The 144,179-nt window shown below is 43.7% G+C and overlaps 2 protein-coding genes across 6 annotated transcripts; one reads left to right on the top strand and one right to left on the bottom strand.

The window, feature by feature from the left end:
• The first annotated feature begins 16,944 nt into the window (after positions 1-16,944).
• Positions 16,945-23,362, top strand: CALML4 (calmodulin like 4). Of its 2 annotated transcripts, XM_073568943.1 has the most exons (6): positions 16,964-17,034; positions 17,202-17,232; positions 18,956-19,096; positions 21,262-21,450; positions 22,953-23,060; positions 23,168-23,362. In XM_073568943.1, exons 1-5 carry the CDS (start codon positions 17,032-17,034, stop codon positions 23,048-23,050), a joined length of 462 nt encoding a protein of 153 aa, XP_073425044.1. In that variant the 5' UTR covers positions 16,964-17,031; the 3' UTR covers positions 23,051-23,060; positions 23,168-23,362. The 2 variants fall into 2 exon arrangements, with proteins under 2 accessions (XP_073425045.1, XP_073425044.1); XM_073568944.1 differs by lacking the exon at positions 18,956-19,096 and having other exon boundaries at positions 16,945-17,034.
• Positions 23,363-44,195: 20,833 nt separating this feature from the next.
• PIAS1 (protein inhibitor of activated STAT 1) lies at positions 44,196-136,560 on the bottom strand. Of its 4 annotated transcripts, none has more exons than XM_073568939.1 (15): positions 136,444-136,560; positions 112,099-112,235; positions 107,585-108,029; positions 73,585-73,669; positions 67,386-67,433; positions 67,220-67,310; positions 66,987-67,121; positions 64,434-64,539; positions 64,184-64,257; positions 63,602-63,762; positions 52,467-52,597; positions 46,917-47,097; positions 46,652-46,794; positions 46,434-46,471; positions 44,196-46,275 (listed from the first exon to the last, which is right to left on the bottom strand). In XM_073568939.1, the coding sequence occupies exons 2-15, from the start codon at positions 112,171-112,173 to the stop codon at positions 45,988-45,990; spliced, it is 2,001 nt and encodes a 666-aa protein (XP_073425040.1). In that variant the 5' UTR covers positions 112,174-112,235; positions 136,444-136,560; the 3' UTR covers positions 44,196-45,987. The 4 variants fall into 4 exon arrangements, with proteins under 4 accessions (XP_073425040.1, XP_073425041.1, XP_073425042.1 ...); XM_073568940.1 differs by lacking the exon at positions 136,444-136,560 and adding an exon at positions 136,296-136,432; XM_073568941.1 differs by lacking the exon at positions 112,099-112,235 and having other exon boundaries at positions 136,444-136,559.
• Positions 136,561-144,179: the final 7,619 nt, after the last annotated feature.

The raw sequence follows: 144,179 nt of genomic DNA, 5'->3' as shown, positions 1-144,179 counted from the left end.
GGAAATCAAATCTACTGATTGTTTGACCAATAGGGGCAGTGTACAAGGAGAAGAGGAGGGGACCTAGAACCGATCCTTGGGGGACCCCAACAGTAAGGGGAAGATGAGAGGAGGAGGAACTGGCAAATGATACAGTAAAGGAGCGGTCGGAGAGATAGGAGAACCAGGAGAGAACGGTATCCTTGAGGCCAATGGAACGGAGCATAGTGAGGAGGAGCTGATGATCCACAGTGTCGAATGCTGCAGAGAGATCCAAGAGAATTAGCATGGAGTAGTGACCATTTGATTTAGCTGTTAGCAGATCATTAGAGACTTTAGTGAGGGCAGTTTCAGTGGAGTGTAAAGAGCGGAAACCGGATTGGAGAGGGTCGAGAAGAGAGTTTTCTGAGAGATAGCGGATAAGACGGGAGTGGACCAGGCGTTCCAGGAGTTTAGAGATGAAGGGAAGATTAGAGACAGGTCTATAGTTAGCGGCACAGTTTTGGTCGAGGGATGGTTTTTTAAGTAGTGGATGTATGATGGCATGCTTAAATGAGAAGGGAAAAATACCAGAAGAGAGAGAGAGGTTAAATATTTTAGTTAGGTGAGGGGTGACAGCAGGGGAAAGGGACTGAAGGAGCTGTGACGGAAATGGGTCACTGGTGCAAGTAGTTGGGCGAGAAGATGCAAGGAGCCTGCTTCTTCTTCTGTGACTGGTTCAAAATCAGAGAGTGAGTTCGATGCAGTGGAGGAAGGGGGGACAGTACATGGTATGAGGTGATTGGGAGATAATTTCCTGTCGGATCTGGTCAATTTTTTCTTTGAAGTAATTGGCCAGATCGTCAGCTCGGAGCTCCGTGGTTGGGGCCTGTACTCTTGGATTGAGTAGAGAATGAAAAGTGTCAAAGAGACGTTTCGGGTTATTGGACAGTGAGGTGATGAGGGTGTTGAAATAGGTTTGTTTGGAGAGGTGAAGGGCAGTGTTGTATGTTCTAAGCATAAACTTAAAATGGATGAAATCTTCGGGTAGATTGGATTTTCTCCACAGACGTTCGGCGCACCTGGAGCACCGCTGCAGGAAACGTGTTTGCACCGTGTGCCAGGGTTGTCGCCGTCTGCGTTGTGGTGTTCTATTTATAGGGGGTGCAAATTCATCCAGGGCACTTTGAAGTGTTTCATTGTAATGCTTCAATGCAGAATCAGGACAGGAGAGGGAGGAGATAGGGGCCAATGAAGACTGCAAGTTCTTCATAAGTTTCTGGGTGTTAATGGCCTGTATGTTTCTATAAGTATGGACAGTGGGGGTGACCTGAGCAGCCTGGCAGTTCTTGATAGAGAATGAAAGAAGATTGTGGTCAGAGAGCGGGAGAGGGGAGTTTGCAAAATCATCCACTGCACAAAGCCGAGAGAAGACCAAGTCGAGGGAGTTTCCGTCTTCATGCGTTGGAGAATTAGTAAGCTGTGAAAGGCCAAATGAGGAGGTTAGAGATAAAAGGTGAGTAGCAGATGGTGAGAGGGGAAGAGCAATGGGGATGTTGAAATCACCCATGATGAGGGTAGGGATGTCACAGGAGAGAAAATGTGGAAGCCAAGTGGCAAAATGATCCAGGAACTGATGGGAGGGGCCGGGAGGACGATACACCACCGCCACTCGCATGGAGAAGGGGGTGTAGAGTCTGACGGCATGGACCTCAAAAGAAGGGAAGACAAGTGAGGGTACTTGAGGGATAACCTGAAAGGTACATTTTGGTGATAGGAGCAGACCAACGCCTCCACCAGCTCTATTGTCTGATCTTGGGGTATGAGAGAAGTGAAGCCCCCCGTATGAAAGAGCAGCAGCAGCGGTAGTGTCTGACTGCTGGATCCAGGTTTCAGTAAGAGCCAGGAGGTTAAGAGAATTAGAAAGGAAAAAGTCATGAATGAAGGAGAGTTTGTTACACACTGAGCGAGAATTCCAAAGTGCACAATTAAGAGAGACAGATGGCATGCAGGGAATATTAATAAGATTAGAGGGGTTTCTGAGTGTAGCAGTCGGGAGGTTTGACTTTCTATAACATGGGGGACCAGGGTTGGGAGCAATGTCTCCTGCGACTAGGAGAAGGAGGATAGAAAGAGTGAGCAGATAGTTAAGTGATTTGTGAGAGCGTCTCTGATGTTGAATGGTGGGACTGACTGGGTCTGTGCAGTTTAACAACGTGAAAAGAGCATGAGTGCTATACATAGGAGAGGAAAGAAGCGAGGGGCCAATGTGGATGGAGTGTAGAGAGTTAATGCCAGGGCGGTGGATGTGTGTGAATGCAGCGGCCAGGATTAAAATTACACAAATGCATATGGTATATATTTGTTGTACTCCAAATGTACAGGGAGTAGATGTATATAAATGTCTTACCTGTCTCCTGCCCTGTCTAACTGCCATGTTATAACTGCCAGTACTTTGATAAACTGTACTTGGATAAAGTGTGCATAAATGCCCCCTGCATAAATGCTATCCCCAAGCTATGTCTGAATATATAGGAGGATAAGACTTAGAACTTTTTTTTTTTTTTTTTTTTTTGGGCTCTCTCTCTTCTCGTTAATCAATCACACTAAATTGAGACACCAGGACCCAATAAAATGTTGTGGTCAAATAAACACATGTCCAGCACTACATGGATCATAAAGCACTTTGAAAAGTTTCTTGACCTCACAACATAAGGGGACAAGCAGAGTAAGTTGAAAAAAACTATATACCATATAGAAGCTTGCAGAGTTGAAAACACAGAGATAGCATTCAGGATTAACTGCTTGCTGACATTGAATGGAGACACAGGAGTGGATTCAGAGCAGAGATTGGAAAAGCTGGTTACCATATAGAAGCTTGCAGAGTTGCAAGATAATAGCGCATTTACATGAATGATCGTGACCTCAAGTATGGAAGAAAATATAGAAGTACAACTAATGCCATTTTTCATGTCCATGTGTTTTGTGCTCTCTGTATTTTTCAGCATATTTCGGCTATGTTGTCTGTCACCACCGAGCCTCTAATGGATCAAATATGGCAGGAAATACTGATCTAAATAAGATGCAGTGTGGTTGCAGGCACCGTTCACTTCTAGGGAAAGTGTAGATGAAGTATGGCACCAATATATACAGTGGAATGTAATACATTCAGGGAATGGACATAAGATGGTACTGCTGGTCTGACCTTGCTTTCACAAGTGAGCATTAACATTGGCTTCCGCTAATATTTATAATGGAGAATGAAAGTGGCCTGTGGACGGCTCTGACTACCAAGGGACCTACATCCCTTGGGAAGCCCTAAAAGAGTCATTAGCTGCAGGCATAAAACACTTTGGTCCCGCTCATCATTGCTGTTTCATCACTTTTCTTGAGTAATTTGCTCTTTCTGTAAGTGACTTTAGTCCTTTTTGATGTTTCCTCAACCACATTAATATCCACATGTTTTAGAATCTTCAAATGGGACTTTCACCAAAAGACACTTTTTTTGGCGCATGTCGGTCCAGTCCCCCCCTCCGCCTCCACACCCTCTCCTGGAGTAAAATTTTTGGGGGAGTTTTCAGTTTGGCGCATTTTTGCAACTTTTCAAAGAATTTGCAACTTTGGATGTTGAAAAGTCGCAAAAAAAAACCTATGAAAGCCAAAAATAAGAGCATTTTTATTTTGTTTTGAAGAATTTGGAACAAATATTGTCCGCGAATATTACAAGACAAAAAAAAGGGAAAGTGACATCAATAAAACAAATGATGATTTGTGCCCAAGGTTCTTACACCAGTCCAGCAGAGGTAATATGAGGATATGGCGTGTTAGGGCTCACACTCATCAGCTTAAATAAAATCCGTCCAGTGTTGTTCCTGAAAAGTCGGACGAGGGTCATGCGAGTGGAATGCAATTTTTCTCAAGTAGCATGCATATACAGTCCATATGCTATGCGTTTTTCACATCCTTTTGCAATTTCAAATTAGCATGTTATATATAGGGCATTTTAGATTCCTGGGCCTATATAAAGCCCTTTAAAAAATGTCTTTTTCTGGCAAAACCAACCTGCAGCTATGGTCACTCTAAACCTAATGAATACTACTGAACAGCTCCTGTTTAACTGGGTGTTATCCCAGGAATTTGGGACTGGTTATCCGCCCATTGATGCTCCAAGAAAGCGTCGCAGATACTGGGTGCATCCACTCTTCTGCAAATGGCCTACAAGAGGGCATTTTGGCCATCTACGTACGCACCCAGACAAGTTTTATGCTTACTGTACAATGTTGCTGACCACCTTTGACCGGCTACTGGAGGAACTTTGCCCAGGCCTTACTAATTAACAACACACGCTTTCTCAGATGTATTTCTGCAGAAGAACGACTGCTGCTTACCCTGAGGTAAGATGAGATTTTTCTCATTTTTATGTGAAATATTTCCCCTTTGTCTAAATGTTGTCCTAAAACCATTTTGTGGTATGGATGATTGTATGCGTAGACATCCTGCTTTGTTGTGTTTGACCAAACTTGTGTCTCATGGTTGGCTTGGCTATTCGAACATGACTCTGGACCCGACCACCATATAGAAGTCACAGGGGACTCCATTTTTTAAATTAAAACATATGCATAGGAAAAGGATAAGACAAAATGTTAATTTTGAAAGAAACATAAATAATAAAGACAGGAGGTGGTGGTTAAAGTGGAGTACTGAAGCAGAGGCTTGCAATGGCCTGTAACTGTACTTAAATGTATTTTCTACTTAAAATGCCTTGGTTTCTCCCGTTTTAATGAACCAGCAAAGGGTAAGCAGACAGCTGCTGGCTGATATTAGTGTTAGGAAGGCCCATGGATATAGTCCCCTTCCCAGATTAAAAGTCATCAGCCTCCTTCTATCTCCTTTCTGTTGTCTGTTTACATAAAATATTGTGTCCCCCATGACGTTTTTGGTTTTATTTTTAGGTTAATGTAGGAAATTAGAGCTGTATGATACTTTGACAGATTTCCTAAGAAGTAGTTCTCCAAATTTTGTAATATTATCACAAATATTTGGTTATGTATATTTGTTTTACATTTTTAACATTTTCTTTTGTATTTTAGTTTTTTTTTTGGCACTGGAGTCTCCTATGCTGCACTACACTTAGTGAGACCATCTTCAGAACAAAATCGTGCCGGAGCCATGACTGGGAGCGCATTTCAAGGTGTCAGTTTTGTAATTGTATATATTGGGGCCTACGTAAGAACTAGAGATTCTAGAATCTTCAATTCTTCCTTAATGGGTCGTCCAGCTTATGAACAATGAAATGGGTGTGCCACCCTCAAGGATCCTCCCTGGCTCAAGTGGCGAACCGGTAGTATATGTTCTTGTGGCTGATGAGGCCTTTCAGCTCACACGCTATTTGATGAGGCCTTTCCTCGGCATGGTCTTGACTGACAATTTTCAATTACAGGCTTGCTTGGGCACGGTGTCTGGTTGAATGCGCCTTTGGCATTTTGATGCCCTCTAATTAAGCAAACAAAATATCAATGGTGTCATTAAGGCCTGTGTAATACTACACAATTTTACCCATATACACAATTTGCCTGTGTCTGTGGATACTGAGGGAGGATTGGCTAACAATTCTGGCCCAGTTCCACAGGTTTTTTCCAGATGAAGGGATCCTTAAAGGCATCAGAGTCCGTGAAGTTCTTGCAGACTACTTTCTGATGTCTGAGAGGTCCAAACCATGGTAACATAATTTAGTGGTATGACGTTTGCACTATTATGTTTTTTGGTTACAGTGGAGAAAAAAGTATTTAGTCAGCCACCAATTGTGCAAGTTCTCCCACTTAAAAAGATGAGAGAGGCCTGTAATTGACATCATAGGTAAACAACAACTATAAGAGTCAAAATGAGAAAACAAATCCAGAAAATCACCTTGTCTGATTTGGCAAGATTTATTTTGCAAATTATGGTGGAAAATAAGTATTTGGTCATTAACAAACATTCATCTCAATATTTTGTTATATATCCTTTGTTGGCAATGACAGAGGTCAAATATTTTTTTGTAAGTCTTCACAAGGTTGGCACACACTGTTGGTGGTATGTTGGCCCATTCCTCCATGCAGATCTCCTCTAGAGCAGTGATGTTTTGGGTCTGTCACTGGGCAACCCTGACTTTCAAATCCCTCCAAAGGTTTTCTATGGGGTTGAGATCTGGAGACTGGCTAGGCCACTCCAGGACTTTCATATGCTTCTTACGAAGCCACTCCTTTGTTGCCCTGGCGGTGGTGCTTGTAATCATTATCATGCGGAAAGACCCATCCATGTTTCATCTTTAATGCCTTTGCTGATGGAAGGACGTTTGCACTCAAAATCTCACGATACATGGCCCCATTCATTCTTTTATGTACACGGATCAGTCGTCCTGGTCCCTTTGCAGAGAAACAGCCCCAAAGGATGATGTTGCTACCCCTATGCTTCACAGTAGGTATGGTGTTCTTTGGATGCAACTCAGCATTCTGTCTCCTCCAAACACGACGAGTTCTGTTTCTACCGAACAGTTCTACTTTGGTTGCATCAGACCACATGACATTCTCTCAATACCCTTCTGAATAATCCAAATGCTCTCTAGCAAACTTCAGACATGCCTGGACATGTACTGGCTTAAACAAGGGGACATTTCTGGCACTACAGGATCTGAGTCCCTGGCGGCATAGTGTGTTACTGATGGTAGCCTTTGTTACAGCGGTCCCAGCTCTATGCAGGTCGTTCACTAGGTCCCCCCGTGTGGTTCTGGGATTTTTGCTCACCGTTATTGTGATCATTTTGGCCACATGGGGTGAAAACTTGCATGGAGCCCCAGATCGAGGGAGATTATCAGTGGTCTTGTATTTTTTTTCCATTTTATTATTGCTCCCACAGTTGATTTCATCACACCAAGCTGCTTGCCTATTGCAGATTCAGTCTTCAGAGCCTGGTGCAGGGCTACAATTTTGTTTCTGGTGTGCTTTGACAGCTCTTTGGTCTTCACCATAGTGGAGTTTGGAGTGTGAAATACTTTTTTCCCCACTGTATGTGTGTTAAAATGCCCAAAATGAAAGTCAAAACAAGCGTGTATCTTTTCGTTTGTAAACATATATGCAAAATTAAAAAGCGAACTCCTTTCTCATCATTAATGACAATTCCTTTATGCTTTACAACATAAAAAATGAAAAAAAGGCTTAAGTCAGCCAAAATGTTATGTAAAAAAAGCAAAAACCTCTAAAAAATGTAACATACAATACAGTTACAAATTAGAGAATGAGGGAGGTGATGGGAGAAGGGTGGACTGGAAGCTGGGTTAGGTTGGGTAGAACGATGAGGGGTGACTACCTTTGACAAAAAAGGTGGCGATGGGTTATTAGGGGGTGGTATAGGTATGGTGTGGAGCCATAGGTATCAGGTCTAGTAGGTTCAAAGCTAGGATCCTAGCGCGAAGGCCATGAGTGTTGGTGCCTGCAATGGGCAACATTGTTGGAATGGCTGGGAAGAACATGATGTCATACTTCTACTTGGTGCGAAAAGTCGTAGTTACTCACCGGTTAACGGTATTTTTCGGAGTCCATGACAGCACCACCTGAGAGAGGGGATCCGTCCTTCGGGAACAGGAAATCCTACATATACATAAGGGCGGCACCTCTCCCACGCATCAGTTGGTTTGCAGAGCACAAGAGGACCACAATGGTTAATAGCATAATTTATATACAATACTCTACACGACTATCAATTACCCGTGTACATATAAGAGGAAGAAGTGCACACCCAATTAAACTAAAGGGAGGGAATGTACGGGTGCTGTCATGGACTCCGAAAAATACCGTTAACCGGTGAGTAACTACGACTTTATTTGGTCGTCCATGACAGCACCACCTGAGCGAATTACAGAGAGTAATAATTACTTTAGGGAGGGACTACAGCCTGCAGAACCCTGACACCAAAGGAGAGGTCTGAGGAAGCACCCAGGTCTAGTCTATAATGGTTATAAAAGGTGCCTTACATATTTGGTCGATTGATACCTCCGATCTCTCTGCCCATGAAGTTGCCATGGCCCTGGTGAAATGCGCCCTCAGCTTGCCAGGGGCCGGTTTGCCTTTGGAGGTGTATGCTAAAGAAATGGCCTCCCTAATCCATCTCGCTAGCGAACTTTTTGAAGCCCTAAGGCCCTTTCTAGTGCCCTGATAGGAAATAAATAAGGCATTATCTTTTTTCCAGGGGTCGGTGACTGCCAGGTACTCTAGGAGACATCTCCTAACATCTAGCGTGTGTAACTTCCTTTCCTTATCGTTTGTGGGATTAGGGAGGAAGGATGGAAGAACTATCTCCTGAGTTCTATGGAAACTGGAGGCTACTTTAGGCAGGTATGCCGGATCGGGTGTAAGAATTACCCTATCATCCTTGAATTGTATGTAAGGACGAAGTCTAGATAGTGCCTGGATGTCACTCACTCTTCGGGCAGATGTCAACGCCACCAGGAGAGCTACTTTAAGGGACAGGTTTTTCGTGGAAGCTGATGATATAGGTTCAAACGGGTCCTCTGTCATGGCCGTAAGAACTAGGTTTAGATCCCATGGCATGAATTTATTCTTCACTATCGGTCTGGACCTGCCTGTTGCTTTAATGAACCTATTGATCCAATGGTTATTGGCGATGTTGCAGTTGAACAGTGCCCCTAGAGCTGACACCTGTACCTTAAGGGTGCTGGTGGAGAGTCCCATATCCAGACCTTTTTGCAAGAACTCTAAGATCTGTGCTATGGGAGTGGACTGTCCAGCTACTACGCCTGAACTCTGAAGGAATTTCTTCCAGATCCTGACATAGATTTTTGTTGTAACCGTCTTTCTGCTTTTAAGAAGGGTGTTAATTAGGGCCGGGGAAAACCCTTTCTCTCTTAGTAGTGCCCGTTCAAAATCCACGCCGTCAGATGTAGGCCAGCTACCTGAGGATGGTAAACTGGGCCCTGGGACAGGAGGTCTGGGATGTCTGGTAGGACCCAAGGGTCGGATACCGACATGGTCCTTAGGCATGAGAACCATGCCCTCCTGGGCCAAAACGGGGCGATCACTATGACCCTCGCTTTGTCCTTCCTGACTTTCCTCATCACCAGGGGTAGTAGAGTCAGGGGAGGAAAGGCGTATGCTAGCCTGAAGTCCCATTTGATTAACAGAGAATCTACTGCCAGAGGGTTCTCCCTGGGATTCAGGGAGCAGAACTGATGCACCTTCCTGTTTTCTCTGGTGGCGAAGAGGTCAAATTCTGGCTGTCCCCATTTTTGTACTATCTGGTTGAAGATGGACGCTTTTAAGGACCATTCTCCCTGCTTTAGGAGGTTGTGGCTGAGGAAGTCTGCCGTGGTGTTTTCTTTTCCTTTTATGTGCAGGGCTGTTAAAGACAGGAGATGTTGCTCTGCCCACTGGAACAGCCGTTCTGCTACCTCCATCAGGGACTTGGACCGAGTGCCGCCTTGGTGGTTGATGTAAGCCACGGTGACCTGATTGTCGGAGAATATACGAACATGGTGCCCCTGTAGATACACAAGAAGGTTTTTAACTGCCTGCTCTACGGCTGTTAGTTCTTTCAGGTTGGAGGACATTTCCAACTGATGACTATCCCACAGGTCTTGAATCAAGGTGTCCCCCCATGTGGGCCCCCCAACCCGTAGGGCTTGCGTCCGTGGTGACTACCCGGGTTATGTTATATTCCCAGGGTACCCCTCTGGCTAGATTGTTCTCGTCTAGCCACCATTCAAGCGACCTCAAAGTGTGTTGGGATAGAGTCAACTGGCCTTCTAGATACCCGCCCAGGATTATTTTGGTGGCGTTAAACCTCACCCTGTAGCACCCTTGTGTGGAACTGGGCCCATCGCAATGCGGGGATGCAGGATGAGAGAGAACCCAGGAGGGACATTGCTTTCCTGAGAGACATGGAAGGGCTATTAGAGGCGTTCAAGACCTGCTGGCGTAGGCGGACCAATTTATTGGGGGAAGACAACATTCCTGATTTTGTGAATCAAGGGTTAAGCCCAAAAACTGCTGGACCTTCCTGGGCTGTAGATGGGATTTTTTGATATTTAATAGCCACCCTAATTTTTCTAAAGCCAATTTTGCTTTCTGCAAATGATCCAGACAGTGGGCTGCTGTTTTTCCTACGATTAGGAAGTCATCCAGGTAGGGGATTACTAGGATGTCTGCCTCCCGTAGATGGGCCATAACTTCCGATATAACTTTAGTGAACACCCGGGGGGCAACTGCTATACCAAAGGGAAGGGCGACATACTGGAAATGCTGTAACAACCCCTCCAAATGAACTGCCACTCTAAGGAAACGCCGATGAGACGCATAGATGGGTATATGGTAATAAGCGTCCTTTAAATCCAACACCACCATAAAACAATTTTCAAATAGCAACTTTATTGTGGAGCTGATCGTTTCCATTTTGAAAGGTTGAATGACTAGGTATCTGTTAAGCGCCCTCAGATTAATTATGGTCCTGTAGGAATTATCCGGTTTACGGACCAAAAATAGGGGGGAGTAGAAGCCTTCGCCCTTCTCTGCCTCTGGTACTTTTATCAGTACCCCCCCTTCTGGCATAGATCAATAACCTCAGATTCTAGGGCAGTTTGTTCTGCCAAGGAAGATCTAAGCAGAGTGGCTCTAAAGCTGTTCTGGGGGACACAGGCAAATTCGAGCTTTAGGCCTGTGGCCACCAACCCCAGGATCCAGTTACTGTTCGAGATCTGCGACCAGGCTGGGCAGAAGGCCGATAGTCTACCTCCCACCGGGGCCTCTAGTTATTGGGGAGGTTTCTTGGACTCACGGGATGCTTCTTGGCGTCCCCCTCCAAACATAAACCCGGTACCTTTTCTTCTCTTATCTTCCCATCTGCCCCGGTCCCTGGATGACCTCCTCCGAAAAAATCTCTTCCTAGCAAAGGGACGCCTATAGGAAGTGGTGGGTAGGGAAGGAAATTTCTTTTTATCATCGCCCGCTTTCTCTAGGAGTTCATCTAGGACGGGCCCAAATAAATATTCTGCCTCACATGGGATGGAGCAAAGCCGGGATCTGGCCTGGATATCCCCGGGCCAGCATTTCAGCCATATAGCCCGTTGGGCTGCATTTGAAAGTCTTGCGGCGGTGGCCGCCATTCTCGCAGAGTCTGCTGAAGAATTGGCTAAGAAGGCTGCCGCATCCTGGATGGTAGGTAGGGTTTTTAAGATAGACTCCCTCGAGGCTTTTTTTCACTAGCTGTGTCTCTAATTGGTCCAACCACACCATCATAAATCTGGCCGTGCAGGTAGCTGCGACTGCCGGTCTCAGGGCGCCAGCTTACATTTCCCATGTGCCTTTCATGTAGGAGTCAGCATTTTTATCCAGCGGATCCTTCAAAGAGACCATGTCCTCAAAGGGAATAGTGGATTTTTTGGACGCTTTAGCCACTGCTGCATCCAGTTTCGGGGCTTTGTCCCATTTATTCACCATAGGGTCCTCAAAGGGATATCGCCGTTTAAAGGCTGGTGGTAGGGAGCCTTTCCTTTCCTGTTTCCTCCATTCTCTATTAATCAAACTTTGGACCTTGTCGTTCAACGGGAACGACTTTCGTTTCTTGGGGTCTAACCCCCCAAACATTAGGTCCTGTGCTGACCGTTCAGGTCTGGCATCTGTTACTCCCATGGTAGTCCTGACTGCCTTGACTAGTTTGTCCACTTGGTCAAGACCTAGACAGAAACGGCTGGCGTGTTCCTCTGAAGAGGACGCGGATGTGGAGGGTTCTGAGGAGTCTTCGTTCCCTCCAGGGTCTGCTGAAGAGCCTGACTCTGAGAAGCTTGCCCTCTTTCTCTTCCTAGATGACTCCCCCTGGGGTACAGTTTTAAGGGCTTTAACCTCCGCTCTGATAATTTCCCTTAGACTTGTAGCGAAGTCAGGGGTCTCTTCTGCCACCATCTGCCGTATGCATGACTGGCACAGCCTTTTAGGGCAGGCATCCGGCAAGGGGCATTTACACAGGGCGCATTCCCTGTTTTTTGCCTTGTCAGTACATTTCTTCCCCTATAGGAGGAAAAACATAAGGGGGACACTGCATCAGGGCACATTCACGAAGATCTCTTACCCTGAGCAGAAGGCGTAGGTACCGGATCACGGAGGGGGGCGAGCTGGATCCTTTGGCCTGGAGGAACTTCTATGGCCGGTTCGTTTCTTCTTTTGCTGGGAGCTGGTTTGGGACCTCTCTGAGGTACGTTCCTGCTCTTTGTCCAGCTGGCACGAGAGCTTCCTGCTCGTCCATCCTGCATCCGAGCTGAAGCCGCTCGTTAGTGCCTCCGTGCCCTTTTTGTCCCCCCCGGTCATCCGGGTTCGCAGGTGATGTGGCCAGGGGCTGATTTTTGCCTCCTCCCCCGATATCACTCCCATGCGTGCCGCCCCCCCCCGCCCCCACCGCTCTGTCGGCGTCCGCGCCGACGCGCCCGGCGACACAGGGGGAGAAAGGAAAAACACCGGCACCCGACTTCCGGCCTGGCGCCGCTGGCCCTGCCCCCCACCACGCCACATCCGGTCCGGGCGCAGGAGAGGAAGCGCAGGCCCCCAGCCCCGCCCCCGCAGCGTCACCTCCGATCGCGAGGGGACCGCACCACGAATCCGGACCGGGATCAGGGGAGGTAAAGGCCATACTTACCTGCCGGCGCTGGCCCAGGAGACGGGCATCCTCCGGACCCCGCTCCCACCTGCTCCGCACATTGACATGGAACCCTGCGCGGACCACCGTGGCGCTTCCAGGGGACTCCGCACTGCCCGAGGTAGGAGACCACCCCGCTACCTGAGTCGGACAGTCGGCCTGGGGATTCCTTTGTCCATGCTGGCATAATCTGTAGGGAATCCTGTCCTCCAGGAACAGGAAACCAACTGATGCGTGGGAGAGGTGCCGCCCTTATGTATCTGTAGGATTTCCTGTTCCCGGAGGGCGGATCCCCTCTCAGGTGGTGCTGTCATGGACGACCGAATAAACTATGTCTATGGTGACCCTGATGCTGCAGGTGGCCCTTTAGCTTGAGGATGTCCTGAGGCTGATGGTGATAGGGCCTGTGCAGACACATGGCTGGCTGGTGGCTGTGTGCCCATCTCTGGTTGCTGCTTTCTATGTAGTGATATAAATCTAAGGCTACTTTCACACTAGCGTCGTGTGACGTACGTCGCAATGCGCCGTTTTGGAGAAAAAACGCATCCTGCAAAGTTGCCCGCAGGAAGCGTTTTTTCTCCAAAGACTTGCATTAGCGATGCATTGTGACGGGCCCGTACCGACGCACGTTGTGAAAGATTTGCACAACGGGGCCACGCATGCGTGGTCGAAAATGGCAGACACGACACCCAAAAAAAGTTACATGTAACTTTTTTTTGTGCGTCGCGGCCGCCAAAACACGACGCATCCGTCGCACGATGGATGCGACGTGTGGCCATGCGTCGCTAATGCAAGTCTATGGAGAAAAAACGCATCCTGCGGGCAACTTTGCAGGATGCGTTTTTTCTCCAAAACAGCGCATTGCGACGTACGTCACACGACGCTAGTGTGAAAGTAGCCTTAGGGGTCTCTGGGTGGAATAGCAGCATCAATGAGGAGAAATGCTGCTTTGGTTTGGATTCGTATTTCCAAGGTGAATTGGCGCAGATGTTGAGCCAGACTTCTACAAGTGGCCTCCTCACCGTTATCACTTACGGTGCGAGATATATAGTCGATCATTCAGCTATCTCGCACCGTGTGGGGTTCTCTCCTTCTTCTGAGTCTGTGGGGTTGGGGCGCTGCTTGTGGGGATGTGTAAAGGCGGCAAGGTGAGGCTACAACTCCGGCCCTGCTCCTCTTGTTCACCTTCCATGAGCACCGACACCACCATTTCACCTACAAGGAGCACCGCCAGCACCACTACCGAGCACCCTAGGGGAGACCCTCATTTTGTTTTTTATTCACATTGTCCACGGACCAGCAGCTCTAGGCGGTCAAGCCATGGAAGGCGGTCACACGGTGGTAGTCGGTCCAGGCAGGTGACTCCTGCCCCAAGGAAGAAAAAACAAAAGACTTTGTTACTCAATCCCCCCCTCTCCTTCCAATGTTTCACAACCTTCCTCCTTTATCATGCCTGACCTCCCTTCCCCCAGTAATTTAGTAGCATCTTCACTTAGAACCCCTTCCTCAGTTTCCAGCCGTTCATCCTCTCTCCACATCCCCAAAGTATCCAACACTTCTCCCAAACGTCCTTCAAAGTGATAATAATTTTATTAAAAAAAATAAATGTTGAATATTTTGTGTTCAAATAATGTTTGGTTAATGTGTCTTTTGCCGCCTACACACACTATGCTGTACACTGTTCTTTTTTGTGTACACATAGCTCCAGAAATCACACGTTTCGAGTGTCAATTTTGGAGATATGTATTTGCAAATAAGAAAAATCTATATGACTTGCATTTTTTACATGGCCTCAGTGTCTTTGCTCAGTTAGACGTAATAGATGATGGTGTTGATTGCAAGGCCTATCTATTGTTACCTTGATGAGTATTCTTATCAGTTAATCTACTATGGTGTTTTGTAACATCATTTTACTGTTTAGAATACAATCCAAGGTTATTATAAATAGACCTTGTAAACCAGGGTTCCCCAACTCCAGTGCTCAAGGCCCACCAACAGATCATGTTTTCAGGATTTCCTTAGTATTGCTCACGTGATAATTGTGATAACCTGTGCAATACAAAGGGAATCCTGAAAACATGATCTGTTGGTGTACCTTGAGGACTGGAGTTGGTGAGTCAAGTTCTAAACAACGTCATACTCTATATGTGTGTTTACAAAGTGAGGAGATGATGTTGAAAATACACGTCATATGGTCATGAACCTGGCGTTGTATCATACTTTGAAGAAAAACCATACAGGTATAAACACAGGCGTTTTATTAACATACACAACACATAAAAATTAGGTTACACCATTTGCTCTTGCTAGGCCACCCGTCCAACATCAGAGGTGAAATAGGCCGCAAATTGGTCCCTCATTTGCCCTACTACAGATGACAGATGACTGTAGAGGGTGCTGATTAAATTCAGGCAAGGGGTTAGGAGAGGAATCATCTAGTTCAAAACTAGGGTGCTCTCTATCCATCACAAAATTGTGTAGAACCACACAGGCCTTCACCACCTCATCCACAGTTTCTAGTTTAAGATTAATGGCTGTGGAGAGAATTCGCCATCTGGATACTAGTATACCAAAGGCACACTCTACAGTTCTTCTGGCCCTGGTCAACCTGTAATTAAAAATTATTTTAGTGTGGTCCAAGTCCCGACTGGAGTATGGTTTGAGCAGGTGTTGGCACATCTGGAATGCCTCATCCCCAACCATTACAAAGGGCTGTGGCAGACCTTCGTGTTGGGAAGAGGCCGTGGCATGGGGAAATTGAACTGGTTGCCATACAACCTCCGTCCCATGTCTGAATTCTTAAAAGCCTGGGAGTCATTCCCACGCCTAAATGCCCCAATTTCCACTGCAACAAACTTAGTCTGCATCAGAAATGGCCATCAGTACTGTAGAAAAGTACTTTTTATAGTTGTAGTACTCTGATCCAGTTCTCTTGGGTTTTATAATCCTGACGTGCTTCTCATCCACCGCACCCAAACAATTAGAGAAATTGCAGACTGTCCAGAATCTTTCTGCATTTTCAAGCCACTTTTCCACGGTGGGCAGGGGCATAAATTCTGGACAGAGAACGTCCCACAAAGCCCGACAGGTGTCCGCAACTATTCCAGACAAGGTGTATATTCCAAGACTGAACTGGAAGTGCAGAGTAGAGAGGGTCTATCCATTAGCCAGGAATCTGGGACACAAAGAAACAACAAGAATTTATATTTGTGTATAGGGATTTTTAACACATTAAAAAAAAGGGGCACACCAATAAATAAAAATGCATCCTTTTCTTTAAAAAAAGGCCTCAAACCAATGCAGCATACTTTTGTTAAGTACATGGCAGATCAAGAATTCTGCCATAATATACTACTACATCAAAGAACCAATACTATCATGCAGTCAGTGGTTACCTACCGTAATGTGACCAGGAGCCGTTCCTCGGGAGGAATCGCACGACGGAGCTGTGTGTCCTGTCTACGGTTGACATCTTGTACATGACCTGGTAAATACATGAAGCTTTGTTGGGACATCCGTGTGTAATCCGTAAATTTATCCGGGTTTGCCTGTAGCTCGCCGTAGAGGGTGTGGTACGTTCCACGGCTCTCCCGGAGTTCAATAATTGGATGTATCCACAAACGCCGCCGCTGCCGTCTTCACTGTATCTCTCTCTTTCTTTGTTCATGGCAAGCAACTGCATAAGCTTGAGCCATCATAATGTCCAGATCCAAGTTGAAGTGAAAGCTCTTCCAGCGCAGATCCATGTCTTCATCAAAAACTGCTAGCAACTGGGAATAGCTGTAAACTGGGTCTAGATAAGGAATTCCAATAACACACGCCCACTTCTGTCCAATTGGTGGAGTATATTGGTCAATGATTTTGTGACATTATGCGCAATAATCACGCAAATGCATGCAAAACGCTTACAAACGCATATAATCGCTGCTTTTTTCGGCTTTCAGCGCATGATTATGTTCCAAAAAAACGCTGCGTTTACAAGCGTTTGATGTGCGCTCCAAACGAGCGCGCAAAAAAAACGCTAGTGTGAATCTAGCCTAATTTGGATTTTTTTTTTTTATCGTATTGCACTAGTCCGTTATATATGCAGATAAGTATGAGCCCTCAAGTTAATGTATCACATACCGAAAATGAAGGGTTAATACAGTACTCTTTTTTCTAGTCCGTAAGTATGGGAATCATCCAAGAGGTTGTGTTCTGTGTACACCTCATAAATACTTCATTGTAACAGGAGTCCTGTGTGACAGCTGCTTTATGAGGGTAATAGGACCGGTTACCTGGTGGATAATGGTGGAATCTGACCCCGTGTCTCCATGATAGAAGTGGCTGGATGTTCTTCCTGTGTGGACTTTAACATCTCATACAGAGCAGGAAGAAGGAACAGCACAGAGACGAGAGATGGTAGGTTATGATCATACAGAAATATACCTGCGCCCGTAGATCAGTACGAGCCCTGCTGTATGGCCGATACCTTTTCTTTGCTGTACTCCTCCATCATTTGCAGATTCTACTTGTCCTTATATGTTGGCCATACGATGCTTAGGTAACTGATTTTGTGTTTTCTGCAGACCAAGTTCCTGTCTCAGGATGAAATTCAGAGTAAGTTTTGGGGAGTCGGGAAGGACAATTCTGGTGATAGTATGTGATGCCTTGTCCATTTTGGTAGAAGATTTGGCAGCGATTGTCGTAGTTTGCTTTGTTTGACGTTGCCATCATGTCTATCAGGTCTGCTTTTCTGTTTCTCCTATTCGGTGCGGTTTATTCTACTATAAGATTGGGCAATGATTGACACAGAAATGACGGCAAATTAACGCAAAGCAAACTATTAAGCCCACCTATGACTTGTATCTGGTGCAACTCATCGATACATCTGTATTGAGAAATTCAAGAAGTAAAATAAACCTCAATGTTTTTACCTTAATATCAATTTTATCTTATATTTAGCTTAGCTAATTGTCAGTGATGGCTATCAAAGGAGTCTTTTTTTTTTTTTTACTTTTTTAATTGGATGAATATTCTTGGGCTAGGGCATCAATCTTTAATCAGCAAGCTGTCAAAAACACTACGCTAAAGGCGCCTCTTCCCTCCTTATGTAGAAGCGGGACAATGTCTTTAACTCACCTGTTAGATCTGTTGCTACATCAGCACCAGTGCTCCGATGGTCCCCAACACCCTTTAAAATCGGACATATGCACAAACCCATAGAACAGCATATATACGAGCGTTTTCCATGTACACACAGCTCTGGTCTGAGAAAATCTCCCCTCAAGCCCCCGTTACACATAGGGATATCGCTAGCAATATCGCTGTAACGTCACTGATTTTGTGACGTTATAGCGATATCGCTATGTCTGATACTTACCTCCGACCGCTCCCCCGCTGCCGATTGCGCTAGAACGTCCTGGACCATTTCTCGTCGGGCGCTCCCTGTGGCACCGACGAGCGACGCGTGGACGTCAGGATCGCCGCGTCTGACAGGTAAGTAGCGACCCCCGACCGCTGCTATGTCGCTGGTGAGATCTGCCTGTGTGGCAGCTCACTAGCGACCACTTAGCGATGCACCAGCGATCCATATCGTTGTCGGGATCGCTGGTGCATCGCTAAGTGTAACAGTACCCTCACAGTAAGCACTCGTTCACACGTCAGTTTTTCGGTATGTATGGATGTTATTTTTGCAGATAGATCACAGACCTTTAACAATGAATACGTCTTCTCACTTGTCTTTGTTTTGCAGACCAGTTGTAAAAATGGAGACCTGTCCTACTTTTTTGCATGTTGTGGATCAAACTCACCAATGAGTCAATGGCCCCACGATAAAACAAAAACAAATAGCACACGGATGTCATCCATGCGCTCTCTGTATTTGATTGTATGAGTAGGCGAAGCGAAACATTTTTTTTCTTCATATTAGAAAAAAAGTTTTCAGTCTTTGTACTATTCTGACACTAGGACCAAAACTGGATTCTGCACACTAAAAAAAAAAACAAAAAAAAAAAAACGCAAAAAACACAGACCGTTTTTCACATATGAGAAAATAAAGACTAATATGAGAAACTGACCTGAGGTCTCACTGATACGTCAGTTTTTCATGCACTTAATTCCATGGATAGAAAACTCCAGTATAGTCTATGGTGCTGTTCACATGCACAAGGTTAGGTGGAAACAAATACCCTAATATCAACAGATTGGGGCAAAAAAAAAAAACAGGCACTGCGCAGTCTTATGGCCCCCTCTCTATGTATGACCTTGCTGGATAAAATGTGCTGTGCGTGTAACACTTTGTTCCCATGATGTATTGTACCGTCATGTCACTGTCTCACAGAGTTCAAAGAATGCTTTAACCTGTATGATAAAAAGGGAAAAGGCAAGATTCCCTCTGAAGACCTCCTGACTGTAATGCGTTGCTTGGGGACTTGTCCTACTCCTGTCGAAGTAAACCGTCACCTGCAGGTGCAGAAAATCGGTAGGAATTAGTGAGAAACAGATTATTATCGGACTCATGGATGAGGTTTTTCTGTGGCGCCGGGGCGAGTTTTGATGCAATGCATGAAATATCGTTAAAGGAACACACTACACAAAACCAGTACAGAGACATGCCTACAGTACACGAGCCAAGGACTCCCAGACCGTGACGTAGAGACGCAGGCACCGCCGCCCCGAGCCATGCACTAGATATCACATAGTGTGTCATTTCACTTGTGTTTATAATGGTCTCTTTAAAATGGAGTTGTACTGAATTAAAAAATAAACATGGCTGCTTTCAGCTAAAATCAGCGTAAGGCTCTGTTCACATGTCCAATAATCATCCATTGAGAAAAAAAGTTATGCAGACAACTTTTTTTGTCTGCCTGAAACTTATTTCAACTGGATCCATATATTTAACCCCTTAGAGACCCTGCCGCCCTTTTTCATTCTTGTGTTTCTGTTTTTCGCTCCCCTTCTTCCCAGAGCCATAACTTTATTTTTCTGTCAATACGGCCATGTTAGGGCTTGTTTTTTGCGGGACAAGTTGTACTTTTGAACGACACCATTGGTTTTACCATATTGAGTACTTGAAAATGGGGGGAAAAAAAAAAAATCCAAGTGCGGTGAAATTGCAAAAAAAAAAAAAAAAAAAAAGTGCAATACCACAAGGGTTTTTTCCACATGTGCCCAGAACAGCCACGGGTGGAAACGTAATCCACCCGCAGCTGTTAACCCATTAAATAACAGTGTGAAACTGACAGCGGTATTTAACGCACGCTTACAGCAATCGCACCGGAAATCCCGCCCATTGGTGACCCTGTCACTGATGGGTCGGCATGACAACCAGAAGTCTCCTGCAGACCTCTATGGTTGTCACTGCCGGATTGCTGTAAGCGCCGCCCAATCAATATAAAAAAGGAATTAACCCGATCGTTAAACGTCAAAACGCCAGAATTACATTTTTTGGGTCGCCACAACATTTTATTAAAATGCAATAACAGGGGATCAAAAAATCGTATCTGCAGCAAAAAGGTATAATTAAAAACGTCAGCTTGGCACGCAAAAAAATAAGCCCTCACTTAAAAACTAAAAAGGGCTCCGTCATGAAGGAGTTAAAGGATTATTTTCAAAAAAGTTATCCTTATCCATTGAATATGGGTTAACATGCTGATCACAGGGGGGTCTGACTACTGGGACCCAAAGAGAGGCCCGTTCTGAATGGCGTGGAGTTGCGCATGCTCAACCTCTGCTCTATTGTCTATGGGACTGCAGAGTGCAGCGCTCGGCTAATCCCATAAACAATCGAGTGGAGTATACGCACCTTCGCTCCATTTAGGTTGGAACTGCCAGGCTCCGTTTTTAGGATCAGACCTAAGTGATCAGCAAGATTTTCCCACAGATAAAGAATAACTTGGTTATTGGGGGATTAACTCTTTAAGTGAATAAGCTTAGCTTCCACATACCAAACACAAACTGGAGACTTACGGTATTGTTTCACCAATGTTTTTCTCATCCTTTAAAGTCATTTAAATCAAGTCTACGTATGCAACACATTGTTTACCATATTGTATGGTTTATAATAGAAGAGCAATGTTGCAAAACAGCAATTAAGCCAAACCACCAAGAGCCCCCAAAAATGTGTTCCTGCCATACTGATTGGAAAAAATAAAGGTGCATTTAGGTGGGCCGAGAATCAGTGAACGAGAGTCCGTAAAGTCTCTTGTTCTCAATTGCTGACCCATGTGCAAAAAAGTCCGGCATTCTCCCAATGAATGAACAAAACACCCTATTGTTGGGAGACTGAATTTTTTTAGCCGGAATAAATTATTGTTATCGGCAGCACATCGCCCCGTGTTAACAGTGAACGTGCTGCCGATAACGTGATTCTGTAAGGGGGCAGAACAATCATTAACAGTTACTGATGAGCGAACGTGCTCGGGTGTTACCCAAGTATCTTGGGTGTGCTCGAATAATATGTTTGAGTCCGCACGGCTGCATGATTCATGGCTGTTGAACAGTCACAACAGATGCAGGGTTTGGCCAACAGCTGCAAAACATGCAGCCGCAGGGACTCGAACATATTAATCGAGCACGTCCAAGATACTCGGATAACACGTTACATGTACATAACCACTATTAATAACATTTGTCTCTACTCTTCAGGGAAAGATGGAGAAGTTGATTTCTCAACTTTCTTGACCATTATGTATCGTCAGCAGAAGCAGGAAGACCCTGAGAATGAGATCCTTGTAGCCATGCTGATGACAGACAGACAAAAGAATGGAATGATTCCCCTGGAGGAGCTCAAGGCGAAACTAACCAGAATGGGAGAAAAGTTAACACCTGAGGAAGGTACGAGTAAAGGCGGCTGCAGACGAGCATATGACACACCATCTGAGTCTCATCCAGTAAACTTGGACCTTTTTTTTTTTCTACTTTTCAATCATGTGACATCAGCATGTCCGTTTTCCTATGTCCATGTGATATTTGTATGCCTTCCTTTTATGCATCTGCACTAAAAAAAAGTACATGAACACAGTTTCCTAGGTTTAGAATGGAAATTGACTTGATTTTTTTTTATCCACCCATAGACTTGAATGTGTGAGTCTCATCCGAGACTCTGAAAAAAGTACTTCACTTACTTCACACAGGCAGCCATTGTTCTTAGAAGTCTAAGCCATGTTTACACAGGACGATGCAATGCTGAGAACAAGAATCTTTTGTGCTGCAGAAATGATCATTTCACCTGATGAACGAGCTTTTTGCTCATTCTCCAGGTGATCAGCTGCCAGTTTACACAGTAAGACTCATGAAACGAACGTTAGCAAGAACAATCATTCACAATTACCTTTCAGTGTAAATGCCGCTCACGGCCGGGGCACACTTGCGAGTGTGATGCGAGTCTCTCACATCGATACCCGGCACTCAGACAGGAGTGTGCGGCTGCATGTATTTCTATGCAGCCGCACACTGCGGTCCCGAGTTCCGGCAGCAGTGCCGGGTATTCGTGCGCCAGTTTCTCGCATTGTACTCGCAAGTGTGACCCCGGCCTAATACAGAAAATAGAAACAAATGTATATTGTGTTAAATTCGTTTGTTCACTGGGATTTTCAAAGTCCATATTCACAGGCCTGAAAAGACTAAGACCATGTTCATACGTAGCACAAAGCCTGCAGTTTTTAATTCGAAAATCCACTGCACTAAAAGGACCTTTCACCAAATTTTTCAATGTTGAATTTGATACATGATGTAATAGTGACTGCAGAGCAAATGTAACGTTTTATCTAATGTCATTTTTTATTTGGGATCACCATTGCCAAGATATTTTGCCATCAGTCAGTTTTCTCCCTGTATGACATAGACCAATCATAAGCAGGCCGCAACAGTCAAGGGAAAGAAGTACACGCCCCCAGTTAAAAATTCCCTGCTCATGGCCATTTGGGCTCAACAAAAATTAACTCATTAGCTTCCATATACTTGAATTGAACAGAAAAGCAAAAAAAAAAAAAAAGTTTTATTCTGTTCTTCAGTCATCCACTATTACATCTCATGTCCGGTAAAATTTGGAGAAAGGTCTTTAACAGATGAAGGAAAGTGGATGTGATTTAATGTAAACTCATGCTCACTGTGCAGTTTTGTATTTTTTGCTGACTTCTATGGGGAGCTTGAAAAGAAAAATGTAAAAATTTCACAGCATTTCTGCAATACAAAACCATGGTCAAATCCTCAGAATATTTTCCAGTGTCAGGTCAGGGCCTAAACGTTGTCAGTGCAGTAGATTTTTGTTTAGTTGTACATTTTCCACCTGATTGGAGCTCATGAATTAGCAGTTTTTATTTTTAATCCATTTCCAGTGGATGACCTCTTTCAAGAGGCTCATGTTGGGCCTGACGGAATGTTGAAGTATGAAGACTTTGTAAGGAAAATCACACTACCACCAGCCGATTACTGAAACACAACAGGTGACGACCTCTTTGATGCTACATGATATCCACACCACCAGGAATGAAGAAAAAAAAAAAAAAAAAAAAACACTGACAACTTTTTTTTCTTTCTTTCTTGGGGAAAGGGTGGAAGTGTGGGAAGGAATAAGATGGTCAAGTCGGGATGTTTACTTACCACGTAGACAGAGAGAAAAAAGGTCCATAACTACGCAACTGGTCTACAGTACAGTGGTGGCCTTGGATCCTCTTCCTTCTCCTCACCCCAGACTATAAAGGCTATAATGTTGTACAACAAACTGATTAAACATGTTCATAATTTCTGACTATTGTCGAATATTTTCCATTAGATACAGACTGTAAACTGTAAAATGCAAGGTTGTAGTAGAAAACTTTACTATGGTTGGAGCTCCAACTCTTGTATGTAAAGTACAAATAAAAAAAAAATAAAAATAAATGACATTAGCACATAACATTGGGTCTAAACATTAGCATCAGTAATATGTCTGCCTGATTCAGAATCAGATCCAACTAACAGCATCATGGAAGGATCCTACTCTACAGTTCGCTCCGGTCATAAAGATGCTAAAATACGAATAACAGACTTGCTCAGTGAATTTATCCCTCGTTGAGGCTGTGTGCACACGCTGCGGATTAGGTGCGGATTCATCTGCGTGGATTTTGTAAAATCCGCAGGTGAAACCGCAGGTCAAAATACCTGCGGTTTTACCTGCGGATTGCTCTGCGGTTTTGCCCTGCGGTTTTTCATCTCCTCAATGGAGGAGATGGCAAACCGCAGGGGAATCCGCAGAAAGAATTGACATGTCAATTTTTTCTGCGGATTGAAAACCGCGGAAAATTCCGCACCGTCTGCACTGCGGTTTTTGATTCCCATAGGGAATCATGGTACTGTACACCGCAGCAAAAACTGCTGCGGGTCCGCAGCGGCCAAAACCGCTGCGGAACCGCAGCAAAATCCGCAGCGTGTGCACACAGCCTGAGAGACTGTGCAATGTAGGGATATCATGTTCGCATGTGATATATTTGTAACCTATCTAGGACAGGGTTCCCCAACTCCAGTCCTCAAGGCCCACCAACAGGTCATGTTTTCAGGATTTCCTTAGTATTACCAAGGTGATAATTGCATCACCTGTGCAATACAAGGGAAAACCTGAAAACATGACCTGTTGGTGGGCCTTGAGGACTGGCATTGGGGAACCCTGATCTAGAATGTCCCGTCATGGCGGAAACATTTTAATTTGATTGAAATTAGAGATGAGAGCTTCAAGAGTCTGTCTGTTTGGATTTTCCAAGGAAATACAAATTGCTGAGAATAACTTTATTTTCCTAGTAAAATCCAAAATCAACAGACTATTTTGAATTCAATGTCCTTTATTTGCTTTGGGGGTCTATATGATGCATAGAAGGAAAAATAACTACTTCTCCCCTTGTTACCCACCTCTCTGGCGCCTCCACTCCTCACAGTCACTTATCTGGTCCTTTCCACATCTTCAGATCGCTGCCTCTTCCGCTGATATTTTCAAAGCTAGAAGTCCCAGCCCAGTGTGAGCAGCCCCATGATTTCAGCATGAGCAGCGATCTGAAGATGCAGTGAAGACCAAATGGGTGATGCAGAAGGGTCGAAGTATATATTTTTAGTTTTTCACTTTGCCATCATGGGTTACGAAAAAACACATTACCGGTAAGTAATATACGTGTTTTTTAGTCACCCATGATGGCACCACAAGAGAAATACTCATAACTTTGGGAGGGACCACAGCCTGTAGAACCCTTCTCCCAAAAGTGAGGTCAAAGGAGGCAGACAGATCCAGTCTATAGTGCTCATAGAAGGTGGATGGAGAGGACCATGTGGCCGCCTTACAAATCTGTTCGATGGAGACATCCGCCTTCTCTGCCCAGGATGCTGCCACAGCTCCTGCGGAATGGGCCTTCAGACCTTCTGGGATGACCTATTATTAACCTATACAGTAAAGAAACACCAAGAAAATACTGAAATAGTTATCTCAAAAGATTGAACATCTAATTTAAACCATATATCCCTTACAAAAAACATTCACAAAAAATCATGATAAAAATATAAAATTTATTGTATCACAAAAAAGGACATAAATGACAACAAAAAATATAATAATGATGAGACAAATATTTTACAAAGAATTTAATAATAAATTACATATATATTAAAATATTTTTTAAAAACAGCGATGTGCAGAGGATAAGAGGCAAAATCACAATGGCTAATAAAGTGAAATATATGCACTAATGAAAGGGTGAGGGCTATATATATAAAAAAAAAAAAATGCTGAAAAGGGAAAATAATATTCTGTGAATAAGTTACACAATTTCATAAAAAAATGCACAATTATATACAAAAAAAAAATTGGTGTTTAAAACACATATATATATATATATATATACACACACACACATATATATATATATATATATATATATATATATATATAATTTATTAAATTCCTTGTAAAATATTTGTCTCATTATTATATTTTTTGTTGGCATTTATGTCCTTTTTTGTGATATAATAAATTTGATATTTTTATCATGATTTTTTGTGACTGTCTTCTGGGATGACCTACCTGCACTGACATAAACTAACTTAAAAGCCTTTCTGACCCATCTCGCTAAGGTTTTCTTGGACACTTTAAGACCTTTTCTAGACCCTGGAATGATACAAAAAAGGGCCATTTGTTTCCTTGATGGTTCTGTGACTGCTAAATATTGAAGTAAACATCTCCTAGCGTCTAAGGTAATTTTTCTTCCTTATGGTTCCTAGGTTTAGAATGGAATGATGGTAAAATAATCTCCTGTGACCTATGGAATTTTGTAACTTCTTTAGGGAGCTATCCGGGTCTAACCTCAAAACCACCTCATCCTCCAGAACCTGAGTGTACAGTGGATCTGCTGACAAAGTCTAGATGTTGCTTATTCTGCGGGCCGTTGTTAGGGGGATGTTTTTAGCGAGACTATCCTGTCTGAGGTGGAATGTAAAGGCTCACATTCTGTCAATGTCGTTAAGACTAAATTCAAGTCCCAGGGAGGGTCTCTACAGGAAAGGATTGATCTAGCTCCACTACAGGCTTTCATAAACCTAGCGATTCACTTATTACCTGCTAGGTTAAAATTGTAAAGTGCCCCTAGGGTTGAAATCTGAACTTTAAGGGTGCTGACTGAAAGACAGGGTTCTAGTCCCTTCTGAAGGAACTCCAGGATAGATGTTATAGGGATCTCTCCCTCCGGATCTGCCCCCGAGGATAAGAATTTCCTCCAGGTCCTGCCATAGATTTTTGTGTTCACCGGCTTTCTACTACTAAGTAGGGTAGAAACTAACCTAGTCGCAAACCTCTTTTTCTCTAAAATTGACCTCAAGTTCCAGACTGTTAAATGCAGCCTTGACACCGGAGGATGAAGAAAAGGCCCCTGGGAAAGAAGGTTCTGGTCCTCTGGGGGAACCCACGGATCTGAGACTGACATTGCTCTTAGCCAAAAGAATCATGGACCGTTTGGCCAAAAGGGAACCCCCTTAAGGATGACTCATCTCATCTTCCCTGATTTTTATTTTTTAAGAACTGACGGGATGAGACACACCAGTGGAAACGCATAGAGTAGCCCGAAGGTCCATTTCATCCTGAAGGCATCCACCATGTGAGGGGGCGCTCTCCTGGGTCTTCAATCTTTCAATCTCTGCTCTGAATCAACTTCTGTGTTTCTCCACTCCATTCAATGTCAGCAAGCAGTTAATCCTGAATGCTACATATGTGTTTTCAACTATGCAAGCTTATATCTGGTATATAGTTATTTCAACTTACTCTACTTGTCCCCTTATGTTGTGAGGTCAAGAAACTTTTCAAAGTGCTTTATGATCCATGCAGCGCTGGACATCTGTTTATCTGACCACAACATTTATTGGGCCCTGCTGTCTCAATTTTGTTTAATTGATTAACGAGAAGAGAGAGAGCAAAAAAAAAAAAAAAAAAGATCTAAGCCTTAGCCTCATATATTCAGACATAGCTTGGGGGGGGGAGCATTTATGCAGGGGACATTTATGCACATGTAATCGAAGTACATGTATCAAAGTACGAGGCAGTTATAACATGGCAGTTACACAGGGCAGGAGACAGGTAAGACATTTATATACATCTACTCCCTGTACATTTGGATTACAACAAATAAGCCGGATTACTTACCGGTAATGCTCTTTTAATGAGTCCACGACAGCACCCACCGGAGAGAGGGATCCGCCCATAGGAACAGGAAACCTACAGAGATAAAAGAGGGCGGTCCGCCTCTCCTCCTCAGTTGGATTTCAGAGTACCCGGAGGACCGCCAATTATTAGGCCATTATATTATTCCATATGATCATTCTATCTTTACAAGTAAGAAGGTGTATATACATTATGTTAACTTCTAGGGAGGGTTAGTGAACGGGTGCTGTTGTGGACTCATTAAAAGAGCATTACCAGTAAGCAATCCGGCTTTTTACCCTTCGCCACGACAGCACCCACCGGAGACTTTCAGAGACCTTCACCTGGGAGGGACCACCGTGCCGAGGACCGCTCTACCAAAGGCTAGGTCGGATGAGCATGATAAATCAAGCCTATAGTGGTTATAAAAGGTAGAGGGTGTAGACCAAGTAGCAGCCTTACATATAGACTTGATTGCGACGTCTCCCCTTTCTGCCCAAGAGGAAGCCATAGCTCTGGCGGAATGCGCTCTGATACCCTCCGGAGGATCTTCATTGCTCTCAGAGTATGCCAGACTGATCGCGTCTCTGATCCACCGAGACAAGGTACCCCTTGTGACCTCATATCCCTTCTTTTGGCCCTGGAAGGAAATAAATAGAGCCCTACTCTTCCTCCAGCTGCTAGACCTTTCAATGTATTGTAATACTGCTCTTCAAACGTCTAGTGTATGGAACTTTTCTTCCTCTGGAGTAGAAAGGTTACTAAAAAATGAAGGGAGGTGGATCTCTTGTGACCTATGAAACTTCCCTGCTACTTTTGGTAAGTATTAGGGGTCCGGTTTTAATATTAGCTGATCCTGGAATGTCAACAGAAAAGGGGGTTCTATTGAAAGTGCTTGTATGTCGCTAATTCTGGCTGAGGTTAGTGCAACTAGTAGTACTGTTTTGAGAGATAGGTGTTTTAGGGATATTGAATCTAATGGTTCAAAAGGAGGACGTGTTAGGGCCTCCAGTACAAGATTCAAGTCCCAAGGAGGAACTCTGGGTATGTGTACCGGTTCGCTTCGCTCAAAGGCCGAGATGAATCTGGCTATCCATCTATTGCCTGCCACGTTATAACTATAGAGGGCCCATAGAGCCGACACGTGGACCTTTAGTGTGTTAACCGATAGTCCTAAATCTTTCCCTTTCTGTAGAAATTCTAGGATTGGTGTTATCGGAATTTCTCTAGAATCGGGGGCTGTGTGAAACTCTAGGAATTTGCTCCATACCCTGGTGTAAATTTTTGTCGTAGCCAATTTTCGACTCTGCAGAAGAGTATTGACTAATCCTTCCGAAAAACCCCTTGCTCTCAACATTTCCCTTTCAAGTTCCAGGCTGTCAAGTGGAGATTGTCCACTTGAGGATGGAAAAATGGCCCCTGCGAGAGGAGCTTCGGGGTTGAAGGAAGCACCCAAGGGTCTGTCACTGACATTGCTTGCAGGCATGAAAACCATGGCCTCCTGGGCCAGAATGGCGCTATTAAAATTGTTCGCACTTTCTCTGCCCTGATCTTCCTGATCACCTGCGGTAGTGGTATGATTGGGGGAAATGCATATGCCAGTTTGAACTGCCATGGGGCTTGAAGGGCATCCAGAATTTCCGGATTGTCTACCACGTTTAAAGAGGCGAACCTTCGCACCTGCCTGTTTACCCTGGTGGCGAAGAGATCTATTTGGGGAAGACCCCATAGTGACACGATGCGTGAGAATATCTGCTGGTTCAGGCACCACTCTCCTTGTCGTAGTGTATGGCGACTGAGATTATCTGCTTCCAAATTGTCTCTTCCCCTTATATGGAGGGCTGAGAGAGACAAAAAATGTTTTTTGGCTAAGGACAAGATCTTTCTTGCGGAAGACATTAAGGCAACTGATCGAGTCCCGCCTTGTCTGCTCAGATATGCGACCACCGTAGAGTTGTCTGACAGGATCCTCACGTTTTCCCCTTGTAACTGCGGAAAGAAATAATATAATGCATGACTAACCGCCTTTAGCTCTTTCAAGTTTGAGGAATCCTGATGCTCACTTATATCCCACAAGCCTTGGCCGAAGTTGTCTCCCATATGGGCTCCCCATCCTGTGGGGCTGGCGTCGGTAGTAATTATACGGGAAGGTGTTATCACCCATGGTACGCCTCCCGACAGATTATCTTCCTCTAGCCACCATGTAAGGGAGATTAGGACCGTTTGGGATAAAGTAATTTTGTTTGTCAAATTCCCTCGGTCATGGTTTCCCTCTACGAGAATTTGATGTTGTAGTTCCCTCGTGTGGAACTGGGCCCACTGAACTGCCGGGATGCAGGAAGTGAGGGACCCCAGGAGAGACATTGCATCTCTTAAAGATATATACGGCCTGTCTATTGCTAATTTGACCTTACTTTTAATTGTCTCAATTTTTACCTGTGGCAATAGGCATTTTTGTTTTATGGAGTCTAGCTGAAGACCCAGGAAGGCCTGGACGGATTGTGGCTCGATTCTGGACTTCTTGAAATTTATTATCCAACCTAGAGCCTGCAGAGATAAGATTGCGTTAGCAACTCGTCCATTACATTGTTGAGTTGAGTTTCCTATTATTAAAAAGTCATCCAGATAGGGTATTATCAATGTGTCCTTCTGGCGTAAGAAGGCCATCACTTCCAGCATCACCTTTGTGAAAACTCGTGGTGCGATGGAAAGACCGAATGGCATGGCTGTCAACTGGAGATGCTGTATGGTGCCATCGAGGGAGACCGCCACTCTGAGGTATTTCTGAAATCTGCAATGGATTGGGAGATGATAATAAGCATCTTTCAGATCCAAGCCTGCCATCATACAATTGGGGTAGAGGAGCTTAATCGTAGATCTGATGGATTCCATTTTAAATTTGTGATTTATTATATATGAGTTTAGTTTTTTCAGGTTGATTATAGTCCTGAATGAGCCATCTGGCTTAGGTACCAAAAAGAGAGGGGAGTAAAACCCCCTTCCTTCCTGTCCCTCAGGCACATGGATCAATACTTTTTTATTCAGAAGACTCAGAATCTCAGTCTCTAGGGACCGCTGTTGGATTGGCGAGCTGAGAGATGTTATGATAACTGAGCTATGGGGTACGTGGTGGAACTCTATTTTTAACCCCTCCCTAAAAATGCCCAGAACCCAGGGACTGGCCGTGATTTTCTCCCATTCTTGCAGAAAAAATTTTAATCTTCCCCCTACTGGAGGAATTGGCTCCTTAGTTTTTGTCTCTGCGGAAGGAGGATCCTCTAAACATGGCACCTTTGCCCCTTTCCTCCTTTGTGGCCCAGCGATTTTGATTTTCCGCTGGTCTTCCTCTGCCAAATGGTCGTCTCCTGAACACCCTCCTATAAAACAGGAGAGAGGGGTTAGGGAATCCTTTTTTCCTTTCCTTTGCCTTGGTAAGGATTTCATCTAAAGTTTTCCCAAACAAGAACTCACCCTCACAAGGTATGGCACAAAGCTTTGCCTTGGATTGGGTGTCACCTCTCCAGCTTTTAAGCAATAGGCTACGCCTGGCGTTATTAAGCAGGCCTGCTGTTCTGGCTGCCATACGTAAAGAATCCGCAGAAGCATCTGCTATGTACGCAGCCGCACCACGGATCAGTGGTATAGCGGCTCGTAGCTTGTCTCTGGAGATCTTTTGCTCTATTTGTTGGTCTAGCTGATCAATCCAGACCATCATAAAACGAGCTGAGCAAGTACTAAGCTATTGTCGGTTTAAACGTGCCCGTAGCTGCCTCCCATGCCCTTTTAAGCGAGGCATCAGCTTTTCGGTTGAGTGGATCTTTTAGAACCCCTGCGTCCTCCACTGGCAAGGCCGTTTGTTTTGAGGCGGAAGCGACCGCTGCGTCCACTTTCGGCACTTTAGACCATGTTGCTAACTCCTAGTCGCTGAAGGGGTACCTTCTTTTTGAGGCGGAGGGGAGATATCCTCTCTGGTCCTGCTTCTCCCATTCTTTCTTAACCAGAGCTTTTTTAGCTGGTATAACAGGAAAAACTCTCCTTTTTCTATCTGTTAGCCCTGCAAACATAATTTCCTGTGTTGTTTGCGGCTCCTTTGTTTCTGTGCAGCCCATGGTATTCCTCACGGATTTAACCAAATTGTCCATGTTTTCTAAAGGAAAACACGAAGGCCCCTCCATATCAGAGGAAGATGATATAGATGCATCAGAACTATCGGAGGCTATTGCTTCTTCCTCAGAGTCTACGCTGACCGTAGTTGGTTTGCTAATCTCCGTACTTACAGGTGTACTACTAACCTTGGTTAGGGCCTATAATTCTTCCCTTATTATGGCCCTTATGTCCACTGCTGATGCTTGTTTTGCTGTTTCATTAATACATTTTTTGCACAGCCTTTTCGTGTAAGAGTCCGGTAGGGGACGTGTACAGAGGGCACATTCTTTATTTTTTTTTTCCCCTTCTCTTAGCCTAAGGCAGAGATGTAGCATAGGAGACAGAGAGAGAAAGAAAGAGAGACATTTATCAGCTTTGTAGGCAGAGAGTCGTCCACTCACCCAGAGAAGCTGTAGGTACCGGCTCAGGAGGCTGAGGAGGCTTGTTAGCGTGGCTTCTATCCGAGGAACCTCGGTGAGAGCGATCCTTGGCTGCCGCTGTATCATCTGCCTGGGGATGCGTGTCCTGTCTTGGTGAAGACATGTTTGCACGCAGTAATCATATCCCCAAAGCCTTATATATGCTCCTTCCATATGCAGGTAACCTCCGGTAACCCGAAAGTTCCTCCTTACCATTTCCTGCCTGCGCTGCATGTGCGTCTCTTCCTGGACGCTGAAGCTCTCCTGAACGCTGGAGGATACCGCTCCCCCTCCAGTTCGCGCTCCCATACAGACCGGGATGGATCATCCCCGAATCCCGGTGGTGTGTAAATCTGCAGGGGAACCCCAGTCGGCCTCACCCGATACCAGCGTTTTCTGCCCGCGCTGCTGCGGTCCCAGGCGAGGGAGCCGATTCACAGCACTCCCCCGTCGCTGCTTCCGGACCGGAACCCCTGCCGTTCCCGCAGAGACTGCATAGGCGGTTCCTTGGCCCAGGTAAGAGTCTGTAGGAGAATCCTGCGGTTCCGATAGGAACAGGAAACCAACTGAGGAGAGGTGGACCGCCCACTTTTATCTCTGTAGGTTTCCTGTTCCTATGGGCGGATCCCTCTCTCCGGTGGGTGCTGTCATGGCGAAGGGTAAAATATACCATATGCATTTGTATAATTTATATCCTGGCCGCTGCATTCACACACATCCACTGCCCTGGCATTAACGCTCTACACTCCATCCATATCGGCCCCTCTCTCCTTTCCTATGTATAGCACTCACGCTCTTTTCACATTGTTAAATTGCACAGATCCAGTCAGTCCCACCATTCAACATGAGACGCTCTCACAAATCACTCTTGTTATCCTCCTCCTAGTCTCAGGAGACATTGCTCCCAACCTTGGTCCCCCATGTTACAGAAAGTCAACCCCCCCCCCCCAACTGCTACACCCAGAAACCCCTCTAATCTTATTAATATTCCCTGCATGCCATCTGTCTCTCTTAATTGTACACTTTGGAATTCTCGCTCAGTGTGTAACAAACTCTCCTTCATTCATGACTTTTTCCTAATTCTCTTAAACTTCTGGCTCTTACTGAAACCTGGATCCAGCAGTCAGACACTACCGCTGCTGCTGCTCTTTCATACGGGGGACTACACTTCTCTCATACCCCAAGATCAGACAATAGAGCAGGTGGAGTCTGCTCCTATCACCAAAATGTACCTTTCAGGTTATCCCTCAACTACCCTCACTAGTCTTCCCTTCTTTTGAGGTCCATGCCGTCAGACTCTACACCCCCTTCTCCATGCAAGTGGCAGTGGTGTATCGTCCTCCCGGCCCTTGTTCCTGGATCATTTTGCCACTTGGCTTCCACGTTTTCTCTCCTGTGACATCCCTACCCTCATCATGGGAGATTTCATCATCCCCATTGCTCTTCCCCTCTCCCCATCTGCTACTTGCATTTCATCTCTAACCTCCTCGTTTGGCCTTTCGCAGCTTACCAATTCTCCAACGCATGAAGACAAACTCCCTCGACTTGGTCTTCTCTCGGCTTTGTGCAGTGGATGATTTTGCAAACTCCCCTCTCCCGCTCTCTGACCACAATCTTATTTCAGTCTCTATCAAGAACTGCCAGGCTGCTCATGTCACCCCCACTGTCCATACTTATAGAAACATACAGGCCATTAACACCCAGAAACTTATGAAGAACTTGCAGTCTTCATTGGCCCCTATTCTCCTCCCTCTCATGTCCCGATTCTGCATTGAAGCATTACAATGAAACACTTCAAAGTGCCCTCGATGAATTTGCACCCCCTATAAACACTACACAGACGGTGACAACCCTGGCACACCCTGCAAACACGTTTCCTGCAGCGGTGCTCCGAACGTCTGTGGAGAAAATCCAATCTACACGAAGATTTCATCCATTATAAGTTTAAGCTTAGAATATACAACACTGCCCTTCACCTCTCCAAACAAACCTATTTCAACACCCTCATCACCTCACTGTCCAATAACCCTAAATGTCTCTTTGACACTTTTCATTCTCTACTCAACCCAAGAGTACAGGCCCCAACCACGGAGCTCTGAGCTGACGATCTGGCCAATTACTTCAAAGAAAAAAATTGAACAGATCCGACAGAAAATTATCTCCCAATCACCTCATACCATGCACTGTCCTCCCTCCCCCACTGCATCTAGCTCACTCTCTGATTTTGAACCAGTCACAGAAGTAAGCAGGCGCCTTGCATCTTCTCGCCCAACCACTTGCACCAGTGACCCATTTCTGTCACATCTCCAGTCCCTTTCCCCTGCTGTCACCCCTCACCTAACTAAAATATTTAACCTCTTTCTCTTCTGGTATCTTTCCCTCCTCATTTAAGCATGCCATCATATATCCACTACTTAAAAAACCATCCCTCGACCAAAACTGTGCCGCTAACTATAGACATGTCTCTAATCTTCCCTTCTTCTCTAAACTCCTGAAACACCTGGTCCACTCCCGTCTTATCCGCTATCTCTTTGATAACTCTCTTCTCGACCCTCTCCAATCCGGTTTCCGCTTTTTACACTCTACTGAAACTGCCCTCACTAAAGTCTCTAATGATCTAGTAACAGCTAAATCAAATGGTCACTACTCCATGCTAATTCTCTTGGATCTCTCTGCAGCATTCGAGACTGTGGATCATCAGCTCCTCCTCACTATACTCCGTTCCATTGGCCTCAAGGACACCGTTCTCTCCTGGTTCTCCTAGCTCTCTGACCGCTCCTTTACTGTATCTTTTGCTGGTTCCTCCTCCTCTCACCTTCCCCTTACTGTTGGGGTTCCTCAAGGCTCAGTCCTAGGCACCCTCTTCTCCTTGTACACTGCCCCTATTGGTCAATCAGTAGATTTGGTTTCCAGTACCATCTCTATGCTGATGACACCCAATTATACGCTTCTTCTCCTGACATCACGCCAGCCTTTCTAGAAAACACCGGCGATCGTCTAAACGCTGTGCTGTGTCTAACATGTCCTCACTATATCTGAAACTGAACCGGTCAAAGACTGAACTCCTTGTTTCCTCCCTCTACTAATGTACCTATACCAGACATTGCCATTTCTGTGTGTGGTTCCACTATTACTCCCAAGAAAAATGCCCACTGTCTTGGGGTCTTACTTAACTCCGAGCTTTCCTTTTCCCCCCACATACGATCACTGGCTCGCTCTTGTTATCTGCACCTCAAAAACATTTCTAGAATTCGACCTTTTCTTACTTTTGACTCCGCAAAAACTATTAGTTTCTCTTATTCACTCTCGTCTCGACTATTGTAACTCTCTTCTAATCGGTCTCCCTCTTACCAAACTCTCCCCTCTCCAATCTGTCTTGAATGCTGCAGCCAGGATCATATTCCTCACCAATCGTTACACCGATGCCTCTATCTTGTGCCAGTCATTACACTGGCTACCCATCCACTCCAGAATCCAGTACAAACTTATTACCCTCACCCACAAAGCCCTCCATGGCTCTGCACCACCCTACATCTCCTCCCTCGTCTCAGCCTACCACCCTATGCGTGCCCTATGTTCTGCTAATGACCTGAGGTTATCATACTCAATAATCAGAACCTCCCACTCCAGTCTCCAAGACTTTACACGTGCTACGCCAATTCTTTGGAATGCACTTCCCAGGTCAATATGATTAGTCCCCACAATTTTAAGCGTTCCCTGAAAACGCACTTATTCAGACTGGCCTACCGCCTCAACACATTAACCTAATCTATCCCTGGGTGGCACAGTCAAAAGTTTTACCATAACCAGGTTCCCCGCATCATGTTCCCACATGCTTTATGCATCCATTAGCCCTCTGTCTGTACTGTTACACACTTAACATTATGGCTGGTCCAAACAATCAGGGCAATTGTTATCACCCACCTTTCGTGTCTACCTTTTTCCTCATAGACTGTAAGCTTGCAAGCAGGGCCCTCATGCCTCTTGGTATTTGTTATAATCTATGTGATTGTTATGCTGTAATGTCTATTGTCTGTACAAATCCCCTCTGAAATGTAAAGTGCTGCGGAATATGTTGGCGCTATAGAAATAAAATTTATTATATTCTTCTTGGAGGCAAAAAGATCTGAGGGAGACCCAAATGTCCACAATCCACTTGAATACTGTCTTCTTTAAAGACCACTCTCTCTGGCTTAGTTGTCTGCGGCTTAGGAAGTGTGCCTTGCAATTTTCTTTTCCTCTGATATTCAGGGCAGATAACGAGAATTGCTCCTCTGCGCTTATAAATATCAGTCTTGCAATTGTTATTAGTGGACGAGAGCAAGTACCCCCTTGGTGATTTACATAGGCTGCTGTAACCCCGTTGTCAGAGAGCACCCCCACATGGTGACCCCACAGAAGAGGCGGCAGCAGCAGCAACAGCAGCTCGTTTAACCCCTTTACCCTTAAGGGTGGTTTGCATGTTAATGACCGGGCCAATGTCCATTTATGAGGTAATAACTCTGGAACGCTTCTATGGATCCCTGTGATTCTGACAATGTTTTCTTGAGACATTGTACTTCATGATAGTGGTAAAATTTCTTTGATATTACTTGCGTTTATTTGTGAAAAAACAGAAATTTGGCGAAGACTTTGAAAATTTTGCAATTTTCCAACTTTGAACTTTTATGCCCTTAAATCACAGAGATATGGCACACAAAATACTTAAAGGGAATCGGTCACCTCAATTTTGGACTATATGCTGCGGCCACCGCCATCAGGGGCTTAGCTACAGCATTCTGTAATGTTGTAGATAAGACGCCGATGTAACCTGAAAGATAAGAAAAACGAGTTAGATTATACTCATCCAGGGGTGCGGTGGGTGTCGTGGTCCGCTCCCTCCAATCTTCTAGCGATGACGACATCCTCCTTACTTCTGGTGCAGCTCCTGCCTCAAAAGTTGGACCTCAAAATTTGTTGTGCAATTTGTCCTGAGTACGCCAATACCCCATATGTGCAGGTAAACCACTGTTTGGGCGCATGGCAGAGCTTGGAAGGGAAGGAGCGCCGTTTGACTTTTTCAACGCAAAATTGGCTGGAATTAAGATAGGATGCCATGTCACATTTGGAGAGCTCCTGATGTGCCTAAACAGTGGGAACCCCCCACAAGTGACACCATTTTGGAAACTAGACCCCTAAGGAACTCATCTAGATATGTGGTGAGCACTTTGAACCCCAAAATGTTTTATAATGTAGAGCTGTAAAATAAAAACTTTTCCACAAAAAACATCTTTGCCAATTTTTTATTTTTCCAAGGGTATCAGAAGAAATTGTACCCCAAAAAATTGTGCAAATTGTCCAGAGTACGCCGATACCCCATATGTCGGGGGTACTGTTTGGGCACATGGCAGTGCTCAAAGGAAGGAGCGCCAGATTTTACTGTTATGATTTGCAGGTGCCATGACCCACTGGGAGAGCCCATGAGGTGCCAAAACAGCTGAACTCCTCCCCCCCCACACACACACCAAGAGATCCCATTTTTACGAAGTACACCGCTCAATGAATTCATCCAGGGGTGCAGTGATCATATTGACACCATGGGTATGTCACAATTTTATACCATTGGGTAGTGAGGACAAAATAACTACATTTTCTCAAAATTTTATTTCAGTCAAAGATTGTACATTTTCACACAAGAAGATTGTAAAAATGGAAACAAAATTTGTCCCACAATTTGTACTGAATGTGGCAATACCCCATATGTGGCTGTACAGTGCTACTTAGCCATGCGGAGATTCGGGAGGAATGGAGCGCTATTTAACTATTCAAGTGAATGGGTCTGTGCTCATGTCAGTGTGTTTCCAGGGACCATGTCAGCACAGGACATAAAACGTCCCACACACAACACATTGATTTCATCCATGTGACACGCATCGGCGCCAGGGAAGAAGCGTTAAAGTAAGCGCTGATCCCTGGCGCCGGGTGCTGAACACGGCCCTCATCATTCTCCCCTGCGCTGCCAGGGACCGTCCCAAGCAGGGGCGAATGATGAACGTTACATTTTAGTCTACTTTCAGATTTGCGTTCGGAGGTGCAGCGCCGCCGCTAAGCTCCGCCCCTGGCCGTGCCTCCTCCGGTCAGCTCCTCCTCTGATCGCATGACACTGCATGTGATCAGCGTACCCTATACTGGGTACGCTGGGCTGATTTTTCCGGCGCTTGCGCCCTTGTGGCGCTGTGCCGAGCACACAAAAATGCAACACAGGGCACAAGCGCCGGCAAAATCAGCCCAGCGCATGGCCAGCGTACCCAACGCTAGCTAAAGGGTTTGCTGATCGCATGCAGTGTCATGCGATCAGAGGAGGAGCTGACCGGAGGAGGCGTGGCCGGAGCTTAGCAACGGCCCTGCGCCTCCAAACGCAAATCTGAAAGTAGCCCAAGTAATTAAAGAGACAGCAGGTGGTGGCTGAGTAATAGTCCAATCAGCCAACCCCTGTTGCTGCTAATAAGTGATAGCAGGAGCAGCAGATAGGAGCGGCAAATGAATACTCCCATGCTGCAAATAAGGTAATTTAAAAAAAAAAAAAAAAAAAAAATGGCGTGGGGTCCCCCCTATTTTTGACAACCAGCCTTGCTAAAGCAGACAACTGGGGGCTGGTATCCTCAGGCTGGTGGGGTCCATTGACCCCTCCAGCCTAAAAATAGCCCGCAGCTGCCCAGAAAAGGCACATTAGATGCACCAATTCTGGCGCTTTGCCCGACTCTTCCCACTGCCCTGTAGCGGTAGCAAGTGGGGATCTGATCGTAGCTCAGTCCGACTGGGAAAGCACCTCAATGACCGGAGGTAACCTCTATGACGTCACCTACGGTTACTGACGCTGCATTCTTTTCTCAGCATCTCATTCATTCACCAGTGGTTTTCAGCCAACGCAGTCGCATCTTGGCACCGTCCAGGTTAAAAAACTATTTAGCCCCCAAAGGGCGCATGCTCCGGCAAAAACATACCAGCGCACGGCCAGCGTACCCAACGCTAAATATAGGGTACGCCGGTCGCATGCAGCGTCATGCGCCCATAGGAGCTGACCGGAGGCGTGGCCGGAGCTTAGCGGCAGCCCTGCGCCTCATAATGCAAGTCTGAAAGTAGCCTTACTCCTCCAAGGTGCTGCTGACCACTCTGACCAGTTCTTGACACTGAAGGAACGAGGACCCCACAATTAGGAAGTCATCCAGATATGGCACTACCAGTATATCCTTTTCCCCGAGATGAACGGTTACCTCTGATATTATCTTTGGACTAGCGATAGCTCCTCGGATCTTTACAAAGGGGAGAGCCCTCTATTGGAAGTGTCTGACGGGCCAACACTTTAGTAGCCACATTAGACAGCGCAGCTGATCTGGCAGCCAATTTAGCAGGAGTCTGCTGATGCCCCTTTAATGGTTGGGATTGAGGCCAGGATTGTAACCATTAGCATGCTGAACTTTCTCGTAAATCAGTCACCACTTGGAAGCTTTTTTTTTTTTTTTTTTTATTAAGGTACCGGATCAGGAGTTTGTACCACATCTGTCATGTCTCCCCTGAAGACTGAGGACTGCTCGATCCTAGTAGATCTGCGACAGGCTGCTGGCTCCTGCAGTACCTTGCATACTGCCCGAATGACCCCCCACTGCTGCTGCCCTGTTGATCCGCACTTGGCTGCTAAGGTGCCGGCTTTCTATGGGGCTGAGACGGGCGTATTCTATCAGATCTTTTCTGCTGCAGCAGTGTCAAAGGATGTTCCTGTGGTTGCCGTGCCTCCATCTTCTGCCCGCCGGCGGCCCTCTTTACACACCATGCACCATCACTTCAGCTACCCGCCTAGGAAGTCACATGTCCATAAGCGAGTAGTCCAGACACAACTTCCAGGGGCCGCGCACTTCAGGTTTGCGCAGCCAACAGGAATCAGCCTGTGTCCCGCTGGTACCCGTGCTTAGACGCTCAGGGAGGATGAAAAACTCCCTCGTGGCGCCTCCCGCCCGTGAAGCTGCCACACCGAGGTGAGAGCTACTGCCAGCAGGCATCAGCTGCGACGTCCTGCGGCCAGACTGGGAGTCTTCATTACTAATTTTCCCTGACGCGCGCTGTGTGTGGCTGATGAGTACTGGCAACAAGCCCTACCAGTGCCCCAATCAAGATTGCTCAGGGAGAACATCCCAGTGGGGCCTCCATGTAGCTTCCAACTCCCTCTTGGGATGGCCACCACAGGGCCAGGAATCCTCTTTTGCACACAGATTTACTGAGGGTTCCCCATCAAGGACAAGAAACCAACTGATGCATCAGAGAGAGGAGCCACCCTTTTTATCTTGAAGGTTTCCTGTCCTTGAAAGGCAGATCCCCTCTCTCGTGGTGCCATCATGGGTGACTAAAACACACTTTTATCTCCAGGTCTACATAGTCCACTACATGAAATCAATGGCCACATATCACAAGAAGACATCAGAATGCTTTTATTACATCTAAAGACTTCTACAGAAACAGATAACATTCAATAGGTAAACAATTTTTCCAATGCAAGTAATAAATATTTCACTTGGTACTTTATACAAACTGACATTGGCCTATTATACATCATTAAAAGCCTTTCAGCTGGTCTGGCATGCCATATGAACACAAGTTTTAAGGCAATGAGTTACAGGGTTGGATTGTGGAAATCAGCGACAGGTTCTGGTGTCTGAACAGTACATCAGCTCCTTCCCCTACTGCCGCTTCCCCCACAGAGGTGTACGGATGATGAGCATAATGACCATATCCCCCCCACGCCCTGAATGAAAGCAAAGGTTGGGAATCCATTTAAAAAATAAAACTATTACAAACCAAGAACATTTCCTTAAAGATCAGTTGCAGAGCTCAGATGGGTTCGCACCACATGCCGTCAATAATATATCCCATGGTGGATTAAGAGCGGGCTTAAAAAAAAACAAAAACCTGTGGATCGGGGTTCATTTCCATCATTCTGCCTATACTTTCAGAATGTAAAGTATGTAATGGACTTTGGCTAGTGATGAGCGAGTATACTCATTGCTCAGGTCTCCCCGAGCATGCTCGGTTGACCTCCGAGTATTTTGCCGTGCTCGGAGATTTAGTTTTCGTAGTCTCATCTGCATGATTTGCGGCTGCTAGACAGGCTGAATACATGTGGGAAGTCCCTAACAAACAGGCATTCCACACATGTATTCAAGCTGTCTAGCAGTCGCAAATCATGCAGATGAGACTACGAAAACTAAATCTCCAAGCACGCCAAAATACTCGGGAGAACACCCGAGCATGCTCGGGAAAACCTGAGCAAGGAGTATACTCGCTCATTGCTAATACTGGCACAAACATAGGTATGGTTTGAATCAATCATTAGGTCTGCAAAACCTTACTTCCACCACTGGAGGGGGCTGATAAGAGCAGGTTTGCCTATAGGCTCACCTCGATAGTCACTGCAGATCGCTCAGCCTCATTACTACAAACTGGAGACTTCTGCCAAAAAATGAGCTAAGCGACTACGCCTGTGGCGATTATGTGCTTTTCCTGCCAAGGTAAAATATTTGACAACTTTTGATACTTTATAATGGTACATCAAGTGCTCACAATACACAAATTAGGGATTCTTCCGCTTTGGGATGCAAAGATAGACTGTCGCCACCCTTCCACATATGCGATACACTTCAGGACCAAAAATAGGGGGTAACCTCAAATGTTAGATCTATGTCTAATCCACAGAAGAATTATCCGAGCCAAAAAAGTCTTTTTGCTGCTATTGTAACCCTATGCATATGAGAGCCGGCCGACATGATTACCTGATCCCATCCCAAATCACTAACATTCAGCTCATGTGATTGGCCACAAGTCATTTTGTTGAATGCATAGCTTTATATATGCAATCTTTCTATAATAAAAAAAAAAAAAAAAAAAAAAAAGGGTAGTCCTAGTATACAGCATTGATTCTCAACTCCAGCTCCCATGTTCTACATATCGGATCAGATTTATCAAACTTTTACGATATGGGCATAAAAAGCTTTGTAAACTCACATAATTTTGGTGCAACTGACGGCTGTGCTACAATTGTGACTTTTCGCATTCTAGTGATGAGTGAACGTGCTCGGATAAGGAGTTATCTGAGCATAGTAGAAAAAGACAGCAGGATGGCACTCACCGTTCTCTTGAAATGATTCACTTTATTTCATAGTAATAAAGCATAGGCAATGGCACGGGAGAAATGCAAAAAGACGGACAGCCGTTTCGTGCACAATGCACTTCAACAGATTGGGACCTGTTGAAGTACATTGTGCACGAAACGGCTGTCGTCCGTCTCTTTGCATTTCTCCCGTGCCATTGCCTATGGTTTATTAATATGAAATAAAGTGAATCATTTCAAGAGAATGGTGAGTGCCATCCTGCTGTCTTTTTCTACTAGGATATTTCATGTTTTTTCTTCACATGGATAGAGCACCCGTTCAGCAAGGGTTACAGGTGTCACACTGATAGCGGTTATAAGTGGCTTTGCGGGTATTTCTCTCTCAGTGACAGTGCCGGATGTTTCTTTTTTCTTTGACCGAGTTATCTGAGCATGCTCGGATGATAAGAGTGTCTTCGGTGTGCTCGTAAAATGTTTGAGTCACTGTGGCTTCATGTCTCATGGCTGTTCGACAGCCGGAACACATGCAGGGATTGCGTAACAGGCAATCTCTGAATGCGTTGTCTGTCGAACAGCCATGAGACATGAAGCCACGGTGACTCAAACATTTTACGAGCACACCGAAGACACTCTTATCATCCGAGCATGCTCAGATCTCCTTATCCGAGCACATTCATTAATATTTCTAACACAATGTTCGCCCAGTTCTGACAAAGCGGATAGAGCTGGGGGGGGGGGGGGGGGGGGGGGGAGTGGTGTGCGCCACGATTAACATCAGCAATAAAAATATAACTCCAGCAGGGACTGGAGTAGGAGTTGTGGTGCATGCCACTCAAGTGGAGTTCCTTATTCACAAGGAGGCATAAGCCTCATTATGAATAAAGAGCATCTGACTGGCGTGAACAACGCAGCTCTTGATGCAAAGAATAGAGCTGAGAGGGTGCGGAGAGGAAGCCACTGACACACTTATTTCCATTAGGGCATGTTCACACAGCTTAAGCTACTTTCAGACTTGCGTTATGAGGCGCAGCGGAGGGCCCCCCGCTAAGCTCCGCCCGCACCTCCTCCGGGCGCATGATACTGCATGCGACCAGCGTACCCTATATAAAAAGCGTGCTTGCGCCAGCAAAAGCATACCAGCGCACGGCCAGCGCACCCAATGCTAAATATAGGGTACGCCGGTCGCATTCAGAGTCATGCGCCCATAGGAGCTGAACGGAGGAGGCGCGGCCGGGGCGGAGCTTAGTGGCAGCCCTGCGCCTCATAATGCAAGTCTGAAAGTAGCCTTAGTTTTTTTTTTTGTTTTTTTTTTGGAAAACAGTCATTTTCCAAGCAGAAGATGCTTCAAAAACCGTTCTTTTTCTGTGGAGTTTTGTAAACCTGAAGCATCGTTTGTGTTTTGTTTTTTTTAAACTTTATTGGTCATTTTACAAGCCCGGGGGTCTTTTTAATCTTTCCAATGACTTCTAATCAGACATCCCTACATAGAATGGTCAGTCTTGTCCAAATCAGTCGACTTTAACCTTATGTGCACTGAAATAAAAGTATTCTCTATGGAATATGCTTAAATCGTGACCTGACCAGACATGGGGACTGGAATTGAAACCAATGCTCTATTCCACCAGGTCTCGCTACTTCATAAGAGAAAGGTGGAGAAGAGCCGCTTAGTTCTACACGAAGGAAAATGTCATGTAAGTACAGCTTCCCGCTCTTCTGTTATGCTAGCATCAAGCAACTCAACAAGATAATCCACCAAACCAAAAAAAGCGTCACAATTCAGACATATACAACAATGTATGCCGCAAACCGCCAATAGACAGTCTAGAAGTTGTGATGGTCGATCATTAGTTGCTAAAACATATAATCCATCATCATCCAGTATTCCTGAGTGCTAACATCCAGGGAGTGAAATCAATGTTCTTATAACACATCCCATGGACCGGACAAGTCCCAGATGAATTGTCCCTTCTATGCATGTGCATATGTAAAAAGGGAGAAAGAAAGAAAAAAAAAACAAAAAAAAAAACAAAAAACAAATGACGCATAAAGGGAGAATTTGATCTCATTCACAGCCAATATTTGACCAATGCAGGTTTTTAGCATGAAAATCGCATGGCTAGTATGACCGCTTTTGCCTAGGATTGTATCCTAGTACTGATGCATAAAAAGCAACATTTTTCAGGGCAGATTTCTAATCCAGTAGTAGCTAATCTGCAAGCAAAACATTGACTGCATACATTGTTCTACATTGCTGCAGTCATGACTAGCTCTGGTTGCAGCCGATTGTGCGAAAGTAGTAATGAGATCTGTTAATTGCATTCATTACACTGGAAAATGTACATTTATCATTTACTTTAAAGGAACCAACTGGCTATATATTTTATTTATATTTTTACCAGCAATTAGAGGCAATTTGCAGGTAAATACCATTTATTTTAAAAATATGCAGCAGTCTATTTAACAGTGCGGCTACAGGAAGAAAATGAAGTTATATTCTCCCTGCAGCCACTCGCTTCAATTCACAGGGTGTGATCAGTCGGCAATGAGTACTTACTCTCACTACTCCTTGATTGATTCACAGCCCCGGCACCTGCGATCAGCAGAGAGGTCATAACTGGCTTTTTCTCTCTGAATAGGTCCTTAAAATGATATACATCACAAATTCCCTTTAAATGTAGAATCTATTGCAGAAGCTTAAGCACCACCCGAATACATACTTAATGCAATATAGGTTTCATTATACAGACCAACTGATGTAGAGATCACAGAACGATTTAAAGATCCGCTAATGAACAATGTTATTTGAGGAGCTTGTATAACCTATAGGAGTGTAAATACATTTTCTTCAGTTTTGGGAATTTCCACAGGTAGACAGACTTGCGATAAAAGGTCATAATCTGCAAATGCCCAATTCTCTGGGATTACATAGCGCAACTGCAGCCTCCCCCACCACCACTGTGAAGCTGCTCCTATGGAAATGTCCTTCTATTAATTATTGAACATAACTTAAACAGTAGAAATAAGAGCATTCATAGCAACTCGTTAGTCTGTGCCCGTATCAATTCCCATTGATACAGGCGCAGGCTATTTTTCTTCTCACCTGGATCTCTCCCCTTTCCAGCCTTTTAACATGTAAAATACAGAACTGAGGCTTCTGCAATGCTGGATCTGCTGGTAGAGTAATAAAGCAACACTAGCAGTTGGATAAGCAAAGTTATCAATGTCTGTGCAACTCTAGCTCTAGATTACCAATGACGGCTGCTCAAAGAGAAAAAGGCTTTGATTTTTTTTTCCTGTCTCCAAAAGGATAGTTTAGAGAAATGTAACTTAGAGCCTTCAAATGTCTCCCAGCGCTGATGGGAACAGAAGTGCTTTGTTTTGCAGTGTTCATTTGGCAGCAAACACCAATAAGATGACTTTCCCCCCTGCTCCAAGGCCTTGCAATACTGCCTAGAAGAAACGCCAGGTTAGAATTCTCATTTGTACTGCTACAGACTTCAACAAGATCCAATAAATACAAGATACAGGTGCAGAAAAGAAACTAAACAAGTGATCACTGCAGCATGGATTCAGAAATGGAGATTGTTCCAGAATGATTGATGCAAGCACCCGACTTGTACAGGGACAATCAAACCAATACTGTGTCTGATCTATATGGTTCAGAAATGGGCAATGCTGTGAAGCCAGGTAATACAAGGAGGAACCAACAGTGCTAAAAGGAGGGCTCCAGAATAAGAGTCTGTCTCCTGGATCCAGTTGGGAAACCAAAAAGTGGAGAAAAAAACAAAACAAAAAAGAGCAAAGTGCAGGGGTGGAGGTGGGTCCATAACGCTGTTCTGTTAGGGTGAGGGATGAGTAAAGTTTTCGGTTTATATACAAAAGTAAAACTGAAAATATAGTTCTGTTCTCTGTACATGTCCTTTGTGATTTGTTAAACATTTCCTTAAAAAAAAAAATAAAATAAAGGAATTGGGTGACAAACGAGGGGGTTCAAATCCCGCTTGAGTGTGCTCGTCTGTGGATCAGTCCAAGGAGATGACATCTGGGATTATGCCATAGAGAGAAGAGCTGTCTGCTGGTCCTCGGCTTGCTGCATTGTGGTTCTCGCGCAGGCTGTTTGAGGAGACCAAGCTGCTGTTACTGCCACTGTTGCTTCCGTTGGTTGCAGGAAGGGAGGCACTCGCCCCTGCACTAAGCTGGTCCAAAAAGATTTGAGAAGTTGTGTATGGGAAAAAGCGTGACGAATGGAGCAAGTCTGGTTCTTCAGAGGCAGCAGCTGCTGCGGCAGCCAAAAGGGAGGTGTTGTAATGCTAAAAGGAAAAATAGTTGAACAATTAGGTTCACAAAGAAGAAGAAAAAAAAAAAAAAAAAAAGTACTGCAGGAGAAAATGATGGGAAAGGCAAGATAAGAGCAGCAACAATGGAAAGGGGAAAAAGTAGAATTGTTAAAGGAAAGGTTTACACTTACCTGATTATCTCCAGATAGGAACGGAAAGAAATCCAGTCCTGTGAAAAAAAAAAAAAAAAGAGGTGTTATAATAAATGATTGGCTGCCCAATATTGGAGATATTTCTACACTGGTCAGAAATTATCTGCAGTGTCCACATGTATATATAGAACCTGAACCAACTGGTCAAACTGGAACTCGCGCATTGACTGGAAGAACAGAGTAAGGTTGACTCCTACCTTGCAGGTCATATGGCATTGGTGTCATATGGAAGGGATGCCGGTAGTCCTGAATGAGGGGGGTATTCATATACGTGGAGTCTACAGCTGGCAGACTGGGTGTTCGAGATATAGGAGACGCTTGGTGTGGCAAACTCATCAAACTAGAGAAAAAGAAATAAGTTCCAATAAGACTGAAAATAAAATATGTAAGTAGGAAGAGAGGAGATGAGGACCTCATGGAGAATAGTGACCGCGGAAATGAATGAATTACTCATATTCTCACCCCTTGTTACTTAATGGTGAAGCAGGAGTAATAGATGGACAACTCCTTTTAGCGCAAGGTTCCTCCTCTTCCTCATCTGAAGAGCTGTCTATCGTCAGGTCAATAACCTCGACCTTCTTGCTTTTATTGGAAGGCTGACTAGGGGACACCTGGTGATCTACTGTACTGCTGATACACCCACCTGCAACAGAGAACGCACAGTCATGGATAAAAATAAGGAGGCGGCAAAAGCAGCGAGCGGACTTGGTTCATCATCTCAAGTTTAGCTTCTTGATTCAAAGTGCCAGTATTTATTAAGAATCTATACAAAATGTGATTGGTTATATAATCTTTGATGCCATTAAGGAGAACAAAAAAAAAAAAAAAAAAAAAAAAAAAAAAAAAAAAAAAAAAGCACTGCTGGGGCAGCTCCTTGGGCAGCCAGGTGGGCTGGGAATGCTGCAGTTCAGAGAAGAATTTGCCGAAAGTCATCTTCAGCGCGGACCCTACAGCAGTGTTTCCCAAACTCCAGTCCTCGAAGCCCCCAACAGATAGTTTTCAAATTCTCCTCAGAAGAAAGGTGTCAGAGCCAGTGGCAATTCTTGATACCTTGACAATTCCTTTACCGATGCATTACTAAGGATATCCTGAAAACATGATCTGTTGGGGGCCCTGGAGCTTGGGAACCACAGAGGCTGCATCTTTGACATCGTTTCTCACAACTGAAAGAGAGTGGTCTTTTTAATACATGCAAAAGGTTAGTGGGAGCCCAGAAGCAGATACGTGCTGCCCGTTCCAGTACCCAGTGTCTTCTCCTTGCTCGCTCCTCTTCAGTGATGGGTTTCTCCTTGTATGTTTTTACTTGGGTCACTAAATGCTAAAACTGACCTGCCATTATGATTCTCCAGGTCATTACAAGTTCGTAGACACCAACCATGTCTAGGTTCTTTTTTTTATCTAAGTGGTGAAAAAAGATTCCAAAACATTGCTTAAAGAAAAAAAAAAAAAAAAAAAAATAAAATAAAAAGGTGCCATTTTCATTTTGGTGCAGATACGATCTTTTGATCGCCCGTTATTGCATTTTAATGCAATGTCGCGGCAACCAAAAAAACGTAATTCTGGCGTTTTTACTTTTTTTTTTCTTCGCAACGCCGTTTAGCAATCGGGTTAATCTTTTTTTTTTTTTTTTTAATCGATAGAGCGGGTGATTCTGAACGCGGCAATACCAAATATGTGTATGTTTGATTTTATTTTTGTTTTACTTTGAATGGGGCGAAAGGGGGGGGGGGGGGGGGGGGAGACGACTTTTATATTTTATTTTTTTTAATATTTTTAAAACACTTTATACTTTTGGCATACTTCAATAGCCTTCATGGGGGACTAGAAGCTGCCACTACCCAATCGGCTCTGCTACACAGAGGCGATGATCAGATGTACTCACTTGCTATGAGCGCCGACCACTGGGTGGCACTCACAGCAATACGGCACTGGCAACCATTGAGGTCTACAGGAGACCTCCAGTTGGCATGCCAACACACCGGCGACCTGCAATCACTGGTGTGCGTATTTCCGGCGCGATTGCCGGAAGCGTGCGTTAAATGCCGCAGTCAGCATTTGACAGCAGGATTTAACTGGTTAATAGCCGTGGGTGGATTGCGATTCCACCCGCGGCTATTCCAGGCACATGTCAGATGTTCAAAACAGTTGACATGTCCCGGGAAAGATGTGGGCTCACTGCTGGAGCCCACATCAAAGATAGGGAGTCCGACATCAGCGCAAATGTACATCCAATGTTGGAAAGTGGTTAAATAACCCAAAAATTACAACATACGACAAAAGTGCACTTGGGTAACTCAAATCTTGGTATAAACTCAGGAAATGACAAGACTACCAAACCAAAAACCCTAAAGGCTATGTTCCCACAAAGAGCTTTTAGTGCCCTTTTGATACTGCAGAATTTCTGCCCCTATTTAAATTAAGTTACTTGTTTGTTTTCATTGCGTTTTTGGTTTAATAGTTTTTTTTATGCGTTTTTTTTCGTCGTCTGTTGTTGGTATGTCATGCTTGAAATAAAGCAGCTTTGTTAATACTTTTTTTCTCAAAACTTTATTGCTATATACTTGGGTGCGAATTACATGTGTTTTTGATGCGTTTCCACAGCAGAAATGCATTAAAAACGCATGAGCGTTTGTTTTGTTTTTTTTCTTGCAGATTTTCCGCCTTTAGGCTATGTGCCCACGTTGCGTTTTAATCCGGACACTCAAAACTGGACTCCTTCCCAGAAATCGCGTGGTTTTTTCCGTGCGATTTTACCGCAATTATGTTTATGTTTATGATTGAAGCATCGCTTGGAAAGTGATTGACAGGTTGGTCACACTCGTCAAACATAGTGTTTGACAAGTGTGACCAGCTTTTTACTATTGAGGCCGCCTATGCGGCATCAATCGTAAAGGATAGAATGTTAAAAATGATTTGGAAAAATAAAAAAATAAGATCGGGGTATACAGTCATATGTAAAAGTTTGGGCACCCCTATTAATGTTAACCTTTTTTCTTTATAACAATTTTGGTTTTTGCAACAGCTATTTCAGTTTCATATATCTAATAACTGATGGACTCAGTTATATTTCTGGATTCAAATGAGGTTTATTGTACTAACAGAAAATATGCAATCTGCATTTAAACAAAATTTGACCGGTGCAAAAGTATAGGCACCCTTATCATTTTCTTGATTTGAACACTCCTAACTACTTTTTACTGACTTCCTGAAGCACTAAATTGGTTTTGTAACCTCATTGAGCTTTGAACTTCATAGCCAGGTGTATCAAATCATGAGAAAAGGTATTTAAAGTGGCCACTTGCAAGTAGTTCTCCTATTTGATTCTCCTATGAAGAGTGGCATCATGGGCTCCTCAAAACAACTCTCAAATGATCTGAAAACAAAGATTATTCAACATAGCTTTTCAGGGGAAGGATACAAAAAGTTGTCTCAGAGATTTAACCCGTCAGTTTCCACTGTGAGGAACATAGTAAGGAAATGGAAGAACACAGGTACAGTTCTTGTTAAGCCCAGAAGTGGCAGGCCAAGAAAAATATCAGAAAGGCAGAGAAGAAGAATGGTGAGAACAGTCAAGGACAATCCACAGACCACCTCCAAAGACCTGCAGCATCATCTTGCTGCAGATGGTGTCACTGTGAATCGGTCAACAATACAGCGCATGCATAACGCCTTTTTGTATGACCAAACAACTCAATCTGTGTTTCATCAGTCCACAGGACCTTCTTCCAAAATGTAACTGGCTTGTCCTAATGTGCTTTTGCATACCTCAGGCGACTCTGTTTGTGGCGTGCTTGCAGAAACGGCTTCTTTCGCATCACTCTCCCATACAGCTTCTCCTTGTGCAAAGTGCGCTGTATTGTTGACCGATTCACAGTGACACCATCTGCAGCAAGATGATGCTGCAGGTCTTTGGAGGTGGTCTGTGGATTGTCCTTGACTGTTCTCACCATTCTTCTTCTCTGCCTTTCTGATATTTTTCTTGGCCTGCCACTTCTGGGCTTAACAAGAACTGTACCTGTGTTCTTCCATTTCCTTACTATGTTCCTCACAGTGGAAACTGACGGGTTAAATCTCTGAGACAACTTTTTGTATCCTTCCCCTGAAAAGCTATGTTGAATAATCTTTGTTTTCAGATCATTTGAGAGTTGTTTTGAGGAGCCCATGATGCCACTCTTCATAGGAGAATCAAATAGGAGAACTACTTGCAAGTGGCCACTTTAGATACCTTTTCTCATGATTTGATACACCTGGCTATGAAGTTCAAAGCTCAATGAGGTTACAAAACCAATTTAGTGCTTCAGGAAGTCAGTAAAAAGTAGTTAGGAGTGTTCAAATCAAGAAAATGATAAGGGTGCCCATACTTTTGCACCGGTCAAATTTTGTTTAAATGCAGATTGCACATTTTCTGTTAGTACAATAAACCTCATTTGAATCCAGAAATATAACTGAGTCCATCAGTTATTATAGATATATGAAACTGAAATACATGTTGCAAAAACCAAAATTGTTATAAAGAAAAAAGGTTAACATTAATAGGGGTGCCCAAACTTTTACATATGACTGTATTTACCTTCCGACGTCCCGCGCAGTCTCAGCGACGCTCCCGTTCCCAGCGATGCCTTGCGAGACCTGTGATGACGTTGGTCTCGCGTTGCTATAGCGATCTCACGAGACCACTAGAGTAACGCGAGACTACGTCATCACAGGACCTTGCCGCAAGGCATTACTTGGAACGCTGAGGCCCGGGAAGGCTGCGCGTGACGTCAGAAGGTAAATATACCCCGATTTTTTTTTTTTTTTTTTTTACAGGGGTATGGTACCCAGGGCCTGGAGGACAGTCTCCTCTCCTCCACACCGTGGGTACCAACCGCACATGAGACGCTTAACTTCGCGCATGGTGGGCATAGCCACATGCGGGAAGTAAGCGGTTCTCATGCATTTCTATGGGTGCGGAATCACGGCAATTCTTTGCGATTCCGCAAAAAAGAATGAGCATGCTGCGATTTCCGCGATGCGATTCCGCTGCAGAAAAAAGCGCAGCATTAGCACAGCATGTGCGGAATGCCATAGGAATGCGTTTTGTAAGAGTTTAAACGTTTTCGCAGCGTTTTCACGCGGAAAATAGCGGCAAAAACGCTTAAAAATTGAATCGTGGGCACACAGCCTCAATGTAAGTCTATGGGGAAAAGCACCACAGGAAATTCAACGTACTTGCAAGAGAAACAGACCAGCTGCGGAATTGAAAGAAAAAAAAAAAAAAAGTCCACAGGTCAGTTTGTGCGGCGTTAAGAAGTAGTGTCGGCAGATTTCTATAAATCTCATCAACTTTGTTAAAACTGCAAGATGCTGCATTTTTGAAGCAGCAAAAACACGCTGCAGCAAAAACGCATTAAAGCTCATCGTGGAAATGTAGCCTTAATGTCCAAGTCTCAACAAGTTTTGCCGTTTTTAGCATAACAACTTTTCAGTAGACACTATAAAAAAAATATTCCCAAAAGGATATTATACAGTGAACCCCAATACCTTTGATGGGGTGTCCCAAAATCACAACAAAGGACATCCACTGTAGGCTCTCACAGCTCTGCTGTATTACAGCACTGTCTTGCCTGTGAGATGGAATCTGACAGGAACCTGCAGATGTGTCAGGTATAATCACACACAGCTCTGCAGTGAGATCAGGAGAGCAGAGCACAGCCATTACACATCACACTGGTAACTCCCCTTCATGTAAAAAATCTCTGGAGGCAAAATCTCATGCAGATCAGTGTCTGGCACAAAGATCTTATTAGTTCATTTACATATTTCCAAGAAATCAATTTTTTTTTTTTTATAAGACATCAGATCGCAGATATCAAGGTATCATTCAGTTTACTATGACCTACATGACCATACACATGGCTTAAAAGGGCTGATCCTACTGACAGATTTCCTTTAAGCTTTTTATGCATTCATGTTTGTTCAGAAAATTTGCAAACGATGAGTGATCGTAGAAAGAAATCCTAAAGTACTCACTGTCTACTCCATTCAGGGAGGTTGTGACTTCCTGCACGTCTTTCTTTGCCCGCATAGGGGACCAAGAACCATCTTCTTTGAACTGGATTTCATCACAGTCTGTGCAACACTTTAGGATCTCCATGAAAAGGCTAGAAATAGATATATAAAAAAAACAAACAAAAAAAAATCTTTAAATATTAAACACTACATTTTAGCATCAGGCTTCATAGAGCCAGAAGCCGTATGGAAACTGGAATTTACATCACGATCATCATTAATATCTGCTTTCAAATTAACCGGCTTCTGGAGCCATAGTGTAAAGAGAGGAGATCTAGGGAAATTAGATTGCGAGCCCCCTGGGTACAGGCTCATTTACATTCCAATAACTTCTTACATTTTCTAAGCCATTTTTCTGTTTAAAATAAATATGCACCTCGAACCTCGTTAGAAAGCTATATGCACTACAGTCAATGCCGCATGTTTTCTGCTAAATTCTTACTCCTATTTTGCACATATAAAGCGCTGGAATGTCACTAGCAGATGCCATCACTTTATGATTATGATTTACAGGATCTAAACGAATCCCGAGAATAGGAGGCATGAAGGGCTGATTTAAGGCCCCTTTGGAGAATCCAATAACAGTGAACAAGAGCTAATAGGAACCCTAGCGCCCAACTCTTCGCCCATCTAAAAACAGGACAGCAATCTCCTGACAATCCATTGGGTGCAATTATATTTATGCACACATTAAGGGGTGGGCACTACTCAGACAACCCCTTCTCAATCTGTAGGTTTCAACCCTGCTGCCCTTTCCCTCTGTATGTATGCGATACGTCCGGAGGCGGGGAGAGAAAGGCGGCCGCTGATTGGCCACAGTAGTCGCATGACCTCACACTATTACGCGACACAAAGCAGCTTAAGTGACCTGACGATTCTTCAGCCAGCTTCTGCGTTGAAGATGCCACAAACTAAAGAGGTCAGGTGCACATACCCTAAAAAGGTGCCATCACACCAAGTTCACATGATGCAGATTTGATGTTGTAGATTTAAAGCACCAATTGCGCTTTATCTTTTCTATATTGCATTTTTTCCTCTTTTTAGCAGGCCATGTTGAAAATAAATACTTTGGGCAAAAAGGAAAATTTTCAAAACCATGACTTAGTTTGTAGATTACATGTGTTATTGATTTTCTGCTGCAGAAACCCCTAAAGCTAAGTTCACACTAGGCGTTATTGCAGCTTTTTTTTTTTTTATGCAAACTTTCAACTGCGTCTTACAGTACCAAAGTCTATGAAATTTAGAAATCAAACACACAAAGTGGATTTTTTTGTCATCAGCATTTTGCGCTTTGCATGTTTTTTTTGCAAAATGGAGAATGTCACTTTCAGTGTTTTTCACCTATTGAAATTAATGGATGGTGAAAAACGCTAACAAAATACACGTGTATAGAGTGTGTTGATGCACTTATTGCCAGTGCTGCTCCCGTACACTTCAGGGCCATGTGTTATTCTGACTCTCACTGGGATGTATGAGAGGTCCAGAATTCTTTTACAGTGTAAAAAGCTATACTCATTCTGACGCTCCACAGACTAAGGCTGTGTTCACACGTTGCATTTTTGCAATTTTTCAACTGCATTGTCCAGTACCATCAAAGTTTGACATTTCAGAAATCTCATGCACACAGCTCCCCCCCGACTGTTCCGGACAAACAGCGGCAATTTTTGCAAAATGTAGCATGTCACTTTCAGTGTTTTTTCAGTGTTTTTCACCCATTGAAAGCAACGGGTAGTGCAAAAACGCAGGCATCAGGTTTTGCTGCGTTTTTGGTGCCAAAACCTGATGAAGATGAATCACATTTTTATTTCTTATGCACTAGAGAGTTTATTATTAACCCTTCAAGTGCTTCACAGGAATTTTTGGAATGTGGAAGGACAGGGCTCGGAAGAGAAGGCGCACAATTTGATTTTTTTAATGTAAAATTTACTAGATTAGCGGACCCCCTGTCGCACTCGCCATTGGACTTTCACTTTCTTCCGTCTGATCGCAGTTATAAGGTATAGCAATGCAGGAGCATTGCTATACCTTATAACCTGTCAGTGCTGCAGACACAAGCTAGTTAAATCACGCACTGCGCGTAATCTAACCAACTTCCTAGTGCCTGGTGTCTGGGATATCTGACGACATCGGGTCACCATGGCAACGATTGTGACCCCGCGATATCATCGCAGGGTCTCCAAGCCAAGGGCAGAGTGGCTTTCTTTGCTTGCTAAATGCTGCAGCATTTAGGCGGGTAAAGTGCCGGGAGTGGTGCGGGACCGATCCTGGCACTGAGTGCCAGGCGTCAGCTGTGAGAATCAGCTGACACCCAGCGACAATCGCAAGCACACAGCCAAGGTGAACACAAAAATCCCCTAGACGTATCCATACGTTTAAGGTCAGTAACTACCAGGCGACCTGGAAGTATGGATACCTCTAAGGTCACAAAGGGGTTGTCTGGTCCAAATCAATAAGTCTGCAGTCACTGTGCGACTACAGACTTACGAATCCCCCACACACACACTAGCATTTGCTGGTTTCTGAGCCGGGAAGGCACGTATGAGTTATACATGTGCTTCTCACAAAATTAGAATATGATCAAAAAGTTAATTTATTTCAGTTCTTCAATATAGAAAGTGAAACTCATTACATAGTCATTACAGAGTGATGTATTGCAAGTGTTTATTTCTGTTAATTTAGATGATTATGACTTCCAGCCAATGAAAACCCAAAAGTCTATCTGAAAAGTTATTTTAATATCCGAATTGTTGGCCTACTGAAATGTATGTTCAGTAAAAGCTCTCAATACTTGGTCGGGGCTCCTTTTGCATCAATGCGACGTGGCATGTAGGCGATCAGCCTGTGGCACTGCTGAGGTGTTATGGAAGCCCAGGTTGTTTTGATAGCAGCCTTCAGCTCGTTTGCATTGTTGTGTCTTTTGGCAGCGTGGACAGGTGCCAAGTCCTTCCGGAGAATTACATTTCCATCTCCAAGAAGTTTGTGGCAGAGGGAAGCATGAAGTTCTCCAAAATTTCCTGGTAGAAGGCTGCGCTGACTTTGGTCTTGATAAAACACAGTAGACCTACACCAGCAGATGACATGGCTCCCCAAACCATCACTGATTGTGGAAACTTCACACTAGACCTCAAGCTGCTTGGATTGTGGCCTCTCCACTCTTCCTCCAGACTCTGGGACCTTGATTTCCAAATGAAATGAAAAATTTACTTTCATCTGAAAACACCACCTTGGACCACTGAGGAACAGTCTAGTTCTTTTTCTCTTTGGCCCAGATAAGACGCTTCTGGCATTGTCTATTGGTCATGGGTGGCTTGACACAAGGAATGCGACACTTGTAACCCATGTCCTGGATATGTCTGTGTGTGGTGGCTCTTGAAGCAATGACTCCAGCAGCAGTCCTCTCCTTGTGAATCTCTCCCAAATTTTTGAATGGCCTTTTCTTAATCCACTTCAAGGCTGCGGTTATCCCGGTTGGTTGTGCACATTTTTCTACCACACTTTTTGCCTTCCACTCTACTTTCCATTAATATGCTTGGATGCAGTACTCTGAACAGCCAGCTTCTTTAGCAATGACCTTTTGTGGGTTATTACATTTTGCTGAAAGTGTCAGCGACTGCCGTCTGGACAACTGTCAAGTCAGCAGTCTTCCACATGATTGTGGAGCCTACTGAAACAGACTAAACAGACCTTTTTAAATGCTTAGGAAGCCTTTGTAGGTGTTTGTTAATTTTTTTAATTTACTGAGATAATGACTTTTGGGTATTCATTGGCTGTAAGCCATAATCAAACAAACAGAAATAAACATTTGAAATAGATCACTCTGTTTGTAATGACTCTATACAAGTTTCACTTTTTGTATTGAACATCATCAAAAAGTTAATTTAATTTTGTGAGAAGCACCTGTACATACTCCCGGAAAGAGTCCGTCTAGAGGGCGCAGCCTCGCTCCACACAACTGTATGGAGTGAGGCCACGTCACTAGTTTGGATGCGGCCTAGATCAGTACAGATGTATAGAGCGAGGCCGCGTCCACTGGACGGGCTCTGGCATATGTGTAACTGCTACATACCCTCCAGTCCCAACTCAGAAAACCGCAAACCCTTACATCACTGTAATACTAAGTAAGAGATGATTTTGCAGAACATTCCAAAATCTCCCATTGCTACTCTACTGATGTGATCCTCCTCCCCCCCTCCTTAGCAGCTGTGTGTATGTGTCCCCTCTGCCCTCTGGTAATAGGACACCGGCCAGTTCCTGTGCATTCTCCCCAGCTAAGGAATGTTGATTAGCTACGTGAAAGGAATCTTTGTCCTGGCCATGAGGCCAATCCAATTATGGGAAATATTAAAAGCAGTCATATCGCAAGAACCATAAGCGACAGCTATAAAAACCACATCCCTGCGTAGGGCACGAAACCGACGTTCTGATCCCTAATTTTCACAGTTCTAGCACCCTCCGAAACTGAGATATGGATTACTCCCAAACAGTGTAATTATTGTATTCAACGAACTACAACGAATACCATGTGCTTGTTTATACAAGGTACCCTCGGCTAGATATAGTCGTTATAAGTAGACTGCCCCTTCCGTGATGTCACACAGCAGAGGCCGTAAGGCATTCCATTGAAAAAAAAAAAACAGTCAGTTAAGCTGCAGAGTCTGTGCTGACAGGACCCCCTCCCAGATGAGTGGAGATGTATGGCTGGCTGCCCCTCGCCATATGGCTTGCCTAAAGTCCATTGAGCAACTGTAAGTGTTGATCTATGTTAATCCCCTGTTATTTTATATTTGCAATGTACATATCTGATGTCTCAACTTTGTAAAATAGTTTTATCTTTGTAATCACTGCCCCCCTTTGGGGAATAAATCATAAAATTTATCAGTCTGCCTTCATGCTCTAAGAAACGAACTTAAGCGCCTTTAAGATAATTACGCTACTGATTGGGTTGTCTTCGAACCCCTCTATTAAGCAGGGCTGTGGAGTCGGAGTCGGTATAAAATGGTCCGACTCCGACAATATATAAATTGGGTACAGTAGTTCAATGCAGAATGTGCTGAATATTTTTTCATAGGAATTTGGGAAAGTTATGAAATGTCCTATAAATGGCTGTTCCATTCCTGACCTAAGGCTACATTCACACACAGCGTTTTTGCGGCTTTTTTGAGGATACGTTTTTCAGCTGCAAAAGCAGATCAGCTTTTTAAAAAACCGCATCACCTGAAAGGTTTTTGAGCTCATAGATAATGTTTTCAGTAGCAAAAGCAGATTAGAAATCTGCTATCCATTTATCCATATCTTATCTGTACCAAAAAGAATGAAAGCCAGGTAGCACACAGACTAACTTTTGTTTTTTTTTTTTTAGCACCAGTCAGGTACACCTCATAGCGTCCCAAAAGGACGCCCAGGACAGGCATTGCTCGTCTTCAGTAACACATCAACATCAATTGATAGTTGGAATAAATAGACTGCATTCACCACAACAGTTGAGGTGTGCAGTATGAGATTCTGTGGAACAGTATGAGATTCTGCCCCTCCCCCCCCCTTAGTTTTGATCCTGGCTAAAACAGTTTCTTATAGATATGGCGAACCCTCAGGTAACCCTAAATGAAGGTCAATGGACACAGATGGCTGAATTGAAGGAATTGCTTAATCACCTACTTACCGTGACTAAAAAATTACAAGCTGAGGATTTAACTCCTGGCATTTTCATAAGGGAGTGGAAGAACTTGCTATTTTGCCTGTCCCAAAGAGGAGATTTAATCGCAGATGGCATTTCTGCTTCAATGAAACGGAGAGACAGCTATTGGAAAATAATTTTTTTCTGGCAGCTGTTTATGTGGACCCAAGTCATTGTATATTGCTTGATGATCAACAGCTTACTAAAGGAAAAGAAGCTCTGACTGAGGTAGCAGTTAGGATGAGTGGCCTACAGGAGGACAGCCAGGCGCAAGAGGACTTGGGTCCTGACAGTGCTACTGCTGCCATATCTTCATCCTCATCAGATGAGGAGTTTGACTGACAAGTATTTGGATGATATGGAGCAGGCAATGCGTTGCTGCAAGGAAAAAGATTTCTCTCCGTCTTATAGCAAGCAGATTGACCATATTTCAGCAAAATGTTTCACTTGCTCTCAAAGAAAAATTCAGCCGTTCATCAAAACTGACTGTGCATGAGGCAATTCCTTTATACTTGGAAATTGTAAGAGATGTTGCCCGAGTGGTTACGGCTTTGCCTCCAACCCAAGTTAGTGTCGAGAGGTTGTTCTCTGGCCTTAAAATTATTAGGTCAGATTTTAGGTCATCTATGAAGGAGGATCTGATGGAGGCGATACTATTTCTTAGAACAAATTCATAGACTGCACAAATGTTATTTAGTATGCTTTTGTTGAAAACCGTTTTTTGCCACTTACATAGTTTATTACATAGTGATGTGAATATATATATATATATATATATATATATATATATATATATATATATATATATATATATATATATATATATATATATATATATATATATATATATATATACACATACATACACACACACACAGTGCCTACAAGTAGTATTCAAACCCCTGCAGATTTAGCAGGTTTACACATTCGGAATTAACTTGGCATTGTGACATTTGGACTGTAGATCAGCCTGGAAGTGTGAAATGCACTGCAGCAAAAAAGAATGTTATTTCTTTGTTTAATTTTTTTTTTTAAATTGTGAAAAGTTTATTCAGAGGGTCATTTATTATTCAACCCCTCAAACCACCAGAATTCTGTTTGGTTCCCCTAAAGTATTAAGAAGTATTTCAGGCACAAAGAACAATGAGCTTCACATGTTTGGATTAATTATCTCTTTTTCCAGCCTTTTCTGACTATTTAAGACCCTCCCCAAACTTGTGAACAGCACTCATACATGGTCAACATGGGAAAGACAAAGGAGCATTCCAAGGCCATCAGAGACAAGATCGTGGAGGGTCACAAGGCTGGCAAGGGGTACAAAACCCTTTCCAACGAGTTGGGCCTACCTGTCTCCACTGTTGGGAGCATCATCCGGAAGTGGAAGGCTTATGGAGCTACTGTTAGCCTTCCACGGCCTGGACAGCCTTTGAAAGTTTCCTCCCGTGCCGAGGCCAGGCTTGTCCGAAGAGTCAAGGCTAACCCAAGGACAACAAGGAAGGAGCTCCGGGAAGTTCTCATGGCAGTGGGGACATTGGTTTCAGTCAATACCATAAGTAACGTACTCCACCGCAATGGTCTCCGTTCCAGACGAGCCCATAAGGTACCTTTACTTTCAAAGCGTCATGTCAAGGCTCGTCTACAGTTTGCTCATGATCACTTGGAGGACTCTGAGACAGACTGGTTCAAGGTTCTCTGGTCTGATGAGACCAAGATCGAGATCTTTGGTGCCAACCACACACGTGACGTTTGGAGACTGGATGGCACTGCATACGACCCCAAGAATACCATCCCTACAGTCAAGCATGGTGGTGGCAGCATCATGCTGTGGGGCTGTTTCTCAGCCAAGGGGCCTGGCCATCTGGTCCGCATCCATGGGAAGATGGATAGCACGGCCTACCTGGAGATTTTGGCCAAGAACCTCCGCTCCTCCATCAAGGATCTTAAGATGGGTCATCATTTCATCTTCCAACAAGACAACGACCCAAAGCACACAGCCAAGAAAACCAAGGCCTGGTTCAAGAGGCAAAAAATCAAGGTGTTGGAGTGGCCTAGTCAGTCTCCTGACCTTAACCCAATTGAAAACTTGTGGAAGGAGCTCAAGATTAAAGTCCACATGAGACACCCAAAGAACCTAGATAACTTGGAGAAGATCTGCATGGAGGAGTGGGCCAAGATAACTCCAGAGACCTGTGCCGGCCTGATCAGGTCTTATAAAAGACGATTATTAGCTGTAATTGCAAACAAGGGTTATTCCACAAAATATTAAACCTAGGGGTTGAATAATAATTGACCCACACTTTTATGTTTAAAATTTTTTAACATTTAACTGAGCAACATAACTTTTTGGTTTGTAAGATTTATGCATCTGTTAATAAATCCTGCTCTTGTGTGAAGTTTGAAGGCTCTAACTTATTTGCATCTTATCAAACCTGCTAAATCTGCAGGGGGTTGAATACTACTTGTAGGCACTGTATGTATATATATATATATATATATATATATATATATATTTTCGATATTTACAATTTATTACAGTTTGTGTTCTAAAGTTGTATTCCAATAAAGATTATGTTCTATCTAAATGTCTTGATTATTGTATCATAAAAATGATTAAATGTCTGATGTTCACATTGCACTACAATACATTTTTCACTTAAATATAGAAAAATATTCAGAATTGAGAGTCCTCCTTCGGGCTGAGAGTTTTCTGAATCTTCTGTATCACTGAAATATTCCCTCAGGCGCAGTCTCCTGAAATAATGTTCCATATTACTGCAGAGTTCAGTTTTATCTAGGGCCTTAGGCTGTGTGCACACGCTGCGGATTAGGTGCGGATTCATCCGCGCGGATTTTGTAAAATCCGCAGGTGAAACCGCAGGTCAAAAGACCTGCGGTTTTACCTGCGGATTGCTCTGCGGTTTTGTCCTGCGGTTTTTCATCTCCTCAATAGAGGAGATGGCAAACCGCAGGAGAATCCGCAGAAAGAATTGACATGTCAATTCTTTCTGCGGATTGAAAACCGCGGAAAATTCCGCACCGTCTGCACTGCGGTTTTTGATTCCCATAGGGAATCATGGTACTGTACACCGCAGCAGAAACTGCTGCGGGTCCGCAGCAGCCAAAACCGCTGCGGAACCGCAGCAAAATCCGCAGCGTGTGCACACAGCCTTAGTGGGACAAAATGAGAGTCCTCTAGAAAGCACGGCCAATTCCACTTTGTTGGGTTTATAATCTGAGAGATTGATGACACAGTTAGATGCTTTTGTGTCTCGAATGGAGTGTTTGTCCAAGTTGTCAAGTTTTGGATTGGTGGGGGGCATCACAACACATTAGGAGACCCCAATCAGAGGGCTATAAAACATCCGGACTCCTTATCTATGTACTGGTCCAATATTTATGTTTCTCCCTCTCCCATATTGATAGTTCTGCTTCACGTCACTTGTCTTATCCATTGCATTTTTTCTGTGTTGTATTGTGCATAAACATGTGACTCTTCAGATTTTGTATTAGTCTAGCCTGAAGAAGAGACCTGAGTAGTCTCGAAAGCTTGCAATGTGTGACCATCTTTTCAGTTAGCCATTAAAAGGTATCAACCACTGAGGACTCTCAATTCTGAATATTTTTCTATCTATTGCCTAACACGGTACAAAGATATACATCTTTCCTGTCACTTAAATATAAGCAATATATGTTGGAGTCGGAGTCGTGGAGTCGGTGGAAGGGGAATTGAGGAGTCGGAGTCGCAGGTTTGGCTTACCGACTCCACAGCCCTGCTATTAATAAGTCTAACTTAAGCAGAGAAATCTGGAGCTGGTGGCAGCGTGGTGTGTTTTGGTTGGTTGGGCTAGATGGCAGTGATGGAAGGGTGTTATATGCTGATTGGGTGGCTGTGGCCAAAGCATTGATAATTCCCTCACTGCAGCGGCCTGATCGCCCGTGCACAACAAGCAGGCCGTCCGGCGACTAATTATCCTAGGTGTAGTTCCCTGACTGTCCTGAGGATAAGAAGGGGCGCCGGAGAGCTGCGAGTTCCAAAGTGGAACTGAGAAAGTGGGATATACATAAACCCCCGCAGTTCGTGGAAGGTTGTTAGCAGTGGTGGGGCATCCAAAAAAAAACAAAAAAAAAAAAAAAAAACAACCCCTGCGATAAATTGTTAGGGCAAGACTAGCTTGCTGTTTTTTTTTGTCACATGGCGCCAACTAAGATAAGCACCCACTGTGCCTGTGATAGCAGTGTGTCGGCAGTGCATCACATCCCTCCGTCCGCTGACATACCCGTGTCAGCGGTGGTTTTGTGACAATCACACATTGCGTGTGCTGGGGGATTCAAAAGTCTGCAGTCACACAGAGTGACTGCAGACTTATCAGTTTGGACTGGACAACCACTAATATGCTAGCCATGTGTCACAAATTTATTAGATGGGAACACACCTTTAATATTCAGATTTGCTAAATTTAACAAAGATCCCCTGTGTCTGAACAACCTTCTAAACACCGGAGTAAAAAACTTATTAAAAATTTTACATTTATCAGAAACAAGAATCTTTCGTAGTTTAAAGACCAAACAGAGATTGTGCAAAAAGTCATCATGACAAGTAGCCCCCTCTCTAATGGCAATACTTTATAACACAACTAATATCTGCAAGTGTATACCTGGTTGTGGAGGATGGGTAACCCTGCAGCAACCCTACAGAGGGTCAAGTTACCTAACAGACTGCCAGTTATACAAGATGTGGTGTTGAGTTACACCAAGGCCCCTGTGAAAACCTGCCGGGAGTACAATTACATCTGGCATCTTTCTGACACTAAGAGGTCAGATGTGAGGTGTCAGATGACACATCCACTGCAGGTTCTCAGCGATTCAGACTTGGGGAGCGTACAACAAAAGAAACAAGACAACTTTCAAAATGGGACTGGATTTAGAAAAAGCAGATGTTCAATAGCATAAAGACCGTGATATGAGACTTTATACAGTATGATTCTCGTCCACAACCAAGTAAATTGGCTGAGCCATCAGTGGACACTAACCCTAAATAGGAAGGGATGAGGAGTGGGCCATCTGAAGCTGCTCAGCCCAACTCCACTCCTGTAAGCCTAGTTTTACACATCCATGTTTCATGGTCTGACTATGGACCAGCTGTGGGTTTCCTCATCCAAATTCGACAACCTCATATATGCCTATGAGGCTGGTGGAGGAGATTGGGGCAGGAGAACAGTGGCTGATGCATGCATCAAGGTCCATAATCAGACAGTGAGTCATGAAGGTGTGGAAATTGGCCTTAAGTACCATAATCATGTGTGGGAAGGTAGTGACTGCTGGCTCTTGATGCTCACATGTCACTCTCTGTAATGGCTCACTAGCCAAGACACATCTCCGCCTCATCCCAAGAATCAGATTTTGATGTATTTAGAACACTCACCCATCAATGATTAGATGCTCATATGGAGCCTTCTTGTCACACACAGGACACACCCAAGTGGGCTTCTTCTCATTCATCTGTATATACAACGTGGCATCAAAACATTGCAGGTGGGAGCAGGTGAGCGATCGGCAGGGGATGGTCAGACGCATCTTTCCCAGCTGGAATGCAAACCAACAACATGGTTTACTAGTATTCTTCCCAGGTGTAAGTCCCCACACCGGTATGTCCGTGCCAGCATGCATGCAGGGGACCCATCTACTTTTGTGCTCTGACCCAGAGCTATGCACATATGTTATTTCTCAACATGGACCGAAAGGGCAAGTCTGTATTATTTATAGCAAGCACAGGAGGTAAAAGGCAGTGTGGGAACAGTGGGTGCACAAGTTGCTGGCAAAAACAGAGCTGGAACAGATAGAGGCATGCTGGGAAGTTGTATAAAGTCCTAAACTGAAAGTAACCTCCTGTGTGTGAACACTACAGACTTATTACCCTAATTCCAGGTCCACCTTGTGCACAACTGTACTAATACAGAGAATATCAAAGCAGACAAAGCATCAAACCCACGGCCCACGTTCTTACCGGACACAGAAGAGAAACCCGTAAACTTGTGGTTGCAATTTCACTGTCTGGATCAGCTGTGAGTTTCTCTTTAACTAGAAAGAAAGTTACAAACAAGATATAACATGAGGATATAACTAAAGGGACAAACCGCATTCTGTTTTGCTTATTTATCTGGTCTAGACCATTTTTATCCAAAACTGTATCTAGTCTGTCCTGTCACCATAGACAATACGCTTTGCAGTCGCTAGGACGCTGATGCACAACTTACTGAGTGCTCTGGAATGGTCTGGATTGCGGATTCCTTTCGCTCGCAGTCGTTGTAATAAGATGGCTGAAGACAACTGCTTCACCAGGTATACAGCCAGGGAAAAATTCTGCAAGAAGACCTGAATTCAGTGAAGCCATCCCACAACACTTACTAAACCCTTGGTGTCTATTACACTGGGTAAGGCTCTGCGCAGACTCTGGCACTACATTGGGGTCTATTCTCACAGAAGTTCAATGAGCTGACTCATCACAATGGGAGTTATATAGATTCATTTATAAATAATCCTAATTCAGAAACTAGAGGTAACTTGAACATGTTAGTTTCTATACACTGGTTGGTAAATGGCCATTTATTGATAATGGCACAAAGGCATGATCAAAGGGGTTCTATTAGGCTAACATGGGGTAGATGGGTACATCCAAGAGTAAGATATATAGGATGTAGACAGATGTTCCTAGCTCCTACTGACTTTGGCCTAAACCCTACTCTTGGACATCCCCTAATAGATGTTCCTCTAAGGCATGTCAGCCTAATAAAAGTTGACGTATAAAGTCACCTTTAATGGAGTTTATCAACAAGGCCACAATTTCAAAGTCCTATAACCTGTAATGATGAGGCCTATTTGGACCTATTTGTTTCCCTTTTTGTTTCTATGCATTTCAAGATGCAGTCCACATCGAAGGGTCAAAAAAGTGGTGTCGTTAAGAGTCATGTTGGCTGACTCCAATCACAGCGAGGACAGCTGCACGGCTATGTGAAAATCTCTGAACTGGAGGAGGTAGTCTAAGGCTGGAGTCACACATAGCGACTCACCAGCGATCCTGACAACGATATCAATATGTCAGGATCGCTGGTGAATCGCTATGTGATCGCTGGTGAGCTGTCACACAGACAGCTTCACCAGCGATCAGCACAGCGACGCCAAGCGTCACAGTGCACGTTACTAACCAGCGCGCTGATGCAGGAAGCTGGTAACTAACGTACACATCGGGTATCCAAGGGGCGTGCGTCCCTAGATACCCGATGTGTACTTTAGTTACCAGCTCCCTGCATCAGCGCGCTGGTAACTAATGTACACATCGGGTATCTAAGGGACGCACGTCCCTTGGATACCCGATGTGTACATTAGTTAACAGCAGATCGCTGGTCTCCCGCCTGTCACACGCAGTGACGCGTGGTGGCCAGCAGGAGACCAGCGACCAAAAAAAAAGTCCTGGCCTTTCCTGCATCGATCAGCGATACCGGCAGGGGGGCCGGTCGCTGATCGCTGTCACACACAGCGATCTTGCTAGCGAGATCGCTGTGTGTGACGGGGCCTTAGGATTTATCACCAGATTCCCAGCAAAACTTGCTGTGCACCCAGAGCGGCGGTGCAGATTCTGGAACCAGGAAGGGCTCATTGGCATTGCGGTACCTTTCCAGACTTAAGAGGTGTTCACGCATAATCCCACAGACAATACTGTCGCTCCAATCGTTCAGCCAAGCACACGCACCAAGTGTCAACCTGCGGTTACTCTCGTACGGAGCAGGTTTGCTAACACTACACCAGTCTCATCAGTTGGGTAATAACTAACCTGTCTCACAACAATCTATACGTTTTAGCAGCCACATAGCTATATATAAAGTTTGCTTTATGCTCAAGAAATTGTATTTTTCTGGTGCCAGTTGGAAGTTACATAGAAAATTACCATTTAATTTATGTAAACTTTTGCAGTAGTAATGCAGGAAAAAAATATGGCATTTTGATTTGTTTTTAAAAGAGGTTGTCCAGGTTAGTTTTATTTATTTTTTTTTTTACTATTGATTTAAAAACTAACAAGTAGTTGTTCTACCCATCGCAGGCTCAGTGGTCCCCAATTGCTCCTGCTGGCCATTCAGTTGGTCTACGTCAGAGCAGCCCTTCTTCAGGGCTGCTCTGTTGACTGGGCATGACTGCTTACGTCATACTAATTAAAAACCTGGCTCCCCGCAGTTAGGCAGTGGGGAGCCAGCTGTCAATCAGCATGACGTTGGCCTGTTAGCTCTTAGGTCCATAGTAAAAAAAAAAAAAAAAAAAAAAGGCTGGATAAACCTTTTTAGAAATGTATGGCTCCCAATAAAATTTGCATTTTTCTATTGCATGTTTTAATTCCATTAAGACATTTTCATACACCCATTTTAAACCTAGAATGTATTGGCATGCTTGTGTACAATAGTATGTTACATAACTGACACAGGCTGCTGTGTGCCCTAACAGGAGCCAAACAAATGCATCAGCGAGAAGTGCAGTGACCAGATTAAAGAATGGAAGGAATCCCTGGCTTAAGCCATGGGAAAGGATAGTAGCAACCAAAATGTTTACAAGATGGATTTTGGGGTTCAACGAATCCCAGCTTTAGAGCAAAAAACGCACACACCATCCCTCCAACAACCGCATCAACCCCAAAAGAGACCGAGGGCCTGCAATGGCCTGCTGCCAAAACAGTAGGAAAACTAAGGCTTTAAATCAAATAAAAATAAATGAGGAGATATGTATCCATCTAGGAAAGAAAAATTCCAGGTATGCTAACTTACACGTCCAATTTCCGCTGTCCACGACACCACAATGGTGTTAGGAACTGTTGTAGACAGACGCACAAGTGAGGTAATGTTGATTGGTCGGCTTGGTCGCTTTGGTTCAACCCCATTTTTGGTTGGCGGAAGATAACCCTGTAACAGGAGTAGTAATAGAAATTAAGTGGAAGACAAGGGGGGGGGGGGGGGGGGGGAGAGAAGCAAGACAAGCACTGAGCAGAAACTGCACTTACCGGCAGGTTACAGGGTTTTCCATTGACTTTTACACACAGGTTTGGTGGGAAATGGTCTTCTTGAGGGCAGCTGGTCTCTGACAGACAGAACCTATAGGGAAAGGTACAAGATTAGAGGTTGACAATGGAATCTAAACACAAACCCAATATACAGACAGAGCTTCACCTTAGCTGCACTTGAACTGTAAAGTCACATTTTGTTCCAGAGATGTCCCTGCAATGAAGGAAAAGCACAAAATAATGAGATTCTGAAAAATAAAGCACAGGAAAAAAAAACTAAAAAACAAAAGGTTTTCCAATTTAGGCAATCACTACTGGTCAGAAGGGTCCCTTGATGCGCAGAAAACTCATGCTGAACAGCAATCAGCTGTAATCTTAGGAGAAACCCATCAGTAAAGTGCAAATTCAAACTTTTTTTGTGTACAAGAAAACACAAAGGTCGAGTTTCATCAGTGCCCTCAAGAGTCTGGTCAGGGTTCTTACCATCAGTTTAATCACAATCTCAGAAGTGGGGAAAAAAAAAAAAAAAAAGACAGATCTAAACCTTCTCATATCAAGTCTCTTGATTTTGTGAAGACCACTGAGTTCAGAAAAACATAAGAACACGTAAGCAGCCACAAACTATAATAGGTGCAAGTTCTGTGAAAATCGCAGATCAAACTCATACGTGGAAAACTGATGTCTGAATGACCCAAAAAAGGGTTCATTCTTCAGGCAGCACCACCACCATCGGAGAAATGAAGCAGACTATGCCCATACACAAATGGATTGTGTGTGTAAATCAAATCCTCCAGAGTAAGGAGGTGTGCACACGTTGCGGATTCTGCTGCAGATCCGCAGCGGAATTGGCCCTACGGATCCGCAACAGTTTCTGCTGCATTGTACAGTACCCTTTTAATCTATGCAAAATGAAAACCGCAGTGCCCATGGTGGGGAATTTTCCACGCGGATTTGCTGCGGTTTCAAATCCGCAGCATGTCACTTCTTTGTGCGGATTCCGCAGCGGTTTGGCACCTGCTCCAAGACAGGTGTCAAACCGCAGGGGAAAACCGCAGGCTAATCCGCAGGAAATCCACAGCAGAATCCGCAACGTGTGCACACACCCTAAGAGGCGCTCTCTGGCTGCTCTATATACTGGCCACCAAGAGGAAGGTCCGTATTGGGGGACATCATCCCGGCATTCCATAATACAGTGTCTCTCTCTCAATGGGTTATCTAAAATGGACATCCCTTTCAATGCAAGTAATTAAAAATAACCAAACATCAGCTTGTCTAATGAACACCGTTAACCCAATAGAGATTTTTACTGACAGGCCTCATACAAGATTCAACTAAAGGAAATGTATAGCTGTATGTAGTAAAGCATGTCAAAGTACTAAAAGGGGTTGTCCGCTACATTGACAACCCCTTCTCAGAAGCGAGCAAAATATGGTCCTCCAGTACTAACAGCCGCACAGAGCATAGTGTTCTCGGCCCCTTAGAGGGATGTCCACTACTCTGAGAACCCCTTCTGAATTCCTATTTTTCCCCCCAGTAAAATAACAGTCCCTTCCGAAGCCAGCACCATCAGCACTGGCTCTCCCAGGGATCGTGTGACATTAGGCCTCTTTCACACTTCCGTTTTTTTGGTCAGTTGCAATCCGCGAAAAATGCAAAAGACGGATCTGTTTCCGTTATGGCACAGGCGCATGACGGAGAGCACAGGCGTATGACGTCAGAGAGCACAAGGAAGGAGAGGGAGAGAGGGGGAGAGAAGGAGAGGGAGAGAATTTCTGCCGCCACAACGAGATTTAGGGTTAAATTTCTGGCAAGGAAATTCTTCCGGGCATGCTCAGTGTAAAAATGCGGATCCGTGCAGACAAAAAAAATGTTTCATTGTCCATCCACTCAAGTCAGCGGACGCCAAAATTTTTGGCGGATCCATCAAAAAACGGATCCAACGCATGACCATCCGTCAAAATCCGCCGCTAAAGCAAGTCAATGTGAAAAAATGGCGGATCCATTTTTTTTGCAAAACGGCAGATTTTGACTGATGGAAACAAACGGAAATGTGAAACAGGCCTTAGTCACGCAATTCCTATGGCTTCCTTTGAACAAATGAAAACATCCAGTGAAAGTCATAGATGAAATTGTGCTGAAGTGGAGTATGTATGTTATTAGGGATTCAGAAGGGGTTGTACTAGTAGTAGACAACCCCTTTAACCCCGTAACATCCAATGACTGAAAGTCAATCATTGGACGCCTTCTCCTGTTTGGTGCGGGCTCCGGCGATGAGCCCGCACCTTTTCCGGCACATGACAGCTGATCTGATCAGTGAACATGTGCCTGGAACAGCCATGGGTGGAATCGCAATTCACTCGCGGCTGTTAACATGTTAAATGCTGCTGTCAACTCAGACAGCAGCATTTAACATGCACGCGCAGGAAGCATGTCATTACCTCCTCCCATCGGCGCCCGTGTCACATTTTTATTATTTATATAGCACCTTGGTGCTATATTGGTGCCATGGTGCTATGCATGAGAAGGGGTTACATCAAAATACAGATCTCACTTACAGTAAACAAACTAAAAATGACAGACTGGTACAGAGGGTAGAGGACCCTTGCGGATTACATTCTAGAGGATTATGGGGAAGGAGATAGTAGGTTGGGGGTTGCAGTAGCTCCGGTGGTGTTGAGGTGGCGGCGTGGTCATTACAGGTTGTAAGCTTTTTTGAAGAGAAAGGTTTTCAGGTCCCATCTGAAGGATCCAAATGTGGTAGATAACTGGACGTGTTGGGGCACAGAATTACAGAGGATGGGGGATATTCGGGAGAAATCTTGAAGGCGACTGGGTGAGGAGTGAATAAGTGTGGATCAGAGAAGGAGGTCTTGAGAGAACCGGAGATTACGTGAGGGAAGATATTGGGAGATTAGTTTGGAGATGTACAAAGGAGAAGGGTTATGGATGGCTTTGTAGGTCCGTGTTAGTAGTTTAAACTGGATACACTGGGAAATTGAAAGCCAGTGAAGGGATTTGCAAAGAGAGGAAGCAGGAGTGTAGCGAGGAGAGATGAATTAGTCAGGGAAGCAGCGATAAGGATGGACTGGAGGGGTGCGAGAGTGTTAGCAGGTAGGCCACAGAGGAGGATGTTGCAGTAGTCGAGGCGGGAGATGATTAGGGCATGCACAAGCATTTTGTTAGTGTGAGGGTTGAGGAAAGGAACGATTCACGAAATATTTTATAGAGCTGGAGGTGACAATAGGTGGCGAGAGCTTGGATATGCGGTTTGAAGGACAGGGCAGAGTCAAGGGTTACTCCGAGGCAGCGGATTACCGAGACAGGGGAAAGTGTGATTTCATTTATTGTGATGGAGAGATCAGGTAAGGAAGATATGCGAGATGGAAGATAGATAATTAGTTCAGATTTGTCCACATTGAGCTGGAAGTTGGCGGTCATAGCAAGTGAGCATATCCGCTACATAGAGCAAGGTTGCAGCCCTGTTGTGTAGCAGAGGCGATCGGATAACTGAAGCTTCTAGTCTCCCATGGAAAAAGTAAAACATACATATATATATATATATATATATATATATATATATATATATATATACATATATACATACATATATACACACACATATACACACACACACATACACTCACTGGCCACTTTATTAGGTACACCTGTCCAACTGTGTGTTAAGACTTAATTTCTAATCAGCCAATCACATGGCGGAAACTCAGTGCATTTAGGCATGTAGACATGGTCAAGACAATCTCCTGCAGTTCAAACCGAGCATCAGTATGGGGAAGAAAGGTGATTTGAGTGCCTTTGAACGTGGCATGATTGTTGGTGCCAGAAGGGCTGGTCTGAGAATTTCAGAAACTGCTGATCTACTGGGATTTTCACGCACAACCATCTCTAGGGTTTACAGAGAATGGTCCGAAAAAGAAAAAAAATCCAGTGAGCGGCAGTTCTGTGGCCGGAAATGCCATGTTGATGCCAGAGGTCAGAGGAGAATGGGCAGACTGGTTCGAGCTGATAGAAAGGCAACAGTGACTCAAATTGCCACCCGTTACAACCAAGGTAGGCAGAAGAGCATCTCTGAACGCACAGTGCGTCGAACTTTGAGGCAGATGGGCTACAGCAGCAGAAGACCACACTGGGTACCACTCCTCTCAGCTAAGAACAGGAAACTGAGGCTACAATTTGCACAAGCTCATCGAAATTGGACAGTAGAAGATTGGAAAAACGTTGCCTGGTCTGATGAGTCTCGATTTCTGCTGCGACATTCGGATGGTAGGGTCAGAATTTGGCGTAAACAACATGAAAGCATGGATCCATCCTGCCTTGTATCAACGGTTCAGGCTGGTGGTGGTGGTGTCATGGTGTGGGGAATTTTTTCTGGGCACTCTTTGGGCCCCTTGGTACCAATTGAGCATCGTTGCAACGCCACAGCCTACCCGAGTATTGTTGCTGACCATGTCCATCCCTTTATGACCACAATGTACCCAACATCTGATGGCTACTTTCAGCAGGATAATGCGCCATGTCATAAAGCTCGAATCATCTCAGATTGGTTTCTTGAACATGACAATGAGTTTACTGTACTCAAATGGCCTCCTCAGTCACCAGATCTCAATCCAATAGAGCATCTTTGGGATGTGGTGGAACGGGAGATTCGCATCAGGGATGTGCAGCCGACAAATCTGCGCCAACTGTGTGATGCCATCATGTCAATATGGTCCAAAATCTCTGAGGAATGCTTCCAGCACCTTGTTGAATCTCTGCCACGAAGAATTGAGGCAGTTCTGAAGGCAAAAGGGGGTCCAACCCCTTACTAGCATGGTGTACCTAATAAAGTGGCCAGTGAGTGTATGTATGTGTGTGTATATATATATATATATATATATATATATATATATACACACACACACACATATACATACATACATACACACACACACACATACATACATACACACCTTGTTTTTAAAATTATAAAAATTAAAAAAAAAAAAAATAGAAGTTCAAATCACCCCCTTGCGCCACAAAGTACAAAAAAAAAAAAAAAAAAAAAAAAAAAAAGCACACATTTGGCACTGCCGCTTTCAGAATTGCCTGAGCCATCAATAAATAAAAAGAGTTAATCCAAAATCGGCAAACGGCGTAGCGAGGAAAAAAAAAAATTGAAACATCAGAATTACATTTTTTTTTGGTCGCTGCAACATTGCAATACAAAGCAATAACGGGCGATCAAAAGCTTGTATCTACACCAAAATGGTATCCCGAAAAACGGCAAATTTTTTTTTTTTTTTTTACAAACTTTGAATTTTTTTCCACCACTTAGATAAAATAAAGAACTTAGACATGTTTGGTCCTCCGTGAATCCAGTAAAAAAGCCAAACAAAAAAAACAAGTGTGGGATTGCACTTTTTTTTTTGCAATTTCACCGCACTTGGATTTTTTTCTTCCCGTTTTCTAGTACACGGCATGGTAAAACCAATGGTGTCGCTCAAATGTACAATTCATCCGGGGGAAAAAAAAAAGCCATCACATGGCCATTTTGACAAAAAAAAAAAAGTTATGGCTCTGAGAAGGGGAGCAAAAAATGAAAAAGTGAAAATGCAAAACTGAAAATACCTCTGGTCGTTAAGGGGTTAAATGGGCAGAGGAAGCCAAGCTCTGTGTCGCTGTTCGCAATGGAAGACCATTTTAGCTTTTCTTGCGTCTCTACTTTTGCCACAAGTCTAATCAGCAAGTTCACAAATACTTTTCTTCCTCTAACCACATTTCCACAGAGCATTTGGGCATAAAATTATTTCCAGACAGGCCAATTCTACAGTCCTTTACATCACACTTTGCCCTTTCCATGCTGAGCAACTCTATGGTGTCCCTTGAAGGGAACATCGTACTGTGCGAGATTCGGAGGTGAAGGTCTTTGACAGGAAGCAATTCAGGGCATTGTATACACACACAGGTCACTTTAGGGGAAATTTGAGCACTAAAATTGCTAAGGTTTGCAATAAAAGACTTTTTGCTGATTGTACACCAGTAATGGTCATATACAGTAAAAAGTTTTTTCAAGAAAGTTCTTTGTTCATACATAAAATAGCATGTGAATGATTTTGCCAAGTGCCACAAAACAGTTAACTAGAAGGGGATATGGCGCCCATCCTGGCAGCCCCGCATCACCTCAAACTCTGTGCCAACACAACACTTAATTCACCATCAGCCACAGATGTAACTCCAGCCCCCATCAAGCACATGGATTTCAATAGGGCGAGTGCAGCTGCCAAGTAAGAGGCGTGAGGAGGGGGAGGGGAGGCGAGGCTGGAAGAGAAAGGGAGGCCAGTAATTGGAAAGGAAAGGGGGAGACTTACATTGAGCTGCTGATTTGCTGGACTTGTTGTGGCGTTAATGCAAATGCAAAGCATGTTTCTTGAAATCGCTGGCTGTTATCAGAGGCTGCAGAAACACAAGGACAGGGCGTTAGAATCAGGATCTTACCAAAAAGCATAAGATTCATCTACAATTTGACTTTTTTTTTTTTTTTTTTTTAATCCTAAATGACATTCATTCCAAGAGTCAAAATAATATGGCAGAGGGTGCACAGAGGACTGCGGGGGCAGCAATTCATTACTGTAACCGCCAGGATCTCTAACAGGGGGAAATATCAGCCCTGATCCATCAAGCGCATATCTAGAAATGTCAGAGTTTTCATAATCCTTTACATGCAATCAAAACTTCAATTCGCTTTCAGGTTAAGAAGAGTCAGAAGTCTGTACAATTTCAATATGAATGTTTAGCAAGCGCACAAGAAATCAGCACTATTCTGTGCGGAAGAGAGAGAATTGGAGGAAGCCATCATTGTAGGGGAGCCAAGGTTTCTGCCAGAAAAGTCTTCACTGATGGTGGCAAGATCCAAGAGGCTTCTCGTGGCACATAGGGAGCTTGGAACAGGGGACCCCTGCTCATCTATGGTTGTCCTTTCTAGGGCTTGTCGCAATCTGTTAAAGCATTACATGAACGCCTATTCGTTTTGTGGCAAGACTTTTTTTGTAGCAGTCGGCAGCAACTTCACAGACCAGAATCAGCTATTTGCCAGGGATCTCAGGAGCTGGAGCTCGGGAAGAAAGCCCTCAAATTAATAAGGGATCTAGATGGATAGAATATTATATATATAAAAAAAAAAAAAATTATATATACACACACACTAATTATATATATATATATATATATATATATATATATATATATATATATATATATATATATATATATTTTATTTTTTTTTTCCTTTTTTTTTTTTCCATCAACCAGTACAAACATTGAAATGACCACAGGGTTTTCTATCATTCTATCCTAAGGATAGGTCACCGATATCAGAATCAGTGTGTCCAGCACCCAGCACATCCCCAAATAAGCCATTGTTTAGTGTCTGCCACCGGGGACTACAGATCAGCTTATATCATTTCCCCTGCAAATATTCGTGAAAATCCTCATGTAATACATTGTTGGGAGCATAAAATTATGGCCTGTGTGAAGCCACACTAAAGGCCCCGTTACACAAAACGATGTCCCAGTGATCCCACCAACGATCCGACATGGATGGGATTGTTAGACAGCCCCTCCAGCGATCAGGACCAGCAAGCAAGCTGGTATCTAAGGTAAACAGTGGGCTTCTAAGAGCCGCGCGGCTCCTGGATACCCGCTGTTTACCTTAGATACCAGCGTGCAGCGTCGCTGATCATTCATCTCCCGCTGCCACACGCAGCGATGCGTGCTGGCCAGCGGGAGACCAACGATCAAAATAATGGCCCAGGACGATCAAGCGCGATCAGCGATACCCGGCAGGGGGGCCGGTCGCTGATCCCCATCACACACAGCGATGTCGCTGGCGAGATCGCTGATGCGTCACAAAATCAGCGATCTTGCTGTGTGTGACGGGCCTTAAGGGCTCTATCACACGTCAGGTTTTTATTGTACACTAGCTGAAGAGCCCGGCGTTGCCTGGGCATAGTAACCAACTGTGGTTCGTTATAACAAATTATAATGATTATATTGCACATAAAAACCGTGCATCTAATCCTATCCTGTGTGATACTGACTGCCGAGCCGTGTATCTAATCCTATCCTGTGTGATACTGACTGCCGAGTCGTGTATCTAATCCTATCCTGTGTGATACTTACTGCCGAGTCGTGTATCTAATCCTATTCTGTGTGATACTGTCTGCTGAGCCGTGTATCTAATCCTATCATGTGTGATACTGACTGCTGAGCCGTGTATCTAATCCTATCCTGTGAGATACTGGGTTCCCCCTGCAGTCTGTGTCAGAGGATGGTATGTGTTGGCACGGTAATAAATTGTGTAATTTCCAGCTTTACAGAAGGACGATAACACCATAGAAATAAGAATAATAGGCCTCAGTTACCACAACTGTCTACAAAGAAATCTGTTGCTGCTAGCAACCAATCACAGCTCATTTTTCATCTTTTAAAGGAAATATATGTCACCCCTTTTTTTTTTTTGCCCTATTAGCTGCCGGCATAGACATCGGGGGCTTATCTACAGCATTCTGTAACCTGAAAGAAGAAAAACACGTTATATTATACTCACCGAGGTGGGCGGTCCGTTCCGATGGGTGTTGCGGTCCGGTCCGACGCCTCCCTTCTTCATGCGATGACGTCCTCTTCTCCCGTCCTGAAATGGCTTCGGCGCACTGCCCTGTTGAGGGCAGAGCAAAATTCTGCAGTGCGCAGGCGCCAGACCTCTCCCGACGTCTGCGCACTGCAGGACTCTGCTCTGCCCTCAGCAGGGCAGAGCAGTGCCCTTGCGCCGGAGACATTACAGGACGTGAGAAGAAGACGTCATCGCATGAAGGGAGGCGCCGGACGGGACGGCGACACCCATCGGACCGGACCGCCCACCTCCGTGAGTATAATATAACGTGTTCTTCTCTTTCAGGTTACATTGGGGGCTTATCTACAGCATTACAGAATGCTGTAGATAAGCCCCCGATGTCTATGCCGGCAGCTAATAGGGCAAAAAAAGGGTGACAGATTCCCTTTAAACAGCTCTGGGACAGCGTGGCAAGGTTGGTGTATGTGTGGTGAAATGTGGGCTGAGGGTGGTATATGTGTTGAAGCACGTGGTAGTGTGTGGCGCATTGCGTGTGTGTGTGTTCCTATCCCCGTGTGTGGTGAGTATCCCATGTCAGGGCCCCACCTTAGCAACTGTACGGTATATACTGTTTGGCCCCATCGCTCTCATTCTCTAAGTCCCCCTTGTTCACATCTGGCAGCTGTCAATTTGCCTCCAACACTTTTCCTTTCACTTTTTCCCCCATTATGTAGATAGGGGCAAAATTTGGTGAATTGGAACACACGGGGTTAAAATTTCACCTCACAACATAGCCTATGACGCTCTCGGGGTCCAGACATGTGACTGCCAAATTTTGTGGCTGTAGCTGCGACGGTGCGGATGCCAATCCCAAACATACATACACACCCACATTGAGCTATATATATTAGATATGCTAGCCATTATTATTGCAGATCATTACAATTGATGTCTTTTTGGCCGACCTATTGTCTGTAAGGGGAAAAAAAAAAAAAGTTGGCGACACGTCTGACTGATTTCAGTGATAGATCAAACTCACCAATACAAGTCAATGGACCAATAAAGGAGAGAAGAAAAAAAAAAAAAAAAAAAAAAAAAAACTCCTAGCACTCAATACTACTTGATGGGTGTGAAAAAGGATTCAAGTGACATGGACCAAAAATGAGTACACAACACTGAAGAGAGACAAAAACCCAAAACAAACCCAACCAGAAGATCAGTATGCGGCATCTATGCGCTCTGTGTATTTTGCATGGCTTTCTTCTGAGTAATAAGGTTTCCACCCAGATACCAAAATTATGACTGGGTTAATTCTTGTGTACGAGTAGGTACAAATTATTTTGTGAGCCATACTAGAAACAACGGTTTCTCATCTATTTATTTAAATAACGGGCATTTTCATATCCAAAACAACCAAACCAAGCAGAAATTAAGAGGTAAAGCATGGTGGACACAAGACCGGTTGTCGAATCCAAAACAATGCAAACACTGAATAGACAAAGCAGCCAAACACAATTATTCACCTGAGTTAGGGCAAGTTCACACTAGGGGTTTTTTCAGCGTGCTTTCCTAGATTTTGATTTTTCACTGCGTTTTTGATGCGTGTTTTGGCATGCTGAATTTGCATCTTGTGCAAGCTGATAAAATTTAGTGTTGAAAAAAAAAAAAAAAAAAAAAAAGTTAGTCCACAGAATCGGGTTTTGGCACAAAATGCAGCAAAACATGTTACTTGCTGTTTTGGCGCGTTTTTCACCACCTATTCAAGTCAATGGGTGAAAAAACGGCTGAGCGAGGAGACATACTCTATTGTCAAAAAAAAAAAAAAAAACAACATGCAGAGCACAAAAATTTTATGACAAAAAAATAAAATAAAAACTGTATGAGATTTCTGAAATCTCAGGCTTTGCTGGTCCTGTAAAACGCAACTCAAAATTCGAAATTTTAAAAATGCCAAAGTTTGAACTTAGCCTTAAAGGGGGTAGCTGCCGTAAGACAAAAACGCATTTCCTACCCCTGATGTAGAAACTAGGCAGCTGATAGTGAAGAAGAGGTTAGCTACGTTGAAGATCATTAAGGAAGGTGAAGAGTTCTTGGACAGAGCAGAATTATCTCTTCATGTTACAGAAAGAGAAGAAATTCGAAGTGCACCTGAAGAAACAGAGGAATGGAGACATGTGACCCAGAGAAGCAGGAGGATCAGGAGGCAGTCAGCACCCATACTGCTCAGAAACCAGTACCAGGCTCTCACGCAGGAAAACGATGAAGAAATACATCAGGATAAGACTTTGCCAACAAACAGCAACCTTGTACGCCTTCAGAGTCCTCCTGGATGGAGAAAGAAAAATGTTGTGAAGAAGAAACGGAGAGTGGTGGTCATGGGGGATTCCCTGTTGAGAGGAACAGAGGCCGCTATCTGCAGACCGGATATAACTTCAAGAGAAATGTGCTGTCTTCCAGGTGCAAAAATTAAAGATGTGTCTGACAGGATATCAGGACTCTTCAGACCTACAGATGACTACCCATTCCTGCTACTACATGTGGGGACAAATGACACCGCAAGAAACGACCTGGAAACCATCTGCAGAGACTTTGAAGACTTAGGCAAGAAAGTGAAAGAACTGGGAGCGCAGGTGGTCTTCTCTTCCATCCTCCCAGTGGATGGCCATGGAACAAGGAGGTGGAATAAGATTCTGCAGGTGAACAGCTGGCTACGTCGATGGTGCCGTCAGCAACGATTTGGATTTCTGGATCACGGAGTGAACTACTTATACGATGGACTACTTGCTAGAGATGGGGTGCACCTTACGAAGACTGGAAAGCATGTATTTGCTACACTTGTAAGGAGAGCTTTAAACTAGAACAACATGGGAAGGGAAGCAAAAGACCAGAAAAAGCCATACACCTGACAAATGCTATTGAGAACTCTGCTATTAGAAGTGGAAAGGAAGAACAAAGACGAAAGAATCTAATTAATAAAAATATTGGAGAAAGAGAAACCAATCACAAACTAAAATGTTTCTATACTAATGCACAAAGCATGGGCAACAAACAAGGAGAATTGGAACTACTAACACAGGAAAAGAAATATGATGTCATTGGAATCACTGAAACTTGGTGGGACAATACACATGATTGGAATACAAGACTAGAAGGATACAACTTATTTGCAAGAAACAGACTTGATAAACGAGGAGGGGGTGTCGCATTGTATGTTAGAAACAGGTATATCTGCACAGAGATTGAAGCTTCAGAGACTGGGAGTTCTGTGGAAACTGTTTGGGTAAGAATACAAGGACAGAACAATAGAAAGGACACCATTGTAGGCATTTACTACAGGCCGCCTGTGCAAGCTGAAGATATGGATGAACTCTTTATGCATCAAATGGCCAAGTTCTCCAAAAAATATGACATAGTTGTCATGGGAGATTTCAACTATCCAGACATTTGTTGGGAATCTCTCTCAGGCAAAACTAACAGGTCAAGGAAATTCTTATCCTCTCTTGCTGACAACTTTATCTTCCAAAAGGTAAGGGAGAAAACAAGGGGAACTGCTACCTTGGATCTAATCCTTATAAACAGGGAGGAAATGGTTGAGGAGGTAAAAGTGGCTGGGACCCTAGGAGGTAGCGACCATGCTATTTTAGAATTTTGGATAACTAGAGGCGGAAGACCTGTGAAGACTCAGACGTCAAGGTTAGATTTCAGAAAGGCAGATTTTAAGGGATTCAGAAAGAGAATTGGAGGGATCCAATGGTTGGATATCATTAAAGACAAAAATGTCCAGGAAGGATGGGAAATCTTGAAAAATGAAATTCTCAAAGCACAGTTAACAATTCCGAAAAGAGGGAAGAATAGGAAGCATTTAAGGAATCCAGGATGGATGAACACAGAACTTAAGCACATGCTAAAAAGGAAGAAAAAAATGTTTATAAAATGGAAAGAGGGAGGCATATCTAAAGAAGAATATAATGCTGTCTGCAGAACCTGCAGGGCACAAATCAGATTAGCTAAAGCTGAAAATGAATTGAGGCTTGCAAGAGATGTCAAAAGCAATAATAAAGGATTTTGGGGATATGTCAAAAGTAAAAGAAAAGTCAAAGATGCTATAGGATTTTTACAGGATGAAAATAATGAAATGGTAAGACAGGATGTTGAGAAGGCTGAACTTTTAAATTCCTATTTTGCATCTGTTTTCTCTCAGAAAGGAAATGTAACATCAACTGTTATTCACTGTCCTATTAAGGGAATAGAAGAATCCAGGATATCTATAAACAGAAAGATAGTGAGGAAACACTTAGCTAACCTAAATGTATTCAAGTCTCCAGGTCCAGATGAATTACACCCCAGAGTACTGAAGGAGATAGCAGAAGAAATTTTTGAACCCCTCTCCATAATCTTTGAAAATTCTTGGAGAACAGGAGAAGTGCCAGAAGACTGGAGAAGAGCAAATGTTGTTCCTATCTTCAAAAAGGGGAAGAAGGTGGACCCAGGCAACTATAGGCCGGTGAGTCTGACTTCTATACCAGGAAAGATCTTTGAACAAATTATTAAACAACATGTATGTCAATACCTGGATAAGAATGAAGTGATTAAACAGAGTCAGCATGGGTTTGTAACTAATAAGTCATGTCAGACTAACTTAATTTCCTTCTATGATGGTATCACTGATTGGGTGGATCAAGGAAATGCTGTAGATATAGTATATCTTGACTTCAGCAAAGCATTTGACAAAGTCTCTCATACAATCCTTATTGAAAAAATGACTAAGTATGGAATGGACAAGGCAACTGTTAGGTGGATTCATAACTGGCTTAGTGATCGGACCCAAAGAGTGGTCGTAAATGGCTGCACATCCAGTTGGAAGAATGTCTCAAGTGGGGTACCACAGGGCTCTGTCCTGGGCCCTGTATTGTTCAACATCTTTATCAACAATTTAGATGAAGGAATTGAGGGTAAACTGATTAAATTTGCTGATGACACAAAGCTAGGAGGGATAGCTAATACTAGAGAAGAGAGAGAGAGGATTCAAAAAGATTTAAATAAACTGGAGAAGTGGGCAGCAACTAACAGAATGGTTTTTAACAGGGAGAAATGCAAAGTACTACATCTGGGCAATAAAAATGAAAAAAGCAGATATAGAATGGGAGGAATAGGGCTAAGTGACAGCACATGTGAAAAAGACTTGGGTATACTAATAGATCACAGACTGAATGAGTCAACAGTGTGATGCAGCAGCAAAAAAGGCAAATGCAATTCTAGGATGTATTAACAGAAGCATACAGTCTAGATCACGTGAAGTCATTATTTCCCTCTACTCCTCTTTGGTCAGACCTCATCTGGAATATTGTGTCCAGTTTTGGGCACCACATTTTAAAAAAGACATCAACAAACTGGAGCAAGTTCAGAAAAGAGCGACCAGAATGGTGACCGGTCTGCAAACCCTGTCTTATGAGGAAAGGTTGCAGGATTTGGGAATGTTTAGTTTGCAAAAGAGAAGACTGAGAGGAGACTTAATAGCTGTCTACAAATATCTAAAGGGCTGTCACATTGTAGAAGGATCAACTTTATTCTCATTTGCACATGGAAAGACTAGAAGCAACGGGATGAAACTGAATGGGAGGAGACACAGATTAGATATTAGAAAAAACTTTTTGACAGTTAGAGTGATCAATGAGTGGAACAGGCTGCCACGAGAAGTGGTGAGTTCTCCTTCAATGGAAGTCTTCAAACAGAGGCTGGACAGACATCTGACTGGGATGATTTAGCGAATCCTGCTTTGAGCAGGGGGTTGGACCAGATGGCCCAGGAGGTCCCTTCCAACTCTACGATTCTATGATTCTAGTTGTGGGTAAGCAAAGTCAAACATTCGGAGAAGAGTACAAACAACACTATACGTAGCTTTATGTAAATCCAATACTGCTGCACTATGGAGCCACTAAAACTAGTCCCATTTTACAACCACCTTAATGAAGGGTCCACAACAATAAAAAAAACTATCAAATTCATCAGAAGGCACAGGAGCGTTTGGCTCATCTTTCAGCTGCCGTGCACCAGTGTAGGAAACGAAAATTGAGTGAAGGTCTGCAGTACAGTTCGGTTTCCTTGTAGGCCACTTTTGTGATGTATTATGATGAATTTATCGGCCTCGCTCACGCTCTGAAAAACTCCACTTTTCTAAAAAGTAGGGCAGCTTTTGCCAATGCTGACAAAACACAAAAGTTGCAAGTTTTTTCCACAACAAACTGAACAAAAAATTTGGCAACAGGTGACGAGCATTCCAGGGATTCCTACACTGAGGTGCACAGGGTTTTGCTATGTAATGTTAGAGCAGAACAATGTTGGGGTAGAGATCATCACTGCAGGACTAGATGTCACATGCAGACCAGTGCAGCTAATCTGTATAACCCCGCCCCCACCACTGATTTGCAGCTTGCCGAGAATGCACTGGACACAGGAAGCTGCCAATCAGGGGTGTGGGTGGGGCTATACACCACCCAGCATTCAGAGCACTGCTACATCTTCAGAAAAACAGGGATTCTATTAAAAACTACACAAAGCAGTCCACTAAGTGATACATCACTGGAATCGGGCTCTCTGCCCCTACATCTCAGATTACATATCAAAAACCCTACTGACAATTGTAAAGGGGTTGTCCAGTCCAAATCAGTCTGTGTGACTGAAGATTTATTTCCCCAGTATGTGAAATGTGCGCTGCAGGGTTCGGCCGGTTTCTGGCCCGGGACAGGAGGGAGGATGCAAGAGTTGAACATGCTCTGGCTGGGGAGTATATATTTTTAAATTGACAGTACAATATGGCTACTCGTTACCAATAGTGAGAATGAATCATTACCCCTTTCCAATCATCCCAGAAGGCTACGTTACCGCAAGGAAATTGGAACAAAAATACTCCCCCCCAAATATAATGAATTAAATTTGCATAAATATCCTATCGGCAGTTATGCAAAGTTGCTCCCTTTTAGAAAAAATCCTGTGCAAACCTCAAGTATTAAAACAATTAACAAACATGGCTTAGAAACAAAATTTGCTACTCTGGACATGCATCTAGAGGGTCCTAATTATCATAGAGCCCCCCCCCCCCCATGGGGCACTTTACCCTCCACTAGAAACAACCTGCTAAAAAGTGTAGTACCCAAGATCCCTACACAAAGGCTTCTTGCTAATGTTTCTTAGTGTGCACTCCCAGGTATTAGGAAATCTGAGCCTCAGGCATCCAGATCCACAGAGAATCTGAAGATGGGCCCTAGCCAAGAATTTTTAATTTCCATGGTGATCGACCAAATGCCATTAGCACAGTCTTGGCTTTCTGTCCTTGTAGAATTGTGCACTGCCGGAGAATTTTCCATATTATATGTTACATTTAATCTTTCCTCTGTATATTACAAACTGGCGTAGGGCAAGAGAGGAACTTACCACTTGATTGGCCCATTAGCACGTCCTCATGGCCTTCTGTTGTCTTTAGGTGCAACTACAATAACGTTTTAATACGAATACATGTTTATTAGCATCCAAAGTGGAAGAGATTGGGAAAGAACAGGAGCTGATCTGTAGCTCTCGATGTCGATCGCTACACATTGAGCCGAACCACAGTTCTGTTTCCGTTTAATATTTAGATTTGCCTACTGTCATAATTTAATTTTGAGATGGCCTATCCAAAAGGACTGGTCAATGTTATATGCCAGGACAGTTGCCACATCAGCTTATAACAACCACGTGGATATAGTTTTAACAAAAATATGCCAGATGTGCCACTTGTCAATTTTCCATATGGATTTTTATTGCAGATGCATCCCACCAATCCATAACTTAAAAAAAAAAAAAAAAAAAAAGTGAAGAAACAGCCGGCAGACTTGTAGACAAGATATTACACAACCCAAAGTAGAATTTGTCATTGTAAAGAGAATGATCAGAAAATGCATCATACAGTAGCATGTAAAAGTTTGGGCACCCCTGGTCACAGTTACGGTTACTGTAATCAGTTAAGCAAGTTGAAGATGAAATGAACTCTAAAAAGGTCTAAAGTTAAAAATGACACATTTCCTTTGTATTTTAGTCAAAAATATAATATACTCGAGTATAAGCAGAGATTTTTCCATTTTCTTGGGGCTGAAAGTCCCCCTCTTGGCTTATACTCGAGTCATACACGGGGGGGGGGGGGGGGGTCGGCAGGGGAGCGCAGGTGTCGGATCATACTCGCCCCCTCCTGGCACGGTCTCTGCAGCCCCCCCTGCTTCTTCCATGGTCTCGGCACCCCTGCTCTTCCTGCGTTCACGTGGTACCGCTCATTAAAGTCATGAATATGCACATTCATGACTAATGAGCGGTACCACATGACCGCTGGAACCTGGAAGAGCTGCCACCAACACCATGGAACAAGCAGGGGCTGCAGAGACCATGCCAGGAGGGGGGGGTGAGTATGACGGGGGAGGACGGGGAGCAGTGCAATATTCACCTGTCCCCGTTCCACCGCCGCTCTGTCCTCCACCTGACGTTCAGGTCACAGGGCGCGATGACGTAGTCCAGGGTTCCCCAACTCCAGTCCTCAAGGCCCACCAACAGATCATGTTTTCAGGATTTACTTTGTATTGCACAGGTGAAGCAATTATCACCTGAGCAATACTAAGGAAATCCTGAAAACATGATCTGTTGATGGGCCTTGAGGACTGGAGCTGGGGAACCCTGACGTAGTTAGTGCGCGTCCTCTGCTGAATGTCACTGCAGAGACCTGGGAGACAGAGCGACGTGCAGCGATGGAGCGGTAAATATCGCCAGTGCCGGGGGCCTGTGCCAGCGGCGACACCGGCACCTGGCCCACATATTAACCCTTGTGCAGCATTTTATGGGGGGTATTTATCTATGGAGCATCTTTTTGACCACCATTAAAGGGAATCTGTCACCCTTTTATTGGACTATGAGCTGCCAGCATCGACATCAGGGGCTTATCTACAGCATTCTGGCTTATACTCGGGCCGGCTTATACGCGAGTATATACGGTATGTGCCATATTTTACATTTAAAAAAAAAATAAAAAATACAAAAAGGAAGATGGCAGATACAAAAAAAAAAAAATATATATATAGTTTGGGCACCCTGCATGGTCAGTACCTAGTAATACAGCTTGTAAACACTTTCTGTAGCCAGAGAAGTCTTAATTCTTGGCAACAAAAACCCCATAAGTATAAGGTGACATGGAGACAGGGAAGAAAAACCTGCTCCAACACCATATGCACAAGCGCAAAACCTAATATAAATACCAGGAGAAACAGAGCATGCAGTCAGTTTTAGGTATAAAAATATCCAAATTTTATTAAATACCAATAATACAAAAATATATATATCGTAACAAAAGAGTGCTGATAAATGTGGACAATATGTCCCATGGGACAACCCATCAACCTACCCTAGATGGAAACAAACCGGTAAGAATACCACTAAGGGAAGTATGACATGTGGTGTCTCATGTCATAATGCCCTATTGACATCCACAGGTCAAATCACTACAAATCAGTGGCCAAACAAATGCAGGTGCAAGATGCATTAAGCCTGTTTCACACTTCCGTTTTTTCAAATCCGTCAAAATCCGTTGGTTTCCGTAAAAAAACGGATCCGCCATTTTTTTGCAGGATCCGTTTTTTTTGTCCCATAGACTTACATTAGTGGTTACCGCGGATCCGTCAAAAAAATGGAAACGGATCCGTTTGGCGGACACAAAAACGGAAGTGTGAAACAGGCCTTAGGGGCATAGCGTGAGTACTCCATTTGAATAAATACCCCCAAAACGGCAAAAATATCCATAGGGTAGCTCAGCAGGGAGGGGAGGAAGAGGAGAGCCCAGCAGTGAGGCCCTCGACGCGCATTTCGCGCCGTCCCCCGCCGCTTTATCAAGGAGTCTTAATTCTTGTTTGAGGGATTTTCATCTATTCTTCCTTGGAAAAGTCTTCCAGTTCTGTGACATTCCTGGATCGTCTTGCATCCTCTGCTATTTTGAGGTCTAGCCACAGATTTTCTATGATGTTCAGATAAGTGGACTGTGAGGGCCATTGTAAAACCTTCAGCTTTCATCTTTTGAGGTAGTCTATTGTGGATATTGATGTGCTTAGGATCATTATCCATTTGTAGAAGTCATCCTGGTCAACTTCAGTTTTTTCTTTTTTGCTTTGTTTTTTTAGGGTCTTGATCAATTTTGAAGTGACTTTGGGGGTCCTATATATTGGAAATCCCCAAAAGTGATAACATTTAAAAACCTCACCCCTCAACTTATTCAAAATGGCTTTCAGGTAGTTCATTAACCCTTCAGGTGCTTTTCAGGAATTAACGCAACATGGCATGACAGGAAAGAAAAATGTCATGTTTACCACCTAAATTTTGATAACTTTTCAACATGCCGCTATAGCTAGCAGACTTTAAAGGCCATTATTTGTCTGACTGCCATGGCAAAAATCAGGACCACACGATCAAGATCTTAGTATGCCAATGGGATTAAAGGGAGAGACCCCACACTGTTAACCATCCAGATGCCAAAGTCACTATTGACGGCATCATTTACGGAGTTAAAGGACCATAGTTGGTGCCAACGCTGATTGTGGCTGATGACGCAAGTGGTCAGCTATAGTGTACATCTGACAGCTACAGGATTGTCACCCGTTGGGTGATGCTAGTCTTTTATATCACAGGTCAGCAAAAAGACGCATTGGTGGTCACTAAGGGGTTAATGGCTCGCAATATTTTCCTGAAATGCTGGGCCCTTTTTTCCCCCCACACACCTTTGATCATTGTGACCAAACAGTTCTATTTTAACCTCATCGGTAGACAAGACAGTTTTCCAAAATGCATCAGGCTTGTTTAGATGTTCTTTTGCATACTTCTGCCTCTGAAATTTATGGGGATGAGGTAGGAGCGGTTTTCTGCTGATGACTCTTCCATGAATGCCATATTTAACCCCTTTGTGACAGGGCCAATTTTTTAAATTCTGACCAATGTCACGTTATGTGGTGATAACTCTGGAACGCTTCAACAAATCCCATTGATTTTGAGATTGTTTTTTCGTGGCACATTATAATTTATGATAATGGTAAATTTAGGTTGATATGTTTTGTGTTTATTTATAAAAAAAAAATCTGAAACTTTACAAAAATGTTAAAAAAAAAAAATGCAATTTTCAAACTTTGAATGATTATCCCTTTAATCCAGATAGTCATACCACACAAAAACATTAATAAACAACATTTCCCACATGTCTGCTTTACATCAGCTCCATTTTTAAAACACTAATTTTAGTGTTTAGGGAAGAAGCCGGCAGAGCTGGACTAGTCTCCTCTCTCCCTAGAGTCCCTGGCCAGCTTGTCAAACTAGATCTTAGCAGACATGGAGGGTTTCAAAGACAAACATTTGGCAGCAATCATGCAACCAGACTCATGATACCCGGGATTTGGGCAGCATGAATTGAGTGACCGGTTCCCTTTAAAAAGAGATTTTTTGGTATGGAAGCCACACCTAAAATGTTACCACAAACCTGCAATCTAAAAATGCACTACTAATTCTGTTCTTGGGTAGACAAGCATCACCTGCACACCCTTCAGTTCTGTCATAAAGTAACTGGTCTCCCTACCAAAAGGCCCATCATTGAATTCATCAAACCTTATGCAAATAAAGTGGGGGCACTCATTTCAGCCAATTAGGATGCAGATGTTGAAAACATTTCTAGGAAAAACGTTACCCAGAATCTAATTGGTTGCTACTTTATCACAGGTAATCGGCCCCAATCTCTCTTGAACGGTACATGTTTATTAAGGAGGAGTATGACACTTCTAGGAAAGAACTACCTCCTTTCTTTATAAAACCACCCATACAAGAGAGTAAAGCAACCTTCTCATGACTGGGGGCATATAAATTCATCACTGTATTTTTCCAGATGGCAAAGCACATACGGCTGTCCCATTAATTCAACGCACCTGCTTACCAGTACTTCTTGGATGGGCATGACTGTGCACACAACGCACAGTGCAGGGTATGAAGAGGGCAGGCTGATGGATCGGCCGAGAGGGTGGGGTTGGCTTAGCTATTACAAGGAGCAGTCACTCAGTCCCCATCACACACAGCACAGATAGACACGTGCTCTCATATAGAACCCAAGCCTGATGCGGAGCAGCCAGGAACCTGGACATTGGGAATTACATAGGTTGAAAGAAAAAAAAAAAAAAAGTCCTAGGACCATCAAAGTTCAAAGTTACTCCACCAATTATACACTGATACTAAGTTATCTATATCCCAGTTGTTCTACTATGGCATATTACACAGGAACCGCTACATATTAGACACACGCCCAATTTCCCAACCATTCTAACCACTTTCCTGACTTTGACATCTAAAAGATAGCTCATCGAGCTTGTTGTGAAGGACAGTATCATTATTTGCACAACCAGCTTGTAAATGGAGAAATGGCCCGCAAACTTGGTGTTTCTCTGGAAAGAGAAAGTATTAGAAAATCAGTGATTGAAGAAGCCCTTAACCAAAAGGAAGATCTTAAAAAGACTCAAGAGACGCTTTGTGTTTCTTAAAATGGATGCCTGCACACGTCACAGAAGTGAACTATTTTGCTATCAACGTTCGTTCGTTGTTACTAAGACGCTGGCCGTAAGAGATACTAAAGCTCATCACAGCAGCCAGTTTCTCCAGGCCTTAGTGGAAAAAGTTCTGCAAGATTATGAACTCAAAAGCAGAACAGGTTCTTGCTATTGTAACTGAATGCTTCAAAACATGACAAGTACAATTAAACTGATGAATGAGAATAATGAAGGTGAACAGCAGCTAGAAGAACATTTCACATTCAGTATGTTGGAGATGAAGGCCACAGTCCTGTTCCCATAATGGAGGAACAAACAGTGATTACTACAGAAGAACAGCAAAATGATTCTTTACTATTAGATCTTGTTGAAGCTGCTTCACACCTCCTTCCTATTCATCACATGCGCTGTGCACACGCTGCAGCTGGCAATAAGATATTCTGCAAGAGGGACATGCTGGAACGCTGATTAGCAAAGTGTGGAAATTGGCTATTGCTGCCAGAACCCCTAAGGCTGTGTGCCCACGTAGCGTTTAAGCGTTTCTGCAGCGCTTTTTGACAAGCGATTCTGCTGCGGAAACGCTTAAGAAAAGCATCCAATTGATTTTTAATGAAAAACTCACATGTTGTGCCAATGATGCGTTTTTAACCGCTGCGGAAACGCTTAGCGATTAAAAACGCAGCATGTTCATTAATTTTGCGGAATCGCATGCGATTCCGCATACCATCAATTATATGGGCAAAACCGCTTAGGAAAACGCATGCAAAAACACTTGACAAACGCTTACAAAAGCATGTAAAAAAACGCATGCGGTTTCCTGGGAACAGGGTGTGCGATTCTGCTCAGGTTTATTCTGCTTCAGAATCGCTATGTGGGCACATAGCCTATAATTGATTCCATCTTGAACAGACGTGCTGGAAAAGGGGCATTTGTGGTTCAAGCCACTCGGTGGGGCAGCACCAATTTAACGATTGAGCTGAAACCTTTCCTTGCAAGCAGGGCTGTGGAGTCTGAGCTCATTTTGGTGGAGTCTAAGTCGGTATAAAATGGTCCGACTCCTAAAATATATAATAAATTGGGTACAGTAGTTCAATGCAGAATGTGCTGAATATTTTTTCATAGGAATTTGGGAAAGTTATGAAATGTCCTAAATGACTGTTCTATTCCTGATCTAAGGCTACATTCACACACAGCGTTTTTGCTGCGTTTTTTGAGGATAAGTTTTTCAGCTGCAAAAGCAGATCAGCTTTTTAAAAAACCGCATCACCTGAAAGGTTTTTGAGCTCAGATATTGTTTTCAACAGCAAAAGCAGATTAGAAATCTGCTCTATCCATTTATCCATATCTGTCTAGCCATATTTTATCTGTACCAAAAAGAATGAAAGCCGGGTAGCACACAGACTAATACTTTTTTTTTTTTTTTAGCACCAGTCAGGTACACCTCATAACTGCCCAAAAGGACGCCCAGGACAGGCATTGCTCGTCTTCAGTAACACATCAACATCAATTGATAGTTGGAATAAATAGACTGCATTCACCACATCTTCTCATGGTGCAGGCTTTATTTTCAAGTGTAGGGGTGTGCAGTATGAGGTTCTGCGGAACAGTACGAGTTTCTGCCCCCCCTAGGTCTGATCCTGGCTACGCCCATGGTGGAATGTAGCCTGAGGATCTAGGGTTTGTCTTAGCTGAGATAAGTCAGTGTATACAGAATAATTATATATCTCTCTCTCTCTCTCTCTCTCTCACACACACACACACAGTATAGACCAAAAGTTTGGAAACACCTCATTCAAAGAGTTTTCTTTATTTTCATGACTATGAATATTGGAGGTTCACTTTGAAGGCATCAAAACTATGAATTAACACATGCGGAATTATATAATTAACAAAAAAAGTGTAAAACAACTGAAAATGTGTTTTACATTCTAGGTTCTTCAAAGTAGCCACCTTTTGCTTTGATTACTGCTTTGCACACTCTTGGCATTCTCTTGATGAGCTTCAAGAGGTAGTCACCGGAAATGGTCTTCACTTCACAGGTGTGCCCTGTCAGGTTTAGTAAGTGGGATTTCTTGCCTTATAAATGGGGTTGGGACCATCAGTTGTATTGTGCAGAAGTCTGGTGGATACACAGCTGATAGTCCTACTGAATAGACTGTTAGAATTTGCATTATGGCAAGAAAAAAAAGCAGCTAAGTAAAGAAAAACAAGTGGTCATCATTACTTTAAGAAATGAAGGTCAGTCAGTGCGAAAAATTGGGAAAACTTTGAAAGTGTCCCCAAGAGGAGTGGTAAAACCATCAAGCGCTACAAAGAAACTGGCTCACATGAGGTTCGCCCCAGGAAAGGAAGACCAAGAGTCACCTCTGCTGCGGAGGATAAGTTCATCCAAGTCACCAGCCTCAGAAATCTCAGGTTAACAGCAGCTCAGATTAGAGACCAGGTCAATGCCACACAGAGTTCTAGCAGCAGACATCTCTACAACAACTGTTAAGAGACTATGTGCAGCAGACCTTCATGGTGAAATAGCTGCTAGGAAACCACTGCTAAGGACAGGCAACAAGCAGAAGAGACTTGTTTGGGCTAAAGAACACAAGGAATGGACATTAGACCAGTGGAAATCTGTGCTTTGGTCTGATAAGTCCAAATTTGAGATCTTTGGTTGCAACCACCGTGTCTTTGTGCGATGCAGAAAAGGTGAACGGATGGACTCTACATGCCTGGTTCCCACCTTGAAGCATGGAGGAGGTGGTGTGATGGTGCTTTGCTGGTGACACTGTTGGGGATTTATTCAGAATTGAAGGCATGCTATTCCATCTGGTTTGCATTTAGTTGGACCATCATTTATTTTTCAACAGGAGAATGACCCCAAACACACCTCCAGGCTGTGTAAGGGCTATTTGACCAAGAAGGAGAGTGATGGGGTGCTATGCCAGATGACCTGGCCTCCACAGTCACCATACCTGAACCCAATCGAGATGGTTTGGGGTGAGCTGGACGGCAAAGTGAAGGCAAAAGGGCCAACAAGTGCTAAGCATCTCTGAGAACTCCTTCAAGACTGTTGGAAGACCATTTCCGGTGACAACCTCTTGAAGCTCATCAAGAGAATGCCAAGAGTGTGCAAAGCAGTAATCAAAGCAAAAGGTGGCTACTTTGAAGAACCTAGACTATTAGGCCAGGATCACACATGCGAGGAATACGGCCGAGTCTCGCATGGTAATACCCGGCACTGCTGTCAGCACACGGGAGCAGAGCGTGCGGCTCCATTTCTTTCTATGCAGCCGCACGCTCCGCTCCGGAGTGCCGGCGCCTGAGCTTGGTTTTAACCTGCGAGACTCGGCCGTATCTCGCTGTGTGATCCCGGCCTAAGACATATTTTCAGTTGCTTCACACTTTTTTGTTAATTATATAATTCCATATGTGTTAATTCATAGTTTTGATGCCTTCAGAGTGAATCTATAATTTTCGGTCATGAAAAGAAAACTTTTAATGAGGTGTCCAAACTTTTGGTCTGTACTGTATATATGTAATCAATATTACATAGTGTATTACATATTTACAATTTATTACAGTTGTGTTCTAAAGTTGTATACCAATAAGTATATTATGTTCTATCTAAATATCTTGATTATTATATCATAAAATGATTCAATGTCTGATGTTCACATTGTACCACAATAAATTTTTCACTTAAAAATATAAGCAATATATGTGGGAGTCGGAGTCTGTGTAAGGGAAATTGAGGAGTCGGAGTCGCAGGTTTGGCTTACCGACTCCACAGCCCTGCTTACAGGTATGGCCAACCCCCAGGTAACATTACAGTACATAAAGGTCAATGGACACAGGTGGCTGAATTGAAGGAATTGCTTCATCACACATTTACAGTGACTAAATTGTTAGAGATGTTGCCCATGTGGTTACGGCTTTGCCACCAACCCAAGTTAGTGTAGAGAGGTTGTTCTCTAGCCTTAAAATAATTAGGTCAGATTTGAGGTCATCTATGAAGGAGGATCTGATGGAGGCGATAATATTTCTCATAACACATTCATAGACTGCACAAATGTTATTTAGTACGTTTTTGTTGAGAACTGTTTTTTCCCCCCACTTACTGAATAGCGTATAATAAATTGTAAATACGCAAACAGTTTTTTTGCTCTAAAGTTGTATTCCAATAAATATATTTTATGTTCTATCTAAATGGCTTGATTACACTGTTACCAAGGTTGTCCCTCGGACAATTGAGTGTTCCTGATAGATTTTTTCATGCTGATTTCAGAACTTCATATTTTACCTATCACGTAAGGCTTTTGAGAAGTGATACTAAACATTATATTCTGTTATAATTCTAAAAACTCATATGAACTTTTTCTGAAACAGTATATTCAGAATTTTCCACTAAAATAACAAATCGCTGATCTACACATATGCAAGCACTTATGTGAATTCCGCGCAGGTGCAGTGAATCATTTGGCTGACCGTGTACGGAGCATACCACATCTCCTGGGCAGGGGAGGAATCAAAAGACAATACTGACATACTTAGAGCATGGCTGTATGGATCATGACTTTCAATGCCGTTCGCTGTCCCAATGATATGGAGAGAGCGGAGAGATCATGTAACAGATTGCTACTCCTGCCTTACAAATGTAACAGGATATTCAGCAAAGAACAAGAAATCAATAGAATATCCTAATCTTCCTTCAGCCATAAGACCAGTGCCACATGAAAGTCTTAATGTTTCAAAGCCGCCCAAAGTATGGACAATGGAGGACGATGAAGATGAACTAACAATGTTAGTGGAAAATGAAGCTGCTGCAGACCCAGACTGAGCCTTCTACATCTAATCCACATTTGTTCAGTCAAGCTGATCTGAGTGACTTGGTCAGAGATTTGAAAATGTCAAAGAGGCAGGCAGAATTATTGGGATCAAGGCTACAAGAAAGGAATCTCTTATTACCAGGAACAAGAGTTTCTGTTTTTCACAAGTCAAGAAGACCTTACTCAATTTTTCAACCATGTCAACAGTTTAACCTTTTGCAACGACATCTTGGGGTTGTTTGGTGCTCCTGGATGCGAACATGACCCGAAGGAATGGCAACTGTTCATTGACTCGTCAGTTTTAAGTCTGAAGGCTGTTTTACTACGCAACAGAAATATCTATCCTTCTATACCTATTGGACATGCCGTACACATGAACATATGAGAATATGGAGTTAATGTTGACCCACATTAATAGAAATTATAACTGGAACATATGTGGTGATCTAAAAGTTGTTGCACTTCTTGAACTGCAGCTTGGATATAACCAAGTATTGTTGTTTTGTAAGTGGGACAGTCATGCATGAGAAATGTACTATTTCAGAAAGGACTGGCCACTCTGCGAAAACGTGGTTGCTTGACAGAAGAATGTTAAATATAATCCTCTCGTTGATCCAGCAAACATATTTCTCCCTCCTTTGCATATTAAACTTGGGCTTATGAAGAATTTTGTTAAAGCAATGAACAAAAGAATCAGAAGCCTTTTCTTACTTGCGACAGAAATTTCCAAGAATAAGTGATGCAAAGATTAAAGAAGGCATTTTTATTGGCCCACAGATCAAAGATATGAATGACAATAGCTTTGATGGTCTTTTGCAAGGTGCTGAACAAGTGGCATGGAGAGCCTTTAAAGATGTGACTTTCAACTTCCTTGGCAACAGCAGTGCACCGAACTTTGAACAACTCGTGGACAACATGCTCACTGCATATCATTTGATGAAATGCAATATGTCACTTAAAATGCATTTTCCACATTCTCACTTGGACATTTTTTCCAGCCAATCTTGGTGCCGTTAGCGATGAACAGTCTGAAAGATTTCACCAAGACATTGCGCTGATGGAGAAAAGGTACCAGGGAAAGTGGAGTACGTCAATGCTGGCTGACTAGTGCTGAAATCTTATTCCAGAAGCATCTGACACGGATTATAAACGAAAGTAATCTGCAAAACACTTTTGAACAATTGCTTTTGCTACTGACATCGATGCACATGTATGTGGTGACTCGGACGTCATAACGTAGACTATAAACTGTTGTTTCTTAAAAACCTTATGTGATACAGACTTTTGGAGCACATATTTATGTTCAGCATAACAAAATCTCGAAGATACAATAAAATTCTCTCAGGAGATAAGAACTTCCCTTAAATTTGTTGCGCAGTGTTATTGTATCATAATAATGATTAAAAGCCTGATGTTACCATTTTACTACAGTAAATTTATCATTTAAAAACTTAAACATGAGCCATGTATGAGGGAGTTGGAGTCAGTGTCAAGGAAATTGAGGCGCTGGAGTGGGAAGTTTGGCTTACCAACTCTACAGCCCTGCCTGAAACGGTAAGTTAAGAGTCTTAAGGGGGGTTTTACACATAGCGATATCGCTATAACGTCACCGTTATTGCTATGTGTGATACTTACCTCCGACCAGCTCCCCCGCTGCCCAACGCTGATCGAGCGAGAATGTCCGGCTCCATTTCTCGTCGTCCCCTTCCTGCTGGCGCCGACGAGCGACGTGTGGAGGCGGGCGGGAGGACGTCAGGATCGCTGTGTGTGAAAGGTGAGTATCGTGCGCTGCGTCGCTGTGAGATCTTCAGGTGTGAAAGCTCACTAGCGATCATTTAGTGATGCACCAGTGATCCTGACCGGGTCGGATCGCTGGTGCATCACTTAATGTAAAGGGGCCTTTAGAAAGCCTCAGTGACCAGTCGGAAACACACACACGCCGAAAATGAAACACACACATTTAATACAAAACACCAAATTTAAGTCATAGGCAATTTTCTGACTGCATTAAGGTTTACCCACTAGGGGAACCATTATCTTCTGCCATTGCAGGGAACAATAATACTCAGCACAAACTAGATCCCCCCTCCAGACACACACTTTTGTTTCTTTGTTGAACTAGCAAAGCTTTTTTTTTTAATCAGATTGTTATAACGAAAATGTGAATAAAAACTAACAAGTGAAAAACAACTGTATCACCATCATCTCCCCCCACATCCTCCACATAACCCAAGACACAGACAACGGGATCTCGCGGGATATCCTGTCCTGTGGTCACGTGGATCAAATTAAGGACCAGAATCCAAAATACCTGCAGGCAGGGGCACGTCCACAACATATGTAAGATATCAGCATTCTCGAGCGTACATTTAGGGCACTGAGAATCCATCCTCATCCCCATATCAAATAACCATTTAGGGGTTCTATAAACTCTATAAAGAATATACAATTGGGACAAACGATTGGGTTCGCTAAGAGACAGCCTGGGGACCATCTGCAGAATAGATTCCCATTGATCCCCTGAAATGGCGCCCAACTGTTGCTCCCACTTCGCCAGCGCTCCTATCGGATGCTTCACCAAAACCACTGAAAGTCGTCCACCATACACAAACGAGATTAAACCCTTAGTGGATGCCTGCAGCCTGAGCCTGCTGACAATAGCTTCCTGGGGTATAGATATGCTATTCATTTGGTCCTGCACTGTGTAACTAGCAAAGCTTTAGTGGATGTTTACGCGAAACCTCAGCGCAGTATCCCTCACGGACAAACTGTAATACAGTACTATATACAATGACATACTTAACCTCTCACTATCCAGCTGTTCAACCTTGGCTTTTCCTTGAAGTCAGTCTCCGGGAAACAATATGTTTAAGAACACTGTATATACTAATAAGAATGTTACACATCGCAGTTTATACTTTCCACATTGCCCAGATGCTGTGACATTACTATACACTATGGTAGACAAATCAGATGAGTTTCATCAGATATGTGCATGTTTAGTGACTGAGGAGCCCATCCTTATAAAAAGACTTTCAGTGCAATTTTGGGTGGTCTTCACAAGGTTTCACGTGATAACTGAAGCCAGATCCCAGAGTGTGAATTGTTCCTGTGTAGAAATGAGCAGTCCTTCTCCAGCGAGTATTATCCGGAACTGAGTAAACTGCACCAAGAAATCAATATCATTCAGTACAACAGTAAATCTGAGAAATATCTGAGAAAGCATTGTACATTACCTATAGACAGTCTGCTGGCAGTGTTGTGGCAGAGTTCATTTCTGTGTAAGAAAAGCATGGTTGGCTATATAGAAGGCACTTATTTCCAGTAACCAGACCCTTATGGGATTTAATGGTGAAATGCTTAAAAAAAAAAATAAATAAATAAAAAAAAAAATAAAAAAAAAAAATTACTCCTTCATGGCAGATCCATATTCTTTTCATAGGGGCAGTATAATAAACACTGAATAGCTGATCAGATACGAGAAGGTAACAAAACACTTACAGCAGTCACCATTCTCTTCCCTTTGCCACCATGAAGATAATCTAGAGTGGAGAATTCATTGACTGCATAAATTACAGAGACACTAATCTTTAAAAGTGTCAAATGTTCATTGCTCGACTTTTCCCATTAAAGTACATTGGGCCACAATTGACTACATGTGGGTAATAATCGTAAAATATTTTTTTTCAGTTGCTAGAAGACACTTCCCAAATGCAGGTTCCCCATAATAACTTATGGTTGTGTGAATACATGAAGAGCACCACTATGTTCATTATATGACTTGTATTCTGCATTTTTCATAAGTTTTCCCCTTTGCAGGCTCCAGCTCCAATTTCCAGCCTTTGAGCTAGTAGGTGGCCTCTCCGATACACAACACACAGATGGATTCCTGCGCTACTGTCTTTATGCAGCACATATAACAAACAGTTGCAAGGAAGATGCTATACAGCAGCACCGAGTTGTGCAGCTGTGAATCCAGCACTGATGAGCAAAAACCTTTACTATAAGCTGCAATATGATGATATCGCTCTCCCAGCCTGTTCTTTCATCGTGCTCCTCCTCAAAGTTAAAAGGGGTTTTCCAGAGTAAAACTACAAGTTGTGATTGCAGGCCTGGGAATCCTCACATCACATGCACTGAGGATTCTCTGATGCAGCAAACGGCGATCATATTTAAGTAAGGGTGTTCTATGCATACTCCCAGCCACATTCCAACTAGACTGCGCCCATCTAGTCGGAGTGTGGCTAGGAGTACGCAGATCGCATGGTCCATTTAAGTAAAGTGATTTTATAGTAAACAAATAAGCAGCAACACCAGACCCAGCAGTAAGTTTGGTACAATTTCACGTTTTTATGATCTCACTACAGCGTTCCCCAACATAAAAAAGTGAGGTTATTCATCTGTTTAAAAGACTATACTAGCAATCTCCAGCTTTTATGGTTATATGTTAGTTCCTATGTCAAAGATGATGACTAAGAGCAACACTTCAGCACTGCAGAAGGCAAATCAATGGAAGGCCCAGCTGCCAGTATAGCAACAAGTCTTGGTAATACAAGTGCATCTCACAAAATTAGAATATCATCAAAAAGTTACTTTATTTCAGTTCAATACCAAAAGTTAAACTCATATAGAGTCATTACAGAGTGATCTGTTTCAAGTATTGAATGGCCAGCAAAATCATCTGACCTTAACCTAATACAGAATCTATGGGCTATTGTAAAGAGGAAGATGAGAGACACCAGGCCCAACAATGCAGACGAGCTGAAGGCTGCCATCAAAGCAACCTGGGCTTCCATAACACCTCAGCAGTGCCACAGGCTGATCGCCACATTGATGCAGCAACTGATGCAAAAGGAGCCGGCGACCAAGTATGAGAGCATTTACTGAACACACATTTCAGTAGGCCAACGTTACGGATTTTAAAATCATTTTTTCAAGCTGGTGTTATAAAGATACACTGATATACTGAGATAATGACTTTTGGGTTTTCATTAGCTGTAAGCCATAATCATTAACAGAAATAAACATTTGAAATAGATCACTCTGTAATGACTCTTTAGAATATACGAGTTTCACTTTTTGTATTGAAGAACTGAAATAAAGTAACTTTCTGATATTCTAATTCTGTGAGATGCACCTGTACATTGCGTACTTCATCCCTCCAGGACAGTCTTGAGAGTATAACCTCCTCATTGAAGGGTAAGAAAGTATCAATCAGGTACCCGCTAACATTAGTGCACTCCTCAATAAACCCATACTTCCTAAGAAACAGTCTTAAAAGAAACTAAGGGTTTTGTAACAAAAAAAATGATACCTGCACTTCAGCCCTTACTCATTCTTTCCTATGAGTGAAAAACAAGATTGCAAAAAAAAAAAAAAAAAAAAAAAAGTACGCGTATGAGATTTCTGAAATCTCAGACATTGCCGACACTGTAAAAGGCAGCTTAAAACTTGCATGAGAGAAAAAACCTGCTGTAAAAAATGCAGTGTGTGAACATAGCCCACACCTGTTGGGCTGTAGATACTGTTATTGATGAGTGGCCATAAACTCCCACCTACATGTTATGTCCTAAAGATTATGTGCCTATTACCAACCGGGTCACAACTTAGCACAATGACTGGGGGCACATGTTACTTTAGAGAGTGGAATAAAGGTTACGGCTAATACAAAAATTGCTACTTGTATCTAAATTTCTGACTAATTATCCATTGGTATGCAAATCCTTAGTGCAGGAGCCCTCAGGCATCCTATTTAGGCTGTGTGTCCACGTTGCATTTGTTTAGCGTTTCCGCCGTGTTTTTGCGGCCGCGGAAACGCTATTAAAAAAAAAAAAAAAAAAACCACACAACGCGCATCCCCATGCAATCCTATGGGATTCCACAGTTGCTGTGCTAATGCTGCGGAATCGCATAGCGGTAAAATCCGCAGCATGTTCATAATGCGGAAGCCCGCTGCCATAGGATTGCATTGAAACGCTCACTTTATGCATGCGGCTATGCCCACCATGCGTAAAGTGAGAGCTTCATGAGCGGATGGTACCCAGGGTCTGGAGGAGAGGAGACTCTCCTCCAGGCCCTGGGTACCATATCCCTGTAAAAAATAGAATTAAAAGAAATAGAGATATTTACCCTCTGACGACCCCCGGAGTCCTCGCGGTAGTCACTGGCGGCAACTCCCGTTCCCAGGGATGCATTGTGTGAATGACCTCCGATGACGTAATGGTCTCACGAGACCACTACGTCATCAGAGATCATTGTCACAAGGCATCCCTGGGAACGGAACATACCGGGAGCACCGCGGAGATCAGGGGCAGTCGGAAGGGGAGAATAAAAAAAATATGGTTAACATTCTATATTTTACTATTGATGCCGCATAGGCAGCATCAATAGTAAAAAGTTGGTCACACTTGTCAAGCACTATGCTTGACAAGTGTGACCAACCTGTTAATCACTTTTCCAAGCGATGCTACAAATCGCTTGGAAAAGCGCTAGCATTTTGCAAGCTAAAACGCTTGTGTTTTGCAGGAAACGCATGCAAATTCCGCATGCGTTTTACCCGCAGCAGGGACTTGCAGAAATGCTGCGGACATTCCGCAGCATTTCTGCACGTGGGCACATAGCCTTAGACTTTGTTCAAACATCCATGTTGCGCATACAAGTTTCATTTTTCACGGATAGTACACAGACCCATGATCACCTAGCAGCCTGTGGGGCTGTTCACATTTCCACATTTTCTCAAGAAGCGTGTGTCTGTACAAAACTTAGAGACAGGTCTGTTTAATGAGCAGCACGGATGAAAAATACAAAGCACATAATGGACAGATGGCAATGGAGGAGAAATTAATCCATATATGAAAAACAAGTACTTTTTGCACAAGTTTTTTTTTTTTTTTACAAACATCACACAACACATGAATGAGGCTTTAGTTGTATTGTTAAGTATGGAGCGACTTTCAAGTAGACAACGCCTGCAGAATGGACAGGTCACTAACCACTTGGCACATTTGAAAACCTGGAGCAGTTTAAAAAAAAAAAACGCTCAAAAGACTTAACATATGAACAGGGAGTCCTTTTTACACAAACATTCATTCTTTTGAGAGCTTTCAGAGTACTTTTTCAGATTCCACAGGATACAAGCTCCAAAATCTGCGTGAAGGACGTGTGAACCCTTACAAAAGCTACTTCAGAAGGTGAAAAGGCTGTCACTGCAGTTTTACCTTACGCAAAAAAAAAATTTATAGAAAAACAGAAAAAACACACACTTGATTTCTTTTTAGTCAATGGCTTGTAGCATGCACTGCAGTTTGCATACAGAAGGGAACCGTGCAGAGCTGCAGTCCAGCTGAAGGCAGGGGATGCAGTTTTTTTTTGTTTTTTTAAGTGCAGGAATAGGATCCTGCATAACACCTTGAACTCCATTAAATATCCCACATGAGCGAGGACATTTCTAATGCAGCGCGATACATGGATGTTTAAGAAAAAATTACCCTACACTGTATAAAGAGAATCATGTACAAGCATGAAGTGATCAATCCTATTTACTCAGCAGGCGCCCAGACCATGGCTAGCAAGGATCAGTGTGTGGAGAATGGCCAGTGTGGCTTGCACAGGGTCAGGGAATACAGAATGGTGTAAGCTGTTGTCTTGGATACGGTGAAGTCCACCTCCCCCACAAGCGGCAGCCGGCCATACCCTGCATAGCCTCAGCTGTCATGTTATCAGTGGAGGAATGTTCTGTCTTCACAGCCTTCTAATCTATCCCAACACCAATAGTGCCCGATCCATGCCACCGCCGAGGAAGCCGGCATATACATGTGCCCATACCACCACCACCCTGGCATAGAGCTGTTTCTTCATATTCATACACACACACTATACAATATTTTATCTATACACACCTAAGCCTCTTTTCTATTTTTGGCCTAAACTGGGTGATCGACGTACACATACTGGATTTTTTATTTTACTTACTTTTTTTTAAGTGGTTTCCAAAAGATTGCTGAATACACACATTATATTTTACTTATTTTTTTTCTTTCCCCATAAGTCAATAGTACACATGAAGATAAATAAACTTTATAAAATTTGCTTCTTTCTCAAATGTTAAAAGCAACATCTGTCATCTCCACTCATTGTAATAAATCGGTTTTCAGCATCTACAGATTTTACTTGGGAATGGAGAAGGAGAGGTGCAGGAGGAGAACGAGCAAGATTATAGAATATGTTGAAATAAAGTAGACCGGCTACTCTTTTTTTCATGTATACTAATGATGCATGAATAAAAAAAAATAAAAGTGACTTGAGGGGGGGTGTACAGAACAATTCAGCTTTTGCAGCAGCATCTTTGCACCATCTGGTCTTCAATATAGTTTTCATAAAACATCAGTAGCACGAGACACAAAGGGTCACCATAGTAGGTCACATACAGGTACCAGAACCAGGAGTTTGTATTGGGTTGGGTGGCACAACACATCAATTCAGCGCCCCGAAACTTCCAATTCTGAAACTAGTTCAATACTATGGCCTTTTCAAAACATCTACTGCTTTCTGGGATCCTGGCGCCTCTCCATCCAAAACTCACTTAGAAAAAGTTTAAATCACATTGTATAAACCAAGCCTTTGACAATTTAGGAGGATTCTTACTGCTCCCCACAGATCTGTTTAGGAAGTATTTGAATCACCCATGATATAGCCACCCTCGCCCACCATCCTAAAACTGTGCACTACTGTTCGAATCATTAAAATAAATTGACATCGGTGCGCGTCTATTCTCATTGAGAACACACTGCACACCCAGCACTGACTGGGCACTGACAGATAAAGGAACAGTAGAACTAAATATCAATTTTTTCACAAAATTGGTATTTAACAATGAAGCTGCTGCAGCAATTTAACGCCAGTACGTACTAAAAGGGATGTTGAGAGCCGACCGCTGGGCTTGAAGACATTGTAAAGGCAACCCTCTAACAATGCCCGGTGCAAAAGAAAAACTGCATCTATTCGCCTCCCAGTCCAGTGATGCCAGCTGTTTCTAGCAGAACTCACGCGAAATCTTTTGGTCACGTGACCACTGCCCGCCATTAGCACCCATCATCGCTGGAACAGACCAGGAAGCTTGCATCTCTTGATTTTGCTCAGTGAATGGTATCATTTACAAAGGGATTGTCCAAGATAGGAATAACTAATAGACCAGCAACCACAAAGGCACAGTTATTACCCAACCTACTGAAACATGGGCAACGTCATAAGCCAAGGGAATATCTACTGTACTTAAGTTAACAAATTTGCTGCTCATAAAAAAGGTTGCGAGCCAATCCCTGCAATCCACAGCTAGAGTTGAGCGATACCGTCCGATACTTCAAAGTATCGGATCGGAATGGATCGGCCGATCTTAAAAAAAAAAGTATCGGTATCGCCGATTCCGATACCGGAAGTCCCATTCAAGTCTATGGGACTTCCGGTATCGGAATAAGAAAAACCCTGTTTTTGCCTTGTACAGCCTCTCTGGGGTCTGTACGGGCCTTTCGGGGGGCTGTGCCGGCCTGCCGGGGGGGGGGGGGGCTGTGCCGGCCTGCCGGGGGGGGGGGGGGCTGTGCCGGCCTGCCGGGGGGGGGCTGTGCCGGCCTGCCGGGGGGGGGGGGGGGGGGGGCTGTGCCGGCCTGCCGGGGGGGGGGCTGTGCCGGCCTGCCGGGGGGGGGGGGGGGGGGGCTGTGCCGGCCTGCCGGGGGGGGGGGGCTGTGCCGGCCTGCCGGGGGGGGGGGGGGGGGGGGGCTGTGCCGGCCTGCCGGGGGGGGGGGCTGTGCCGGCCTGCCGGGGGGGGGGGGGGGGGGGGGGCTGTGCCGGCCTGCCGGGGGGGGGGGGGGGGGGGGCTGTGCCGGCCTGCCGGGGGGGGGGGGGGGGGGGGCTGTGCCGGCCTGCCGGGGGGGGGGGGGCTGTGCCGGCCTGCCGGGGGGCTGTGCCGGCGCCGGCCTGCCGGGGGGCTGTGCCGGCGCCGGCCTGCCGGGGGGCTGTGCCGGCGCCGGCCTGCCGGGGGGCTGTGCCGGCGCCGGCCTGCCGGGGGGCTGTGCCGGCGCCGGCCTGCCGGGGGGCTGTGCCGGCGCCGGCCTGCCGGGGGGCTGTGCCGGCGCCGGCCTGCCGGGGGGCTGTGCCGGCGCCGGCCTGCCGGGGGGCTGTGCCGGCGCCGGCCTGCCGGGGGGCTGTGCCGGCGCCGGCCTGCCGGGGGGCTGTGCCGGCGCCGGCCTGCCGGGGGGCTGTGCCGGCGCCGGCCTGCCGGGGGGCTGTGCCGGCATCGTCCGATGGGACTACAAGTGGGAATATGGCAGAGCCAAAAGTTTTACCATAACCAGGTTCCCAGCATCATGTTCCCACATGCTTTATGCATCCATTAGCCCTCTGTGTCTGTACTGTTACACACTTAACATTATGGCTGGTCCATACAATCAGGGCAACTGTTACCACCCACCTTTCGTGTCTACCTCTTTCCTCATAGACTGTAAGCTTGCGAGCAGGGCCCTCACTCCTCTTGGTATTTGTTATAATCTACTGTATGTGATTATTGTTATGCTGTAATGTCTATTGTCTGTACAAATCCCCTCTGAAATGTAAAGTGCTGCGGAATATGTCGGCGCTATAAAAATAAACTTTATTATTATTATTATGTAGCATGCATGTAGTATGTATGTAGCATGCATGTAGTATGTATGTAGCATGCATGTAGTATATATGTAGTATATATGTAGTATGTAGCATGCATGTAGTATGTATGTAGCATGCATGTAGTATGTATGTAGCATGCATGTAGTATGTATGTAGCATGCATGTAGTATGTATGTAGCATGCATGTAGTATGTATGTAGTATGTATGTAGTATATATGTAGCATGCATGTAGCATGCATGTAGCATGCATGTAGCATGCATGTAGCATGCATGTAGCATGCATGTAGCATGCATGTAGCATGCATGTAGCATGTAGTATGTATGTAGCATGTAGTATGTATGTAGCATGTAGTATGTATGTAGCATGTAGTATGTATGTAGCATGCATGTAGTATATATGTGTTATGTATGTAGCATGCATGTATGTATGTAGTATGTATGTAGCATGCATGCAGTATGTATGTAGTATATATGTGGTATGTATGTAGTATGTATGTAGCATGCAGTATGTATGTAGCATGCATGTAGTATATATGTAGTATGTATGTAGCATGTAGTATGTATGTAGCATGCATGTAGCATATATGTAGCATGTATGTAGTATGTATGTAGCATGTATGTAGCATGTATGTAGTATGTATGTAGTATGTATGTAGTATGTATGTAGTATGTATGTAGTATGTATGTAGTATGTATGTAGTATGTATGTAGTATGTATGTAGTATGTATGTAGTATTTTTTTTTTTTTTTTTAACATTTAACACATTAGCCGGATGATGGGACTACTACTGTCCCATCATTGGCTAATGTGTCAATCACTGTCATGGTAGCAGGCATCGCCAGATGGGACTTCTAGTCCCATCGGACGATGCTTGCACAGACCCCCGGACATCAGCACAGCCCCCCGGCAGGCCGGCACAGCCCCCCGGCAGGCCGGTACAGACCCCCACAGGGTGCACAGACCACCGGCAGGCCGGCACAGCCCCCCGGCAGGCCGGTATAGACCCCGGGCAGTCCACACAGCCCCCCGGCAGGCCGGCAGAGACCCCCGGCAGGCCGGCAGAGACCCCCGGCAGGCCCGAAATGACGGCGCATCATGATGCGCACACACCGCGCATCATGATGACGTCAGGCTGTCAATCAACTTTGAACTTCCGATTCCGATGCCGACTTCCGATATTGAAAAAATATCGGAAGTCGGTATCGGAATTCCGATACTTGCGGTATCGGAATGCTCAACACTATCCACAGCATGACATGCAGTATGTGTCAAGACTCCTGTATACTACAAACTTTTTTTTTTTTTTAAAGAAAAAAAGAAAATGGCAGAAGGGACAGGATGACAGATCTGCCACAACGACAGAGGCTTGTTCAGGAGCTGATCAGTAGTTTCCAACACAAAAAAAAAAAAATAATCACATCCTGATATTTATGGGGCTGAAATCTCTATCTTTAGCAAAAAGTCAAACAAATCTGTAAGAAAAATCTAGACTTTTTCTGCAGATACAAACTGTACCAGTCATCCGCAATACATTGTGAAAAATCGTTGGATTTCTGTTCCCTGTCCTGAGTATACCATAAGGGCATGTTCACAAACAGCATATTTTGCTGTAGTTTCTGCAGTATATGTGCCAAGTGTCTGCAGATGAATAAAACAGTGGCAGAAGTTTGTGGAACAAGTTTGACAAATGTGGACTGGTCTTAAAAGGAGTTGTCTCATGTTAGAAGTTACAGATTTTGGCTTTAACGCTTACATTTCAGCCTCTTCTAGCATGCTGCGCTTTCGTTTTCTGGTAGAGTGACAGACACCCTAAACAAAATCCAATAGGCCATAGAGAAGTAGGAAAGGGTTCTTTACAGTTAGCAGTGGCAGACACTGACTGCTCTACCTAGTCTGGTAAAGCATTTCATAGTCTATCAGGGCTAGCTACTTTTCTCACAATAAGGGCTCATACTCACTTGCAAGAGACTCACGATTCTCGTGCGAGTCTCTCACATGAAAACCTGGCACGGCCGCCGGCACTCGGACCGGAGCATGCGGCTACATAGAAATTCATAGAGCCGCACGCTTCAGTACGAGTGCCGGCGGCAGTGCCAGGTTTTCATGCAAGAGACTCGCACGAGAATCGTGAGTCTCTCGCGAGTGTAAGCCCTAAATGGCATTGTGGGTTATAAATCTAGCAATAACCCACAACTTAAAGGGGTTGTCCGGGCTTTTCACATAATCTCAGTACATATCTGGGCTGCAGAATTATGACAATAAGTAATTTACTCTGTCACTAGTTTGGACGGTTTTCTAGATATTCTGAACAGAACGTCCAAGGGGGGGGCGTGTTATGGCATTGAAATGAGAACTAGTCGTAACCTCCTACTCTACGCCAAACATCCCCACCATAGCAACAACCCCACCCTCCATAGCTACAGGCCCTCCCCAACCACATGAAGAAGCGCTCATCACACAGTAACAAATCCTCCCCCTCTGGCAGCCTCACTGCAGAGAGCAGCTGCTCCTCCCCTAGACACACGCTGAACAGTGATCTATGGAAAGTGAAGCTAGTGAGGAGGGAAAATCGTCCAAATCGTCCTGTATTCTGGGACAGGCTGCTCCCATCAGTATTTGTGTCATTAGAGACACAGTGCTCACACATACACTGCACCAAATCTGCTGCTGTGTGAAGACATCAGTGACAGAGCTGTCTCATTCACACAGCAGAGGCTTTGTCACACAACAGATTACATCGGTGACTGCCATCCCCTGTGCAGATTAGAAGCTGCAGACCCCCATCACACAGTCTGTTCTCACTGCTGCCAGCAGCCTGGGACAGTGAGGGAAGGAATTACTGATAATGAGTTATGTATTGTAATCATGGAGTGGCCCAGAATACAGGACGATTTTCCCTCCACTAGTTTCACTTTCCATAGATCACTGTTCAGCGTGTGTCTGGGGGAGGAGCAGCTGCTCTCTGCAGTGAGGCTGCTAGAGGGGCAGGATTTGTTACTGTGTGATGAGGGCTCCTTCATGTGGACGGGGAGGGCCTTTAGCTATGGAGGGTGGGGTTGTTGCTGTAGAGGGCATGTTTGGAGTAGAGTAGGAGGTTACGACTAGTTCTCATTTCAATGCCATAACACCCCCCCCCTTGGACGTTCTGTTCAGAATATCTAGAAAACAGTCCAAACTAGTGACAGAAAGTAAATTACTTATCGTCATAATTCTGCAGCCCAGATATGTACTGAGATTATGTGAAAAGCCCGGACAACCCCTTTAAGGAAAAACGTTGAACGCATGTCCTTTTTCAACCTAACATCAGCATTATTGGAGTCCATTAAGTGCCATTTGCATCAGATGTGTGATGGATCCATTTCCAGAGTAAATTTGGTTTAAGTGTTCCTGAAATGGAACAGGAAGATGATGACGTACCATTAATGGCACACTTCCATTGCCTCGTCATTCTACCAGGATGGGTATCAGCAAGCAGTCTCAGCAAGTTGTATGGGGGTTGGAGTACCACCATTTAGAAAGTGTGCAGATAAGCGCATCCATGATATATTTATGGAATATCTTACAGAAATAACCCTACAACCAATTAGGAAAACCTTGTTTGCATGCACTCATCTCATGACAGATGCCTTTTAAATCAGTTACAGTCATTAGTAATTGGATGACAAATCGCTCGTTATGAGACTCATTAGATGAAACACACTCACCTAAACTTGTGGGTTTTATAAGCTCATCCAGCAGGTCATAAAAGGGCAGTTTCTGCAGTTTGATGTCTGGATGTACAGGATGGAGGTTGGATGTGAGGTGTGGGAGATCCAGTTCATGTTTGGGCCCAAGGAGGGAGACTGGAAGTAGCGGGGATGAAGCTGGGTGACCGTCATATGAAAGCTGAGGAATGGAGGATGGCGACAGGTTGCTTGGCATGGTGCTGGAGTGCACACTGGGTAAAGAAAAGTCTGCGGGTGTGAGGATTTTTAGTGGAAATCTCCGCCGGTACAGCTCCTTGATTTTCATTTGTACAGCTGGACTGCAGCCGGCCTTTAACAAGTGCAGAGCTTTAGTCAAGAGTTCGTGTTTGCGACCGTGCTTGTTGCGTCCTGCGTATCCCAAAAGTACTTGCAGCTCAGAAACACGAAGGCTCATAACCATTTGCTAGAACGGGAAGACAGAATAAATCAGTTACCGTCATGGTTAAACAGCTCAAACATCAAAAAATATAGTTTCTGAAGTCATGCCTAATCTAAATACAATAAAAATAAAAAAAAATTACCTTGAGAGCTTATTGTAAAATAAAGACATTACCAGTCTGAGACATGTAATGACTAACAGTCTGCTCTCCTGATCTACACTGGTAATGACCCCTTTCATTTACAATAAGCTCTGGGAGAGTTGTATCCGGCCCATAGATAAAAATCTCATTCACAAATTAAAAAAAATATAATAGATCTCTCTGGAATAAAACATTGGATCGCAGATATCACTGTATAATTTTATTCAGCTTTCTATTACAAGCATGCCCACATAAGCTTAAGAGTTTCATCCTATTGACAGATTCCCTTTAAACAAAAATACTAGTTTGACAATTTGTGGAAATTAAAGAGATGATGTTGGAGGTCTGCAATGTCACAAGGAGCGTAGGACAAGGCCCCCTATTCACGGTGTAGTGTGCTGTGTTTAAAGGGAATCTGTCACCCCATTTTAGCCCTATCAGCTGTCGGCACCGCCATCAGGGGCTTATCTACAGCATTCTGTAATGCTGTAGATAAGCCGACGAGAAACAAAATAGGAATCTTGTGGGTATGATCCCTTTTAATGGCTAACAAATAGTGAATGTTGTTACAAAGCAAGCTTTCGGGACTACTTACGTCCCTTCATCAGGCTGATATGTCTGATGAAGGGACGTAAGCAGTCCCGAAAGCTTGTTAGCCATTAAAAGGGATCATACCCACAAGATTCCTATTTTGTTTCTCTCACTGAGAGCACTTTATATATTAGAAACTGGTTAAAATGCATGCGCACAAAAAAGCAGACGCATACAAAAACACGTGTTTTGCATGTGTTTCTACTTGCGCACAATGCGCTGCGCACAAAGACGCAAATGTGAAACTAGCCTTACTGCAGAGTTCATTCAGATAAATGTGACCGTGTTTTATCAGAGCATGCTCGGGTCCTAAGTGTCTTCGGTGTGCTCGAAAATATGTTTGAGTCCGTGGCTGCTCGACAGTCGCAACACATGGAGTCGCGGAGATGTGAACATATTTTTCGAGCACGCCGAAGACACTGTTAGGGTATGTGCACACGTTGCAGAAAATTTCTGCGTTTTTTGCGCGGTTTTGATGCTTTTTTTACAGCAGCGGTTTCTAAAAGCATGGGAGAAGCCTAAACCGCGGAAAAAAACGCAAAATTAATGTGCTTGCTGCGTTTTTACCGCGATGCGTTTTTTTCGCGGTAAAAAACGCATCAATGTGCACAGAAAGTGCAAAATGCATAGAAATGACTGTGCAGCTTATTTTTAGCGGTTTTATAGCGGTTTTATAGTGAAAACCGCAGTAAATACCGCTAAAAAAACGCTGTGTGTGAACACAGCCTTAGAACACGAGCGTGCTCGGATAGCACAATATACGAGTGCGTTTGCTGGTAAATAACCCCATACAGAGAAATACCCAGAATTCTGTTTACTCAACACGCTATGTAGGTGGCTACAAATCAGTTTAATATATGGTAGATCTGGTATGTGGTAATCAGCGATGAGCAAACTCGAACAGTAAAGTTAGGGGTCTGTACCAAACACTTCGTTTCCGTGAACAGACACAAAACACTGACTACTCCAGGAAGCAGGGCTGTGGAGTCTTTGTATATTTTGGTGACGTCGAAGTCAGTATAAAATGGACCAACTCTGACAATATAATAAATTAGACACAATTGTACAATACAGTATGCACTGTAAATATCTTCATAAGAATGTGGGAAAGTTATGAAATGTCCTATAAATATCTGCTCTGTTCCTGATCTAAGGATCTAGGCTTTTAGTTGAGATGAATCTGTGCTGCACTTCATGTACATGCTCAGTAGTGACCAGTGCTGTGGGGTCGTAGATGAGATGAATCTGTGCCGCACTTTATGTACATGCTCAGTAGTGACCAGTGCTGTGGGGTCATAGATGAGATGAATCTTTGCTGCACTTTATGTACGGGCTCAGTAGTGACCAGTGCTGTGGAGTCATAGATGAGATGAATCTGTGCTGCACTTTATGCACATGCTCAGTAGTGACCAGTGCTGTGGGGTCATAGATGAGATGAATCTTTGCTGCACTTTATGTACATGCTCAGTAGTGACCAGTGCTGTGGGGTCATAGATGAGATGAATCTGTGCTGCACTTTATGTACATGCTCAGTAGTGACCAGTGCTGTGGGGTCGTAGATGAGATGAATCTGTGCTGCACTTTATGTACGGGCTCAGTAGTGACCAGTGCTGTGGAGTCATAGATGAGATGAATCTGTGCTGCACTTTATGTACATGCTCAGTAGTAAAGCTCCTCCTCTACAGATCAGAGCAAAAAGGCACTGATAAGGAATGTTTGCAACTCTGCACTCATCTCAAAAACTGCTAGCGTGAACAGCAAAACAGGATTAAGGCAAGTACCTCTTAAAGCATCTAAAGTTTCAATACACTGGACTATTGTTTTATGCAGTTTGTTTTCTCTGTATGCTTCATGTTTAGTTTGCGTTTCCTCTAAGCTCATGTTTGGAGAGGTTAGTTGATCTGATGCTCTTCATGATATTAGCTCTGCTAGCAGTTTCAGTTTCTTTCTGGGGTATGATTCAGCACAAACTTGCTCTCTCCTCCCATTTCATAGACTGTGAAGCATCATGATGTGATTGTGAAATATTAAGGCTGAGTTCACACGTACAGTTTTTTTCGCGTTTCCGCGAAAAATAAGCATCCCATGCATTCCTATGGGATTCCGCAATGCTGTGCTAATGCTGCGGTTTTTACCGCGGCGGAATCGCTTTGCGGTAAAAAACGCAGCATGCTCATTAATTTTGCGGAATCGCGGTGATCCCGCACCCATAGGAATGCATTGTTCTGCTTACTTTCCGCATGTGGCTGTGCCCACCATGCGAAAAGTAAGCAGAACATTTGCGGATGGTACCCACGGTCCGGAGGAGAGGAGACTGTCCTCCGGGCTTTGGGTACCATATCCCTATAAAAAATAGAATTTAAAATAAAAAATAGTTATTCTCACCTTCCGACGTCCCGCGCAGCCTTCCCGCCTCTCTCCACGCTCCCGGTCCCAGTAAGCCTTTGCGAGCGATGACGTCAGTTCTCGCGGTCGTCGCGATCCCGCGAGAACGGACGTCATTGCGGTAATTGTCGCAAAGGATTACTGGGACCGGGAGCGTGGAGAGGCGGGAAGGCTGCGCGGGACGTCAGAAGGTGAGAATATTTTTTTCTTATTATTTACATTCTCTCTTTTACTATTGATACCGCAAAAAGTTGGTCACACTCGTCAAACACTATGTGACGAGTGTGACCAACCTGTCAATCAGTTCTCCAAGCGATGCTACAGATCGTTTGGAAAACGCTAGCAATTCTGCAAGCTAATTCCGCTTGCAAAATGCTAGTTTTTCCGCGGGAAAATCGAGGGAATTTAAAGTGCGATTTTCCCGCGGAATGGAATTCCGGAATTCTCGCGGTAATTTCCACGAGAGTTCTGGTACGCGTGAACCCAGCCTTACTGAGCTGCATCTTGAAACGCCTGAGTTTGAAAGTTCAGAGTAACACTATCTAAAATAAATATTAACTTATCATCTGTACTAATGATTTAAACCAAGTTTGTTTTATTTCTATCCAAAAAATTTTATTGGCCAAATTTTTTTGAGAGCAAGTTTATAGGATTACAAAAGATTGCCCAAGATGCTTTCTATAAGGTCAGCTGTATTTGAGCATTTCACATTAACTCAAGAGTCAAAACACTTGTGTCAGTGCATGACAGATGAAAACAAATGCTGAGAGCTCAAAACCCATGCATACTCAGGCAGTGACAAAAATAATCCGTCTAGAGCTTCCAATCTAAAAAGACATTTACAACACTGCCACCCAGAAGTTTTCAAAGCTGTGACTGAGGCGACACCAAGAAACCAGTGCCCAACACATCCCACCAAGCAAAGGAGGAGGAAACAGCGTCTCAAACATCAGTTACAGTAACTTTGTCACTTACAAAATATCTTGTATCAATGACAGCAGACATGTTTAAAATACAGCTCAGAGCTTGTTGTGAAGGACTTTGTACCATTATTTGCACGATCAGCTTTTACAGCTCTTAAAGGAAAAATGGCCCACAAACTTGGCGTTTCTCTGGAAAGAGAAAGTATTAGAAGAAAATTAGTGCTTGAAGAAGACCTTAAAGGGAATCTGTCACTCCATTTTTGGCCTATAAAGGTGCGGCCACCACCATCAGAGGCTTATCTACAGCATTCTGTAATGCTGTAGATAAGCCCACGATGTAATCTGAAAGAGAATAAAAACGAGTTATATTATACTCACCTGGGCGCGGTCCCGGTCCGATGGGTGTCGGTCTGGTCCAGCGCCTCCCATCTTCTAGAGATGACGTCCTCTTCTTTGCTTCCCGATGCGGCTCCGGCGCAGGCGCACTGCTCTACCCTGTTGAGGGCAGAGCAGAGTACTGCAGTGCGCAGGCGCCGGACCTCTCAGTACGCCAGCGCAGAAGCCGCGGCAGAAGGAAGAGGATGTCATCTCTGGAATATGGAGGCGCCGGACCGCGACACCCACCTCACCCGCCCCTCGGTGAATATAATCTAACTTGTTTCTTATCTTTCAGGTTACATAGGGGGCTTATCTACAGCATTACAGAATGCTGTAGATAAGCCCCTGATGGCGGTGGCCACAGCTTATATGCGAAAAATGAGGTGACAGATTCCCTTTAACCAAAAGGAAGATCTTATAAAGCATCTTTTGAATCTCGATTTCTTAAAATGGATGCTTGCACTCTTCACAGTGAACTATTTTGCTATCAAAGTTCAATTTGTTTGTGACAAGAAAATTGCTACCAAGACCCTGGCAGTAAAAGATATTAAAACTCATTACAGCAGACTTTCTCCAGGCCTTAGCGGAAAAAGTTCTGCAATATCATCTTTAAAAGAAACAGGCTTTTGCTATGGTAACGGACAATGCTTCAAACATAAGTGCAAGTAAACTGATGCATGAGAATAATGAAGGTGAACAGCAGCTAGAAGAAAACTTCAGATCCAGTATGTTTGAGATGGAAGGCCAGCGTCCTGTAACTGAGGAACAAATAGATATAACTTCAGAAGAACAGCAAAATGATACCATACTTTACAATTAGATAATCTTGTTGAAGCTTCTTCAAAGCTTATCCAGATTCATCACATGCGCTTTATTGTGCAGTCGCTGCAACTGGCAAAAAGATACAGTAGTCTGCAAGTGGAACATGCTATGTGACACTGGGAGAATCACTGATGGCACCGATCAGCACCAAGTTCGTTACAACCGGTCAGAGCACTTCAGGTCCCACACTTTCATTCAGATGGCAGAGCGTGAGCCAGCAGCTGCAACTGGCGCCAAAAAAGGTTACCACCTGTCATAGGGGTTCACTGATGAGAGTACTACTCATCATCCTTGAGAGCAGGTGTAGGATGATGAGAGTAGTACTCATCAGCTGATGCCTGTGACCTGTGGAAACCTTTACTGCTGGTCACAGCTGCTGGCTCACATGCTATCATCTGATAGTGTGGGAACCGCAGCGCTCTGACCAGCGGTAAATATCTTATCACCAATCAGAGCCCGTGTTTCCCACACTGTCACGCAGATGACAGTGTGCGAAACAACGGATATTGTGATCAGTGGTGGTCCCTAACAACTATCCAGTATTGGACAAAAATGAGTTCACGGCCTAGGAACACTGCAAGGCAAATACAACTAAAGGGCCTGTCACACTAAGCGATATCGCTAGCAATATCGCTATAACGTCACTGGTTTTTGTGACGTTATAGCGATATTGCTAGCGACATCGCTATGTCTGATATGTACCTCCGACCGCTCCCCCGCTGGTTATCGCTGATAGCGCAAGAACGTCCTGGACCGTTTCTCGTCGTGGGCTTCCTGCTGTGGAGACGAGCAATGCATGGACGCGGGCGGGAGGACGCAGGATCGCCTCATCTGACAGGTAAGTAGCGACCCCTGTCCCCAGCGATGTCGCTGGTGAGATCTGCCTGTGTGGCAGCTCACTAGCGACCACTTAGCGATGTACCAGCGTCATATCGCTGGTCGGGATCGCTGGTGCATCGCTAAGTGTGACAGTACCTTAAACCAATCCTATGGATGACGGTCAGCCCATCAGTCACATATAATTGACAAGCAGATAACAGATGCACACCTTAAAAGAACGATCTCTATCTGGCCATGTACTCCAACCCACAGTGCACAGGCCAGAGATTCTGAAGCCATAAATAAGCAGAAGATTAGCATTTGCACATTTCCCATAACGTGTTGGGACAATCTTGCCACGGGATGAGAACTGCTAAAGAGGCAAAAAAAAAAAAATATATATCATAGTTTGTGCCTATAATTTTAGATCTGTGGGGTGAGGGGGAACAAAATTGGGACCAAAAAAAAAAAAAAAAAAAAAAAAGAATGCTTTTGAAACCTTCATAGTTTTAGTCAGATGCATCAATACTGCTGTCACATTGGTACTGTAACTTGAATGGCAGATAAACTGCAGTACTTTGCTTTCAGATGGGAGCCCTACATACAGCATCCTACCTGCCAGAGTCTCTTGCACCCAGCTTCTGATTTGTAGGCCCGGCATGATGTGATTGTTGCAGCATAACACACACGATGTCATGCCGGGCCTTATCAATCAGAGTAGGTGCTGGGATGCCGGTTGCAAGAAGGCTGCTCTCGCAAGCTGTTTGACGGCCATGGATTATTGACATTGACCAGGCTCCTGCTAAATCGACTTACTCATCTTTATTATCCAACTTATCGCACAGATCTTTCTGTGCGACCTTTATGACTTCTTCCACGTATAGAAGCTGTTTGTCTCAGGCTTTGCAGGGTCAGACTTATAGCCCCAAAAGTGAATGTGAAGGGAAAAAAAAAAAATGCAACATTTCTTGAAGCCACCAATTATAAAGTGTCCATGTCATTTTCACACTGTCCCACATAAGCATTTTCAGAAGAGTGTATGGATGTACAAGTATGACTGAAGTTCAGGTGTTTTGTATAGTATGAATGTAGCCGTGGCGGCGTAAGAGTTAACCTGCACGCCAATTTGAATAGGAAGAGAACAACCGATGGTCAGGGATCCTCCCCAACGGTCCATTTTGCCTTTATATATTTTTCAATAGGTTAATCAATGGAATGGTCGCTCACTATTAAGGCACATAACACAAGCTCAGTGCCTAATGACCAAACCAAAACACTGACACTGTCTCCTTATGTGTAAGATCTGGAATTACAGTAATTTATAACTACATCTATATAAAAGAAAGGCTTTCCAAAGTAACTACTTCCATCACAAGTATACCAGAGAGCGGGAGGGAATGAGAGCGAGGGGGAGGAAAACAGAGTGAGAGGGGGGAAGGGAGCGAAAGATAAGGGGGAGGGGAAGAAGGAGGGCGGGAGGGGAAGAAGGAGGGCGGGAGGGGAAAATAAATGGAAAAAAGAAACTGTCTGCAATAAATATGTTGAGGATACTTGATATCGCTCTCCAAAAAAAGAGGTACAGTCCATCCAGAAACAAGCAGACGGGAACTCTAAGGACTGGTCTAATCAGACATACTGCGAAAGCCTCAGACTGCAGGCTTTTAATGGGTATCAGATGCCACACTGAGTCTAGTCTCTCCCCTACACAGAGCTAAACTACATTAGATGCCATCTTCAGCTACACCAGCGCTGAGATAGTGTGATACTGCACCACTCTCAGGGGGAAAACTGGCCACTAAAGGTTAAAGAGGGCTCCAGACTAAAATGAGAAAAGCACAAAAGGGATCCCACAGGGAGGGGAGAGAGGAAGAAACACCAAGAAGTCTCCAACGTCAAGAAATATTTTAGATAAAAAAAAAAATAAAATACACCCACCCACCAAAGACTGCTTTTGAATATGCATGTTTGACATTTGATGCGGTTGGTGGGTGCATTTTATTTTTCCTGCTGCGGATTTCTAACTAGAGGTTTCAGAAAAGATAATACTGAAAATGAACAAGTGGTTGAGTCAATGGACTCAAGATGCGACAGGAGCTCATATTCATCGCTGGTGCGACACCGGCCAATTACCGGTACCACGAGGGGTACTGGCAGAATGATATGCACATGCAAATGCTGCACTTAGCCTTAAGGGGGTTTTACACATAGCGATGCCACTAACAATATTGCTAAAGCATCACCGATTTGGTGACGCAGCAGCGATATCGCTATGTGTGATACTTACCTCTGACTGGCTCCCCCGATGATCACGCAGCTCCATTTCTCGTCAGGCGCTTCCTGCTGGCGCCGACGAGCGACGCGTGGATGCGGACGGGAGGACGTCAGGATCGCCGCGTCTGAAAGGTAAGTAACGACCGCTAGATCGCTGCTGCATCGCTGTGAGATCTGCCCGTGTGGCAGCTCACTAGCAACCATTTAGCAATGCTCCAGCGATCCTGACCGGGTCGTCTCGTGGTCAGGATCGCTGGTGCCTAAATGTAAAGGGGCCTTAAGGCTATGTGCACACACTGCGGTTTTTGCTGAGGATCCGCTGCGGATTTGGCCGCTGTGGATCCGCAGCAGTCTATGTGATTAACATTCTGCTGTGCACATGCTGCGGATTTTCAACTGCGGAAAAGCTGCGGCTTTAAATCCGCAGAAAGAAAGGACATGTCAATTCTTTCTGCGGATTCCGCTGCGGTTTGCCACCTATTCCATTGTCCAGGTGGCAAACTGCAGGGGAAAAAAACCACAGGCCAATCCGCAGGTAAAATCGAAGGTCATTTTATCTGCGGTTTTACCTGCGGATCCGCAGACACAAATCCGTGGGTGAATCCGCAGCGTGTGCACATAGCCTAAGGCCTTGCTCAGACACCCGGGATTGTTCTTGTATATTAAAATAAGTACACTTGTTCTGCAGAGTTTTGGATTAGTTTCATCAGTGCAGTGGTTGGTAAACATTTACCCAATATGAAAAAAAAAAAAAAAAAAAGGCTAAGTTTCTTTTATTCATTGCAAGGATATTCGTGGGATGGATAGCACACGGATTACACACTGATGCACCTGTGTGCAGTCTAGTTTTCAGAGACCCACAGGCTTGTATTGTTAGGATCAGACGTCTGAATCTCAGCCCAGTTGCAATGCATGGAGGACTGGCCGCAGCTCTCCCCACCCGAGTGTCACAGCTTCTTATATATTTCTAAAGCTGTCACATTCTTAGACTGATATGTACGGATGTCTGCACGAGCCCTAAATTTTGATCTGCGATACCGATCAAAACCAGACAAGTCTGATTTTTTTTTAATGGGGTGGGTGGACACAGTCTGTTATAAAACATGGCTATGTGAACAGGGCCATAGATTACGGCATAGTGGGTACATCTTTGATCTAAAAACACAATATGTCTGAACGAGGCCCAAATTTTATTGGAAAAACTCCTGGCATATAAGACAAGGTGTACTTTCGGTTTCCATCTAGAGACACTAGGAAAAATAAGCACTTTTCTTCATGCATTTTATTGTCACTCATTTGAATGGGCGACTACTGCTGAAAGAATGAACAAACTGCAGACGTGAAACTTTTTCAAATCTGCAAGGAATAAATAAGCAGCGTGTGCATGAGATTGCTGAAGTCGCATTCATTTTGCTAGTACAGTAAAATGGTAGCAAAAAAGCAGAGTGAATGCAAGGCAGCAATGGCCACAAACTATGTCCCTAGCCTAATAAGTCGCTTTCTCACCTTCACAAGCCAGCCACACAGTCTGAATTCGCTCCCACACCCACCAAGTGCCATTAGGCCACACCAAGCTACAATACTGCACAGATTAACTAAAATAGATTTATTGCTAAAACCTGCTTAGCAAAGAAGTATAGCCATCGCCTGCCAAGTGATACATGACAGATCGAGAACATCACATGGAGGGCTGGTTGTCTCACTACAGATGTTGGTGGCACATGGTAAAAATGTCAACAATCTGTGCCTCAGATGGTGGGGGATAATCTTGCTCTGGTCATGAAGGGGTTAATTTAATCCCTACTAATTTCTACAACAAGTTGCCTACAACACTTGGAACATACGGTTCCCCTTCATCTCCGCTCACTTGCGCCCACCATCGACCTCTGGAAAAAGCACAGAATGTCATCAGGGGGCAACAACTTATTTTACGTAAAGGGCATTGAATTAAAGTACACTTAAAAGCTATGCAAACTTCAAATAAAGCTTGTACACCTCCTACTAAAAAGGTTTTATGCTCTGCCATCAGTGAATGGGAACATATGCGCTCACAAGTTCCAGACAGTGAAAATCTATACAGAACTGGTAGTCAGCATGGTTTAGCTTTTTACAATTGTATCCAGTTAATTCTCTCAGATAAAGGGGTTGTTGCAAGTTTGGAAGTTCTCCTTTCAGAGAAGGTATAACTTCTCGATCGCTGGGTCTCCCTGTGTGAATGGCATGGTGCTTGATCATAAGCATCTCAGCTGCACTGATCTGAAAAGTACCACAGGAGCGGTGCTACTAATCTAACCTGCCTGCCCCTAGTATTATACTTGGCCCACAGCCAGCTTCACCTTCTATCGCCGCCGCTCCCATTGGTCTCCAGAAGATTGAGAGCTGCTGGATCACAGCTGTGTTTGCTCTAGCGAGCCGGAGGTCACTTTTCAATGCAAGTCTATAAAAGAGAGCTGGTGACCGTTACTTCTGACTTCCAGTCAGCCAGACATTGCAGCACAAGATGTGTACACGACTATACGGAAGGGACGACAAAGCTGATCCAGCTACATACATGGCAGGAGCTGGCTGTATTACACAGTGGACACCTGATGGCAACTAACTGCAACCACTTCTGCTCAATCTAGCAGATGCTACAAAATGTTTATGTATTATGTTAATGTTGATGATTATGGCTTACAGCCAATGAAAACCCAAGAGTCATTATATCAGTAAATTAGAATAGTTTACAAAAACACCTGCAAAGGCTTAATAAGCGTTTAAAAAGGTCCCTTAGTCTGTTTCAGTAGGCTCCACAATCATGGGGAAGACTGCTGACTTGACAGATGTCCAGAAGGCAGTCAATGACACACTTCACAAGGAGGGTAAGCCACAAAACGTCATTGCTAAAGAAGCTGGCTGTTCAGAGTGCTGTGTCCCAGCATATTAATGGAAAGTTGAGTGGAAGGAAAAAGTGTGGTAGAAAAAGGAGCACAAGCAACCGGGATAACTGCAGCCTTGAAAGGATTGTTAAGAAAAGGCCATTCAAAAATTTGCAGGAGATTCACAAGGCGTGGACTGCTGCTGGAGTCATTGCTTCAAGAGCCACCACACAGATGTATCCAGGACATGGGCTACAAGTGTCGCATTCCTTGTGTCAAGCCACTCATGACCAATAGACAACGCCAGAAGCGACTTACCTGAGTCAAGGGAGAAGAAAAAAGAAAAAAAAAAAAAAAAATAACCAACAACAACTGGACTGTTGCTCAGTGGTCCAAGGTGTTTTCAGATGAAAGTAAATTTTGCTTTTCATTTGGAAATCAAGGTCCCAGAGTCTAGAGAAAGAGTGGAGAGGCCACAATCCAAGCAGCTTGAGGTCTAGTGTGAAGCTTCCACAATCAGTGATGGTTTGGGGAGACATGTCATCTGCTGTTGTAGGTCCACTGTGTTTTATCAAGACCAAAGTCATGGCAGCCGTCTACCAGGTCATTTTAGAACACTTCATGCTTCCCTCTGCCAAAAAGCTTTTTGCAAATGGAAATTTCATTCTCCAGCAGGACTTGGCACCTGTCCACACTGTCAAAACTACCAATACCTGGTTTAAAAACAACATTATCACTGTGCTTAATTGGCCAGCAAACTCTCCTGACCTTAACCCCATAGAGAATCTATGGGGTATTGTAAAGAGGAAGATGAGAGACACCAGACCCAACAATTGCAGACGAGCTGAAGGCTGCTATCAAAGCAACCTGGGCTTCTATAACTCCTCAGCAGTGCCACAAGCTGATCGCCTCCATGCCACACAGCACTGATGCAGCAATTGATGCAAGAGGAGCCCAGACCATGGAGTGCATTTACTGAACATTTTTCAAGCTGGTGTTATAAAGCATTTCAGTATCCTGAGATAATGACTTTTGGGTTTTCATTGGCTGTAAGCCATAATCATCAACATTAACAGAAATAAACAATGGAAATAGATCACTCTGTAATGACTATATAATATTCAATATTGTATTGAAGAACTGAAATAAATTAACTTTTTGATGATATTCTAGTTTTGTGAGAAGCACCTGTATATAAAATTTATTTTGAGAAATGGGCCTTATATTAATTCTTGTGCATACCCATCTTCGATGATGTGCCATGTCTGGGTTATCTGCCATCTTGAGCACTTCTTCACCTCTGGCCCAACTGTCCCTATGCAGAATATACTTCCCATGTTCTCTAGCTTTGAGCAGGGGGTCCACACTGTCATCACTGCCCTTCTGTTCCGCTATTAAAGTGTAGTAAGTGAAACAAGTGGCACAGAACTATAGTCCCATCACGCTGTAGCGTCTCGGTGTATCCTATGAGACCTAGTTTCAACCAGTCCTCTGCTAGGTCCCACCTTCCCACACCCCAGTCATACAAGCAACAGGTATGGTGAATATGAGGTTCCACCTGAGATTTTGCACTCAGATTAACTCTGCAGCTAAACTTGGGACTGATCCACTGAATCTCAGCACGCCTGGTCCCTAGGATAAGGCTGAAACGCTACCGCTAGGAGCACTACACATGGGAGGAAACAAGTGGTGAATATGAGTGGGAGAGGGGGGTCTAAATGCTGTCAAAACAGGAGTTTACTCATCCAGTCTGGAGCTTGTGCTCCTGTGATAGGTGGGATGTCAAAGAACACATGAACCAGCTGCCATAGTGAAATGGTTAAGGCCCCGTCACACTAAGCGACTTACCAGCGATCCCGACACCGATATCAAGGTGTCAGGATCGCTAGTAAGTCGCTATGTGATCGCTGGTGAGCTGTCACACAGACAGCTTCACCAGCGATCAGCACAGCGATGCCGAGCGCCCGGCATCGCTGGCCATCGCTGTAAAAAATAGAATCAAAATAAAAAAATATAGTTATTCTCACCTTCCGACATCCCGTTCAGCCATCCTGCCTCTCTCCGCGCTCCGGTCCCAGTGATCCTTCGCGAGAATGACCGCGAGATGTCACGGTCGCGAGGGATAACAAAGTCTCGCGGTCATTCGTGCAAAGGATCACTGGGACCGGAGCGTGGAAAGAGGCAGAATGGCTGAACGGGACGTCGGAAGGTGAGAATAACTTTTTTTTTTTTTTTTACCTGATCGCTGGTCTCCCGCCTGTCACACGCAGCGATGCATGCTGGCCAGCGGGAGACCAGCGACCAGAGAAATGTCCGTTTCTTCCAGCGATACCGGCAGGGGGGCCGCTCGCTGTCACACACAGCGATCTCGCTGGTGAGATCGCTGTTACGTCACAAAAGTTGTGACTCAGCAGCGATCTCGCTACAGAGATCGCTTAGTGAGACGGGGCCTTTAGAGTGTAATGTTGTAACAAATTACAGTGTTAGAATTAGGTGCAATAATTGGCAGTTTCCATTTAACAACTAGGACTGTAGGGAGACATTATCTGAGGGTCTCTCATCAGCAAACTGGTAGGACCACAGCAAACAGCCGTGACAGGAGTTTGGGGCAGTATTGTCATTGGGAATCTGGAGACTAGGGCTACACGGTGACATACCACACCAAACTGAGTTTGTTCACATGCTGCATATTTGCAGCGTTTTTTTTCCCCCAGCACCAAAAATCAGAACGGTGGCAGGAGAAAAAAAAAAAAAAAAAACACGCACACGCAACACACTGAAAATGACACCTGAAACAGAAAGTGTGATGAAAAGTTGTAGACCTTTTCATAAAAGACAACTAAGCCATACTTGCATAAAGCTGGAAAACCCCTGAACATTTGCACACTACAATGTTCTCAATAATACGTTTGGAAATGGTGTACACGTAGAGCACAGCTCTGTATGTCACTGTCAAGTGCCGACAAACTAGAGTGCATGTAGACACCTTAGGCGGGTTATGGGCAAATTAAAAGGCATATATTGGTTTACAAAGATTTGAGTATTTGTCTTTGCTGGGACATAAGTTACTGCCAGAGGGGTTTATTTCCCCTCAAGCCATTAAAGGGTTTTGGAATTAACACAATTGATGGCTTCCATGCGAGTCTCCGATCCACCTTATGCTTCCCAACGAAGGCCTTTTAAGGTGTGCAGACACATGGAACTAAAGTTGGCCAAACCAACCAATATCAAGCAACAGTCTAGTGTTTATGGGGCCTTTCAGATAAGGTCAGGTGAGAAAAGGTTCTGATCATTTGTATTTCCAATAGCCAATCCTGCTGCTCTCTTGAAGAGAAGCACCTGTGGCCCACAAAGCCAGACAAGAGCTCAGTATGGGGAAGTCAGGAGAGATGGCCGTCATTTGTCCAACAACCAATATTTATAGGAGCTTTTATTCTACTCAATAAAAACATTTCTGAATGACACATGCAGAAATCCAAGCATGTGCTGCAAAAACAACACCATTCAGATGAGTGAAATGGAGTTCAGCAGAATGGACAATGATTATCAGGACATGTTTTTGTGCTCAATCAATAATCCAAAACATGCATGTTTGGGAAAAGTACTGCAACATCACATGTAAAGTGTTCATATGGGACCATGCAACATTGCAATTCTACATGCAAATCCACCATTGTTGGGATTTTTTTTTTTACAATAAAAAGTTTAAATACTTCTTTGCACAAGCAGACCAAAGTAGAAGATGCAGAATGAGCTATTTGTAATAGATCGCCCTGCACACAACTATGTTTTTTGCTGATAGGCGGCCAATATACCAGACCAACACCCACAAGTAGTGAAACTAGTAGCATACAAGGGTGCAAGGACATAAAGGAGAGGTCAAGTGCAAAAATATGGAAAATCAAATAAAGAGCACAACTCAGAAACCAAATTGATAAAAGTATGAAACTATTGAAATAAAACACAATATGAAAAAACGTAAGGAAACAAGAGTGACAGTGGTAAGCTGACTAGGTGGAGCCACGGTTGTGTTTTAGGCCATGTGCACACGATGCAGATTTGCAGCGTTTCTGCAGCGGATTTTACCGCGCAGAAACGTTGCATATCCGCATTGTGATGTACAGTACCTTTAAAATGAATGAAAAAAAAAACGCTGTGCAGACGCTGCGAATTTTTCCGCACGGTTTTCCTGCGGTACAAAATCCGCAGCATGTTACTTCTTTTGTGCGGTTTTCTATCTCCCCTGTTACCAAATCCGCAGGGGGAAGACCGCAATGGAAAACCGCGTGAAAAATGGAAGACATCCGCAGGAAAAATGCAGGTCATTTGACCTGCGGTTTTCTTCCATTCTGCACGGAAAAATCCGCAGGGCTCAAAACTCCGTCTGCACTCAGCCTTATTGTTATTTCAATAAAGTTTCATACTTTTCAATTTGGTTTCTGAGTTGTGCTCTTCCTTTATTTGATTTGCCATAGTTATCAGCAGTCCAATCTTAAGAACAGGTTGATGCACCACTGAGACTTTTTTGTTTTGTTTTTTTGCACCTTTTAAAAGATCATGTCACCTTAACAACAATTGCTTTGAGTGTTCATCTAGGAATCGTCAACCTGCTTACACGTCAAGATAATCATTAAAGCACCGCTGGAGTGGTGCTTTAAACGAACATGTTTAGCAACGCTCATTCACAATTATTTTGCAGTGTAAGATGCAGTTTAAGGTTCTCAGCATTGATAGAGAATTACCCAAAACGTTAGGTGCCATAACTAAGAATCTGTCATGTATAATCAGGGCTGTGGAGTCGGAGTCGGTGCTCATTTTGGTGGAGCTGGAGTCGGTATAAAATGGACCGACTCCTAAAATATATAATAAATTGGGTACAGTAGTTCAATGCAGAATATGCTGAATATTTTTTCATAGGAATTTGGGAAAGTTATGAAATGTCCTATTCCTGATCTAAGGCTACATTCACACAGCATTTTTCCCGCGTTTTTTGAGGATACGTTTTTCAGTTGCAAAAGCAGATCAGCTTTTTAAAAAACCGCATCACCTGAAAGGTTTTTGAGCTCAGATAATGTTTTCAATAGCAAAAGCAGATTAGAAATCTGCTCTATCCATCCATTTATCCATATCTGTCTATCCATATCATATCTGTACCAAAAAGAATGAAAGCCGGATAGCACACAGACTAACACTCCTTTTTTTTTTTTTTAGCACCAGTCAGATACAACTCATAGCTGCCCAAAAGGACGCCCAGGACAGGCATTGCTAGTCTTCAGTAACATCAACTGATAGTTGGAATAAATAGACTGCATTCATCACCACATCTTCTTAAGGTGCAGGCTTTACTTTCAAGTGTAGGGGTGTGAAGTATGAGGTTCTGCAGCAGCTGAGGTGTGCAGTATGAAATTCTGCGGAACACGGAACAGTATGAGATTCTGCCCCCCCCCTCCCCCAGGTTTGATACCGGCTACGCCCATAGTGTGAATGTAGCCTGAGGATCTAGGCTTTATCTTAGCCGAGATAAGATAGATAGATAGAGATATAGATATATATACACACACACACACACACACACACACACAACGACAGAACAAAGTCCAGCAATAACGTGAGCAATCCAGGATGCTGTTAAAAAATTTTGTATTTTTTATTCATAAATCCATTAAAATACAATGGTCCAAGCAGTTCAAAACGGCAATAACGCAGGAAAGTAGTGCAGATAGGACTACGCGTTTCAGCGGTAAAACCCGCCTTCTTCACGGTCCAGAATCTAGTAGATTCTGGACCGTGAAGAAGGCGGGTTTTACCGCTGAAACGCGTAGTCCTATCTGCACTACTTTCCTGCGTTATTGCCGTTTTGAACTGCTTGGACCATTGTATTTTAATGGATTTATGAATAAAAAGACAAAAAATGTTTTAACAGCATCCTGGAATGCTCACATTATTGCTGGACTTTGCTCTGTCGTTGTTCACATTTGCATGGATGGACTCCTACATCCAGCTCCGGGCACAACAGAGTTAACCAGGTCAGCTGAGGTCCCAGGTGGTTCACAGGAGTGAGCTGGTCTACATTGTTGGAGATATATATTTTATATATACACACACACACACACACATACCAAAAGTTTGGACACACCTTCTCAAAGCGTTTTATTTTCATGACTATGAAAATTGTTGATTCACTCTGAAGGCATCAAAACTATGAATTAACACATGTGGAATTATATAATTAACAAAAAAGTGTGAAACAACTGAAAATACTGTATGTCTTATATTCTAGGTTCTTCAAAGTAGCCACCTTTTGCTTTGATTTCTGCTTTGCACACTCTTGGCATTCTCTTGATGAGCTTCAAGAGGTAGTCACCGGAAATGGTTTTCACTTTACAGGTGTGCCCTGTCAGGTTTAATAATTGGGATTTCTTGCCTTATAAATGAGGTTGGGACCATCAGTTGTGTTGTGCAGAAGTCTGGTGGATACACAGGTGATAGTCCTACTGAATAGACTGTTAGAATTTGTATTATGGCAAGAAAAAAGCAGCTAAGTAAAGAAAAACGAGTGGCCATCATTACTTTAAGAAATAAAGGTTAGTCAGTCCGAAAAATTGGGAAAACTTTGAAAGTGTCCCCAAGTGCATTGGCAAAAACCATCAAGCGCTACAAAGAAACTGGCTCACATGAGGACCACCCCAGGAAAGGAAGACCAAGAGTCACCTCTGCTGCTGAGGATAAGTTCATCCTAGTCACCAGCCTCAGAAATCGCAGGTTAACAGCAGCTCAGATTAGAGACCAGGTCAATGCCACACAGAGTTCTAGCAGCAGACACATCTCTACAACAACTGTTAAGAGGAGACTTTGTGCAGCAAGCCTTCATGGTAAAATAGCTGCTAGGAAACCGCTGCTAAGGACAGGCAACAAGCAGAAGAGACTTGTTTGGGGTAGAGAACACAAGGAATGGACATTAGACCAGTGGAAATCTGTGCTTTGGTCTGATAAGTCCAAATTTGAGATCTTTGGTTCCAACCACCATGTCTTTGTGCGACGCAGAAAAGGTGAACGGATGGACTCTACATGCCTGGTTCCCACCGTGAAGCATGGAGGAGGAGGTGTGATGGTGTGGAGGTGCTTTATTCAAAATTGAAGGCATACTGAACCAGCATGGCTACCACAGCATCTTGCAGCGGCATGCTATTCCATCCGGTTTGTGTTTAGTTGGACCATCATTTATTTTTCAACAGGACAATGGCCTCAAACACACCTCCAGGCTGTGTAAGGGCTATTTGACCAAGAAGGAGAGTGATGGGGTGCTACGCCAGATGACCTGGCCTCCACAGTCACCAGACCTGAACCCAAATCGAGATGGTTTGGGGTGAGCTGGACCGCAGAGTGAAGGCAAAAGGGCCAACAAGTGCTAACCATCTCTGGGAACTCCTTCAAGACTGTTGGAAGACCATTTCTGGTGAATACCTCTTGAAGCTCATCAAGAGAATGCCAAGAGTGTGCAAAGCAGTAATCAAAGCAAAAGGTGGCTACTTTGAAGAATCTAGAATATAAGACATATTTTCAGTTTTTTCACACTTTAATTCTATAAGTCCACATGTGTTAATTCATTGTTTTGATGCCTTCAGAATGAATCTACAATTTTCATTGTCATGAAAATAAAGAAAACCCTTTGAATGAGAAGGTGTGTCCAAACTTTGGTCTGTACCGTATACATGTATACAGTGTATTACATATTTACAATTTATTACAGTTTTTTGTGTTCTAAAGTTGTATTCCAATAAATAGATATTATGTTCTAATATATTGATTATTGGATCATAGAAATGATTAAATGTCTGATGTTCACATTGTACTACAATAAATGTTTCACTTAAATATAAGTAATATATGTTGGAGTCGGAGTTGGAGTCGGTGTAAGGGAAATTGAGGAGTCGGAGTCGCAGGTTTGGCTTACCGACTCCACAGCCCTGTGTATAATATTAAAATTTAAAAAAAAAAAAAAAAAAAACACGCAAGTAACCTGCAGATATGGAGTTAATAGCATTCTAAAATACAACCTGGTACCTTGGATGGTACTTAACCGCCCATACAACCTACCTAAGAGTGCCTTGAAATACTAGAGCATGCAGGGATCCATGAGCTGAATGCATTCCCCCATTATTTGTCTTGTGTTTTTTTTATAGTCTCACAAAAATGCCATTTACAATAGTTTTATTATCTTTCTTCTGCTTATAATTTAAAAACTTCAATAAACAACGTTCTATAACGTTGTTGCACAATACAGAGCAACTGATTGACAACATCCTATTCACATAAGGGTATGTTTACACATGGCGTTTTTTTGATGCTTGTTTTAAGGGCCTGTCACACTAAGCGATATCGCTATATCGCCACTGGATTTTGTAACGTTATAGCAAAATTGCTAGCGATATCGCTATGTCTGATATCTACCTCCGACCGGCTCCCCCGCTGATTATCGCTGATCGCGCGAGAACGTCCAGGGCCATTTCTCGTCAGCTTCCTGTGGCGCCGACGAGCAAAGCGTGGACGCGGGAGGACATCAGGATCGCCTCGTCCGACAGGTAACGACCCCTGCTATGTCGCTGGTGAGATCTGCCTGTGTGACACTTATTTTTTCATAACAGAAAAATCACTAAAGAAAACTGATGGTAAGACAGACTCGGGGGACAAATACTGATGACAATCTGATCAAAAAAAAAAAAAAAAAAAAAGGTGATGAAAGAATGGTCTGAGTTAACACGGTAAGAACCACAGAAGTTTTGCACAAAGAACCATCGTTCTCTGTAGACTGACCTGAGCTGCCAAGAAGTTACATTCTATTAGCATTGAATTGTTGTATAAACGATTGTTCTGTTCACATGGAAGGGAGGTTGGTCTGTCTACACAGGCTATTAAATGATCACCAATCTTCTTGCACACAGCCAGTCCTTAACAGGCTGAGAGATCTGCCTGACACCTATGATCAGTATTTAAAGGCCAACATCTCTGAACACAGAGCAAACCCTGAAGACCATGCTGTATGCAGACACTGAATTACCTGTGTCAGAACTTAAAGGCAACATGTAATCAGAAAATTACCTATTACTTAAAGCCACTGTCAGCACAGAACTGACTGTTCAATCTGAGTTCTGCCACTCAGTCATTTACATAGAGAAGAACAAGCAGGTGGGAATGTCTCTCTCCACAACCCCCCACCCTTTGACAGGTCCTGAGAAGGAATGGAGATACATGGAAAGATGAAACAAGCATGTGGGAAGGTGTATGTAAAATGATTGGGCCCACCGAGAAGCACCGAGCGCATGTGTCAGCACAGAGACTGCTCAGAGTCCCCTTAAACCAGAAGTGTGAAATGTTTAAATTAATTTTTTTTTTTTTTTTTTATTTAATACAAAATCTTGCACTTTCAAAACTGGCCACTAAGCTTTTGTGGACTCCCATTTAGCACATGAGCACTAGCAGTAGACTGAACATACAGTGCCTTGCGAAAGTATTCGGCCCACTGGAACTTTTCAACCTTTTCCCACATATCATGCTTCAAACATAACGTTACCAAATGTAAATTTTGGTGAAGAATCAACAACAAGTGGGACACAATTGCGAAATTGAACGAAATTTATTGGTTATTTTAAATTTTTGTGGAAACTCAAAAACTGAAAAGTGGGGAGTGCAATATTATTCGGCCCCTTTAACTGCGATTACAGCTGCAAGTCGCTTGGGGTATGTCTCTATCAGTTTTGTACATCGAGAGACTGAAATTCTTGCCCATTCTTCCTTGGCAAACAGCTCAAGCTCAATGAGGTTTGATGGAGATCGTTTGTGAACAGCAGTTTTCAGCTCTTTCCACAGATTCTCGATTGGATTCAGGTCTGGACTTTGACTTGGCCATTCTAACACCTGGATACGTTTGTGAACCATTCCAATGTAGATTTTGCTTTTATGTTTGGGATCATTGTCTTGTTGGAAGACAAATCTCCGTCCCAGTCTCAGGTTTTTTGCAGACTCCAACACGTTTTCTTCAAGAATGGTCCTGTATTTGGCTCCATCCATTTTCCCATCAATTTTAACCATCTTCCCTGTCCCTGCTGAAAAAAAAGCAGGCCCAAACCATGATGCTGCCACCACCACCATGTTTGACAGTGAGGATGGTGTGTTCAGGGTGATGAGCTGTGTTGCCTTTACACCAAACATTTGGCATTGTTGCCAAAAAGTTTGATTTTAGTTTCATCTGACCAGAGCACCTTCTTCCACATGTTTGGTGTGTGTCCCAGGTGGCTTGTTGCAAACTTTAAAAGACTATTTTTATGGATATCTTTGAGAAATGGCTTTCTTCTTGCCACTTTTCCCTAAAGGCAAGATTTGTGCGGTGTACAACAGATTGTTGTCCTATGGACAGACTGTCCCACCTCAGCTGTAGATCTCTGCAGTGCATCTAGAGTGATCATGGGCCTCTTGGCTGCATCTCTGATCAGTCTTGTCCTTGTTTGAGATGAAAGTTTAGAGGGACGGCCAGGTCTTGGTAGATTTGCAGTGGTAGGATATTCCTTCCATTTCAATATGATCACTTGCACAGTGCTCCTTGGGATGTTTAAAGTTTTGGAATTCATTTTGTATCCAAATCCCGCTTTAAACTTCTCCACAACAGTATCACAGACCTGCCTGTTTTCCTTGGTCTTCATGATGCTCTCTGTGCTTCAAACAGAACCCTGAGACTATCACAGAGCAGGTGCATTTATATGGAGACTTGATTACACACAGGTGGATTATATTTGTCATCATTAGTCATTTAGGACAACATTGGATCATTCAGAGATCCACAATGAACTTCTGGAGTGAGTTTGCTGCACTGACAGCAAAGGGGCCGAATAATATTGCACGCCCCACTTTTCAGTTTTTGCATTTCCACAAAAATTAAAAACTAATAAATTTCATTCAACTTCACAATTGTGTCCCACTTGTTGTTGATTCTTCACCAAAAATTTGCATTCGGTATCTTTAAGCATGATATGTGGGAAAAGGTTGAAAAGTTCCAGGGGGCCGAATACTTTCGCAAGGCACTGTATTTGCTAGCAAAAAGAAACATAATCCGAGCATGCTCTATTCTGGGCAAGGGTCATTGTAAAGGGACGGGAAGGAGGTGAGCTGTAACATCACCTGTGAATCTTCTGTCATCAGCTGTATATAGATGTGCTCTCTATCACTGTAATCCTGTGTGATGCAGTGAGGATGCTGAAAAGTGTTCTGTGAAGAGCAAGAAAACTTAAGTCTGATATAGTGGCCAGTACAAAAATTGCAAGCTTTCTATTTTAGTTTCGATAGCGACATGAAAAGCTTAAAACTGCAACACATTCAACATAAAAGGTCGATTTAAACAAGTCATTTTCTGATGGTGCTTTCCCTTTCTAAACAGAAAAAAAAAAAAAAAACAGGACAACTGTCAGCCTGTCTTGTTGACCAGAAAGTAGCACCATTCAGTTGAGAGAAGGATCTCCCTGTTAGGCCGGGGTCACACTAACCAACGCAAAATACGGTCAGTATTTTACATGCGTAATACGGATCAATGGCCCCTAAACAGTGCTCCGTATGTCATCCGTAATCAAGGTGTGGTCACGTATTTTGCGCATGTCAGCATCCATATGTAATCCGTATGGCGAGATTTTCTCGTCACCTTGCAAAATGGACATATAATGGAGCCCTATGACAGTTTTAATAAAGAAATGAAAGGATATAGACACATATATAATATATATATATATGCATTCTATGTGTATATATCTATTCTTTCATTTCTTTATTAAAACTGTCAGTGTGATTTTACTGTATCGCGCACTGAATTGCCGGCTTTGCTAAAAGACACCTGGTGCGTATTTCTCGCAAGTCACACGTGTGGTCCGTGTGTAATCCGTATTTTTTGCGCACCCATAGACTTGCATTGGCGTACTACGGGCGTAGTACGCTGACAATCGCAGCATGCTGCGATTGGCACGGAGCGTAGAATACGGATGAGAAATATACGGCTGGTGCGAGGGACCCCATAGAGAATCATTTGTCCGTGTCTAATGCGTGCTTTTTGCGCCTCTCACTCTCCCGTATTCCTCACCAGTGTGACCCCGGCCTTAGAATCCGGGCTGCGCAGTCAGTAAGCCAAACCTCCGTCACTACTGAGCATGTGCATAAAGTGCAGCACAAATTCATCTCAACTAAAAGCAGAGAACCTTAGATCAGGAACAGAACATTTCATAACTTGGTATTGTACTACTGAACCCAATTTTATATTTTAGAAGTCGGTCCATTTTATACAGACACCGACTCCACAGCCTCGATCACAACAATTTTTAATCAGTGGTCATTGATAAGGAGCCCCATCAGTTTTACAGTATGCGCAATTCTAAATAAACCAGTAGAAATATTTTTAATTCCAAACTATGAAGGCCTGGGCTGTATATAAATAATTGGTCACTTGTAAAACAATGTTACCTGCTGAGGGGGTATATAGAAAAGATAGAAGAAGCAGTCTTACACAAGTGTTGGGATCTGCTGCTTTACTACAAACTTTATAAAAAAAATAAAAAACACAATATCTATAAATAAGTAGATTATTTTCTAGAAAATAGAGACAGACCTGTGGACTGAATGCTTATCCATGTCAGCCTCCTCATACTTGGGGACTGCACTCATTTTGTACTCCTTTCCAAAAAATAATTCTATACCGGAGGCAAACAACTGCTGCCAATAACAGTATATTTACCCACAAAACAGTGACGTGAAGTTAACCAAATACTGTAGTAAAGCAAATTCACACGCTCCATCGGGAAGCTTGCCAATACTTGCAGGACTGACAATGGCAAACGACACAGCAATTAAAGCGAGAACTATTTATAAAGAATAATTTGTTGTAAAACACGGAAGAGCCGATCAAGAGGCCGAGAAAGATCAGGCCCAAGTATAATTAGCCAAGGATGGATACGGCAACTAGATAAAATTGATATGCAAGCCTTGCTATAAATCAGGTCCATTAAACAACTCAAAATAGTCACCCTAGCTTTTCTTCCATATGTCTACAGTAAGGGTTCTGTTTGAAGCCTCTAATGTCATGTCCCATCAGATTGACAAATCCCAAAGTAAATCAATGAGGTCTGTGGGGTGATGGATCAAGCACAGCAGTGCCTTCATGTGTAAAATGATTGCTGATGCTTTCCATAAAAACAAATCAACAACTTATAGTCTCCTAGTGCCACTGCGACCATGCCAGGTAGTGGCAATCACTTAGGAAGCAGAGAAAAATACATGCCTCAATAACATATCCCAGCAGCAACAAATTTAGGCTAAAATGCAAAGTAGAGTCGCTGCCCACTGTAACCAATCTCAGAACTCCAAATATTACAATGGATTTCTGGGAGAACTCTGTGTTCAGCCCCAGACACTTAACTGTGCGGTATGAACCCCAAATTTTTAAGTTTGGGTTTGCTCATCTCTACAAAGTGATGCTTTGTCCTCTCCATGAAAGCCAGATACCAAAATAAATAGAAGCAGACTATCAGACAGCAAACCCAATTAATTTAGGTTTGGTCTATATGGCAACATTGGCTGTCATTGGACCAAGGCTCACTCAGTGCCGCTGCTACATCGCACCACTATTCAAGTTAATGGGGGGGGGGGTCCACACTCCGACCGTGAGGGTACTGTAGCAAGCAAATCGTAAGAAGTTCAATCTGATTTTTTTTGCAACTTGCTTGTTGCAGTATTCCAAGGTTGGCATTGTGACCCCATTCACTTGTATTACGTTGCAACGTAGCACAACAGGTGTGGTGGCCAAAGTAGCCATGCAGCCTTAGCAGAAGACTGGTGTGTTAGGGTATGTTTCCACAGGCCATATTACATCTGGATTTGCTGCGGATTGAACGCTGCGTACAGCCGCAGTGTTTAATTCGCAGTGTCCAGATGTTACAGCATAGTGGAGGGGATATCAAATCCAGTCTCCACTATGCGTCCTAATACGCGGGTGACACATCCACAAGACCGGACATGCGGCGCGTCTTTTTAGACCGCAGCATGTGTTTACCTTGCGGAGACGCTCAGTCTCCGCAAGGTAAATAACCCGGCCTATGTATGCGATGCGGTGATACAGCATGCAACACATCCGGGATCACCGCGCATACAGAAGGGGCGGGGCTTTGGGCAAAGCGGGCTTACCGCTGCATCCAAAGCACAGGCAATGCGCTTAGTGGAAACATACCCTAATTCCTAACCTACTGTCTCATTCCCCATTATCCTGCAGACTAAGCCCATGAGGGCGGATCCTCTACCCTCTGTGCCAGTCTGTTATTGCTAGCTAATTCCCTCTGTGCCAGTCTGTTATTGCTAGCTAATTCAATGTAATTTATACATGAATCTTGTACGTAAACCCCTTTTCACACAAACAGCACCATGGAATCAATGGTACTCTAAAAATAAATAATTCCTGGCCGATAGGTCTGAGCTACACTAATAGTTGCATATATACTAGTGAGTTAGTTCAGGTCAGTGGATCCCCAGTCTGGTTGGGCACAGAGGTCCAACTGCACAAAACAGGCAAGAAGCAGCTGGACAATTAAGATGAGTAGGTTACACAGAATTCCATATAGTCTTATAATTGGGGACTCTCGTTTCACAAAACCCTTGAAAACTTTTATCCAGGTACAGACTTCAAAATTCACATTCATAGTTAGGAAAGGATTGCTGGAGAAAGTTAAAAGGCAGCAAACAAAATTATTTAATGTGATGGGAGTGCTCTTATGGGAGGCAAGTATGTGTATAATCACAGGGTTGCTTCCATATAGATATTAAGGTGGATCGGCGACAAAATTCACATGAATTAAAAAAAAAAAATCCCTCACGCCTCAATCACATAGGAATAATGCAGGCAGTGTTGCATAATACAGCTATAAGTCTAGGCCCAATCATAGTTATGTGACCTGAACCATCAGCATTGTAGGGATTCATGCTGCTGATGGTTCAGGTTGGCAGATAGGAATCAGGCCAAGGCCAGCAGCTACAATGTGTCCACAATACAAACCCCTCACAGAGCCTGTCTATTTAAACACTTTACTTTTTGCCACTAAGACTTTTTTTTTTTTTTTTTTTTTGCTTAAAGACAAAGTTGCAGCTAGAGCACAGTGGAGAAACCAGTTCATTTTTACTCATTCTGCCTTATTTTTCTACACAGCCTGTCCCAGGATTAACATTACTTTTGAAAAGTGAAAAAAGTGAAAATAGCACAACTATAAAGCCAAGTTCCCAAGGTAAACTTTTGGCAAGTTTTTTTTATGCTGATTATAAAACAAAAAAACAATTAAAACTACTTTACTTAATAGGTGCAGAAATAGTGCAACATCAAAAGCTCATGGTGGGAACGTAGCCCAAGGCCGTGTTCACAAGTTGCTTTTGCTGCAGCCAAAACTTAATCCCTTGGCACTGAAAAAAGCTGCAGCCAAAACATAGTTTTGCTTACTTTTTTGCTGCTTTTTCAGCTTTGCGTCCACCTTGTAGGCATAAGCAATACAAGGTGTTAGGCAACCAATGAATAAATTTAGGGGAAAGATTTTATGTCTTGAAAAACCGCTGAACAAAACAGCTGGATCCATGGATGAAGCGCAGCCGTGAACTAAGGTAATATGAGTTCATGAAAGAAAAAAAAAAAAAAAGTGGCAAATGTAAAGCTAGTGGGAAAGTTGAAGTGGTCAGGTATTGTTAACATATCACTAATTAAACTATACTTGGAGTCAGGACAAACATCACAAAAATAAGTGTTCCACATCCCGCTGTATCGGTGTTTTCTTCAGCAGTTTCAAATTGCTTTCTAAGGGGGAAACAAATGCTGCAGTTTTCATACACAATTCAGTCATTTGAAGTAAAGACATGTAGATATATCGCAGCAAGGAAGCAATGTGTGAACACAGCCTAAAAAGACAGGGACCTCAGCAATGATATGTATATGAGAAAAGCACAGAATATTTATACTGTGATCTGCTCCAAACACCCCAGGAACACCGGGCTCATCTGACAGCACACCACCACAGGTTGGCATTACCAGAACTGCATGTAGGCTCATGTGATGGTACACCATGACCTGACAGGGGGCCACCACCAGAACACAAGGTGGATCTGACGGCACATCACGACCCGACAGGGGGCCATCACCAGAACACAAGGTGGATCTGACGGCACCCCACGACCCGACAGGGGGCCATCACCAGAACACAAGGTGGATCTGACGGCACCCCACGACCCGACAGGGGGCCATCACCAGAACACAAGGTGGATCTGACGGCACATCACGACCCGACAGAGGGCCATCACCAGAACACAAGGTGGATCTGACGGCACATCACGACCCGACAGAGGGCCATCACCAGAACACAAGGTGGATCTGACGGCACATCACGACCCGACAGAGGGCCATCACCAGAACACAAGGTGGATCTGACGGCACATCACGACCCAACAGGGGGCCATCACCAGAACACAAGGTGGATCTGACAGCACCCCACAACCCGACAGGGGGCCATCACCAGAACACAAGGTGGATCTGACAGCACCCCACAACCCAACAGGGGGCCATCACCAGAACACTGGAGTCATTTGATGGCACCCCACAACAGGTGGCCATTACCAGAAAACTGACCCAGTCTCGGCCATTAGATATCCACTGTACCAGATAGGAGAATACAGCACACACTTGATCTGATACAGACAGAGATCACAGGGGATGAGGGCGATCAGGCGACGTCTCAGGCCCAGCACACAAACACTACATGTAAACACCGCCCGAGCAGGAGGAACTACAGAGCCACATGGAGCAGCCATGTCCGGAGTCCCCACCACACAGGGCTGACAGGAGGTGGGGGAGGGGAAGATGGGGCAGATGGTGACGACCCCTCCACATGGGGACACACAGGGATGGCCGCGCTGCTCCCCTCCCGCCTCTGTGGCCGCACACATGGCTGTGGCGGGAGGTCACCCACCCCGTCCTCCCCTCACTCACCCCACAACTCCTCCCTTCCACCACCACGGACAGCAGCAACAATAACAGCGGTGACTGTACCCTGCACGCAGCCTGCTCAGCTCTTTCTGCTTCTGGACCTCGCCTTTCCTGGCTCACCGATCCATCGGCCCACCCCGACCGGAACATAAGACTCCCCTCATCGGACACAGGGCGGGATCCCGGCCCCGCAATTCCAGCTGCGCTTTACCTTCAGTTCCGCACTGTCCGCCATCTTGCCGCTCTGCGCGCATGCGTAATGAACCTGCCGCGACGTGGCTCCGACGTGTGCGTGATGTCACTACGTAGAATTTGAATAAAGGCGCCAAGGGGCTGGGGAGCACGTGAGGACGGTCACGTGGTGATGAGGGCTTTGTTGTAGGCGGCGGTGGCAAGGCCACCCACCGTGTCCCCGAGTGGAGAGGGTCACGCGTGGTCGCTGCAGTGACCTGACTGTGCACTCCTGGAAGACATAGTGGAGGCGAAATGCCTTCTGTTTCCCGTTCTGTGCCCCGATGGCTGGTTGTGTAGGGAAGATGGCGTTTCTGTGGATTTGGTTTGTTTCAGCAGGAGAGATAAACAAAAGAACAGTAACGGTGGATAATGTCGTCGTCTCCAGCGTTCCGTGTTATTGTGGTCATTAGTGGGGCCATTCCTGTAACTAGAAGTTGAAAAAATGTCCACAAGGCCGAGTGTCCCGGGCTCCGGCCTCTCCGGCGCTTCTTACTTTCTGACGAAAATAGCATTTCTGCAGCGGTCTGGCTGAGTACTGTGCAGGATTACAGTGTACGGGGCTTCAGCTCCATCTCCAGCCATGGCGGCTAGAAGGATGAACGCTCTGCTGCATGTGTCGCGGCTGACAGTCATAGCACACGCATGGAGAGCCTGTGTGTTGGGCTCTCCATTCATGTGGTGTGACAGTGAAGCAGCACATGCACCTGTTGCACTGAACAAAAAAAAATTAAAATCAACTGTAGAATTGCTCTTTTTTGCAATTTCACCGCACTTGGAATTTTTTTCTAGGTTTCCAGTACAAGATATGCAAAAACCAATGGTGTTGTTCAAAAGACAAATCTTTCAGCAAATAGCAAGCCCTCACATGGCCATTTTGACGGAAAAATAGAAAAGTTATGGCTCTGGGAAGAAGGGGCAAAAAAACAAAAACGCAAAACCGAAAAATACCCCCAATCATGAAAGGGTTAATCTAAATCCCATATATTGGAGATTTAGATGAAAACCAAGATGTAAGTCTTCAGCGTAGAGCAGAAGACAAATGTGAACAAAGCATTAAAATTTATCCAAAATGCTATGTACCACAAAATGATACCAATAAAAACTTCAAGTCAACTCACCAAAATAACAAGCCTCCACTCGGGTCCATCATTTATCAACATACCCTAAAATATAGAGGGTTTCATTTCTTTCTTTACTCAGGAGAAATTGCGTAACAAATTATTTGATTTTTCTCTTATTGGCCGAGTGAAAAATTAAAACGGGTTAACCCCTTCACTACCAAGGGTGGTTTGCACGTTAACTACCTGGCCAATTTTTACAATTCTGACCACTGTCCCTTTATGAGGTCATAACTCTGGAACGCTTCCATGGATCCCGGTGATTCTGACATTGTTTTCTCGTGACATATTGTACTTCATGTTAGTGGTAAAATTGCATTCAAATAACTTGCGTTTATTTGTGAAAAAAACGGAAATTTGGCGAAAATTTTGAAAATTTCGCAATTTTCCAACTTTGAATTTTTATGCCCTTAAATCACAGCGATACGGCACACAAAAAACTTAATACATAACATTTCCCACATGTTTACTTTACATGAGCACAATTTTGGAACCAAAATTTTTTTTTGTTAGGAAGTTATAAGGGTTAAAAATTGACCAGCGATTTCTCATTTTTGCAACACCATTTTATTTTTAGGGACCACTTCACATTTGAAGCCACTTTGAGGGGTCTATATGATAGAAAATACCCAAAAGTGACACCATTCTAAAAAATGCACCCCTTAAGGTGCTTAAAACCACATTCAAGAAGTTTATTAACCCTTTAGGTGCGTCACAGGAATTTTTTGAATATTAAAAAAAAAAATGAACATTTAACTTTTTTTCACAAAAAAAATACTTCAGGTTCAATTTTCTTTATTTTACCAAGGGTAACAGGAGAAATTGGACTGCAAAAGTTATTGTGCAATTTGTCCTGAGTACGCTGATACCTGATATGTGGGGGGGAACCACTGTTTCGGCGCATGGCAGACCTCAGTAGGGAAGGAGCGCCGTTTGACTTTTTCAATGCAAAATTGGCTGGAATTCAGATCGGACGCCATGCCGCGTTTGGAGAGCCCCTGATGTACCTAAACAGTGGAAACCTCCCAAGTGACCCCATTTTGGAAACTAGACCCCCCAAGGAACTTATCTAGATATGTGGTGAGAACATTGAACCCACAAGGGCTTCACAGAAGTTTATAACGTACAGCGGTACAATTAAAAAATCATATTTTTTCCACAAAAATGATCTTTTCACCCCCAATTTTTATTTTTCCAAGGGTAACAGGACCTTAAAAGTTATTGTGCAATTTGTCCTGAGTACGCTGATACCCCATATGTGGGTGTAAATGACTATTTGGGCGCATAGCAGAGCTCGGAAGGGAAGCAGCGCCATTTGACGTTTTTGGCTAGAATTGAGATCGGACACCATGTCGCGATTGGAAAACCCCTGATGTACCAAAACACTAGAAACCCCCCACAAATGACACCATTTTGGAAACTAGACCCCCCAAGGAACTTATCTAGATGTGTGGTGAGCACTTTGAACCCCCCAGTGCTTCACTGAAGTTTATAACGTACAGCAGTACAATTAAAAAATCATATTTTTTCCACAAAAATGATCTTTTCACCCTCAATTCTTATTTTTCCAAAAGTAACAGGACCATAAAAGATATTGTGCAATTTATCCTGAGTACGCTGATACCCCACATGTGGGTGTAAACCACTATTTGGGCGCATGGCAGAGCTCGGAAGGGAAGCAGCGCCATTTGACGTTTTTGGCTGGAATTGAGATCGGACACCATGTCGCGTTAGGAAAGCCCCTGATATACCAAAACAGTAGAAACCCCCCACAAATGACACCATTTTGGAAACTAGACCCCCCAAGGAACTTATCTAGATGTGTGGTGAGCACTTTGAACCCCCAAGGGCTTCACTGAAGTTTATAACGTCCGGGCGTGAAAATAAAAAAATCGTATTTTTTCCACAAACATGATCAATTAGTCCCCAATTTTTTTATTTTCCCAAGGGTAACAGGAGAAATTGGACCCCAAAAGTTGTTGTCCAATTTGTCCTGAGTACGCTGATACCTCATATGTGGGAGAAAACTACTGTATGGGCACACATCAGGGCTCGGAAGGGAAGTAGTGACGTTTTGGAATGCAGACTTTGATGGCATGGTCTGCGGGTGTCATGTTGCTTTTGGAGAGCCCCTGATGTACCTAAACAGTGGAAACTCCCCACAAGTGACCCCATTTTGGAAACTAGACCCCCTAATGAACTTATCTAGATGTGTGGTGAGCACTTTGAACCCCCCAGTGCTTCACAGAAGTTTATAACGACCGGGCGTGAAAATAAAAATATCGTATTTTTTCAACAAACATCATCATTTAGTCCCCAATTTTTTATTTTCCCAAGGGTAACAGGAGAAATTGGACCCCAAAAGTTGTTGTCCAATTTGTCCTGAGTACGCTGATACCTCATATGTGGGAGAAAACTACTGTATGGGCACACGTCGGGGCTCGGAAGGGAAGTAGTGACGTTTTGGAATGCAGACTTTGATGGATTGGTCTGCGGGTGTCATGTGCGTTTGGAGAGCCCCTGATGTACCTAAACTATTGAAACTCCCCACAAGTGACCCCATTTTGGAAACTAGACCCCCCACGGAGCTTATCTAGATGTGTGGAGAGCACTTTGAACCCCCAAGTGCTTCACAGAAGTTTATAACGCCTGGGCGTGAAAATAAAAAAAAAATTTTTTTCCGCAAAATTATATTTTTGCCCCCAATTTTTTATTTTCCTAAGGGTAACAGGAGAAATTGGACCCCAAAAGTTGTTTTGTAATTTGTCCTGAGTAGGCTGATACCCTACATGTGGGGGTAAAACACTGTTTGGGCGCATGGCAGAGCTTGGAAGGGAAGGAGCACCATTTGACTTTTTCAACGCAGAATTGGCTGGAACTGAGATCAGACGCCATGTTGCCTTTGGAGAGCACCTGATGTGCCCAAACAGTGGAAACCTCCCAATTATAACTCCAACCCTAACCTCAACACACCCCTAACCCTAATCTGAGCCCTAGCCCTAACCCTAGCCCTAACCCTACCCTAACCCTAACCCTAGCGGGAAAATGGAAATAAATACATTTTCTTTTAGTTTTATTATTTTTCCCTAACTAAGGGGGTGATATCGGGGGGGTTTGATTTACTATTTATGGCGGTTTTTATGTTTGTCGGCTGTCATACGCTAAAAGACGCTTTTTACTGTAAAAGTAGTTTTTGCATCACCACATATTGAGAGCTATAATTTTTCCGTATTTTGACCCACTGAGTCATGTGAGGTCTTATTTTTTGCGGGACGAGTTGACGTTTTTATTGGTACCATTTTCGGGCACGTGACATTTTTTGATCGCTTTTTATTCCGATTTTTGGGACGCAGAATGAACAAAAACCAGCATTTCATGAATTTCTTTTGGGGGGGTGCGTTTACACCGTTCCGTGTGCGGTAAAATTGATAAAGCGGTTTTATTCTTCGGGTCAGTACCGTTACAGCGATACCTCATTTAGGTCGTTTTTTTATGTTTTGTCGGTTTTTTGCAATGAAAACAATTTTATATAAAAAATAATTATTTTTGTATCGCTTTATTCTGCGAGCTATAACTTTTTTATTTTTTTGCGGATGACGCTGTATGGTGGCTCGTTTTTTGCGGGACAAGATGACGTTTTCAGCGGTACCATGGATATTTATATGTGTCTTTTTGATCGCGCGTTATTGCACTTTTTGTTCGGTGGTATGATAATAAATCATTATTTTTTGCTTCGTTTTTTATTTTTATTTTTTAAGGGGTTCGCTAAAGGGGTGAACTAATGGGACAGTTTTATAGGGCAGGTCATTACGGACGCGGCGATACCAAATATGTGTACTTTTATTGTTTTTGGGGTTTTTTATTTTGAAAAAATGGATTTATTGGGGAATATTTTTTTTTTTTTTTACTAATTTATTTAGCGATTTTTTTAAATTATTTTTAACACTTTTTTTTTTTTTTTTTTACTTTATTACCTTGTCCCAGGTGGGACATCACTGTCCTGTGACAGATCGCTGATCTGTCACATCACAGATCACTGTGACAGATCAGCGATCTGTCACAGGCACTGCTGCAGACTTCCTCATGCCTGCGCTTTGCAGGCACTGAGGAAGCCAGCTTCCTCAGGCCCCCGAAGGCCCCCGTCACCATCTTGGATTCGGGGGCCTGGAGGAAAGGAGCCCCCCACAGCAGCGCTGCACATTGCGCTGCCGTGGGGGGCTCAGGGAAGCACGGAGGGAGCCCCCTCCCTGCCGATGCTTCCCTTTAACCCCCAGTACACCGTGATCGCGTTTGATCGCGGTGTGCAAGGGGTTAACGTGTCGGGGGCGGTCCGTGACCGCCCCTGACACATTGTGCCGGGTGTCAGCTATGATAATTAGCTGACACCCGGCCGCGATCAGCGGCGCTCACCACGTGGGCGCCGCTGATCATGGTGACGTAATATTCCGTCCATGGTAATTAGGTCCATGGTCACATGGACGGAATATTACGTCAATTGTAGGTAAGGGGTTAAAACAATGTTTTAGTGGAAAAAATGATTTTTTGTTTTCATTTTCACAGTCCAATGTTATTCAATTTCTTGAATCACTTAGGTTTAATATGCTCACTACACCCTTGTGGTGCTAATAAAAATATGGATATCTTATAGCCTACATATTGTAATATATTGTTTATATGCTTTGATATAGTGTGGTCATTAGACCAAGGATGGAAAGTATTGCAAATATGAAATATGGTTGTTTGAATCCAAACACTATATTACAATATACTATGGTGTAATATCATTAATGCTGAACTTTGACACTGAGCCACAAAGTGTTTGCTCTGTGTCAATACCGTAAGACAAGGAATTGTTCTGTGGTCTTTGAAGCTCTGTGTTTAAAAGATTCATTATCCTGATTTGCATGCAAGTGACCCCTGTTGACAAACAGTGATAGATATTGAATACTTTCACTTGGGGGGTGGTTGATGGGAAGGAACTTTCCAACTAATTCTGTGTGTTGTATTCTTTACACATGTGCTAGGAAAGTTACAAAGACAATAGGAATAACAACTGTATAGATAATGAATATTTATGCTGCTTGAACAAGGAAGTCTTGTGCTCGGTAATAGTATGATTCTCGATTGACAAGAGAGACCAAAATGTTATGGTCTCATGTAGCACTGGTCACGCATGACATCCATAATCGAAGACCGATTGTGATACATATCTGACATGTATGCGTGTGTGTCTGGGTTACGATAGGTATCCAGTTTTCAGAATAGGTGATTATGGAAGTCATGCTGCCCATATGTTACCATCTTAGAGCCTTATGCTATGAGCATGAAGAGTTAACTTTGTAACAAGCAACATATGTTAAACGTTAAACAGTGATAGACAACTTTGACAAGTTGACCAGAGGCAAACAGATCCTGGGTTATAATCAGTAGCAAAACATTGTGCTATTGTTAAGAGACATGTTAATGGCAAACGAATCTCTGGTTTGTGCAAACAAACTAAGATTGTAGTAGTCTATAACAAACAGACCTTGAAGTCTTGTGCTGTTATCAAGACAACAACGTACTGTGCAGAGTCAAGATTCTGATGCAGACTAAACATACTGCACAGTTGTAATGTGGGAGTGTTGTGTATTAAAAGGTGGACCCTATGTCAGTGAGGAGTGGGGACATTTCCAGGGGGGACATTTCCAGAAGCTATCGTGGGTGCACGGTTTCTGTGATGACAAGACCAGAGTATTTTCCTTCTCACTGACACTGCGGTCCCTCCAGTAGAGAAGTGATGCTACAATGCTTGGTAATGTATAGTATGGATACTTATTTCTCTATGTACTATAATTCATAATAATTGTATGATTCACATGAAATTAACAAGAAAGGTTAATATTATATCTGCCATTCCATTAACTTGGTGTTCTATCATTTAAATTAATCATTGTATAATAAAATTGTGTTATATCCAAGTAGTAGCCTTCTTTAAAGCCGTATCCGAACCTTATTGCTGAACAGTTGGCAATACAACCCCTTGATAAATTTCTCAACAGGTGTAGTTTCCAACTTGTAGTCACATTTTTAGGGTTTCTTCTGTTTGGCATCTCATGGGCTCGCCTAATGTGACATGGTGTTCACAGTCTATTATAGCAAAAACTTTGCTCCAAAAGTTCAGTGGAGCTCCTTCCCTTCCATTTGCACAAACAGTAATTTATGACAACATATGGGCTATCAATGTACTCAAGAAATTGCACAACAAGCTGTAGGGTCCATTTTCCCCTGTTACTCTTGTGAAAGTGAAAAATATGGGGCTAAATCCACATTTTCTTTGCAAAAAAAGACAGCAGAATTCATAGTTTAATTTACCACATCAAGTTTTCCAGGCCCTGAAGCAGCAAAACAGCCTGAGACCATCAGGGTACGTTCCCACGGTCAGTAAATGCTGCGGGTTGGACGCTGCATACATCCGCAACGTACAACTCGTAGGGTCCAGATGTTACAGCATAGTGGATGGGATTTCAAGAAATCCTATGTCCACTTTGCGCGCACTAGCGTGCGCGGCTTACCTGCGGAGACCGCAGCATGTCAATTTATCTTGCGGAGACGC

This window comes from Dendrobates tinctorius, unplaced genomic scaffold, assembly GCF_039654945.1.
Source record: "Dendrobates tinctorius isolate UK_male_01 unplaced genomic scaffold, ASM3965494v1 ptg000022l, whole genome shotgun sequence".
Classification (NCBI taxonomy): Eukaryota; Metazoa; Chordata; class Amphibia; order Anura; family Dendrobatidae; genus Dendrobates; species Dendrobates tinctorius.
This window is presented reverse-complemented; position numbering and strand designations above follow the sequence as displayed.

Excerpts from the sequence above, each read along its gene's own strand:
- CALML4 (XM_073568943.1), top strand. Across the intron at positions 19,097-21,261 it reads CCTGCAGGTGCAGAAAATCG|GGAAAGATGGAGAAGTTGAT; the intron begins GTAGGAATTAGT and ends TCTACTCTTCAG. Across the intron at positions 21,451-22,952 it reads AAAGTTAACACCTGAGGAAG|TGGATGACCTCTTTCAAGAG; the intron begins GTACGAGTAAAG and ends ATCCATTTCCAG.
- PIAS1 (XM_073568938.1), bottom strand. The coding sequence starts at position 136,382 with ATGTTCCGGTCGGGGTGGGCCGATGGATCGGTGAGCCAGGAAAGGCGA. Across the intron at positions 64,540-66,986 it reads GGACAGCGGAAATTGGACGT|AATTTTTCCCTGGCTGTATA; the intron begins GTAAGTTAGCAT and ends GTCTTCTTGCAG. Across the intron at positions 64,258-64,433 it reads AGACCATTCCAGAGCACTCA|TTAAAGAGAAACTCACAGCT; the intron begins GTAAGTTGTGCA and ends CTTTCTTTCTAG.